Genomic DNA, 120,211 nt, shown 5'->3' on the forward strand with positions numbered 1-120,211 from the left:
GCTGAGAGGTCAAGGAGCACCAGGACAGAGGATAAACCCCTGTCCCGGGCCCGCCAGAGATCATCCATCAACGCGACTAAAGCAGTTTCCGTGCTGTAACCGGGCCTGAAACCCGACTGCTGGGGACCTAGATAATCGGCTTCTTCCAAGGACCGTTGGAGCTGGAGCGCCACCACCTTCTCAACAACCTTCCCCATAAAGGGAAGGTTGGAGACTGGGTGATAGTTATTAAGTACGGCTGGGTCCAGGGAAGGCTTCTTGAGGAGGGGGCGCACGAGCGCCTCTTTATAGAGTGTTGGGAAAACTCCCCTCCCCAAGGAAGCGTTGGTAATCTCCTGGACCCAGCTCTGTGTCAACTCCCTGCTGGCCGAGACCAACCAGGAGGGACATGGATCCAGTAAACAGGTGGCGGAACTCACAGATCCAATGGCCTTGTCCACTTCATCAGGTGTCACCAGATCAAACTCTTCCCAGACAGGTGGACAAGAACGTGCCCCAGTCACCTCGACTGACTTGTTGTCAGTCGACTCTGTTTTCCAATTGGAGTCGAGGTCGGCCCGGATCTGAGCGATTTTATCAGTGAAAAACATGTTAAAATCCTCGGCACTGCTCTGCAAGGGCTCCCCAACTCCCCTCTGATTAAGAAGGGAGCGGGTCACCCTAAACAGAGCGGCCGGGCGGGATTCCGCTGATGCAATGAAGGCGGCATGGTACGCGCATCTTGCCGCCTTGAGCGCCACTTTGTAAGTCTTAACAAAAGCTCTTACAAGTGTTCGATCAGATTCAGACCTACTCTTCCTCCATCGCTTCTCTAGACGTCTCTTCTGGCGTTTCAACTCCCGGAGCTCCTCGTTGAATCATGGGGCTCTACGGGGTCTAGCACCACGGAGAGGTCGCAAAGGCGCAATCCGGTCAAGAGCCTCCGCTGCAGCCTTGTTCCAGGCTTCCGCAAGAGACTCCGCCGAACTGTGGACGAGTGCCTCTGGGATAACCCCAAGCGCCGTCTGAAAGCCCTCTGGGTCCATCAGGTGTCTGGGGCGGAACATCTTAATTGGTTCCGCCTCCCTGCGGGGAAGGATTAGAGCCAGGAAGTCAAGCCATAGTAGAAAATGGTCTGACCATGACAAAGGCAATGCTTCTAAGCCCCTTAGTCTCAGACCATTACTCAATTGCTCGGAAAGGAATACCATGTCAGGTGCGTGCCCTCCCTCATGAGTTGGACCCTGAACTACTTGGGTCAGGTCCATGGCTGTCATGGTGGCCATGAACTCCTGTGCCAACCCAGAGGTTTCGCCGAGTGATGGCAGGTTGAAGTCCCCCAGGACAATAAGTCCGGGGAACTCCACCGCCAACCCGGCTACCTCCTTGAGTAGCACAGGCAGGGCTTTTGACACACAGCTGGGAGGCAGGTACGTGAGAAATAAGCCCACCTGAACCCCTAAGTCCAACTTCATCAAGAGTGACTCACAGCCTGCAATTTCCGGAGCAATGAGTCTACGTAGGCAAAAGCTCTCCCTGGCTATAATAGCCACTCCTCCCCCCCCTTCCCTGGGGTCGAGGTTGATGCCATATCTGAAACCCGGCTGGGCAAATTTCAGAGAGAGGAACACCTCCCTCTGGGCCCAGCCAGGTTTCAGTAATACATGCCAGGTCGGCCTCCTCATCCAGGATCAGATCCCGGATGAGGAGAGCTTTATTTACCACCGACCTGGCATTAAGCAGCAGCAACCTGAGCCCAGGGCCAGAGTTACACTCATCATCTTGCCTAATGCATTCAATGAATTGTAAACCATAACTGTATCTTAGTTTTATAAACCAGACAATAGTTTCATGTAAAAAGAAAGGCGCCACAGATATATCTGAAATTCCCAACATTCCTATAAAAGGGCTAGTAAAGAGAAGATATGTATACAAATGTCTATAAAGGTATAAATTATATTTCTAAAAGTAGTTTGTTAGCTTTGCAGTCAGGACAAATCTGTACAGCCTGAGGCTGTAGGCTGTTTCAACTAGTGAGGAGAGTTTTAACTTGATTACTCAAAGGATTTGCCTTGGTCACAAATAAATTTTGCATAGGGCTAGTTGTTATGGAACTAGGACACAGAAAGTTTTTTTCAAGCAATAAAAAGAAAAGAGCATATACCTATTAAAAATAAATATTACAGTTATCTTTTTAAAACATTGAAAACCTTTAACTCAAGCAAAGCAAAGCTACTTTACTAAACAGTTATTATTTTAAGCTTGATAATTTTTCTCCCAAACAGGAATGATTCTATCTCCTTTGGGAGCCTATTTTCGAACCATAACTATGCTAAATGAAATCCTGCTAGCAGCAATGAATACTCCTTGTGTTAACTGTAGAGTGCCAACCAATTAAGCCCATAATACACTATTGCAATGTGAATTTTCTTTTATTTTACCATGAATCAGAAATCTTACCAAGATGAATTTTAAGAAGAATACAGTTTTAGGCTAAACAAATAATTCCCTCAACACTCAAACCATTTACTAAGTCTTCATTGTTATTACTACTAGTTTTTTTCTCATCATTCCTATCACCCTTCTCCTCCCACTTATAACTGTATGACTGTAACTTGTTGCTTGTATCCTTAATATTTTTATTAATATTGTTTCCTGATTGCTTATTTGACCCCTACGACAATCATTAAGTGTTGTACCTCCTGATTCTTGATAAATATATATTTTCTTTTATGTACACTGAGAGCATATGCAAATTCCTTATGTGTCCAATCATACTTGGCCAATAAACAATTCTATTCTATTCTAAAAATTCTATTTTATTCTAAAAATGTACTATATTATCGCAATATAGTTAGATAGCCAAGATGAAGCTACTTCACTTAGAGCTTGAATGTTTAAAATTTAGCAGCAAATATTTTATTTATTTATTTATTTTGTCAAGTACGTATTTGTAATACACATAGATATAACATTGTTTATATACATAAGGTGGGTACTGATAACAGGAAACAACTGGACAGAGACAGTAGGCATGCTAGTGCACTTATGCACGCCCCTTACTGACCTCTTAGGAATTGGGTGAGTCAACAGTGGACAGACTAAGGCTAAAGTTTTTGGGGTTTGGTGTTGAAACCACAAAGTCAGGTAGTAAGTTCCAGGGATTAACCACTCTGTTGCTAAAGTTGTATTTTCTACAGTCAAGTTTGGGGCAGTTCACTTTGAGTTTGTATCTGTTATGTGCTTGTGTATTGATGTGGTTGAAGCTGAAAAAGTCGTTGATAGGTAGGATGTTGTAGTAGATAATTTTATGAGCTATGTTTAGGTTGTGCTGAAGGCGACTTAATTCTAAGCCTTTTAAGCCCAGGATTTCAAGTCTGGTTGTATATTCTATTGCGAGGAGTGGAGGGCTCTTCTAGTAAAATATCTCTGGACACTTTCTAATGTATTTATGTCCGATATGCGATGTGAGTTCCAGACAGATGAGCTGTATTCCAGGATTGGGCTGGCAAATGTTTTGTATGCTCTGGTTAGTAGTGTGATATTACCGGAGAAGAAGCTACATAAGATTAGGTTAATAACTCTTGAAGCCTTTTTGGCGATGTTGTTGCAGTGGGTACTAATGTGGGTAGCAATGATTTATTGTAATACAAATTCAATATTGATGGTATTTTACTTTGTATATGTGATTGGACTGAAAAATTAAAAAAATTCTTTGCCGAAGATGTCGTGTTTAGTAGGAGGAAGAATTGGGGCATTTTGTTAACTATACTTGGTTAATTTGCATTTGTAATTAATATTAGATTGGATTGAGGAAGTGAGGGGCATGCTTTCCTAGTCTTGGTTGGTGGTGTATGGGATGTTGTTTTTTTGTTGTTGGGGGATGGATGCATTACAGGTCTTGTTTTTGATGTGGTCAGTATGGTAATCTATGTATGTTTGTTTCACCTAGATCTAATTGACTTTTAGTTCCACACGGAGTTCAGAATATGCAAGGACATATTGTATTTCATTAGTAACTGTTGTAGTTGGCTCTGGGCCAGCTCCTGCCCCAAGGACTGTTGGGATGGATGTGGGTGAATCTTCGCAGTGTCAGAGGCCAGTGTTACTGTTGTCTGCTGCTGACAGCGACATAGGGAGTGAATGTGAACAGGGATCCTCAGAGGGGGGCCTGGCAGACAGCCAATTAGGGAGTAATTCATCCTCCTCATCTTTGCTGGACTCAAATGAAGAAGCATTCATTGACGTACGCAGGTGCAGGGCAATGAATAGAAAAGAGCAGCTACGTAGGTATTACAAGAGATAAGAGAGTTCACCTGTGGTTGGGTGTAGTTCAACTAATTAGGACTGCTGTTAAATGGGCAGCCTGCCGGTTTCTGAGTGTGGAAGATTATCTATTCAGAGAAAGAGGAAGTGCCTTTTGTCTCAAGGACTCTTTGCATCAATCCCAAGACTTTGAAATTAAACCATAATCAAGTGTGTGAGTTGCCAACAGTTGAAGAAGGGTAGCTGCGACGTTTTCACAGCTGCTCGCTAATTGCTTTGTTTATTGCTTTTTACTGCCTTCAAGTCTGTTGCTTTGAAAGTGTGCCCTTTGACTGCAAAAAGGGTGTTTTTCTTTTCTTTTCGATAAAAACTTTGTTCTTGACTTTTCAAGTGTGCGTGTTTGAATTCATAACTTTGCACCTAATTTGGGGCTCGTGCCGTTGAGCCCGGCAGAACAGTAACTATGTATTTATAAAGCTAAAAAACCCTTATGGCTATTCATTGAAAAGATTCATATGTCAAGGTTCCAGATAGCATCCAAACTAAATAAGAGTCCAACTCAAAGTACTTCTCAAAGTTACAATTTATTGTTGGAACCATCCTGGAACCTACACTGGGAAACCTGAATCTGAGTTTCCCACCTAGTTGAAAGTTCACAACTTTTGTCCCCCACCCACAAACTTGTCACATTGCCCATTCAGATTGTGCCAGCTTTGTGGCTGCATCTGTCCCCTCCCAAATTCCCATAAACATCAGGCCTTCTATAGATAGTGTGGCAAGCTGTTAATTTATCACCAACCTCTGCACCGGCTTGACATCATGTGGAAATTGTTTCAGTAAATCTGGCAATTGTGAATAGCAAAGCAATCTTGTATATACTTATGCAGAAAAGAATCCCATTAAGGTCAATGGTCTCAATTAGAAAATCAGCAGATACGGAAGTTGAGTGGTAGATATTTCATACTAGATTGAGGGTGGGGGTGAGAGTTAAAAGTCATAGTTTAATTAAATTTTGAATTCCTTTTTTTAAATATAAATTTTGAATTCCATATGCAGTGCCTTGACCTTGGTTCTTTATGTAAATATTCACCTATTTTTGTCCATGCCTCAGTTTGTAATGTTCCTTTTTGAGGATAACTTGGACATTCTTGCCAGATATATAATAATAATTTGGCCAATCCCTTCTTTGTGGGATATTGCCCTTTCTTTTTTAAATAAGTTTTATTAGCTTCAACTATCTGTCCTAATTCCCGAACATGAAGTTCCTGTTGCAAAGACAGCCGTACTCCCATACTTACGTATTTGTGCACTTGGTAAGAGATGGGAGGTTGAGTGCGCTGAGATGCGTGATCCAAGCGTTGCCCCCTCAGCGATGTCCTTAAGGCCAATCAGTCACCATCTGGGGTCACCACTTGACGAGACGCGATCCCCGCTGGACGGGGGTCTCGACAACCCTGTGATGGTTCACTTTACGAGGCCCGATCCTGAAACCATTACTAGTGCTTACCAATGAAACACGGAGTCAATGGTCTGGGTAAAGTGACAAAGCTTTATTGTTACAAATATGCCTCTTTTATACCCTTCATATGCAAATGAAGGGGTTTCAACTAGTAATTTTCTATTGGCTAAATACAAGTCTAATTTTTCCTAATATACGTTTCTTATAGGCTACAAATATAAGGTTTTTCAAATCTATAGGCTAATAATAAAACTTTTGAATACGCAAGTTTTCATAGGCTATATCTATATGCAAAATTAAGGCTTCTGAGCACCCAACTGTTCTTAAGCTTCTAATTGGTTATAAAAGGTATCATCTACAGCTTATGATAGGCTACTAAATTCTCACTTTATGCACCTATCGGTAGCTGAGTTGCCAGCCAATCACACTGTTAGTGTCTTATCTCGTGCCAGGAGCGCTGTTGAGGGATTTTTCTTACTGTGTCCAAAGTTCATGGCTATTGTATGACTCACTGTCTCTGGGCAAATTTTCACCATGCTATTTCAGATAACTGCTTCTGTGTATATCCTAGAGCATAGCTAATATTTGGCTTACACAATCCCTACATAAAAGGATTTTCTATACTGAACTGCCCAGCTAAAATTTAATTCTGTGTACTCAAAGTATAACAATAACTTATATTTAAACATTCAAAGACGGTTGAAAGATGAATTAGGTATTATGTATGCTAATTTGAACTCTTAAAATTGTATTACTTTTGAACTTGAAAAGATACAAATACAGTGTTCCCTCAATTTTCACGGGTTCAAACTTCGCGAAAAGTCTATACCACGGTTTTTCAAAAATATTAATTAAAAATTACTTAGTGGTTTTTCCCCCCTATACCACAGTTTTTTCCTGCCCGATGACATCATATGTCATCACCAAACTTTCATCCACCTTTAATAAATATTTTTTTAAATAAACTTTAGTAAATAAACATGGTGAGTAAATGGTTGCTAAGGGAATGGGAAATTGCAATTTAGGGGTTTAAAGTGTTAAGGGAAGGCTTGTGATACTGTTCATAGCCAAAAATAGTGCATTTATTTTCGCATCTCTACTTCGCGGAAATCCAACTTTCGCGGGCAATCTGGAACGCATCCAACGCGGAAATTGAGGAAACACTGTACATTGAGATTTACATATAAACAGTAGCGATCCCATTAGCCTGAAATTTATAGCCTACTGTATTTAAAAGAATGGGTCCATGAAATTTGGGCAAACTTTCTTTGTATGATGTCCCAAGGTTATGGCTGGAAGTACTGCCACAAGAAAAATCCAATGCTACAAGTTCCACTGCAAAAATCTAAGTTTAGATTTTATTCTGAAACCATTATTTTCAAAGCTCACAACATATTACCAAGAACTGTAGGTAGAAAACATATTCAACAGGAATAGAATGCAGAACGTACTTTAAATCAAATTATTAATATTGTTAGGTAATTGAATGTTGGCACTCAGCATTTTCTTCTCATAACACATATTTATCATTATTAGTCACTATATTTATTTATCTCCCAGTTTTTTATTTTTTACAAACAAATCAATGAGTGAACAGTGTGGCATCTGAATGTCATACATTTTAATACAAATAAAATAGTATTAATCATATTTGTTTCATTTAACAAGCTTATATAATTCTTGTAACAGTAATATTTCAGTATTTAATCATTTCAATGCATAATTTCTATGCCAATCACCCTATTCTAAGTATCATACCTTTTATATAATTAGATTAATTATATTTATTACTTTTAACAAGTTTATAGTATTTCTAATAGTACAAACATTTATGTTAAATAGAAATCTTCCATTATTTGCTTGTTCAACTCATAATCCATTATTTAGTTATTCGATATTTCAATGTTATTTTTATGTCACCATATTCTGAATGACATATATTTTTATACAAAGTATTTTTAAACATATTTTTTATGTTTACTAAACATACACCTATACACCTATTCATATTGAATTATATTTCATTATTTAATCAATAGTTTGAGATATTATTATTATGCAAGTCACCATATTATACTTAGTAATACATTCAAATCATTCAAATTCTAATTTCCCCTCTTGCTATTACTTCTGTTATATGAAAATGTGTATTTTATTAATCCCACATTCTAGGTTCCATCCCTATTCTAACTTTGATTATGCCCCTACTATATTTAAAAGTATTTTGTTTTCAACCATCATATTTTGTATGCTTTAAAGATTCAATTGTTTGTTTCTTAACTTACCTCCCATATTCCATTCTTGCATCTTTATTTCTGTCTGCTTCCAGATCTGGGCTATTCATTTTAAACATTTCTCCCTTCTCTATTGTCTAGTTTCTAAAGTATCTACTCTTGCACCTATCTCTCTCCCATAAAAATCTTCCCGGTTCTCCAGTTCCTTATTTAATTTTTAATTTAATTGTTAAATTAGAATACTCTCTCCTCAGCTTGTATCATCAACCCTTATTATTTTTGTTATCTCCTCATCATCTTGTTTCATTTGTCCTTTCTGTTCCATTTTTTTTCATTTACTCTTTCTGTAAGTTACTCCTCTTCCTGATCGTTTGATCACTCATTCTTTGTGTTATATTTCCCAGCATTCCATTCATGCTCTCTGTTTGATTCATTATTTCTTTAAAATGTCTTGTGAAGAGCTACCAAAATTTTTACTACCACACTGTGGGATGGCTTATATGCATTTTCTTTCAACATCTTTCAACATCAATTGGGAGTTCTCAGGTGGAGCTCCATTTTTGCTACCCCACTGCATCCTCTCCCATCCGGGCAGTAGCCCACCCCTGCTTTGGATTACCAACACAATATTTTCCCAAGTTCTATTCCTTTCTCCTTGATGAAGCATCTCTTTAAATTTAATTGCATCCCCCTTTTGTCCAATAATCCAAAGACCATATATTCAAACCTAGAATCACTTCTCAAAAGAATTCAATATTTTTAGTTCTTTGTATCCAAAAATTAACCAAACTGTTCCTCTGGATAATCTCATAAGTTTTCCAGAAGCTCCTTACGCCCTTGTATAAATTCAGGCTCTTAATGTCTTCCACATTTAAATCCCAAACAATCAAATAATTCCAAGATTTTGGGAGTATGTTGCTCTTCCTTTCATCAGCAGATGATGCTCTTAGATTGGATTTCAGTATTAACCAGGTTTTTAAAAATTTTCCCACAATGTAAAAATAACATTGATTTTGAAGTAGATAATTCCAGTATTTTAAAATAAAAAAGCAACACTTATCCAATTTAAAAGTCCAATTTAGCAATTTTTCTGCCTCTTTCCCTTTAATTCTTTCCTTCTATTTTAAAGTTTTTTTTCCAGAGTGCTAGGTCATTGCTACTTTAAAAATAATTGTGAACCTCTCTTTTCCTGGAAATTCTTTTGAGGTTAAAATTTGAATAAAAAGAATTATTCTCACCAAGTTCACACACTGTTCATCAAAGTCCGCACCTGCACTATGCTTAGATGGTCATCTGCTTCCCCAGCTTCTTGACAGCCATTTTAGACTGCCTCTTGTCCACATTGTGGCATAGAGGAAAAAGAAAACCGGGGTTCAGTAAAAGAGTTATGATTTCTTCTTAGCCTTGCCGTCCCTACAAGGCAGCTTTGGCTATTTCAGAACCAACAAATAGGGAGAAGGCAGCACAGGAATGGAGAGCTCCATTCTCTGTGACTGGTAACGCTGCAAAGATCCACCCCTTCAATCACTGTATTTATGGTATGCAGAGAATTTGTCATGTACAGTAGTCAGATTCTCGTTTGGTGGGCCCCAAGGCAAAAGCCTTCTCTGTGGCGGCCCCGGCCCTCTGGAACCAACTCCCCCCCGGAGATTAGAACTGCCTCCACCCTTCCTGTCTTTCGTAAACTACTTAAGACTCATTTATACCGCCAGGCATGGGGGAGTTGAGATAGCTCTTCCCCCTATGCCATTACAAGTTATGCATGGTATGTTTGTGTGTATGTTTGGCTTTATAATAGGGGTTTGTAGTTGTTTTTATTATTGGATTGTACATGTTGTGTTTATTATTGTTGTTAGCCGCCCCGAGTCTACGGAGAGGGGCGGCATACAAATCCAATAAATTATTATTATTATTATTATTATTATTATTATTATTATTATTATAGCTGAATACTATTGTAACTGCTTTTTTTAATTAACCAGCAATACTGTTGACTAAGATCAATTACATTTTGCCATCTCAGTCTGATTAGATTTAAAAGATTATTTATATTCAGCCTAGATAAAAGTTTTAGTATTTTTAAAACATTCATTCAATCTTACCCAAGATTCTACATGTTACATAGCTAATACCAATTTATATTAGAATACACTCTAAAATTACTCTGAACCAGTTTTCTAGATGTAACATGCACAATAGTACTTAAACATATAAAAGCCAACAAATAGAAATCATTAAATATCTTTTAAAGTTTATTTAAATAAATAAGCAGTTTCAGTTGTCCATGTCACACTATACATATTTTCATAACTTCTGTGCCTAGTTGCTTTTTATCTTCTTTTGGAATTCAGTTTAACTATTTTGCCAAGCACAGGATGAAATCTTGGATCTTTTAACACAAAGCAAGACGTGCTGGATTCTCCAAGTTTGCCTTGAGTGTATCTAAAAATTTAGAAGCTAGTTCATCATCTATCACTCGACCATCACTAGACAGAGTTATCGTTAGGAGCTGGTGTTGTTGAAGCTTCTCATTCCCATCTTCATCCTCCACAACAGTGAGTTCTGTCCGAGATCCTCCCACCGCTAAGATGCAGGCTTGAGGAGGCATTACGAGGCCAATGAAACTGTTGATACCGAACATTCCAAGATTTGAGATGCTTTGGTTGGAAAAAGGACAAGAAATAGAAAAATAAGACACTCTGGAAAAATAATTTCAAAACTGTTTAGTACAGATAGGTAGAAATAAATATGTTGTAACGATTAAGTCTGGATTTTGAATTTGGTTTTGAACAAAACCGCAATAACACAAGAGCACGCAACAGATTCAAACTTAATATCAACTGCTCCAAACTTGACTGTAAACAATATGACTTTAGCAATCGAGTTGTTGAAGCGTGGAACTTATTACCAGACTCCGTGGTGTCAACCCCCAACCCCCAACATTTTTCCCTTAGACTTTCCACGGTTGACTTCTCCAGATTCCTTAGAGGTCAGTAAGGGGCGAGCATAAGTGCACTAGTGTACCTTCCGTCCCCTGTCCAATTGTCTCTCCTATATTTATATATCTTTTCTCCCATTCATATATCCCTTCCTCTACTCTTCATTGATGTATTCTATTCTCATATCTCTTCTTCAATCCCTTCCCTGATATTTACTACTACATGTTTTTATTCTCTTTAACTTTCAATTTGTATTGGACAAAATAAATAAATAAATAAGTCAAATAGTCTCACTCTTCATCAACATGAAACGGGGTACTTGGCCGTAAGAACTGGTTGAAAATCCTATGTGATGAAACACAGCTATTGAGTCATTTGCATAGCTGTTAAGTTTTATTTATTTAGTGCAGTGTTTTTCAACCAGTGTGCCGTGGCACACTAGTGTGCCGCGAGACATGGTCAGGTGTGCCGCGAAGCTCAGAGAGAAAGAAAGAGAGAAAGAAAGCAAGAGAGAGAGAAAGAAAGCAAGAGAGAGAGAGAGAGAGAGAGAGAAAGAGAACAAGAGAGAAAGAAAGCAAGAGAGAGAGAGAAAACAAGAGAAAGAAAGCAAGAGAGAGAGAGAAAGAGAGGGATGGAAGGAGAGAGAAAGACATAGAGGGAGGTAGAGAGGGAGAAAGAGAGCAAAAAAGAGAGGAAGGAAAAGAAAGAAAGAGGGATGGAGAGAGAGAGAGAAAGAAAGAGGAAGGAAGGAAGGGAGAGAAAGAGGGAGGGAGAAAGAAATAGAGTGAAGGGGAGGAAGAGAGAGAGGGAGAATTTTTTTCTCCAAACTTTTTTAGCGCCCCCCCCCCGCTCAATGTGCCCCAGGGTTTTGTAAATGTAAAAAATGTGCCGCGGCTCAAAAAAGGTTGAAAATCACTGATTTAGTGTATGGCCTCTACAGAATGTGAGCAATACACTATAGGAGATAAAATATTAAGATAAAAACATAAGATGGTCACCATAATATGGAGCCATAGAATTGCAATGGGATAGAATTGCAATGGGATAGACGTTATAATTTGATATCAAGTTACCCATTTAACTGCTTCTAGATATCAAGCTTCTAGTGAAATCATACCAGGGGTATGAAATGTAGGCTACCTGCACAATAGTATACTCCGGTCAACATTATGTCTTAATAGAGTGGCTAAAAGTTTATACACACAGTGACCTAATTGGATATTGCATCACTCATAGTCCAAAATTATGGAAGCAGCAATTAGATTACAACAGTTCTTTTAACTCTTTTAATGCACTGAAAAAAATATATCCGACACCAGATCCTTTATTTGCAACTAAATATAGAACACTTAAATAGAAGTAAATATGAGTACTTAAACAGACTGGTGATAGAAATGATAGGTCTTATAGCACTGCAAGAGATTCATTTGATTGATAAGGAACAGGTTAAAGCTGCTAAGGGGCAAACCTTTATTGGCAAAGGCTTACCCATTCATACCTATTGTTTGGCTGCTCAATATGGGACTCATGGGCTGCAGATGCTCTGCTGATTTTTAGGGATTATTTTAATAAAAACATGGCAAATGGCCAGACATAAACAGAAAGCAATACATTTTTAAAAGTTTTGAAATGTACAGATCACCGATATGATTTTGAACTCATTTAGACCTGTCTTACTTTGAATGCATTTGATTTAAACTCTGGCATGGGAGTTTAATACTGTTTCTTTACAGCTTGAGCAAAAATGTTTCTTTTGTTTACAAGGATACAATGCTGTATTGTGGTTTTACAAAATTGGTGCATACTGAGGTGAGGAAAAATATCCATTCTCTTAACCAAACTAAATCAGCTAGCGGTACCTGAACACACTTGTAAGTGGATCACAAGCTTCCTAACAGACAGGAAGCAGCAGGTGAAGCTAGGAAAAATCACATCAGATATATGTACAATTAGCACAGGTGCCCCCCAAGGCTGTGTACTCTCACCACTTCTCTTCTCTCTATACACTAATGACTGCATCTCATACGATACATCTGTTAAACTACTGAAGTTTGCAGATGATACAACAGTGATCGGACTCATTCGAGACAATGATGAATCCGCATACAGACGGGAAGTTGAACAACTATTCTTGTGGTGTGACCAGAACAATCTAGAACTGAACACACTCAAAACCGTAGAAATGATGGTAGACTTTAAGAGAAACCCTTCTCCCTTCCACCTCTCACAATACTAGACAACACAGTATCAACAGTAGAGACCTTCAAATTTCTAGGTTCTATCATATCTCAAGACCTAAAATGGTCACCTAACATCAAAAACATCATCAAAAAAGCACAACAAAGAATGTTCTTTCTGCGCCAGCTCAGGAAGCTCAAACTGCCCAAGGAGCTGCTGATTCAGTTCTACAGAGGAATCATTGAGTCTGTCATCTGCACTTCTATAACTGTCTGGTTTGGTGCTGCAACCCAACAGGACCGACACAGACTTCAGAGGATAATCAGAATTGCAGAAAAAACAATTGCTGCCAATCTGCCTTCCATTGAAGACCTGTATACTGCACGAGTCAAAAAGAGGGCGGGTAAAATATTTACTGACCCCTCACATCCTGGACACAAATTGTTTCAACTCCTACCCTCAAAACGTCGCTACAGAGCACTGCACACCAAGACAACTAGACACAAGAACAGTTTTTTCCCGAACACCATCACTCTACTAAACAAATAATTTCCTCAACACTGTCAGACTTTCTACTAAATCTCCACTTCTATTCTACTAGTTTTTCTCATCATTCCTATCACCCATTTCCTCCCATGCTGACTGTATGACTGTAACTTGTTGCATATATCCTAAGATTTTTATTAATATTGCTTCTTCATTGCTTATTTGACCCCTTTTGACAATCATTAAGTGTTGTACCACATGATTCTTGACAAATGTATATTTTACTTTATGTACGTTGAGAGCATATGCACCAAGACAAATTTCTTGTGTGTCCAATCACACTTGGCCAATAAAAATTCTATTCTATTCTATTCTATTCAAGGTGCCTGGAAGCAGCCTTGCTTGTTCCAATGCACCAGAATCAATACCAGGAAATCTGATAAAATGGTATTGGCACCAAAATACAGTGAACCAATGAAATATATTTTATTGCTTTTACGTAAGCATTCTGCAAATCTGTTTTATGATCTTCTCCTTGCCAGGTAAGGCCCATCTCCTCTTCTATAAATTGAACATGGCATCTCTAATAAAAATGCCGTTACTTTTTTTTTTGACATTTCCCCAAATATGCAATGTTCTTGCATATTAAGATTTTAAAAATGTGAAGGCATGAAACAAAACAATATTCTATTCGTTTAAAAGTCCAGATGTATAGAACATATCTTTTAGATGAACATTTTTCTTCTTAACACTACACTCAGACTAATTTCGGATTTTGAGTCAGTTTGGAAAGGAAATCAGATACCATTAGAAAAAGCTACCTTCCATTCTAAAGGGAAGAAAACTGCCACATACACCTTGTTTTAACAACAGTCCAATACAATTTATCTCTTTAAGAAGATTGACCGATGCTGACAAAAGAGGAGTTTCTCTGCTTTCCTTATACCTCTAAGCAATTCTTCCAGTTATTCCTGGTGACTTAAAAGTTTGCATCTTAACAGATTAACAAGAGTTGGAAGGGACCTTGCAGGTCATCTAGTCCAACCCCCTGCCCAAGCAGGAAACCCTACATCTGCCTCTACCTACAATAAAACTCACAACCTCCTGATTGTGAGGCAAGAACTCAACCTCTAGGCCACAGCAGCTGGGTACCTACCATCTTATTTAAGAAAATAACCATTGAAGGGCAAACAGGAGGGTGGTGGTGATGTCTGTTCTCCTTAAAATCTCATCCTCAACAAACCTACCAAGCATGAGAGGTAACGAAAGTGTGGGCTGGATTCAGTTTTCCATTCTTGCAATATTAGATCTGTAAAAATATATTTCCCTTTACCACTTCAATTATATGTACAGTAAAAGGGCCCTGGAGAATTAAAAGTTATTTAAATTCATTAAATTTACTCAAAATATCTCCAGTTTGAAGCGAACCAGTTTCCAATTCAGTGATCTGGCATAAATGTCATTCCTCCAAGTTATACTAGTTCTTACGTAGTGTTATTTCTGATACATGGTACTGCTAAATGAAAATGCCAAGTCTTTTGGCCCCTTTTTAGAGACAGCCTTAAAAGCATTTTGACTTGCTTGTTCACTATCAGTGAATCATTTTCATGAATTTAACAATCCTAACAACTCCAAATACTGTAACAGATTCTAAATTTTATAAAATAGCAGATATTATGATTTTATAATAGACTAGAGCAGTGTTTCCTCTAAGGCGGGCAGCATGCTATAGCGTGCAGGTTTTTGACACTCAGCGTGGGAATTTTAAATTTAAATTCCCGTGCAGAGGACCTTTCCTTTGCCTCCCCACTTTGGCGTCGTTGGCCAGGGCCGAGGCTGCCCCAGCTCTGATACCCACCCGCGTGGCGTCGGAGAAGGCGTTGGCCTCATTCCCCGCCGCCACGCTGGGGGCTGCCCCCTGGAGCCGGGGGGGGGGTTTGGGCCCGGGCTCGGCCTACTCAACCCGAACTTCGGCTCCTCCCCTGACGCCGCGCTGGCCAGCGCCGTTCTTGTTGTTATTGTCACGGCGGGGAGGCAGATGCGGTGCTTCTGCTGGGAAGGGCTGTCAAAGAGGCCCTGAAGTCCCCGCTGCCTGTGTCAGCGGCAAGGTGGCAGCGCCGGCCCGGGCAGGAGAAGGCTGGAGTTGCCCAGAAAGCGGCACCTGCTGGTGAGGCCTGGTCCGGGAGGAGCCGCTGCTGTAGCCACACCAACGGCAGCTGTCATGGGAGCAGAGCTAAGGGGAGGGCGTGGAGGTGGTGCCCGCCGGAGAAGCGGGGCGATAGAGAAGTGGAGAGAAAGAAAAGGGGAAGAGAGGGAGGGAAAGAGAAGTGGAGAGGAAGGAAGGAGGGAGGGGAGGGAGGGAAAGAAGGGAGAGAAAAGGGGGGGAGAAAGAGAGGGAGAGAGAAAGGGAGGAAGAGAGGAAGGAAGATAGAAATATAAAGGGAGGGAGGGAGGAAGAAAGAAAGAGAGGGAGAGGGAGAGAGAGAAAGGAAGAGAGAGAGGTGAAGAGAGAAAAACGTGGAAGGAAGAGAGAAGGAAAGAAAGGAAGGGAGAGAGAGAAAGAGAGGGAGAAAGGGAGGATACTTATGTATGTATGTATGTATGTATGTATTTTACTTCTATGCCGTCCAGTCCCGAAGGGACTGCTGCTCAGACACTATACTTTTCCGCCCACACCGAAAAAAAATTAGAGGAAACACTGACCTAGAGCATTATTAAAGTTGCTGAATATCCACTGAAAAGTTACAGAAACAACTTGACAGCAGCCTCAAAATACAGCAGGAAAAACAGAAGAGAATTAACAATACCTACTGTATTTTCTGGACTATAAGACAAACTTTTTTCTCTCCCAAAAGGGGGTGAAAATGCATCTTATAGACCGAACATTGCTGAAGCCCATGTGACGGCCATTTTTTGGCCTATGCATGTCCTGTTTTCAGGTCTTTTTTGGTCATTTTTCGGACCATTTTCTGGGCTTTTTTGGCCCATATTTTGGAAAAAAATGGGCTGAAGAAAGCCTTGAAAATGGGCTGAAAAACTGCTGGAAAAGAGCCAAAAAAGGGCCAAAATGGGGTGCGCAGAGGCCAAAACTTTTTGTTTTTGTTTTCCTCTTCTAAATATTTAGGTGCATGTTATAGCCCAAAAATATGGTATTTATAGATAAGTAATCCCCATTCATTGTTCCGTTCAAAGACCTCATAATGCAGGTGTGATTATAAAACATAGACCTAAGAGATTTATAAAGACTATCTCAAACATCTCCAGCCCCAACTCCTCCCCCACTCCCGCCATTCTGTTCTGAAATGTATTTAACTTACCTTAAAGATCCTCCTTGGTATTCTTCTGGAAATAACTTCCCATCTCTTGCTTTCTTTGCTAAAGCCTAAGGAAGCAAGATTATTTTATTATTTTAAATAATCATGATTTTCAACAAAGTACACGCTTTTATGCATATTTGATTGGAATGCTAATTTTATGAGAAAATTCTGATAGATTCAGACAGTTGCTACAATCTATGAGAGACAGTTAGAAGAAGTCATACATTTGGGTCACTTGGGAATAGGTTTCAGATGTCGAAAAAAACTGTGAGTAAAGCAGAGATATAGAAAAAAATCATGGAGATTTCTTGCATTGGTTTTTAAAATTCCACATATGATGCCTTATGGAGAGCATATGTGGTTATCCACAATCCATCATTGTCTTGTTTACAGAAACTAAAAATTTAAAAGCAATTACTTTGCTATAACTATAAATTAACATTTTATATTAACATGAAATCCCACCAAATGTCAACAGAAATCATAGCAAATGTCATAGAAAAATGTAAGCCTTGTAGCAGGATTCAGAAGAGACAGGTGAAAATAATTCAGTGTTAATTCATTTCCCCAGGAGGCAATAAAACTCATGAAAAATCATGATGCATTGTAATTTTATATACCATATTTAGATACTTCAGAATTAAACAATTGAACTGCCTTCTAATGCTTAAAAATAGGATAATTATAGAAGATATTTTAAAGATTCAAATGAATGACAATTAAGAATGATCTTAATAAGTGTTTCTTGAACTTTTTCTCTCAGGACCCTTTCCCATATTAGAAAGGTATAGAGGACTGCTGAATAACTTTTGTTTGTCTGTTTATATTTATCAATGTTTGCTATATTAAAATTTTTACTACATTAGTTGCAGTACCACTTTTACTATTGTTTGATGCAATTTTAATATTTTAATAACATAGGCTGGCAAATAGTTTTGAATTTGTGAACCTATAAGCCAGAAATATTTTTATTAGGTATGTTACCTGAAAAATTTTCATATTTGCATGCAGAAAATTAATCTTATTTAATTAATCTTAATTAATTTTAAATATAATGCTAATATCTGACAATGTAGAATACAGTGTTCCGTCGATTTTCGCGGGTTCGAACTTCGCGAAAAGTGTATACCACGGTTTTTCAAAAATATTAATTAAAAAATACCACGGTTTTTCCCGCCCGATGATGTCATATGTCATCGCCAAACTTTCGTCTGCCTTTAATAAATATTTTTTAAAATAAACTTTAATAAATAAACAGTGAGTAATAATCTAAATAGTTGCTAAGGGAATGGGAAATTGTAATTTAGGGGTTTAAAGTGTTAAGGGAAGGTTTGTGATACTGTTCATAGCCAAAAATAGTGTATTTACTTCCGCATCTCTACTTCGCGGAAATTCGACTTTCGCGGGCGGTCTCCGAATGCATCCCCCGCGAAAAGCGAGGGAACACTGTATCTAGATAATACTAAAATAAAAATATTAAAATGGATGGCAGAGATAATAAACAGGGATAGAGGTTTAGATGCTTTAGAGAAAATTGCGCTATTAATGGTCTCTAATATTCCTGTACTAACATGCCCTAAATCATGCCTCTTGAATCATAAATGAGTTATTGATAGATTACTGTGTCACAACAGTATACAGAGGTTATTGTCTTCTATCCAAGATTTGTGGTCTTTGTAAATCAATCTTGTTCTCTGTCTTAAACCCAGCAAAAAGACATAATCCCAAAAACAGCAGATGTTTTCTTAGAAACCATAAAATTCCATTTTTGGTCTAAAAGAGGCCTGGGTATTTGAAGACACACCTCTGCAGAAGCAGCAATTTCCTGAATTCCCTTGGATGCAGCATCCTTTATGATAGGTGTAATGAAACCTTGGTCTGTTGCCGTTACTATAGAAATATCTATCGACTGCAGCTGCTGGGGGCCTTCTCCATTCCAGGTCACGTTCACATCTGGCATTTGCTGGAAGAAACAGAAGGAAGGAGGCACATATGTTAAAAAATAGCACTGAAACCAATTACGCCATTTTTTTAAAGCCTTTTAGAATTGTGGTGATAGAAGCAATAACATATGGGAAAAGATTTGCCTTAAGCAAGATCAAGTTAATATAAGCAAGAAAAAGGCCAAATGACTCCAAAAATAGACTTATCTTATTAGTGTATATCAATTTTGTCACAAAAGATGAATGCAAATTATGGTCACGGGCAATTACAGCTGCAGGCAACCACACAATAGATTGGCTTATTCAGTTTCTGGGTTATATTATTAACAGAATTCAAACTTGTTGGAGGGCAACTGTCATTTTGTTCCTTGCTAGTAAAGAATTGTGACATTCTACAAAAACAAAGCAGATGGTTTATAGAATTTCCATTCCCATTTAAATCAAGAGAAAAGAGCTAAATATTTTTTTAATTTTTTTTTTAAAATGTGTGTGTGGGGGGGGGGGGGAGTCACATAACCATATTGAAAGGAGAACCAATTAGATATGTTTAATTTGAAACCTTAATTTCAGAAGTCAATTCTTAACATTTTAACATTCAGATTGGTGGGGTTTTTTAATGGCTTTCCTCTTTAATATTCTGAGCTTTCACTAGAATAGTGAAAGAGCTACGGTAATTTTAAAAACAAGCAGATCTGACCCTTCAATTTAATTTGTAGTATTCTCCTAATAAGTGTTAATCCGCACTAATTCAATGAGAGCCACACAGGCCTTAATCACACCAATGTATGCACTCACAAACTACTACTGACAATTTCTCTTTTCGGTTGCAATTTTTCACACCGCATAACGTATGCTGCAAAGAAGTCTCGCACAATATTCAGAATTGATTTTCACAGTCTATGAGTAGCTGTGAAAAAAGCAATCAAACCCCTACACAACTCTTTGAAAATCCCCCCAATGTTTGAAGTTGAAACATTGTATCTTATTATTATATCTTGTATCTTAGTAGTTATAAATATATTTTCTATATTCACATAAAAGATCAAATTTAACATAAGTGGCACACTACTGAAAGATCCTTATGGACTAAAAAAATCTAAAATATACTATAAAAATCAATGTCAATGATGGGCTAGAAAATATCAAAATTAGAGGAAAGTTAATATTAAGTTTTCTTTATTATACATGTTAAAAATCCTTTTATTTAAGGATTTCAAAAGAAAAGAATTTAGGGGTAGTGATTTCTGGCAGTCTCAAAATGGGTACACAGTGCAGTCAGGTGATAGAGAAAGCAAATAGAATGCTTGGCTGCATAGCTAGAGGTATAACAAGCAGGAAGAGGGAGATTGTGATCCCGCTATATAGAGCGCTGGTGAGACCACATTTGGAATACTGTGTTCAGTTCTGGAGACCCCACCTACAAAAAGATATTGACAAAATTGAACGGGTCCAAAGACGGGCTACAAGAATGGTGGAAGGTATTAAGCATAAAACGTATCAGGAAAGACTTAATGAACTCAATCTGTATAATATGGAGGACAGAAGGGAAAGAGGGGACATGATCAAAACATTTAAATATGTTAAAGGGTTAAATAAGGTTCAGGAGGGAAATGTTTTTAATAGGAAAGTGAACACAAGAACTAGGGGAAACAATCTGAGGTTAGCTGGGGGAAAGATCAGAAGCAACGTAAGAAAATATTATTTTACTGAAAGAATAGTAGATCCTTGGAACAAACTTCCAGTAGATGTGGTTGGTAAATCCACAGTAACTAAATTTAAACATGCCTGGGATAAACATATATCCACCCTAAGATAAAATACAGGAAATAGTATAAGGGCAGACTAGATGGACCATGAGGTCTTTTTCTGCCATCAATCTTCTCTTTCTATGTTTCTATGATTTGCCTATTTTTTCAATAAAGCCATTTGTTGCATCTTGAATTGAACTTAGATATAATTGAATGTCAAACAAATACATATGTTAAACACTAATATAGATGTAATGATTTGGAAATCCTAGAATATTAATTGAAATTAAAATAAGAATTTGGAAAGTATATTTCTTTCTTTCTCTAGGATACTACATCTTTTATCAGTAGAAATAATATTAATTGAACCAAAGGATATAAATCTATATAGCTACATATTATACAATACAATAGTTGGAAAACAATAAAACAAAATATATATTTAGCTTAAACTTGCCATTACTTAAAGGATATTGTAGAAAAGAGAACATGGTGCCAGCAATCACCAATATCAGTGTCCATGATCCATAATATTTAACAAGAGGAATTGCAACAATAATCTCAAATTGCATAATATTTTATAAAATATTGTTGAAAAGAATCTTGTAACGTAACGGTAAATGCACAAAAAATAAAAGCCTTATAGATATATTTGCTTAATATATATTTTGCAATTTTTCAAGGCAAGATTTGTTTAAAGGTGCTTTGTATTTGGCTTGGAAACATTCACTATATCTGTTACAGTGTTTTCAAGAAACATCTTTTCCTGGTCTGGAACACAATCCCAGAAAAATACAGGTTTAAGAAATTGTTAAAGTAGAATCAGGTGAGCATATTTTGCAGGGCTGATTTACTTACTTTCAGGGTCACTGCAGTTGCCTTGATAATAAAGTCATTTATAGATACTTTAACATCATCTGTGTGAAAGAGAAATACATTATAAAGAATGGAAAACTAGAATTCTAGACATGGAAAGTCATACGTTAAAAGAAGATTTGTCTTCACAGTAGCATTTTCAAAGTACCTTAAATTTGTAATTCAAAATTTGTGCCCTAATGCAATTTTCCTTTGGGCCAACTAATTTCATATGCCTAGCTAATGCAGCCCAACAGGGTAAACTAGATCAAGAAACAGACACCACGAAGGCCTAAAATTATTTTTATCAGAATGACCACAGAAAAAGTGTTTTGCAAATCTGAATGTATCTCCCTCCTTTTATTTTCATCTGAATTATGGAGGTGTTTGCCTTACTTGTTTTTGTATATGGGCTTAAGCCATGCTTATTTGTGTATTGCTTTTTAATTACCTTCTCTCTAATAATGCCGGTCTCTTTATATCTATACCTATGAACAATGCAGAAAGAACCTGTCATTACCTGCTTCAATATGTTTTTTTTTTTAATTTTCCACTTTACTTGATACTGGGTATTTTCCCATGCGGGACCAAGCAATCTCCGTGAGATTGTCCTAGCATTCTGTAGAAAATTTCATTACAGAATTAAATCACATGAAGTAAAACCTTGAATTAATATATTATCCAAGGCAGGGGGATCCACTATCCATCATTATATGCAAAATCACATTCATATTGACATACATTTTTGTGGAATTTATAGATTATCTATTTCATTTCAAATAATGTTTCTTCAATCCATGGTTAATAACATGTCAAGTCTCCAACAATCAATCTTAATAGCTATATTCATTCACGCATCCATGGTTTAAACTCACATCTGTTTTGAATATCATTACTGTAGGATGAAATAAAAATCTATGTGCAAATGCATGTATACATAACATACATGTAAGTTGTGTATTATTTTTTAAAAAAATATAACAACATGATACTTATTTTTATTGTTTTTCATATTTTAAATACCCACTCTCTTTCTTTGTAAACCACTCAAAGCATGGTAGCATATACATGAAATTAAATGAAATTAAACAAAATATAATGGAAGCAAAGAATACTACCAAAATAGAACATAAAATCCCTTTGAATGTTATGTACTGAAACATAGCTGATGTGCAAACCTAATTTTGTGAGCACAGAAGATTGAAACTTCATAATAACACTCCATACACATAATAACACTTAACTGAAAAGAAAAAGATCTGCATAATGTAGCTGAAGTTGATATTTTTAGTAACATTAGGATATGATTCATACTCATTCATAAATTGTTGTTATAATTCATAATTTTTAAGAGGAACAAAGCAAGAAAGTAATCAGTGAATAAAAAAATATGCATTATAACTTTTTATACCTTGTAACGTTCATGTAACAATCTATCATTATTTCCAAATCTATTCTTAAGTCTGAAAATGAGCTCCGAAAGAGGCACTATAAATCCTATCAGGCATGAAGTGGAAGAATCAAAATGATTGTTTTATATCTGTTCAGTCATAAGTAGGTGACATCTCAGTATTTGATGCCCTTAGGGCTACTGCTATTTGAATGACATAAAGCCATCGACAAATCCTTAAAATCGGGTTAACGGTAACAGAGAATAGAAACAAACTTTACCGCTAGCTGCAAAGTGTAAAAGATTTAACTATCATAAAACCATTTCTTCTTGGTTAATAGTTAGCTTGATGATGCACACTGATTCTTGGTAGTTCTAAATTTTGACACAGTAATAAGTTCATTTATTTTCTTTAGCTGAATAGAGATCAGTCACTGATCCCTTTTCCTATATTACACAATAATTTTACAGCATGTGACATTGTTTTACTATATGGTTTTACTAATTCACTATAGCAAATCTTGCCATCTTAAAATGATACTGCAGCCACAAATATAGGTGGCTAGTATCTGAATGTACAAAAGCCAACAATTCGATATAGTGGCTGGGTTCAAATAAACCACTACTTTACAAGAAAAACTGGATGAATGTTATTTCTGTTTTAAATACCAGAAATTATTGACTGAATTAAAACTGTATATCTTGTTGATTAGATTCTCTGAGCTTTGGGAGACCAACACCAATAAATTGATCAGGGGTATTTTTTGCAAATATTTGACCCAATGTTCCATCGAGCCTTGTTCGGTGCAAAATTCAGAAGAGGAAGTACCTGGCTGTATTTGTAACCTACATAGGTTTTGAATGTAGGAGTTGGTTAGTGACTGAAGGTCTCTCATGACCAATCAACGTTTTAGTGACTTTGAACATTAATGGTCTCTTTAACACATCAATGGATCTAGATATGACCTATCACCCAGTCAAGCACAGGAGCCAAACTATATACTGTACAACAAAAAGACAAGGTACATCAATCAAAATGGAACTGACACCTGATTAATAATACTTAACTCTAGTTTTTTTATTTGAAAGTTCCATATATTAATAATAGAAATAGCACTTAGACTTATATACCACTTCACAGTGCTTTAGAGCCCTCTCTAAGCAGTTTACAGAGTCAGCATATTGCTCCCTCATACATGATAAACAGTTAACATGCCTAGTTTGTTCAGATTTTTCTTCTTTTTTCCTCTTTTGTTTGTTACTGTTTGAAAAACTGAAAAGTGGAGCTATACAAGAATTGTAGAATTATATTCTACCACATGCAGATAATATGTTATGTTTTATGGACAGGTATAGAAAGTGGATTTAACTTCACACACTTCCAGGCTTATCACTAGGCAGTTAACTAAGGTTTGATCACTAAATGGAATCAAGAATTTAGGTATTCACCTATTCTCAGCAAAATTATTATTTGACCATAGTGAAGCCCTAAGAAACAGTCTAGCCTTAATAATCATTATGATATTGTATTTTGGGATTTTCCCAGTTTTGAAAATGTAGGCAAATGTAACTTTTGTGTAAACTGGGCCTTTGATAGTACTATTATTTTAGATTAACTGGGCCTTTAAACAACTTTTGCAGAATGAAAAAATAAATCAGTTTTCCTGAAGAGTGCTTGGTGGCATTTTATTCAGCGCAAGTGTTTGTTATACGGTCCATTAAGTCTAGATGTTATTGCTACTTCTGGAAATTCCATAATAGATAGAAGTTACAGAAGAATCAATCATGGTTCTTAAGCCAACAGCCTTTCTCTTAATAGGAAATTGATGAAACTGATATTAGATTTGATTTCAGTCCCACCTCATGCCAACTTGACCCTATCCAATTTATTAGTTACCAATGCAACCTATAAGGAGTCTGGCAGTACAACTAAGACATTTTATTAAAAGGCACTTCTGTGAGCCACCGTTCATTTTATCAAATGAGATAAATTTCCTCTCCACTGAAACTAGTGGAAGGTTGCTTTGAATAATACAATATTCAATTCACTGTGGTTTTAAATTACAACAATAAAAATATTATTCAAACTTCAAAGAATACTAAATAATAAAGCAACGACCTTGCTAATATAAAACTCATTGAGTTAGAATATTAAATAGTAGGGTTTGGACTATCCTATTACTGTCACATTTTGGATTTAAACCAATTCAGTTGTTTATTTTTATTTATTTATTTATTTATTAATCAAATTTGTATGCCGCCCCTCTGTTAATATGACTTTGGATGACAGCTATGCATTAAAAAGGCATGTTTATCCTGGCTTTTCCCCAATGCTTGGATATTATCAAGGTTTCAAGATGTTCAGTATATATTTGGAGCATAGGGACTGGATAAAAGAATTATACAATTATAAATGTGAAATCCAGATGCAGATTGCTGGTTGTCAATCTTTGAAAGGGGCAAGGGGATTTTTGAGCAATATATCAAGCATTCTGAATGTTCTCTTAATAACTAAATCACTTAGCTTTCTATTTTTATTTTGCATTATTTTATTGTTAATATCGCTTTTGTTATTAATTAGTTCAATATAAGAAAGTAGGTTTAAACAAACTCTCTCTGTTTTAAATGTCACATCAGCATGGTAAAATACTTTTGAAAGTTTTATTTTGGAACACGATATCATATGATACAAAGAAAAATAGATATCTTTAAAAATAAATATACATGACAATACTTGTAGTATATCTTAATGAATGATTATCATTTTTTATGCAGACCTATCATACTTAGAGAAAGAATATGATGTGGAAAGAAACAGAGCTAACTGTTTTGAAAACAGTGAATAGTATGTTGTTTCTCTGGTTTTAAATTTAAATCAATAATATTTTGAAACCAGTTAAAATTCCTCCAAACCAATAATTCAACTGAGAACAGTGTCTGTTCTGTAAGATACTGCGTAAGTTCATTATGTATGAACTTTTCCATATAAGTTTAAGGAAAAATCTAAATTATAGAAAAATATAACCAACAATTAACCCTGAATTTTGATATTTTTCTTTCAAATTGCTCTAATGCGTATAGCTTACCAGTATTAAGGGGGGGGAAATGCACACACATTCAAAACTCTTTGGAAAGCAATACGCAAAACAGAAATCTCTTGTTGGCAAAACTGAAAGCTGGAATTCTGTCTTCCCCACCTCCACCTTCATCTGCAGTGTTACTAAGTAAAAAGTATTCAAATAACAGACATAAAGCTCAACAGGGCTGGCTGAAGTGGAAAAACATCATCATTTAAATAATCGTACCTGTTTAGAATACTAATGAAAGAATTTGCCCTCTGCACCTCCTAAGGCTGCTAATTAAGTGGTAACCTTCAAATGCTTCATTCAAAATGTAGAACCATTCAAGTGAATAGGTTTATAGTGGAATTGGAAGATTGTTTTTTTGGTAGCTGTACAATTGCGTAAATCTTAAGCAAAAAATAAATAAAGTAAAAATCCTCTGCGACAATGATAGCAGGACAGTTGTCACCCAAACCAATTAACAACTCTCCATGCTAAACATTGGATTGCAAGAGATGTTGCATATGCAAACAAAAATACTCAGCTGCATATAAGATCAAAGACACAATTTTGACAGGCATTTTGTTTCTTTTCAGAAAAGCTCGCGACGCCCTGCAGTAAATGCGGCATAGCTGAGTAGGCAGATCAGAATTTTAATGCTTGGTTTTAAAAAATAGGAAAGAGTCTTTACCTTTTGCCAGCTCTTGCCTTAGATTTAGTATAGCACCAAGGTCACAATCAGCCGATGCATATGCATGAGGTATAGTGGTCTTTGATTCTGTTAGTTTCTTAGCAATAACTCTTCTTGTGTCGCTAGCAGGGATTTCAGTGAACCGGCTCTTGCAATAAAAACACATTTTACATATTAAATTAAAGGAAGAAAGATGATTTCAGTGGAACGGGATCATGGCAATAAAGGACATCGTTTAAACCATAATGTTTAGTGGTGGAAAAACTGGGTTTTAATATACAATGTTTTCTAAATAAGTCTGATGCCAATTATAGCTTTCTTAAATCAAAATGAACATGCTAAGTGGGCCAACAAACTAAAAAGCATGTATAAATATTCATTACAATCCCCACTGTAGTCCACCCAGAATCATAACAGATCAATGTGTCCTTAAGTTGCATAAATAAATAAAACTCTATATTGAATTCTAAAACCCTACAGGTACAACTCTATCATTTATTTTTATATAATGTGATCTTAGGGTAGCTATAAATCTGAGAAAGTTAATACCACGGGAGCTGGCTGTCTAGGAGCAGAGACAGGGGTGACTGGAGGACGTGAACCGCCAATGGGCACACTTGCTGATGGTGCAGACACAGGCATTCCAGCTTGGTGCAGGGGAAGTGAAGAAACCATGGGTTTTGCTTCCACAGGCTTTTGCTTCTGCTCTAAAAGCTTGAGGGCATCCCTGTCAATTCAAAGACACAAGTGGAAAGGTTTAAGACACACTTCAAATCCAATGAAGTGCAAATAAATCTATAAAACAACCGCTGCAAAGCACAAAGGCCTGGTGTGCTCTGGTCCATGGGGTCATAAACAGTCAGACGTGACTTAGCGACTGAATAGGATCAATAACAAAGCACAACAAAAGTCCACTCCAAAAGCAGTCATGTTATTCTAACAGTTTAGTTTACTAAGCAACTTATAGGTCCCATTATTAAGTATTCACTCATAGGACAATTCATTTGAGTTGTAAACTAAACCATTCAGGCTACAGCATTGTTTTTCAAAGTTGGAAATTTTAAGATATGTAGATTTCAGCTCACAGAATTTCACAGCTAGCATGCTGGCTGCAGAATTTTGAAAGTTGAACTTCATGCACTGTAAAGTTGCCAAGTTTGAAAAATACTAGACAATACATATTATTTCACTATATGAAATGCCAAGTTTCCCTGTCAGGACTATTCTTAAATCTACTCCAATGTCAATATCAATGCAGTACAGTTCCAGATTGCAGACTTTACTATGATTGAAATTAGAATACGAGTTCGGTTTACGAGTTAGGAAGATGAAAAATAAAAATAGAACATAGTGATATTTCATCGTACTATATTTTGAAATGAAGAGTAATTGTGCCCTGCGCATTTCAAGTTTACAATGTTTATTTATAATCCATAATATAATTATTTTTTATAGATGACTCAATATACTTAACATTCCTATTTGGCCCCCAACGCACAACAACATTGTGAAGTAGATTGGATTGACACAGAGTAACTGCCCAAGGCTACCCAGCAGGCTCTATGCCTAAAATGGGACTAGAACTTAACAGTCTCCTGGTTTCCAGACCAGCAACAAGATATATTATACAATTAATTATATTACTGAAAGTCACCATTTGAATAAATAATTATATTACATTTATATTATTTTATTATTCATTCATAAAAATTAGTATTTTATTATTGTTGTTTATTAAGCCATTAATTATTATCGGTTAATAAAAGCCCAACTCCCAATGATTCTAAAGAGGTTACAACAATCAAATAAATTATAATGACACAATAAAAGATGGTCACAATAAAAGATGGCAAAACTGACAGACTGGATGGAACAAAGCAAGGGTCTCATTCTCTCTCACCAGGGTGAAGAACCTGATCTTTATAGCTCTTCTAACTAGCAGCAGAGTGTAGGCCATCTGGAACTCAAAGGGAACTTTTTTCCTCTTTGTTCCAGAGAGAAGTGGTCTGGAAACCATGTCCTAGGAGGAACGGTTAAAAGGATCTAAGGATGTTTAGTCTGCAAAGGAGAAGACTGAGAGGAGACTTGATAATTGCCTACAAATATCTGAAGGGCTGTCACAGAGCAGAGGGAATCAGCATTGTTCTCATTAGCACATTGAAGGACTAGAAACAATGGAACGAAACTGCAAAGGAGTAGATTTAGATTAGATATCAGAAAAAACTTTCTAATGGTAAGGGTGATAAACCGTTGGAACAGTTTGCCACACAAGGTGGTGAGCTCGCCTTCACTGGAGGTCTTCAAACAGAGACTGGACAGTTAACTTTCTGGGATGGTTTAGTGAATCCTACATTGAGCAGGGGGTTGGACCCGATGACCCTGGAGGTCCCTTTCAACTCTATGATTCTATGAAAGGCACTGCTACAGAGAAGGCATGCTTCTAGGATCCTGGAAAAATGGCATTGTTTAATTGAGCGAAGATGGATTATGCCAATGTTATAACTCTGGGACCACCTTCTGCCGCACGAATCCCAGCGGCCGATTAGGTCCCACAGAGTTGGCCTTCTCCGGGTCCCGTCGACTAAACAATGTCGTCTGGCGGGCCCCAGGGGAAGAGCCTTCTCTGTGGTGGCCCCAGCCATCTGGAACCAACTCCCCCAGAGATTAGGACTGCCTCCCTTCCTCGCCTTTCGTAAGTCATTAAAAACTCATCTTTGCCGCCAGGCATGGGGAAATTGACCCTCCCAATTGTCAAGATTGGTGTACGGTTTGACTGGATTGTGTGATTATTTTATTATAAGAGTTTTAAATTGTGTTTTTTAAAAATTGGATTTGTACACTGTTCAGGTTGTTGTGAGCCGCCCCCAGTCTTCGGAGAGGGGCGGCATACAAATCTAATCAAATGGGTTAGGCAGATACTATGGGAGGCAGTTCAAGAAACAACCAGGCTTTATACCATGAACGCTTTTACAGGTAACCATCACACCAGAGGTGAGATTCACTTACCTCCCCTACTGGTTCATGCCTCGTATGTGCATATGCATAGTGTTCACGCATTATGTTGGGGCTGGTGGGCGGAGCCTCCCACAATCACCCCTCCCGATTCGCGTGATCCAACATGTGATGAATTCAGAACAGGCTGAATACATCATTGCATCACACCCAGAAGCAAACTATCAAACAGTACAACTTTTGAAGCAGAGATGTTACATGGCACGCTACGAAATGCACATCACTGCTGCTTGCAACTGCTGCATTATGTACCACTTGACGTTTCAAGGGCAGCTCCATGTTGAGAATATGGCAGTAATCAAGCTATGAGGTGACTAGGGCATGAGAGACTACCTAAAGCCCACCAATCCAGCCCCAATTTAGAAAAAAAGTGCAATTTTTACTTGCTAATCCAGGAAGATTTCCAGATTGGACACCAACCTTGAAAGGTAAATGCAACCCCAGTCCAAGGTCAATGATGGAATGTTGCCAAATCTGGATAGCTGAAACACTCATAGCTGTTTGGTCTGGGTAATATTTAGAAAGGTAATGGTCAATTACTGATGAATTTTTGAATTCTGGAATGAACCAGACACAGATGACATTTGTGGTGCTTAGATTCTAAGGAAATCTTTGCAAAAATAAAATAAACTTTAAATTTAAAAACTTTAAAAGTAACATTTTTAGGCTGAACAGAACTAATAAGCTGGATTCATATATTGTACCCTAAGGCAGGGGTACACAACTCCTGAGGCCACAGCCCACCACTGGGCCAAGAGCTATTTGGAACTGGACCGTGGAAGCAACAAGCATGTACATTCCCACTTGTGTGAGCAGCAGGTGAGCGCATGTATGCGTGCTTCATTTGCGTGAGCGGTATGTCTGCCTGCCTGCCACTCGCACAAATGGAGCTGCATGCACCTGCCGTTTGCTTACATGGAACCATCCTCTCTTTCCCTCCCGTCAAAGCTAGAAAGATTGGGTAACTCTACACTAAGTTATAATGAGGGTATTTGAATTTATTAGCATGATATGATATAGTTTCTAGAACTGAATATTCAATAATTTGATTGATGCATTTGGAAGTCTATATTGCCACAAAATAAGGCAGGAATGCTGGCATGCTGGTAGGAAGTACAGAAGTTGCAGGGACTTCATTACCGGTAGTGTTTAAGAAAACACTGGACAGCCACCTGTCTAAAATGGTATAGGGTGTCCGGCTTGAGTAGGGGGTTGGACTAGAAGTCCTCAAAGGTACCTTCCAGTTCTATTCAGATTGAATTATCTACTTCTGCCACAAAAATGTGTGGGATGGAGTTGGTGAAATTCCTAAGACTATTAAAAAAGGGATCAATTGTATGCTTTCCGCTTGCTTACAAATTCAGACTTTTGGTAATAGACACAGGTCAAGCTCTTAACTTTTGAGGAAGTGAACCAAATTCCTTCTAAGTATTTGGTTTGAGCGCAAAAACTGCCATAAATAATTTGGGGTAAGGTGGCACTGACAGTACTGTAGCCTCCTTCTGCCACTCACTATGAGGAGAAAAACGAAGAGATCAGAGTAATACTCAGACATAATAGTCAATGAACACTTCAAATGTGGAACCCATGAGCAAAAATCTCAATTTACAACAGCATTTCTGGTAACAAAGAGGGGAAGAAAAGACATGAGGAATATTCTTTCCAGTCATTTTAATTTTTGTTTCACTTTGGAGATTAGCATAATTGATTCTTCTGCATTCGCTGTCTTGCATTTTCAACCCAACTGTACAGAAAACAGAAAGCTGCTCTATGCGGGAATGGGATTTTCTTGGTTGAGGGGGTTCATTCATTTACATCATCTAGTCTGCCAAGATACGTGTCCTCATTTCTTCTCCCTCTCTTTGATCTAATGGATTATATCTTTTCAAACCATTACTCCAATTTATTTAAGCACATTGGGAAACAATAAAGGCAATTTCTGACAGCTTCTTTTTAGAACAAGCTTAACTCATAGCAGATGTTTCGCTGATTTCTTCAGAAATCAGATTCTACCATCCCCCTCTGGAGTGAACTGCCTTATCAGCTATTGTACGCTTTAAGCAAATATCAGAATCTAACAATAACCTAGCAGTGATTAATGCTGGTTAAGCATTTCCCAGCCACCTTCCTAAATTTGGATTCTGCCTTGTTAACTGTGGTAATAATAATTTAAAAATTGCATTGTTAATTTGACTTGTCACTATGAATGAATATGCAGAAAAAAAATAATCCACAAATACAGTATGGGTGATGACCACTAACTGTCTTATTAACTTCTATAGTTTTGTGGAAGATATGCCTCTTAACAACATTGGAAAGGCCAATTAAATGGGACATCAATGGTCACTGATAATATAACTCTCAATGGTACATCCTCAAGGGAAAGAGGAATGAAGTACAGCTAGAAAAAGTTCTCAAGATGGGAGGATCTTGCGTCTGATCTAATGGTGTTTGTTCATTTGTCAGAATTTTATCTTGCCTTGCTTCTAGGAATTAAATTAAAAATAAATTAAAACAAATAATGAAGTTGATGGTATAAACTTTCTACTAGATACTTTAAATTGCTTTTTATTTCTGATTATCTAGAAACTCTGTATATCTACAGAGGCCCTCCTATTTGGCCCTGCTATTTGATTTTCAAAATAAAATAATCCTAAAATTTGCTGAGAAACAGTAATTGGTGTGAAATCGTCCTTTAAGATTTCACTGTTGAGTATAAACTTGAGCTGAGCTTTCTCACTCCAGCATGCCTAAACATACCTTCACACTGGCTTTAGAATAGTGATAAACAATTCCGCTATTATGTCCTGTCTTCCTTCTCTGATTAATTATGTTTTTCTAACTAGATGCATTGTTTTGAAATATGTTTAACAAAAATGTGGTAAGCAAAGCTTTTTAAAATTACACTACATTTGTGTATCACTGGTAATGCAAGGATGTGTGCCTGATAAACTATATATATATATACACAGTATATATATATAAAGTATCTAGTAGAAAGTTTAGAATAGAATAGAATAGAATAGAATTTTTTTATTGGCCAAGTGTGATTGGACACACAAGGAATTTGTCTTGGCGCAGATGCCCTCAGCGTACATAAAATAAAATATACATTTGTCAAGAATCATGTGGTACAACACTTAATGATTGTCATAGGGGTCAAATAAGCAATGAAGAAGCAATATTAATAAAAATCTTAGGATATAAGCAACAAGTTAGTCATACAGTCAACATGGGAGGAAATGGGTGATAGGAATGATGAGAAAAACTAGTAGAATAGAAGTGCAGATTTAGTAGAAAGTCTGACAGTGTTGAGGGAATTATTTGTTTAGTAGAGTGATGACGTTAGGAAAAAAACTGTTCTTGTGTCTAGTTGTCTTGGTGTGCAGTGCTCTGTAGCGATGTTTTGAGGGTAGGAGTTGAAACAATTTGTGCCAGGATGTGAGGGGTCAGTAAATATTTTCCCCGCCCTCTATACCATCAACTATACCATCAACTCTATACCCTTTATACCATCAACTTCATCATTTAATTTATATAGATTTTTAATCTGCAAAACACTATTATATTTTTTCATGCTACTGCAGATTAATGTTCAAAAATATGGAAATAGAGTTAAAAATATAATTACAGAGTTTTAAAAGAGAATTTACTTAGAGAAATCTTTAAATTACTAAATATTATACATATGCCTTCTTGTAAAACCTAGTCCCCCGTAAAATGCAATCCCTTTATTTATAATTTTTGTAGATTATGTACTGCGGCTTCTTTATAAACAAGTTCACAAGCAAATCCTGTATATAGGTCAGGAATCACCAATCTCGACAGAACATTGAAAAGAAGAGTCTGGCTCCAGATCGGCAAAGAGAGTAAGATAAAGTTGTTGCATATTCTTGTCTTATTTATTCAAGCTATTTGCAGAATATACATTATATACAGATTGGAGGGAAAGGAGTATGATTTTAAATTGGAGGAAGAAACATCATTAACTTGTGCTATTTTATACTACACTGTCGGCAGAAAATACAAATTATTTGTAAGCTTTAGTAATGAAAGCCAAGGATCATAGGGAAAACATAGGGGAATGATTAAATATACTGTAAAGAGGACCTAGTTAATGACAATCCTTGGAACTAGTCAAAAAGATATTTAGAAATATGAAATATAAATAAATAAATTTAATTACTGGTTAGTTTCTACCTTATAGGTTTAACTTTTAACAGTAAGGAACAGCAGTCAAGAAACACACTTCAGATTGGCATTTGGTAGGACAGAACTGAAAGACTTAGAAAAGATACTTAATTGTCAAGATGCCTTGCCTTCTTATTAAGTCGTGGAAACCCTTGCTGGCCCTTGTTGCGTAACCTTTGGATTCCGTGGAACCCTGGTTGAAAAGCACTGCTCTATGGAACTGAGAGTTAGACGGAGAAGGAGGAGGTTAGAAGGAATGTTAATGATTTTGAAAGCTGGTTCCTCAGAATATCATAGATAGTCAAGGAAACCAATGAACAAATTAAAAAAAAATTGGTCACCCCACTACAAAAAGGACATTGAGAAAGTACAGAAAAGAGCAATTAAAATAATAATTAGACTGGAAATCAAGACATACGAAGAGAGGTTGCTGGAACTGGGCATGGATAGTTTAGCAAAAAGGAGGGTCAGAGGGGACATGATAGCAGTATACAGATATTTGAGGGGTTACCACAGAGAGGAGGGGGTCACACTATTTTCCAGGGCACCAGAGGACCAGACCAGGAGCAACGGATGGAAACTGACCAAGGAGAGATTCAACCTGGAGATAAGGAAGAACTTTCTGATGGTGAAAGCGATCAACCAGTGGAGCAGCCTTGCCAGTGGAGGTTGTGAACCTCCCATCATTTGACACATTAAAAATGAAATTGGACTGCCATCTGGCTGGGGTGGGGTAGGGTTTCCTGCTTGAGCAGGGGTTTGGACATGATGGCCTGCAAGGTACCTTTCAACTCTAATACTAATACTAATACTAATACTAATGAATGAATGAATGAATGAATGAATGAATGAATGAATGAATGAATGAGGTTTATAGAAAAAAATCAATCCAGAGTTCTCACTTAAGCATAAATAACAGGTTCAAATCAAACTTTGGAAACATTCTACAAAAATAGGTCTTCTCTGAGAAATTTATTATGATGGGAAAGATGGAGAGAAAGAGGACAATTAGCTGCAGGGTAAATGAATTCAATTACAGTGCTGAAGGGTGGAAGACATGAAGGAGGCAGATGATAGATAATATAGGAAAAATTCCACGTAGCTACTAAGAGTCAACATTGATTTGATAGCACACGGTCAATCTATCTATTAAGAATGAATCTATTTGTTGTATCTGAGACTTTAGTTATGAATTGCTGTAATATAACTGCACTATTAAAATTAATGAGGGTTTTGTCAATGACTTCAATTAAATATGAATTTCACCATCAGCAATTCCTCAATTCATTTTACCAATTCTTAAAAATAAAAAATGCAGGACATGGCAGGACATGTCATTATCAGTGAGGTAGGTAAGGTTCACAAAGATGAACAAAATAAATACAAATCTATTTGCCAATCTTACTTCTAAGGGACTTTTTAAAACACCATTTTACAGCAAAGATCTCTCTTCCAAATCCAAACACCAAAACTGACAAATGTATAAAATCCAGTATCACAGATTTTTTGAAATAATGTGCTCTGCACGAGATATGAAAAACTGTAATATGTGAGATTTAGCACAAGAAATGTAGCTTCATTCACTGTGCCTTTTGCTGTAATAAGGTTTTACTGATAATTGTGTTTTGCTGCCACCTGCAGTTCTCTGACTTGGGAAAAAGACCTACAACCTCAAATAGTCCATTGCTTATTGTTTTATTTTAATTAGCATTAGTGGCTATAATAAACAATTGAGGGTAGATGGTAAGAATTATCTGCCATATAATATAATAACATAATGAAAATATGACTTGCTCTTATAACTCATAATGTGGGTGAGTAGTTAAAGACATCTCTAAGGGTGAAAAGCATTAATTGTACAAAATCCTGTGTTGCATGTCCATGGCTACTAGGAAAAATTGATTACTGTAGGTATCTCAGTAACATATAGAGGTTTGCCACCTGCCATGAATTAATTATATACAGTGGTCCCTTGATTTTCGCAGGTTCGAACTTTGTGAAACGGCTATACTACGGTTTTTCAAAAATATTAATTAAAAAATAGTTTGCTGTTTTTTCCCCTATACCACGGTTTTTCCCACCCGATGACGTCATACGTCATTGCCAAACTTTCGTCCGCTTTTAATAAATATTTGTTTAAATAAACTTTAATAAATAAACATGGTGAGTAATAATCTAAATGGTTTCTAAGGGAATGATAAATTGCAATTTAGGGATTTAAAGTGTTAAGGGAAGGCTTGTGATACTGTTCATAGCCAAAAATAGTGTATTTACTTCCGCACCTCTACTTTGCGGAAATTCGACTTTCGCGGGTGGTCTCGGAACGCATCCCCCACGAAAATCGAGGGAACACTGTACTATAAATTATGTTTGCATTTTTACAATTACAGTACTAAGATTCCTCATAATTATTGTTACATGTGAGATATTATATATTCAGTTTATCCTTCCGTCTAATTTGGGTCACAGGAAGAACAAAATATAGGTTGTATTCATTCATTTTTAATACAAAGATCTACTATGCCATTTCAGTATCAGCACTGTCTTAGCAGATGGCTTCCCATTAGCTCTGAGAAGTTAGCAATATTTAAGTGGTTTGTTACAAAAATCAGTTCATTTATTAAGAGAAATAAAAAGCCCAGTTATGAAACAATCACTAATAAATCTAAGCATAGCAATCTACTGTAACTTATTTAGAAAATGCTGGATAAGGATTCTTGCTTAAGATCTAAAATCTTTTCTTAACAAGGAGTCTGTATGATATACAGCTCTATACAAGCTCCATCGGTCCAAAGTATCTTTCAATTAATTTCAGTGCAAGTAGGAGCAATGCAACCCTGGTAGGATCACTTGATTGTGTAAATGGCCCCGCCATTCTATGAATAGAATCAGAAACTGAATGGATTTAACACCACTTTTGAAAGCATAGCATTTTCGCAATTGTGGCAGCCACTGAAGAGCTGGATGTAAGAAACATTTTTTGATCCTTGCGAAAGAGAAATCTGTATGGCTCAATCTTGAAGTATCCATTTGCCAACAAAAATCAGCTGTTTGTGTAATTTCTTTATTCTGTGTAACTTTAGTCCGATGTCACTGACTCAGACCTGACCTTTGATGACTGTATTGAAAGACGCTTGCTTATCCCTGGTAATAACTCTTGCTCTTCTAAATACATTGCAACAGTCCACAAAGAGCATCAATCTCTTTGATGATCTTTTTCTTCTGTTCCTCTGAATTATGCCTAACCACTGTTAAAATTAATTTTGCCATGGTACAGTAGTTGCTCAGCTCTGTAAACTGTTTAAGTCTTACTCTTACATCTTAAAGTTGTCAAGTTTGAAAAACACTGGTTTTTCTCCCTTCCCTTTTCTATCTAGCTTCTATTATTTCTTTATCCATGTGATTCACCATAAGGTTTTACTCAGTGTGTAACTTTAAAAACTGTCATGGCACTTCTGTATCACCGTCTTCATAGTTTCAACTAACAAACTAATTCGTTCATCCCCATATCCATTTCTGTTTCTGACCTTATTACAACTAATACAAAGTTACATTTGCTAGAAAAGTAACATATCTTACTTTTGATGCTTACAAAAATTAGAAGGAATATATTTTATAGACTATGATACATAAAGAAAAAAGTTCACATTTCACATACTCTTTTGTGAATATTCCTCGAGGCCCTGAGGGTGTGCAACGACTTGCATCAAGTCCATGGGTCTCCAAAATAATTCGGGCAGCAGGACTTAAGCGAAAGCTAAAAAGCAAAGGTGCAACTATATTAAAAGGGTACATAGAAAAAAGTAACACAGCATTTATTAAAATACACACACACACATATATATATGTATGACGGTCTTGGTATATTCGTGTTTCTTCGCGTGTAGGATTTAGAAATTTCTGGCGACGTTTCGACGAGGTCCCACTCGTCATCTTCAGGCTGGTGCTTCTGTCCTTGTTCTAGGGCGAACACAGCGAGACCTGACCACACCGAGCCACCAGTATTTATAGAAGGAATGCAGCTCAGGTCTCGCTGTGTTCACCCTAGAACAAGGACAGAAGCACCAGCCTGAAGATGACGAGTGGGACCTCGTCGAAATGTCGCAAGAAATCTCTAAATCCTACACGGGAAGAAACCTGAATATGCCAAGACCTTCATATATATATTAGAGGGGGAAAATGGTGTGTGTGTGTACGTATATATACACACACCGTTTTTCCCCTCTAAAATTTAAATGGCAAAATTCTGATGCTACTACTTGCTGGATTTTGTATGCCAGTCCTGACTGAACATTTTGAGGCCTTTAATATCTAACACACAACAATAATACTGATACAATGGAAGGTAGATTTGTGCTGCTGGAATATTTTATTGTTGTTTTGTGGATTGTATGGATATGTATGGATACATCAAATTGACTATTGATATATCGGTCATTTTGCCAGTTTGTTTCTACAAACACTGTAAATAAATATTTACTATTTTTATGCCATTGATAATGCACAGAGAAGTATAATTTTTAGAGCTATAGTTACTACTATAACACTGCTAGTATCACTAAGGATAAATGGACTGAAATAAGAATCTTTGAGGTTTCCATATTAGAATCCAAAGTATAAATTGTTGTGAGAAGTTAGGCTAAAATATAAACTCTGACTATTTCCTGATTATTCTACAACTTTTAGAATAAGATATGGATTTTTATGCATCAGGGACAATCTAGTTTTTCACACGAACACAAAATACTATAGAAGGCTCAGTAATAATATGTGCTGAAATATATTAGTGCATAAGGTACCCAGAGACTTACTGTTCTTTTCCATGGTTCTCTTCTATTTTATGAGCTAATGGGAGAGTTGGGGAAGAGACTGTTGATGCTGATGATATCACAGGCTCAGAGGGTGCATCACTTGGTATATCAACTTGTTTCCAGTCTTGTCCTTCTTCTACTAGCAAACCAATTAGTGCACCCAAGCGTATATTTTTGCTTCCCTCTTCCTTCTGAAATTGAATAGAAAACAGAATGTTGCAGACTTATAAAATTACCATATCATTTAGTGAATAGCTATTTTAAAAAATTAAATCAACCCCAGTCTTCAAACATACACTTAAACTAAGATGCTAACAGGATTCAATCTGGATTGGTCAGTGGGACCAGATATTTTGTCTTCTGAACTTTTGGACTCATGCTGGAGCCCATCTTCGGGAAAAACTGTATGTGGTTGATGTTTGAGGGGAGCCTTACCTTTGCTATTAAACAGATAATTGACAGCCAAGAAGCAGGAACTACAAATACAGTAGTTGCAGACCTCTGGAATGTGTAAATGTCTGCTTGGTAAATTTAGTCCTTTTTGGCACCCAGATGACTTCCTTTTTCTCCCCTGTCCAATTATACTTCCTTTCATTACCATCTCATTTTTCAAATTCTTTACTAGAAAGAATTCATAAATATAGTAATAAAAACTTACATTTGTCTATCTGTAACTAAACTGAAAGATACAACAGATGAAAACCAAATATACCAAATTTTCCTTGATTTTGAGAAAAATAATAACTTGCCCATTCTAAAAAATCATTAACATATTATTGTTTCAATGAAACTACAAAAAAAAGTAGAATAAATGACCTTTCAAGAACAAGGTCTAAAACTAATTGTGACAAAGCTACATCTCCGGGTCCCGTCAACTAAACAATGTTGTTTGGCCATACCCAGGGGAAGAGCCTTCTCTGTGGCGGCCCCGACCCTTTGGAACCAACTCCCCCCAGATATCAGAGTTGCCCCCACCCTCCTAGCCTTTCGTAAGCTCCTTAAAACCCACCTCTGTCGTCAGGCATGGGGGAATTGACATTTTCCCTCCCCCTAGGCTTATAAAATTTATGTATGGTATGCCAGTATGTATGATTGGTTTCTAAATTGGGGTTTTATAAATTAATTAAATATTAGATTTGTTACATTGTATCATTATTGCTGTGAGCCGCCCCGAGTCTGCAGAGAGGGACGGCATACAAATCTGATAAATAAATAAAATAAATAAATTAACTGATTCATTAAAAGCAAACAATGCCAATGAAAAGTAATGCAAACCCTTTTAGAAAAAGACCTTGCTTTCCATATTATCTGTACTGTAATATGTTAAGGAATATTTACTGGTTTTTGCTTCTTAAAGAGTTTCAATTGTTCTAATCCAGGGGTCGACAAAGTTGTTCAGAATCTAGGAGCCAGCCAAAAAATTTAGGAGCCAGAATTTTTTTTAAGCAAACTTGGTTTTTTGCCGAGTCTCCACCTGACATCGCTTTCACCCCCTTCCCCCCGGCGCAGGCCTGGCTCCGCCGAGCCGGCTCTGCTGTACTCCCGTCGGGATCCGAGGGGAGACCGTTAGTCAGAAACCGAAACAGAGAAGAAGGAAAGGGAGACCGGGCCGGGGACGCGGGTGAGGGGGGGAGGGGGGAGGAGGGGTTACTGGTCGGAAGTCACCGCGCACGCGGCCGGAGGAGGAATGAACAAAACCTCACGCCGGGAGGGGAGGGGCTTCCGCTTCTCTCCGAAGGCGGGTGAGCGGCCAAGATCGGAGCGTCTGTGTGCGGTGGGGGGGAGTGAAGGGGTTCGAGTAGGAGGCGGAATGGAGGCAAGGGGGGGAGGGAGAGACGCACGCAAGCGCAGGGGACGCTGGGAAAGCAGCTCGCTCCGAGGTTGATGGGCGGAGCTACGGAAGCCAAGATGTACCATTTCTGGGCGTAAACACAAGGCGGGAAAAATATACTGTATACACATACAGCAGTGTTTCCCAACCTTTTTGGAGCCGCGGCACATTTTTCATATTTTCAAAATCCTGGGGAACATGGGGGGGGGGCGCTAAAAAAAGTTTGGACAAAAAAAAATCTCTCTTCCTCCCTTTCGCTCTATTTCTCTCTCCCTCCCTCTTTCTCTCTCTTCCTTTCTCTCTCCATCCCTCTTTCTTTCTCTCTTCCTTCCTTCCTCTCTTTCTGTCTCCTCCTTCCTCTCTCATCTCTTTCCTTCCTCTCCCTCCCTTTCTCTCTTTCCTTTCTCTCCCTTTCTGTCTATCCTTTCTATCTCTCACCCCTTCTCCCTCTTTCATTCCCTTTCTCTCCCTCCCTTTCTCTCTCATTCCTTTCTCTCCCTCTTTCCTTCCTATCTCTCTTTCTTTTTCTCCCTCCTTCATATCTTCTTTCTCTCCCCCTTCCTCCCTCTTTCCTTTCTCCCCCTCCCTTTCTCTTCCTTTTTCTCTATCCTTTCTACTTCTTACTCTTTCTTTCTCTCCCTCCTTCATTCAATTTTCTCTCCCTCCCTTTCTCTCCCTTTCTCTCTCTTTCCTTTCTCTCCCTCCCTTTCTCTTCCTTTTTCTCTATCCTTTCTACTTCTTACTCTTTCTTTCTCTCCCTCCTTCATTCAATTTTCTCTCCCCCCCTTCCTCCCTCTTTCCTTTCTCTCCCTCCCTTTCTCTTCCTTTTTCTCTATCCTTTCTACTTCTTACTCTTTCTTTCTCTCCCTCCTTCATTCAATTTTCTCTCCCGCCTCCCTCCCTCTTTCCTTTCTCCCCCTCTTTCTCTTCCTTTATCTCTATCCTTTCTACTTCTTACTCTTTCTTTCTCTCCCTCCTGCATTCAATTTTCTCTCCCCCCCTTCCTCCCTCTTTCCTTTCTCCCCCTCCCTTTCTCTTCCTTTTTCTCTATCCTTTCTGCTTCTTACTCTTTCTTTCTCTCCCTCCTTCATTCAATTTTCTCTCCCTCCCTTACTCTCTCTTTCCTTTCTCTCCCTCCCTTGTTCTCCCCTGGGGCTGCCTGTGCCTGCCCTGCACCACCCAACACGGACGGACAGCCCCCGGTCATCGGTTCGTCGCCCCCCACCCCCCCACGGAGGGAGATCAGGCTGGCGAGGGCGGTAGAACTACGTCACCAGCCACTGGAGGGAGATCGGGCTGGCGGGGGCGGCGAATCCACCTCCCCAGCCGCGCGGAGGGAAATCCGGTAGGCGGGCGGGTGGCCGCGGCTCCCTGCGCGCCCCTGGAAAAGCGTACAGGGAACGGTGCCCGGGGCCGCTTTAGCCGCCCCCCGCTCCCCCCGCCATCTCCCCGCGACTGCCTGTGCCGCTGCAGCCGCGGCCCCCCCCCCCGCTCCCACCGCCAGTGCCCTCCCGCCGGGCCCCAAAGGACACTTGCCGATGACGACAGGGAACCTTCAGCTGGGCGGGCGCTGCCGTGCCGGTGCCTCCGACCGCCCGGTTCCTGCTCGATGCCGCGGTTTCTGGCGCTCTCCTGCTGGGCCCCAAAGAAGGAAGGCGGGAAAAAGGCGCGAAGAATGGAGCTCTCCTTCCTGCCTGCCTTCTTTGGGACCCAGCAGGAGAGCGCCAGAAACCGCGGCATCGGGCAGGAGCGGAGAGGTCAGAGGCACCGCAGCGCCCTGCCCAGGCGGCACACCGGTTGGGAAACGCTGACATACAGTACAGCAGGCAACATTTTCTAGGCGCCAGACAACATTTTCTAGGCGCCACTGGCGACCAGGCGCCTGGGTTTGTCGAACCTTGTTCTAATCAGATTTATTAGAACAGATTCATTGATGTTGTACAGAAGATAAAGGTCTTGGCTAAAAGAAAAGCTCTGATGATGCAGCTCTGAAGGACTGACACAATCCACACATATGGTTTCACAAGGAACCGCTAACAGTATGAATCTTCCATTGTGAAAGATTGGTTCCATTATCTTAGATGCAGCCCTATTATCTTAAACTCCAGACAGGCATTTTCTTGCTTGATTTCTTCTTAACTGCCCAAGAAGGTATTTTATAATCCATCCATATATATCAAGCTGTCTTTGATACTCATTTGCATAGCACAGTGAAACAGAAAGTTTCAACTGCAGGTTTCATATCACGAACAATGAAGTGATCTGAATTTGAATACAATAAGCAACTTTACTGTAGGGTTTTGCTATAATAGGATTTTAACATGCATATAAGAGTGTGTACAAAATATGCTGACAAAAGTACTTTTGCACAAGGCTTTGAATGGCTAGCGATCTTTTCTGTCATGTCTCCTTCATTGGCAGTATTTTAAATCTACAAATGTTTTTACTCTACTATTTTTTACAACTACTCATTATACTGGCATTGCAAAAAGGATATTTACTCAACCTAAGAATTATGTAATGTACGACATGTTTCTCTCAAGCCAAAGCATGGTGTTAGGTAACACTGTATAATCACATGATTTCAAAAGCAGGTATTTGTCAGATTCAGCTAGCAATCATTTTCTGAAACCAAAACAAGCCTATACAGAGTCATATGAATAATAAACTGTTTTACCAAAATATATTTTAGGTACTTTAAACTAATAAAAAGTTAACATTTCAAAAATGTTGCACGTCAATGAAAATGTCAATACCAAACAATATTTTTCAATGTACTGTATTAGAGAAAGACTAAACATTCTGTTAGTTTTTTGGTAAATTGTCATACGTCTGTACTGATTTGGTTGTGTACCCACAGATTAAATGATATATGCCTGCTAACTGCAATCATGTTAGTCCAAATGAAAAGTTTATTTCCTTGTTGATTCCTTGTTATTCAATTCAAAATAACTTTATTCACATGCTCTTTCTTAGGGTATTTTTTTTATTTCTTCACAGCTTAGAGTTTACATTTCTAGCCATATTATTTATGTTTATTATAATTCCTTATATCCACAATTTTAAAATAAGAATCCCTCCCAAAATGAATGATCATAAGAAAAAATTCAATAAACATAACTGGAAAGTGAAGAAATAAAATACTTTCTAGGGTTGTGGGAGTCCAGCTGAGCAGATTTGCGGGACTGCAGTTGGATCATTGTTGCAGAAATCTGTAAACCTATTTCAATATAGTATCTTTTTGAATTCTGCCAATTATTTAAAATAGCAAATATTCAAAAACTTTTGATGTTATAGAAAGGAAGATAGTAACAAAAATTATTGAGTTTTTATTTTTGGAGTCACTGAGTGAGCTGGTACCCATATCGATTTAATTAGATAGACAGACAGACAGATAGATGTCATGAAAGATCTAAACATTCGTTCAAGTGAATACTAATAATTCAGTAGTTTAACAAAAGGTAAAATAAGACCAATTATATGCAAGCATACACACAACCAAGCACTTTTGTTTATGTACCGCACCCCCCCCCCTTAACATTCTTCCTATTTAGTAGAAATTGCAATAAAAATGACTTTCAGTCATTGTGGTTTCAAATTCTGGGAGTTGTATCCTAATCTGGAGTACTAGGTCAAGGAATTCTAATAAAATACTTAAAATAAGAAAAAATAAATCTATGGTAAGTCTATTAAAACTTATATTTTTAAACTTATATTCTAAAGGTCATAATATTCTAAGGACTATAATTTATAATAATGTAAATTATTCCTACCATTATTTTAGCTAATATGCCATCATCACTTGCTTCCATTGTAACCACTGCTTTATCTGTTTCAATTTCACATAGGGCATCTCCAACATTCACAATTTCTCCTGTAAAATGAAAATAAAATTCAATCTTTTCAACAAATTTCATATGCTTTAATTCATAGTTTATATTAAGTTTATAAACTAACTTATGGTTTGTAATTTAAAAATAAAATCATTTAACTTAAAATACAATGAGTTTTGCTGCAATCTATTAAAAAGGGAACTGATACTAAATAATTAGTTTTTAGATAAAGAAAGTGAATTTTAGTAAAATACAAAACAAATGGTATCAATAAGGTAAATTAAGGATGAAATTAATATGGCTTGTGGCACTGAGTGAAAATCGATATGGTGTTATTGTTTGTGCTATAGATAAAAAAATAACGAGAGAAGAAAAAGTGATGCTGACCATTGGTTGATGTACAACCAGAATTGCTTGCAAATCAAATTCAATATAGAAAGACTAACAGATTAATTGATTTGTATCAGCCATTATCCAATACCAATTTCCTTCCATACTTGTTAAGACTGCAACTCTCAGAAGGCTAACTAGGAATTATGGAAATTACTGTATATAAATCAGAAACAGAAATGAAGGATGAGACTGAGTCAAAGGAAAATTACAGAAAGAATTTCATAGCAATACCCAGGATTACAGGGCAACCATAAGAAATAACGCAATGTTCCCAAGAAGAGAAGGAAACCAAATTTATCTAAGAGTAAAGAGAAAAAAGAGTGACATTTTCATACAGGGATTACTATCTTGTTGTCAATAAAGGACAAAATTATTTAAAAATAAACAAAATTATCCTATATAATAAATTACAATGAGCTTGCAAACAGAAATCTGATATTTTAGTATTAAAAATCTCTCTAAATAAACAGTGCTGTCCTGTTTCTTCCTTATTTTAATACACTCACAGAATTTAAGAAGTAATGTGAAATTGCTTTGGAAGTTTCTAAAGCAAAAAATATTCTATTAGAAACATGCATTTAATTTCAGAACTTAAAAGGAAGAATTTAACAGGAATTTTTATATAGAAACTATTTTTAAAATGGAATAATTTAGCTAGCAATTTCTCCTAATCCTAACATGTGCCATTTGAGTACTGTGTTAATGAGTTAATTAATTCAGAATTCTTCATTAAGTAAAGGTTGGTTTACTTTTAAACTTTCTATTTAAAATGAACTAAACTGAAAACGTAATTAAATGGATGTGGAGTCAAAACATCTAATATACTTCCTCTCTGGAAAATTGTACTAACAAAGGTTTGATTCTTTGTCATTTGACTGACATTGTATACGATGAAGATTTTATTAAAAAAAAGAAAAAGTCATTTAATTGTCTTACTGAAAGAAAGCAAACTGACCTGCCTAAGCCCTGAATTTGATTTCTCATAATTTTCCACATCAAAGACTTACAATATTGCACAATTATGTTCATAATGTTAACAGCCAGGTCACTGAAATGACATGTACAATTTTGACATCTACTTCCTCTGTTCTATTTATGTAAAAACAAAATACAGAGAATATTGAAGGGTAATAATGTAAGTAGATCATGTTCCTTTGAAAAGGCAACTGTAAACACAGCCACTGGGAAATGTTTCAAAATCAGTATTAGACCTCTGAAGACATTTCATTTAGAAGAGTCTATAATAAATCTGAAGAAAAAAAAAGATAAGGAGGACAAGGAACTAATGAAGTACTTATCTATTCAGTAAATTAAAAAAATGCAATTTGTTCCATTTGCTATAACCAAACCATTGCTATAATTACACAATGAGATTTTAGTTACATCAGCAACCTTAAATACATTTAAAGTTTTCCTTAGAATATTGCTTATGTATAAATAAAAAATAAATTAATAAGTTTTTCTTTTACATAATTTCCTTCGTTTATACCATAATCATAAATTGTTTAAACCATACATACAACCAAACCTATAATTGGACAATGCAAATTTAATGAACATATGAATTAATGACATTCTCCATACTCTGTAAAACTGATAAAATTATGCATACTAAATTTACAACAAATATCAATAATAAGAGAGTAGCAGCATAACAATAAACTATTTTTATGGGGAAAGGAAACAGGAGTAGATTACAGTGTTCCCTCGACTTTCATGGGGGATGCGTTCCAAGACCACCCGCGAAAGTTGAATTTCCGCGAAGTAGAGATGCGGAAGTAAATACACTATTTTTGGCTATGGACAGTATCACAAGCCTTCCCTTAACACTTTAAACCCCTAAATTTCAATTTCCCATTCCCTTAGCAACCATTTAGATTATTACTCACCATGTTTATTTATTAAAGTTTATTAAAAAAATATTTATTAAAGGCGGACGAAAGTTTGGCGATGACATATGATGTTATCGCGCAGGAAAAACCATGGTATAGGGGGAAAAACAGCGAAGTATTTTTTTAATTAATATTTTTGAAAAACCGTGGTATAGACTTTTCACGAAGTTCAAACCCGCGAAAATCGAGGGAACACTGTATGCTGGAAAAGATAAAATATCATAATGTTCAAGACACTATTTTAATAGGTCAGACTTACCTTCTGTTTTCAGCCATTTCACTATATTGCCTTGTTCCATTGTTGGTGACAATGCAGGCATTATGATTTTAATAGCAGGGGTACCTAAAAGGAGAAAAAATGTATCATCATAATATGTTGTCATAATATGACAACAGCCAACAAATCCACAGTACCAAATTTAATCCCCAGAATTCTCCAGACAGCATAGTTATGCTGGCTGGAGCATTCTGGGAATTGAAGTCCACAAGTCTTAAAGTTGACAAGTTTGGGGACCCCCGGTATTGTCATTCTACAAGCAGCTGAAGATAATCTTAAGTGAAGAGTAACTACAGGCTGTGAAGAAAGTTGGCCCATAAGCTAACTTAATTGACCTAATATCATATCCTTAACAGATACTCAATGGCGATTGAAAAGGTAGATTGAGTGCCATGAATTAAGAAGTGGCGTACAGAAATACAAATCTAAATTCTGAAAAACAAAATCTATTCAAACAGTGTTCAAAAATTAACAATGTCATATCTGACATGAGAAAGGAAAGCAAAACATTCTTAGTCTGTCTTTGATGTTTCCAAGAACACTGCTGATGGTTTAATTGACTGGGAATTTGTAGAACATTGGTTTTTTAGTGTAATCTTGTATATTGATTCCATATATAGTAGGCTAAAGCAATATATAACAAATCCAGATTATACTCTACAAAGAAAAACGTAGTAGTCCTTGAATTACGACCATAATGGAGCCTGGTCAACCCAATTGTAAATCATGATGGTTGTAAACCAGATGATCCATGCGATGGACTCAATTTTTCAATTTCTTTTGCATCATAAAATGCAATCACAACCCTGGGATGCTGCAAATGACTATAACATATCCATCATAAATCAAGTACAGTACTGCCTGTAACTGAGCTGTGATATTATTTAAATTAAAAATAGCAAAGAAGTTATAGGTGTGGATTAAGCAAGAAAGATAGTTTGACACAAAGTTGCAAAAGCAGATCGCATTATGAAATTCATCTCATTTTAGATGGGTAACAGGCTGTGAATGGGCAGAATCTATAAAGACTTACCTGCCAAATGCTTTATTTTCAGTTCTTTTAAGAGACTGTCAATGATTTACCTAAACCCCCCCCCCCCCCAAAATAAAAGCTTGCAATTCTATGCTAGCAGAAGAGAGTCAGAAACCTACTCCTCTTCACCGAATAAGCCCACCACAAAGAACCCACCTCTGGCAGAGAAAAGGCAGGTCTGAAGAAAAAAATATCTCTTCTTTTGCAACCATGTAGACCATTCTTCTCACACATATTTATCAACCCCTGCATGGAATCTTTCCATAGCCTACTGCAATCTGAATAGCTTGTAACTGAAGTAAATATTTTATTCTTGAAAGATGTTTCTTAAATTTTTGAGGCATAGGCTTTGATTCAAAGGTAACCTTTTACTTGAAGTGATATCAGAATGGTATAGTCCATCTTCCCTTAACAGAGATATAGCCAGGAGAGACAGACTTGTTAAAAGAAATGAAGCTTGAAAAAATAAATATCAATAAACTCCTTAACTGTAGACTGTACAGTTGAAAAAAACATTTCAGAAAAAGGCAATGCTGCCAAGAATGCTGCATGATTGAGAAGCTAAATTCAGCAATTCAATGACACTTTAGCCTTTGGGTGTTTAACCTTTTGGCTTGCCTCAGAAGCACTGAGTGAAGAGGGAAGAGGAATTGCCTTGGGCAGCATATAAAATATATAACATATACATATAATGTGTATATATGTTTATGTGTACACACATTAATATAATGTATATATTAATGTACATAATGTTAAAATTGTATGATCTCTAGCTGTCCAGGGCCGTTGATTGGATACACCTATTTTAGACTTTTTGCACAACATGCAATATAATTGATTGATTCATTGATTGATTGGATTTCTATGCCGCCCCTCCCCAAGACATATTATTCCACTGAATGAATGAATACCCAGAAATCTTAAGGAGCAAAAACTGATAACTGCAAAACAACACATTCTTCCCTGGAATCAAATTAGGACAGATAATTTAAATATTTGCATTGATCCTTTATTTAATGCTTCACTGCTTACACTATCATCAATGAGAGACTTACATTGATTAAAATCTGTAGCTCCCCATTCCTGCTGCTTCCAACTTTCCCTACAAGCTTCCTCAGTTGACTTTCTAAGGAAAGTGGCAGAATTACAAATGGCAATTACATGATTGCAAGGAATTTGGTAACTGGTTATAAATGTGAGCCAGCTGTCAGCTACCCCAAAAGTCATAATTTGACATAGTGATGGGGAATGAGGTTTTACAATGGCTGCAACTCATTTTCAAAGCTGTTGCAACTTTAAATGAGTGTTCAAATGAATGTACAATATCTGAAAATAAACCTCAATCATCATAGTCAGATATACTTTCTATTAATCATCTGCCACTTTATCTTTTTATACTGAACACATATTCTAAATATTAATCAATATACAATATTATGATCTTATTAAATCTACCATAAGCACGAAGAATGCTGAAAATATAGAATATGGCTGTACTATAAATATAATGTATTGTGTTGGGGGTGCACTGACGGTGCTCAATCTCATTATACTTATGTACAAATCTGAATTTGAGATAATGCACCATCAAAACATATTTTAAACCTTTTGCATTCTGCCTGAACTTGGCAGTGTTTCTTTCCACTATTTTGCAAATCTTCCTCTTAATATGTAACATGAAGCAAAATGTGGCAGTAATGCTTTGCTTCTCTATATTTAATATTTACCATACATGATTAACTTTTTGAGGACCTATTCTAGAGGAGAATGTAAAATATGCTTATTGATAAACATTTCATTTCACAAAATGCAGTCTACCCCCTCTTGAGATGCCTGATTTAACCCTATTATAAACAGTTCTCTAGCTTTGGCCTAGGTTATAATATCAGGAAGCCAAACTTCTAATATTACTTCGCTGATTCTGAAAGGAAACCTTCAGGGGACTGAAAGAAATGGATCTACAATCTACATTAACAGAAAGCCTAAACCCCTTTCAAGCCGCTTTAGCCACTTGCAAGAATTGGAAGGATCTTGCATGTATTGTTTCCACGGAACCAAAGCAATACAAGCTTTGCATTCAGCTCCGCATCTGTCTATTTGGCACCCGTTCCGATTCCTTGTTATTTCTTGAATCCATCACGCCTACAGAGCCACAGTCCCCATCCTTGCTGCCTTCGCCGGTTCACAGTCCCAGCCGAACCCCCGGTTTAACAACAAATCATTTTAACACAGCAATTTTCCCGGGAATAGTCAAATGCTCACCCAAGGTTTCCGGGGTCATATGTAGGAATCTGCGACCCATCGCCTGTGACAAGGAGCCGAGGGGAGCTCGCATTATATTCCTGCCCAGCAAGCGATTGATCGTCCCTCCGCAGCGGAGGATCACCCACAAGGAGGCTGCCATCTTTCCCCCCCTTTCCCTCCCCTCCCGAGGCCAGGCTGTCTATCGCATTGCCTGAAAAGAGTACAGTATTCCCCTTACAGAGCAAGCTGTCTTTTCTGCCTGAATTCGCGCGTGAAATCGCTAGTCCTACGGCAGCTACACATTCTCTAAAGGGGGAATGGGGCTTTTTTGAATGTCTGATTTATACATTAAATTAAATTTAGAGTGTTAGAGAACAGTGTTCCCTCTAATTTTTGGGGTGGGTGGGCGGAAAAGTATAGTGTCTGAGCGGCAGTCCCTTTGGGACTGGGCGGCACAGAAATAATAAATAAACAAACAAACAAATAAACAAACAAATAAAAAACCCACCCTGTTTTGCCTCAGAGAATTTCAAAATAAAATACTGTACTGTGTGTCTATAACAGTGAGCTCATAATAGGGCAACTCTATCAATATCAAAATGCCACTTAAATAGTTGAGCTAGTTTCAAACTAGATTTTGATTTTCTTTCTCTCTTCCTTACTCCCATTCTTTTTCTTTCTCTTTTCCTTCCTCTCTTTTTTCTATCTGTTACTTTCTCTTCCTCTCTCTCTCCTTCCCTCTCACTCTTTCCCTCTTGGCTTCTGGGCAGGTTTGGAAAACTCTGAGTTGATGATTTTTAAGTGAGCGATTGCTCACTGCTCAGCTTAGAGGGAACTACTGTATGTTAGAGAAGCCATTCTGAAAGTGAAAATTGCACTGTTTACACTAAAGCCATTTGTGAAAATGTAAATTGAAGCTCAATTTGCATTGAATAGAATGCAGATTCCGACTTCTTTCACTACATTTTTTTAAAATTTATTTTGTCCAATACACAATAATACACAATGAAGCTTATAGAGATATAGTAGAGGAGATATAGGAGAGACTCTATCTATCTATCTATCTCTCTATCTATCTATCTATCTATCTATCTATCTATCTATCTATCTATCTATTCTCTATTTCAAGGTGTTTTTTAATTAATATAAGCACAACGTCACTCAATTTCTTATGTATCTTTTACTGGGCCACAGTTCACTTCTTTCCAGTATTTTAAGAATAAAACAATTGTGTGTGTTTGTAAGATACGCACCTCTTCCCAGGTCAAGCTTCATTTCTTTACTGCCACTTTACAAAGGGCACATAAATAGAATATACTATAATAACATCTGTGACATTTTCTATGCTGCATATCAGCAGGACAGTAAACACTGAAGCAAAGGATGAAAATATTAATTGCCTGATCAGTTCGATCTAATCAATTCTTGCAGAATAAAACTTTTTTTAGAAGTCCATTTGGTTATCCAGCAGAACATACCAGGTGAAGGCAATCACAATTTTACATGCATTTAATGCAAAGTTTGGCATCAGTAATCTGATGTTTAACATGGTTTGGGGGAGACAATTTTGAAATGAAGAAGGAAAGATCATTTGGTATGTTCAGGAAGAAAACACAAGTGATCCAACCACCAGTGATTGAGAGTACAGTGATCCCTCGAGTTTCGCGAGGGTTCCGTTCCAAGACCCCTCGCGAAACTCGATTTTTCGCGATATAGCGGTGCGGAAGTAAAAACACCATCTGCGCATGTGCGGCCATTTTTTCATGGCCGCACATGCGCAGATGGTGAAGTTTGCGTGTGGGCGGTGGGGAAGACCAAGGGAAGGTTACTTCAGCCGCCCAACAGCTGATCTGCTCGGTAGCGCGGCAGCAGCGAGGAGCCGAAGATGGGGTTTCCCCTTTGCCTGGGCAACGGGGAAACCTCATCTTCGGCTCCTCGCTGCTGCCGCGCTACCGAGCAGATCAGCTGTTGGGCGGCCGAAGGAACGTTCCCTGGGTCTTCCCCGCCGCCTCGGATCCTCGCTGATGCCCGCCCGCCGTTTGCCGCTCGCCCCGTTCGGCGGCCGCACATCCCGTTCGCCCGCCGCTCGCCCCGTTCGCCCGCCGCTCGCCCCGTTCGCCCGCCGCTCCCCTCGTTCTCCCCCCATTCCCCTCGTTCGCCCGCCGCTCCCCTCGTTCGCCCCCCACTCCCCTCGTTCGCCCGCCGCTCGCCTCGTTCGCCCGCCGCTATCGAACTTGCTATCGAGCCTGCTAATGAAATCCAACCCGCAGCGGCCCTTTCCCTCTCCAGGCTGCGGGAGGGGTCCGGAGAACAATGCCTGGCGCCGCGCTCCCGGCTGGGCTTTTTTCCCCCATTTCCCCTCGGGTGGAATTTCAGACCCTCCGCCGGTTGGATTTCATTAGCAGGCTCGATAGCAAGTTCTTCCTCCCTTTAGAAAGCCCCGCAGCCTCCTCCGCCCGGCGAGGCCGCCAGCGAGGACCCGCAAAGCCGCCGCCGCCGCAGCGAGGCCAAGCCGCCCGCTCCCACGGCACGGGCTCCCAACACAGCGCCGCTCAGCCCGCCCTCGGCGATGCCTCCGCGGATCTGCAAACCCAGCCGAGCGATGCCTCTGGTCTGGGCGAAGGCAGTGGGCAGTCCCCGCCGCAGCAGTCCCCGCGGGCACCGCGCGCCAAGGGCCGGCCAGGCCGCCGGCCAACAAAGGGGCTCCCTCGCCTCCCTCGGGCAGGTTTACAAAGGCAGCGCGGCAACTTGGAGCCCGGCACGCCCCGCAGCCCTCGCCTCGCCCGCCCCCGCCTGGCCGGCGCTCCGGCTACCCCCGGCTGAGGAAGAACCGAGTAGCCCCCGCCCTCCCCCGCCTGGCTCCCTTCAGCCCCCCGGGGCCAAGCGGGCGGGGGGCGGGCGGGACTTCGCCTGTCTCCGCCGCCAGCATCGCCCCTCCGGCGGGCCGGCCTCCCCCGCCCGCCTCTGCTGCAGCCGCCGCCGCCTCCCCGACTGGCACAAAAGGGCCCCGCCCGCCCCGCCCCGAACCTTACCTTGCGAGTTTTTGGCTGCGGGGGGAGAAGTAGGATTTTCCTAACTCCCTCCCCCTGCAGCCAAAAACTCAAAGCCTGTATCCTGCCGCCCGGTTTACCCAGGACACGAGCGGCGAAGTGACTTGGAGGAATGGAAAGTCCAAACCGCCCGGTTTCAGTGGGGTTTCCCCGTTGCCCAGGGATTCCTTCGCCCGAACGGAGGTGGCTGTGGTGTGTTCAGGAATCCCTGGGCAACGGGGAAACCCCACTGAAACCGGGCGGGTTAAGCCTCCTTCGGCGACTGCGGAACTGCTTGCTGTCAACTTTGCACTGGGCAAAGAACTCTTCACCTCCCGCCAGGCACGGACGAAAGGCGTGGAAGTCTATTGTAGCAGCTGCTACAGCGGAGACATTTGGGGGGGGGGGGGGAGGCAGGAGGCAGGAGATCCGGCCCTTCACTTGCCCTCCCAGCAAAAGGCAAAGCCGCGCAGCTCCCCAGCCGCCAAAGGAGGCTTAACCCCACCCCTCTGTCCCACTCATCGCCCGTGGTCGGCATAACCTCCTCCTGCCTATCCCCGCTTTTCTGCCGGCCACGGGCGATGGGTGGGACAGAGGGGTGGGGTTAAGCCTCCTTTGGCGGCTGGGGAGCTGCGCGGCTTTGCCTTTTGCTGGGAGGGCAAGTGAAGGGCCAGATCTCCTGCCTCCTGCCTCCCCCCCAAAATGTCTCCGCTGTAGCAGCTGCTACAATAGACTTCCACGCCTTTCGTCCGTGCCTGGCGGGAGGTGAAGAGTTCTTTGCCCAGTGCAAAGTTGACAGCAAGCAGTTCCGCAGTCGCCGAAGGAGGCTTAACCCGCCCGGTTTCAGTGGGGTTTCCCCGTTGCCCAGGGATTCTTTCGCCCGAACGGAGGTGGCTGTGGTGTGTTCAGGAATCCCTGGGCAACGGGGAAACCCCACTGAAACCGGGCGGGTTAAGCCTCCTTCGGCGACTGCGGAACTGCTTGCTGTCAACTTTGCACTGGGCAAAGAACTCTTCACCTCCCGCCAGGCACGGACGAAAGGCGTGGAAGTCTATTGTAGCAGCTGCTACAGCGGAGACATTGGGGGGGGGGAGGCAGGAGGCAGGAGATCTGGCCCTTCACTTGCCCTCCCAGCAAAAGGCAAAGCCGCGCAGCTCCCCAGCCGCCAAAGGAGGCTTTACCCCACCCCTCTGTCCCACTCATCGCCCGTGGTCGGCATAACCTCCTCCTGCCTATCCCCGCTTTTCTGCCGGCCACGGGCGATGGGTGGGACAGAGGGGTGGGGTTAAGCCTCCTTTGGCGGCTGGGGAGCTGCGCGGCTTTGCCTTTTGCTGGGAGGGCAAGTGAAGGGCCAGATCTCCTGCCTCCTGCCTCCCCCCCAAAATGTCTCCGCTGTAGCAGCTGCTACAATAGACTTCCACGCCTTTCGTCCGTGCCTGGCGGGAGGTGAAGAGTTCTTTGCCCAGTGCAAAGTTGACAGCAAGCAGTTCCGCAGTCGCCGAAGGAGGCTTAACCCGCCCGGTTTCAGTGGGGTTTCCCCGTTGCCCAGGGATTCCTTCGCCCGAACGGAGGTGGCTGTGGTGTGTTCAGGAATCCCTGGGCAACGGGGAAACCCCACTGAAACCGGGCGGGTTAAGCCTCCTTCGGCGACTGCGGAACTGCTTGCTGTCAACTTTGCACTGGGCAAAGAACTCTTCACCTCCCGCCAGGCACGGACGAAAGGCGTGGAAGTCTATTGTAGCAGCTGCTACAGCGGAGACATTGGGGGGGGGGGAGGCAGGAGGCAGGAGATCTGGCCCTTCACTTGCCCTCCCAGCAAAAGGCAAAGCCGCGCAGCTCCCCAGCCGCCAAAGGAGGCTTTACCCCACCCCTCTGTCCCACTCATCGCCCGTGGTCGGCATAACCTCCTCCTGCCTATCCCCGCTTTTCTGCCGGCCACGGGCGATGGGTGGGACAGAGGGGTGGGGTTAAGCCTCCTTTGGCGGCTGGGGAGCTGCGCGGCTTTGCCTTTTGCTGGGAGGGCAAGTGAAGGGCCAGATCTCCTGCCTCCTGCCTCCCCCCCCAAAATGTCTCCGCTGTAGCAGCTGCTACAATAGACTTCCACGCCTTTCGTCCGTGCCTGGCGGGAGGTGAAGAGTTCTTTGCCCAGTGCAAAGTTGACAGCAAGCAGTTCCGCAGTCGCCGAAGGAGGCTTAACCCGCCCGGTTTCAGTGGGGTTTCCCCGTTGCCCAGGGATTCCTTCGCCCGAACGGAGGTGGCTGTGGTGTGTTCAGGAATCCCTGGGCAACGGGGAAACCCCACTGAAACTGCAGAGCCGAAGGGTGGCCTTTTTGTCTGGGAGGGAAGATGACGCGCGGGCGGCACAGGGGGGGGGGAGGCAAAGCTCTGCGGCTCCAGCCACTTTCAGCCAAGCCTCCCCGGCCACGCAGCCAGGGAAGCCGAGCCGGGCGTGGCGGCGGCGGCGCTGCTGCTCCGGTCGCCCGATCGTCTCCTGCCTCCCGCGCCGATGTTCCACGCCCGGCTCGGCTTCCCTGGCTGCTTGGCGGGGGGGGGGAGGCTTGGCCGAAAGGGGCTGTACCCGCAGAGCTTTGCCTCCCACCCCTCGCCCCTGTGCTGCCGGCGCGTCATCTTCCCTCCCAGATTCCCCCGGCAAAGTGACGTGGAGGAATGGAAAGCTGAAACCGGGCGGTTTGAGTTTCCCATTCCTTCAAGTCACTTCGCCGCTGCTCTCCTGGCTAAACTGTGTGGCAGGAGACAGGCTTTGAGTTTTTGGCTGGGGGGGAGAAGTAGAACCTTCCTAACTCCCCCCCCCCACCAGCCAGAAGGAGCGGCGAAGTGACGTGGAGGAATGGAAAGCTGAAACTGGGCGGTTTGAGTTTCCCATTCCTCCAAGTCACTTTGCCGCTCCTCTCCTGGCTAAACCGGCGGCAGGAGACAGGGTTGGGGGGGGGTACTGGGAAGCCCCCCAGGCCGACTGCCACCTTTTCAAACAGCCGCGCCCTTCCCAGCTGAGTCCTGAAGCCAAGCGCCAAAGGCGAACTTCTGCGCTTGGCTTCAGGACTCAGCTGGGAAGCGGCACGGGTGTTTTAAAAGGTCTCCCCCGGCATGGGGGGCTTCCTAGCACCCCCCCAAACCCGGGTTGGGGGTTCGGGGGGTGCTAGGAAGCCCCCCATGCCGGCGGGAAGACCCAGGGAAGGTTCCTTTGGCCGCCTAGCAGCTGATCTGCCCGGCGGTAATGCAAACTCCACCATCTACGCATGCGTGCAGATGGTGGTGTTACTTCCGGGTAGAAAACTCGCGATATAGCGTTTCGCGAAACTCGAGATCGCGAAACTCGAGGGATCACTGTATATATGGTTTTTAAGGGCTGTTATTAGGTTTTATATTTCTACTGTTGATATTGTAATTGTTTTATACTGTTTTTAATTCCATTGGAATTGGGTGGCATATAAACTTTACTTACTTACTTATTTACTTACTAACTAAATAAATAAACAAATAAAAATAGACTATTAATCAGATGCCAAAGAAAGGATGGAAAGGCAGTATTTTATTCATTTATTTTATTTATATATATTTGTCAGACAATTATAGGATGGTAATTTGTATAAACATAACATGTTTATACAAAGTAATAATAAAAAGTAATGATAAAAGATAGTAGGACAGTAGGACAGTGACCGTAGGCACAATGGTGCGCTTATGCACGCCCCTTACAGACCTCTTAGAAAGGGGGAGAGGTCAATTGTAGATAATTTAAGGTTAAAGGTTTTAAGGTTAGGAGCAGAAACCAGAGTCAGGTAGTGCATTCCAGACGTTGATTACTCTATCTAGTCGTATTTTTTGCAGCCCTGGAGTGGCTATTTAGTTTAAATCTATTACGTGCTCGTGTGTTGTTGCGGTTGAAGGTAAAGTAGTCACTAACTTTTTAATTTTATGAATCTACATCTGTGTATATCCTACTGTCTCAATTCCTAAGCACCTTATCAAGGTTGTATAGGCCTCGTCCGTTTCCACACAATCTAACCAAGCCGAAACGCGACCTGAAAAAACAACAACAGTGCCATGCTAGGAACGGGTGCTAGAAAAAGGTCATCCTTGTAGCGAACCATTTGGAATCATGCGCCTCAGGCATATACGCCATTTTTTAAAATCGGCTCGTTTACTAACAGTGCAACGGGTCAAATTCATGGGGCGCTCGACCACGGCAACTTTATTCCCGGTCGGCCACCCAAAGCTACAACCTCCTCCCACCCGTTGCTCTTTACACGGCCGCTTTTCGAGGTACGTGAGGAGGCTCCTCCCCGCGCCGGAGTCGGAAGGGTTAGGGTCTTTCTCCTCCGAAAGGAGGAGCTCCGGCCCTAAGAAGAATGTGTACTGCTATGACGGAGCCCTTTGGGGAGCGCGCTTGTCCGTACGGCTTCGAGGAAGCAAAGGTAACGGGGTGCGCTCAGCGGCCCCCCGCCGATTCAGTTCTCCTTACCCAGGTGAGGGAGAGGAAGAAGGCGCGCAATAGCCTAAGGTGGCGAGCATGTGTCAATTGCTACCTGGGTGTCCAGGTCCAGTTTTAGAATTCCCCTAACGGGAGGGTTCCTGCCCGTCTCATGAAAGCATGGCCAGCCAACTTGATTTTTTTTTTTTGCTTAAAGTTGTGGCCAACAAAAACAATCGCTAGGAGACGAAAATGACGCTCGATTTTTTTTAAAAAAAAATCCGACACTGCTGCAAAAGAGTGTCCTTCCCTTTATTTATAGTAGGAATAGCATCCGTTGAAAGCCAAAAACGGAACAGGAAAGTTAGTCTTCGCTGGCGGTCGAGTTTCTGCCTATGATACATTTATTTAATGCGGCAGGAACAATGAATTGCAAACTGTAACTGTTAGTAAGATGCCAGATAGGTGCTTAGATACAGTACATGAACTGAAAACGTACTGTGGGGTTGGCCTTTCTGATATAACATCCGATATTTGGATTGATTATTAGGTAAGATTAATGCAGCAGATATAGTAGAATCATGGGGTGTCTAATATTAATTGTGAGCCTGGTCTATTCCACCAAGTACAAACATTGATCTCACCATACCATTGTCCTTTAAAAAAAAATTAAATGTTTTACAAAACACAAAAACATTAACACAAACTAATAAAAAGAGTACAGTACAGGGAGAAAAAAGGGGATGAAAGTGCAAAAGGAGAGAGCAAAGGAAAAAAACTTCAATTTCATCTACCACAAAATTAAGTATGTTGACAAAATTAACTCTTACTCTATGATTACAAAAAAAGGCCCACTTTTTCTGTTATCCAGGGTTTTTTTTCTAATCATCAGTCCAGAAATCATACGTGTGTTATTTTTAATTTCTTGCAAAAAGTTTATAGGCAGTTTCCAATCAGTCATAAATGTAAATGCAGTGGTACCTCTACTTGCGAACTTAATTTACTCCATGACCAGATTCTTAAGTAGAAAGGTTTGTAAGAAGAAGCCATTTTTCGCACAGGAATCAATGTAAAAGCAAATAATGTGTGTAATTAGGGAAACCACAGGGAGAGTAGAGGCCCTGTTTCCTCCCAGGAGATTCCTAGAGAGGCCCCACAGAGGCTTATCCCTGCCTTTTCTGGTTACAGTTTTGGAGGCTCTGGTTTATAAGTGGAAAATGGTTCTTGAGAAGAGGCAAAACAAGTTCTTATCTAGAAAAGTTCGTAAGTAGCGGGGTAGAGGTACCCCTGTATTGTTTTTTTCTTCAAGCAAAGAAGCCAATTTAGCCAAACCTGCAAGATCCATCATTTTCATTAGCTATTACTCCATTGTGCATAGTGTGGAATCTTTCCCTTTGAGCATTTACTATATGTTACTTTCTCAATCATTGTCTTTCAGCCCAAACTACCTTGTAGATTGTAATAGTCCGGGAACACAGGGAGAAAGAGAACTTTGTATGCTACCTTAAAGTCATTAAGGGGAAAAAATATATCAATCTAATAAGCAAAGCAAACATGGACAACAACTTCGAAATCTACACAACTGCCTGACCAAAAACTGGCACGTAGTTGACATGTATTTTAAATATAAATATTTATAGGGTTTTTTAAATATAAACCAATCAATTAAAAATAATAATAAAGCGATGACTTAAGACTCAACCTTTAATCATTTCAGAGACCCAAACATATACTTTTCTTGGTAGCTGTTGCCTTCTTCAGGATATTTTTTGAGTTTACAATTTAACTTACATATCCTTTTGGTCTCCTATTAATTATTAATATAATATTAATTAATATTAATATAATATTAATTAATATAATATTAATAATAAGTATTAATCATGTCTGGATCTGGTGGCAGGATAAGGTGCCAGACATTGAGATCCTCTCCAGAGCAGGCCTGCCATCAATTCCTACTCTGCTGATTAAAGCCCAGATCGGCTTGGCAGGCCATGTTGCTAGGATGCCAAACCATTGCTTCCCTAAACTGTTCTATGGTGAGCTGTCTAAAGGAAGTGAATGGGGGGGAAAGGAAGCAATACAAAGACACATTGAAAGCCTCCTTCAAGTCCCTCGATATCAACACCACCTCCTGGGAAACCCTGGCACAAGATCGATCAACGTGGTACATGCTGATCCACCAAGGCTGCCAGACATCTGAGGACAGAAGAACATTCATAGCAGAAGAGAAGTGAGCATTCCACAAAGCCAGAGCTAGAAGTGGACAATGGTGCCCACACATGTCTGCCCAACATGTGGCAGAACATTTCGTGCCCATATAGGCCTTACCAGCCACCTGCGGACACATCGTGTACAGCCCACAACCCATTAGATATCAAGGTCCTCTCCGAACACAATGGATTAACATCATTAATCATGTCTAATTCTGTTTAGTTTCCAAGCCAGATAAGATTGGCCAAACTGCAGTGTAAGTTCTAAAATTAATTTAATACTTTTTTTTAAAAAAAAAGGACCTACCAAAGCAGTGCGGGAAGGGGTTCACAACAGAAAATCCCAAATCAGCTTACATCAATTTCACGTCTTCATTCTGATCTACTACATCCATCTCTATGACAGATTTGATAATTGCCTAGGTTCCTGCAGATGCCCACTCAATCTTTTCTAGTTTTGATCCTTTCTATATGCTATACTTACTCCAAAATTTCACATCTATGCTTTTGGTGAAGCTGGGGAATTCTGTAACATGGAAGTCAACAATCTTAATAGAGCCCAACTTTGGCTGGTATGTGTGTGTCATACTAAACCATTCCATGCTTCTCTTGTTTGATTTGTCAATGTTGCCCCTTTCAACAAACTCTGTTTTATAAAATAATGACAGGAATACCTGTAAACATAGTTACAGTATTTTGTTTTAAAACTTCTGATTTGAAGTTTATTCAATAAAACCAAGAAACAAAAACAAATGGCAACCTTGTGGCACTATAACTAAGTATGCCTGGTTTTTAACAGGCCAGAGAAGGAGAACTTGTTTTATTCCTGATTTTCAAGTCTATAAATTACTCTGATTGAGAGTCCTTGGTCTGCCCTTTTCACTAAACAAGGCATAGAAAAACCTTTCCCAATTTGACTGTTCTTGTTTACAAGACTTGCTTAGCAGGAATTATCAATTTGTAAACAAGAATTCTTCACAATCCTCATATATGGAGTCGGTTTGCAGAGTGAGATAGGCAGCATATAAATTTAATTAAAATTGTGTGACATAGAAATCATGCAAATATAACCATCAATTTCCTCCTTTTTGTGCCAAAACATAGTTTGCTATTGGGTCTGAACTCTCATTGACAACTTTCAGTCTTGAAAGACTATACAGTAGTATGGTGCTCTGGAAACAGTTCCTGGAATAGCATCTGAACTGGGTCTGAACTATAATTTGTCAATTTACATCAAAAATAGAATTGCAAATCTTGGTCAGATTGACCTGGGTAGGACTTTTCTATAATTTGCAGAAATCTGCTGAAGCAAAAATCGATCCAACTATGTTAAAAAATTATTAGTTTCCCATTAATGAAAAATATATAGCCAGGATAGAGGAAAAATGAGAACACATGCTCAATTTTCATGAACGCTAAATTAAAGGTGACCAATTTTAATGGCTGTCAGCTGAAGTTAACATTTTTGGGAAGGTTTTTGTATCAACTCACTATCACACAAGTGCAGCTTGAAAGATAAGAAAACCTCTAGTAAAGATTTTAAAAGTACTGTATTGGCTACTTGCTGTTTAGAATAACATTTGCTCGGTACTGCCAGAAGAGTAGTTCTATTTGTACAGTTTAATTTTTCTGAGTCAGCTATTTAAAAAATGTAAGAAAATGAACCAACAAAAAGAAAATCCGGAGGGGGAAAAATTAATAAACAATTGAATTGCAAACATCTCACATACCCTACTCTTAACTTTAAATCTGGGATGTCAGAGAAACTTACACATAGGAAGAATCATAAAATGTATCATGTCAGAGCCATAAATTATTTGAATAGTAGCCAGACTATAGAAAGCAACATAATTTTTAAATAAAGGTACAATACTGCACAAATATTACTGAAAGTATTGTTTTACTTAATATAAATCTAACTCAGGGAATTACATATTGATATTATGTTTGATTCAAGATTCTTTTACAATTTAGGAGATAATTCAGGTTTATCTAGAGATAGCTGTCTTTCATATGGTTTTCTTTTAGAGATTAGAAAGAATATGTAAGCCAATTTGGTGTAGTGATTAAGGCATCAAGCTAGAAATTGGAAGAAGTGAGTTCTCATTCTGCACAAATCACAAAACCAGCTGAGTGATCTTCTTTCAGGCTAAGAAAATGGCAATTGCAACCCTCTTTTGAAAACCATACCACGAAAAGAACAGTCTTTTCTATACATTTTCCAATAATTGTTTAGAATTGAATGAGAAAAGTCTACAAGAGAATAAACTGCAACTCAGATGTACCTGCATTTTTTTTAAAAAAAATAAAATGTAGTTCACAGCCAGCCCTTGTACAATTTAATAGGAATTACAATAAATATCTAACTTTTCTTAGAAATTGAGTTAAAGAAAGTTGGGAATATTTTTTCTCAAATGTATTTCAGCTCTATGGCTTAACAGTAATTTTATAAATCCTTGGTGAATCCTTTCACGAATTGTCTGCTATTACTTCCACATGTAACATAACCTGCAGCTTATCTTGAAAGACACTGAATGAGAAAAACCTTTCAGCTTATGGAAGTACAAGTGGTACCTCTACTTACGAACTTAATTCATTCCGTGACCAGGTTCTTAAGTAGAAAAGTTTATAAGAAGAAGCAATTTTTCCATAGGAATCAATGTAAAAGCAAATGATATGTGTGACTGGGGAAACCACAGGGAGGGAAGAGGCTCTGTTTCCTCCCAGAAGATTCCTATAGAGGCCCCATGGAGGCTTCTCCCTGCCTTTTCTGGACCTGTTTCCTCCCAGGAGATTCCTAGAGAGGCCCCACAGAGGCTTTTCACTGTCTTTTCTGGTTACAGTTTCGGAGGCTTGAGTTTGTAAGTGGAAAATGGTTCTTGAGAAGAGGCAAAAAAACCACCCTTGAACACCTGGTTCCTATGTAGAAAACTTCGTAAGTAGAGGCATTTTAGGTAGAAGTACCACGGTATGTCTAATATTTTTCAAGGATACATGTATAAAGGCTAGATCATTGATGGCTAACCTTTTTTGTCATTGCATGCCGAAAGTGCGCACGTGACAGTGTGCCTATGCGCCTATATCCATAATGCAATGCGTGTGTGACACCCTGCATACCATGCGCATGCAACCCCCTATCCCTTCACATGCACACATGATCCCAGCACATGCCACCCTGCCCCTTCACCCATTTCTGGCTTCCAGGTTGGTGCAGGAGGCTTTCCAGATATGGGGCATGGGTGCCGCGTGAAGCCCCAAAATGCAATTCGAGCAAACCCCGTGCATGCCCCCTGCCCCCATGTGCACTCTGTGGCGTGCGTGTCATAGGTTCGCCATACGGGGCTAGATTGTGAACAGTTACAAAGGACATTTTGTTTCTATGACCAAATTCATATTAGTGGTGGATAGCTTATACAAAGCTGCATTCTGTCAACGTCCTTTCACGTTAATTGTTCTGAGGTTATTATTTTGCATCTGTTGAAATGTGGTAAGTGAAGGATGTCAAACTGCAGGTGATTTTTAACGCCATTTTTAAAGCTGATTATGTTGGCAGCTTTACTCCAACAAATGAAATGACTTTGAGACACTTAATTTTCTATTTTTATCTGAAAAAGGAAGGGGTTCTTTTGTAAGAAAACATATGTCTATCCAATCATAATGAAATATTTAAATTGAAACATCTCTTACACATCTTAAGAAAGTATATTCAAAACCTCTCCTAAATAACTTGTCAAAACCTGAAGGACATAGTGCACTCTGGTCTTGCTGGACCTCTCGGTGGCTTTTACTGCGAGAGCAGTCATGGGCTTCCCTAGGTATGCCCATGTTACTCCAACACTCCGCAGTCTGCATTGGTTGCCTATCAATTTCCGGTCACAATTCAAAGTGTTGGTTATGACCTTTAAAGCCCTTCATGGCATTGGACCAGAATATCTCCGAGACCGCCTCCTGCTGCACGAATCCCAGTGACCGATTAGGTCCCACAGAGTGGGCCTTCTCCGGGTCCCGTCAACTAAACAATGTCGGTTGGCGGGCCCCAGGGGAAGAGCCTTCTCTGTGGCGGCCCCGACTCTCTGGAACCAGCTCCCCCCAGAGATTAGAACTGCCCCTACCCTCCTTGCCTTTCGTAAACTCCTTAAAACCCACCTTTGTCGTCAGGCATGGGGGAACTGAAATATCTCCCCTGGGCCTATACAATTTAAGTATGGTATGCTTGTATGTATGTCCTCTTAATAATGGGGTTTTTTAAATATCTTAAATTGTAAATTATTAGATTTGTTATGAACTGTTTTTATTGTGTTGTGAGCCGCCCCGAGTCTATGGAGAGGGGCGGCATACAAATCTAATAAACATAAACCTAAACCTAAACATAAATACTTTATTGGTTTTCAAATATTTTCTTTAAAAACAGTAATGTAATTGTACATTTAGTACAATGTCTCAGTGGCTTTTAATGCCATTAACATCTGTATGAAGCTCTGGGAGAGCTCATCCCACAGTTTTGGTTGCTATATTATCAATATGTGGATAATACCCAATTGCAAATTGCTATTGTGAGTTATGAAGGAAATACTGTTAATGTCTTTTCTTGGTGCCATAGCTTAGATGCTGTCGGAGTCTGGATAAGAGAATAGTCTGAGACTGAATCCTAGTATTGACTCTACAATGTTGACTCTACAGTGTTGACACTCAATCATTTATTGATTTATATAGCGGTTCATCTCAATAGGTGATTCTGGAGTGGGGGCAGAATCTCCAGTATCTCCACGCACTTACAGGATATATAAATATACTGTAATGCTTATCTTTAACCTGAATAATAAACTAACTACTAAACGATCAGATATTTTTTGTTTCTCCTATAGGAAAATGTGCACCCAAGGAATTTGATTCCAGAACTTTGTCGGCAATTTTATCATTTAGGATGGGTTACAGGAACTGGTGGTGGAATCAGCCTGAAACATGGGTAAATACTATGAGTTTTTAAATTGTTTTAACTCATGCTAGGTTTTGGGGGGAGGGGTAAACAGCTTGTGAAAAATAAAACACAACATGTATTAAGGTGCATGACACTCTTCAGGCAACTCAAAACTAAGGTAGATATTATTTATCTCCCAGTGTCAGCGGAAACTACGTACAGTTTAATACTTCAAAAATGTTGTGCAATATGATAAAGATTTTAGAGTACTTGACATGTTTAAATAATTCAAACTGTTTTAGCATAATTCACAAATCGATTGATAGACCATAGAACACAAAATAGGCAATTCTGAGTAGGGACACCTCTTTAGTATTTCTAAAAAATGTACATAAATTTTATTTAGGTAAGATTTCTCATATTTCTTAAATGATGATCCAACAGGCATGGATTGTCTAGTTAGATAAGCACAGTCATTCAACCTGATGAAATAGGAGATCCCCTTTCCCCCCAACCTGTGGAAGTTTGGAAATCTCCCTCAAAATGGTGTGTGTGTGTGTGTGTGTGTGTGAAATCTCAGTAATAATATCACAATGTCTTTTAAAAATTCAAATTCCGTTCTTGCTGAACATGATTGCGTAGACATTTTGTTTAATGTGTATACGTGTACACACTCCCAAATGATATCAATCTGAAACTGCTTTATTGGTGTCCTGGAAATTTCTAGAAAACCATTTATATTTCAAAGAAATCATGTCAGTATACAGTACAGTACTTTACTTTGTGGGTTGTTAGCTCCACATAGTGGTAATAAAAGGAAAATCATGTAATCTGTCTCCATAAAATAACTTCCTAATGTAAGTTCTGCTCCTTCGGATGAAATTGTTCTGACGTTTTTCTCTCAAGGTTTTTTTCAATCTCAATCCTAGGAACAGAAAGGATTTATTGGTTCATGAAAGAGAATCTTTAAGTAAAAACACAAGACCCCATCATACTTCTTTTTATCCAAGATCTTTAATTCGCACACTCAAAACTAACCTCATTGTGGATTTTTTTAAATCAAAAAGTCATAGAAAAACTATGTTTGTTAATTAAGTGAATACTAAACTCTGCTTCAAATGATGTGGTAGTAAAATCCTCGGCTCCTTTGATCCACTCTGAGGAGTGCCCTTGCTAACTATTGAGGGCTAGAAGCTAGAATTTATCAGAAAAAAACAGGGAAGAACATAGTTCTCTGCTACTGATGTTCCTGTATTCCCAGATTCCAGTCAGGATTCCATCAAGCACTCTTGGAATCCAAAGAGTTATGGCAATAGTTGGGTCCAGAGTACCAGGGTTGAAAATGTGGAACTTAGGGAAGACCTTACTGGGAATGATGATCAATTTTGTATAAAGAAACTTTGAGGATTGCTTAATCATTAGATTTTTGGGTATTAGCAATAGCAATAGCATTTAGACCTATATATTGCTTTCCAGTACTTTACAGCCTTCTCTAAGCAGTTTACAGAGTCAGAAAATTTCCCCCAACAGTTTCAATCCTCATTTTACTGACCTCAAAAGGATGGAAGGGTAAGTCAACCTGGAACTGGTGAGAATCGAACTGCTGGCAATTGACAGAATTAGCCTGCCATACTGTGTTGCCATGGCTCTTCAAAGTAGAAATATTTCAAATTCTGTTTAAGATGTTTTCTGCTGAGCAAGTGTAGCTATTTACATGTTCCACTTCAGAGTAAAAAAAAAAAGACAAATAATAAATTCATGGGTTTATATTTCTCAATAATTTCAAATAGTAGATTGAAAGTAATAGTTTTGTGTATATGCAGGTTTACATTTCAGAATACAATATATTATCCTTCATGGTTATAAAAGGTTTTTAAAAGTGTTCAGTATTATTACAGCTTTGTTTATGTCAGTTGTTCATATATTTCTGTTGAAACTGTTTTTATAATTATCTGTTTTAAGGGAGGCAGGAAAACTATGAAATCATGTTTTTTCCCCAGAGTAGATAAATACTTTTTCATTTTTCCATTATCAGTTATCTGCCATTACAGCCAAATATTATATATACTAAGGCCCAAAAAATCTGCAATGGGTTAGTTAAAGCAAACATATTGCCATTAGTGACTTGGAGAATGTGTTCGCATTAACAAACAGATTACAAATGGTTAAATTTGTAATGTTGCCAATAGCTGTGCTGTAGGCTTTTTGCTGTTGCCAATATATGTACTTGACAAATTAGTGATCCAATCAGATCTGACTCATGAAGATAGAATCTCTGCCACTTCTTTCTAATGCAAAAATAATGTTAACTTTGCCTTCAAACAGTAGAAAATCTGGTTTTACCTGACTAATTAACCACTAGGTGTCCCTGTTCTTCATGCTTTCAAAAGTAAAGGTGATAGTAGTTCTTAAATGATGGTATTTTATCCTGTCCCACAGATTTTATATAAGGTGTGTGAAATATTTTTCCCTTTTAACTGTAGTCATTAGCCATATAGTTTTTTGTTTCCATTTTTCCTTGCAGGACCCTGTAGCTTCTTTTAATTAAGTTGATTTGTATCTCTGCAATAACTGCATGTGTTTTTCACTGGTACAATTTACAGTGACTATATTTGAAGCTTGTTCTATACAATCGCATTGATTGTACTGATGAAACAAAATGTCAGGGATTATTAATGTAGCTCTTTTGCATTAATGCTGATTGCTCTCGAGCTAGCCAAACCTATGGCAATTTGTTAAGCATAGTTGCCAAAATATAATAATAGCAGAAGAAAATAGTGTATATCCTATGATGTCTGTAAATGAAATTTAATTTTTCCTGATGCCTTCTGCCTACAATTACAATTCTGATTTCTCCTTCCCTCCCAGAAAGGAAATATATATTGCTCCGTCTGGTGTCCAAAAAGAAAGAATACAGGTAAGTAAATATGAGTAGTATTTCTATCTGGATTGTGGCCTTGAAAATAAATCCACAGCCTATCGATACTTATTCACGAGAAAGTCCCCCGGAGTTCTTTCTAGATGAACACATATAGGATTGCTATGTGTAGATTTAAAAGTAATTTTCATTTTTGTTCTTTGCTTCCTCTGGATTATATGAGATTTTAAAGTTGAACTCTAGGAGGCAGTATGAATGAGTGGGACAGCAAAAGTGAATTATACTATAGGCATCTTTTCTTTTGCATACTATCTAAGTAGGACATTTTATTAATATGTAGAAGGACAGTCCTTCCTATAAAATGGTCTTTGACAGGCCATGGTAGAAAGCTTGTTAGAAGTTATAAAAAGAAGTCAGCCTCTTAACATTTCTACTATTTTATATTCCTATATGAAAACCAGAGACTGAGTCTGTCTTTATAACTATTTGGCAATTACCAGTGAAAAAATATATGGATCACCTAAAATGATGTCATTCCTTCAAGGGATGACCAGGCTAGGAAACCAGTGCCAAAGAAGTCAATTCTATTTTTGTTGTAAAAGTATAGTATTTATTTTTATTTATTTATTTATTTATTAGATTTGTATACCGCCCCTCTCCGAAGACTCGGGGCGGCTAACAACAATATAAAAAGACAATGTACAGTGATCCCTCGAGTTTCGCGATCTCGATCTTCGCGAAACGCTATATCGCGATTTTTCCACCCGATGACGTCACTCTCTTCCTTCCTTTCTCATCTTTCTTTCTTTCTCTCTCTCTTTCTCTATCTTGCTTCTTCCTCTCTCACACTATCTTCCTCCCTCTCTCATCTCTTTCTTTCCTTCTCTCTCTTTCTCTATCTCTCCCCCTCTTGCTGGCGGGCGGCAGGCGGCGGGCGGGCGAGCGGGGGCATCAGCGAGGAGCCGGGGTTTCCCCTTTGCGTGGGCGGCTGGGAAACCCCGATCTTCGTCTGCTCGCTACTGCTGCGCCGAGCAGATCAGCTGCTGGGCGGCCGAAGGAACCTTCCCTGGGTCTTCCCCCTCTTGCTGGCGGGCGGGCGAGCGGCGGGCATCAGCGAGGAGCCGGGGTTTCCCCTTTGCGTGGGCGGCCGGGAAGACCCAGGGAAGGTTCCTTCGGCCGCCCAGCAGCTGATCTGCTCGGTAACGCAGCAGCAGCAAGGAGCCGAATCGGGGTTTCCCCTTTGCGTGGGCGGCGGGGAACGCAAACTCCACCATCTACGCATGTGCGGCCATAGAAAAAAAGGGCGCGCATGCGCAGATGGTGTTTTTACTTCCGCAACCCTACATCGCGAAAAATCGATTATCTCGAGGGGTCTTGGAACGGAACCCTCGCGATAATAGAGGGATCACTGTAAACAAATCGAATATTAAAAACAATCTAAAAAACCCCAATTTAAAAAACCACTCATACATACAAGCATACCATGTATAAATTCTATAAGCCTAGGGGGAAGAGAAATTTCAATTCCCCCATGCCTGACGACAGAGGTGGGTTTTAAGGAGCTTGCAAAAGACAAGGAGGGTGGGGGCAACTCTGATATCTGGGAGGAACTGGTTCCAGAGGGTTGGGGCCACCACAGAGAAGGCTCTTCTCCTGGGTCCCGCCAAATGACATTGCTTAGTTGACGGGACCTGGAGAAGGCCAACTCTGTGGGACCTAACCGGTCGCTGGGATTCGTGCGGCAGAAGGCGGTCCCGGAAAGATAGTAACATAATCTTGTAAGTCTGAATATACTTCCTTCTCCCTTCCTTTATCTTCCAGTTAACTAAGGAAGGGCTCATTCGAGACATTTATTTAATTTCCTTTCTGGGTCCCATTTATCTGATAGTCGCCTTGATAAATAGCTCTTCCTTGTGTCATTCAAGATTCCCTTGGCTCTCTACAGAGGGACTGTTCTCTTGTTATTGAGGACATGTCCTCACACAAGAGTCTTCATCTTTGTGTCAGCCTGCCGCTAGAACATATTGAAGATCTAGTAAGAATCTAGTAAGAAAGGGAAGGGCTGTTTTCCAGTAGAAAATGCAGTAGGAGTTTGTTTGTGTAAACATTTTCATGACAACTCTAAGGCAAATTGGGTACCTGGAGAACTACATTTGGCCCATTCTCATAAGAGAGGTGGCGCAGTGGTTAGAGTGCAGCACTGCAGGTTACTTCAGCTAACTGCTAGCTGTAGTTTAGCAGTTCAAATCTCACCACCGGCTCAAGGTTAACTCAGCCTTCCATCCTTCCGAGTGTCACGCTGAATATTGACAGCCCCAGAGACATTCAGAGACATTCAGTAATTAAATAGTTAACTGTGTGTGTTTTATTAGATCCACCTATTATGATGTAATATCCTGCCACATCATTATACCTCATATCCGTCTTTATGTCCTGTTGTCCTTTATTTGCCTTTCCTATTCTAGCTGCCATCATGTGAAGATGTATTTTAATTTGTCCCCTGTGATATATTTGTTTTTCTACTTTTATAATAAAAAGAAATCTTGCTTTGAAACTAAATGACTGCGCTCTCAGTCCATCACCTCTGTGATGGATTAGTGTTCAAACGGACATTAATCACTCTCATCGTGACACTGAGATGGGTAAAATGAGGACCCAGATTTTGGGGGACAATAGGCTGATTCTGTAAATCGCTTAGAGAGGGCTGTTAAAGCACTATGAAGCAGTATATAAATCTAAATGCTATAAATGCTATTGCTATATTCCATTCAGCCATGGGGCTATATGCCTACTCTCGCCATTGCCTGTTCACCCCAAGTAGAAATCTCTGCTTCTTCACTCCATGACCTCTGGGCTAGTTAGAGATGACCATTGCCAGCCTGATTGAGGCAGCCGGTCAGCTACTCAATCGTGCTAAAGAGCACACTCTACCATTCCTCTGCTCCCTCTCTCTCTTTTCCCCAAGCAAGACCTGTTTCAGGAAGAGTAGCCGTCAACAAAAAATGGGAAGAACTTTCTCTCCTACTCCTTGTTTCTCCGCTAAAGTGACTTCTCCATAGGGAATTTATTTTCAAGGCACGACAAAAGGACCTCATTCAGGGTAGCAGTTTCCAGCTTTCCTCCATCTGAGCCTTACTGGGAAAGACGACCATATATAGATTATCTGTTTTTGTTTTTGGCTCTAGGGTGTTCTAACTATTATCTAACTATCGGTGAAAATTTCCTCTCAATTTGGAAGGTAGGTGGGAAGAGGTTCCCCATTTATAATTCTTGCCAACAATTTTTAAACAATGAAAAATAGTCCTGTACAAGAAATATTATACTGCAATGAATTCTTGGATTTTAAGTTAGATGTTTTGCAAATGTGAAAAGTTATACTTCACAAGTTTTATGATACTATTATAAAATGCAATATTATTAGTTAGAACGAACCTACGGCTTCTACGATTAATCTTCAACACCATTAATGCATATTTTCTGATTCAAGACTGGAATCTTATCCCAATTTATTTGGGTGTACGTTCCACTGAATTAAATGGATTTGATTACATTGTGCATATTTAAATAGAGCTGTGTTTATTCATTTGAATGTGCCAGATTTAGAAGATGGATTGTGGGTAATTGCAGTCTCAGTTTTCATTTGTTTGTTTAATCTTTTCAAGGAGAATTGTTTGAAAATTGATCACCAAGGCTATGATGATGGCAATACTAGTGCTTAATAATTACAATCCATTAAAATCAAACAAGTGCATTGAGTATAAAGTAGAATAATTAAATTGACAATCATACTCTCTTACTTACATTTAATGTTAGTGAAGTCAGTGCCCCTTCACATTGTACTGTGATATACTGGTATAAGTTCAGCAGATTGCATGTGTATCAGTGTTACATCTATATTGCATTGAAGTGGGGACAAGCAATCTTCTAAAGTGTTATCAAAAGTTCTAAAACCATAAAACATTATACTATGTGCAAAAATAGTTCTAAAACCATAGATTTTACATTATGTGCAGTACAAAAATAACATGATTAGATGTCTTGCTTTGACTCTCTGTTCAGAAAGTTTTCACTTCATTTTACCTTTGAATGTAAGATACATTTTAAAGACCTGCAATTGCGGCAGATATAGGAAGAGCTGAGGTTCTGACAGCAGAAGCATTATAGCCAGTCAATGCTGCTTATAGCCAGCTTCTCCTGCATAGTAGAAAAACCAGTTTCTATTGAGCTTGAACCGGCAAAGGATATTTTTGGACTGTCTGTAATGTAGTGTGTACTTGCATAGGTGCTTGGCTGCCTCATATAGTACATTTGCTCAGAACCCCAATAAATTGAATCGATTGTATCATCATGGTTTCGTTCTAGTACTTTTTCAATTTGAAATATCCTTGTCAAAAATAGATTCCCATGGTTTGTCAAGCTGTTTTAAAGAGTTGTTTTTGTTTTTGTTGAAAAGTAATAGTTATCCCAGCTGTCTGTTCTTTCATTATAGCCAGAAGACATGTTTGTATGTGATATCAACGAAAAAGACATCAGTGGCCCTCCATCCTACAAGAAACTCAGGAAGAGTCAATGTACACCTCTGTTCATGAATGCTTACATCATGAGAGGTATGGCTTAAATATTCTTGGAGGTAGATGCAATTGATAATAGAGTGGTTTTTGCCTGTATAATGACTGGAAGGCAGCTGATTATGATGATTTGGAGGCCATCAGACCTCCAGCAATTCTGGATGATTTACAAATGATTTCAAACATGAAAAACAAGACACTAAAAATGAGAAACAAACGAAGGATAGCAATGACAGGGATAATGAACTGGATAGAAAGAAAACAACCCTGGTCTTGCTCATCTTCAGCCAAAGCCCGAGTTAAGATATATTAAAGTACAGTCCTTCCCCACTCCCATCCCTCAAAAAAGAAAAAGTAGAAAAGGGTATGAAGTGTGGCTTTCGGAATTATTTCCAATCCCTTAATAATAGGCTGGATGTAGAAAAAATGACCAGAAGGGTGGGGATCTCAGAAACTGGCAATATTCCGAGTCATTGGCCTCTCCCATAGCAGACATTTTATCTGGATTTTTGTTTTGCTACACAGTTTCCAGCTTAATTTAGCCCACTTTTAAGCTCTACTTTCTTTGACCAGTTTCTTATCCCATACCAAATTTGGTCCCCTTCTATTCACTTTTTAGAATTAACAAGCTGATGAGGAGAAAGAGCCTTAAAACAGCTTATGTAATTAAAGGATGTAGAGAGGGACGGCATACAAATCCAATAAATAGATAGATAGATAGATAGATAGATAGATAGATAGATAGATAGATAGATAGATAGATAGATAGATAGTTCCTGAGGGTTTTTCTTTAACCTCCCAATCTAGCCTATAGACCTGAGCATCCTAGAAGATCCCAGTAGTGTCTTATTGGAACAGATTACAAAACTACACCAAATTCATTGACACAAGCCCTTATTTTATTAGTAATAATAGTAAACTAATTAATGTATTTGCTTTCCACGTTACTAGCTGATCTGAGTCCTCCTGTTAGCTGGAGTAAAACAAAAGAGAAGGAAAATGAAACTTGGAAGGTGTGCAAAGAAAGCTCTTCCTGTGCTTGTAATTCATATCTTATACAGTGGTACCTCGACATACGAGTTTAATTCGTGCCAGAGCCGAGCTCGTATGTCGGACAATTCATATCTCGAACGAATGCAATTAGATTTGGCTTTTCGTGCCGAGATAACTGGAAAAAAATGGAATTCTTCCGCCACCTAGTGGACCCTCGGCTCATATCCCGAATTTGAGCTCGGGTGTCGAACAGAAATTTTGCTCACGTCTCAGCTCGTAACTTGGAATACTCGCATGTGGAACAGCTTGTATCTAGAGGTACTACTGTATTAAGAATAGGTAGATTTAAATGTATATCCTGAAATAGAGGATGACGCTGAATAAAAAATAGAAATGGAGGGAGCTTTTGATTTAGAAGAAGTCCAGTTAAAGTCAGTTTGTCTTCTTGTCTTCCAACATCAAGAATTATAGAGAATTATAATAACAGAAAATTATATCCATCCTTTTATTCAAAGATGTTCAATAGAATAGAACAGAACAGAATAGAATAGAGTTCTTTATTGGCCAGGTATGATTGGACACACAAGGAATTTGTCTTTGGTGCATATGCTCTCAGTGTATATAAAAGAAAATATATACTTGTCAAGAATCATGAGGTACAACACTTAATGATTGTCATAGGGGTCAAATAAGCAATGTGGAAATAATATCAATAAAAATCTTAAGGATACAAGCAACGAGTTACAAGTTTAAAGACAGGAAATTATGAATATTGAAACAATTCTACTTCTAGCCTGTTGGTGGCAGCATCCCAGTTTAAAAAGTGTTTTGGAAGAAACTAGTTTGAGATTATTATACAAGGCAATAGTGATGCAGATATAATTGCCTTGCATAGTCCTGATTCTAATAGATCTAGCACTATCTTGCATCTTTTCCTACTGTAAATATGTATTGAGATCAGTGACTTCCATAATGTGTAGTCCATGTTACAGTCCTTACTGCAGGGTGCCAAATTCACGTTGTCACAGTAGCGTCATGTGCTGTGGCGGGACATCCCCCCCTTTGCTAAACTGAGTGTGGCCAGTGCGTGATGTATTCGGCCTGCGGGCTGGGAGTTTGATAGCCTTGCCTTAATGTACGACAGACATTTTGGTAGGTATCAAACTGAGGAGGGCTGTCTTGCAATATGTACTACTGAATGCATATATAAGTGTACTCATGTGTAAAGGTGAAGACATAATGACAGATGCATGGTAAGATACGAGGGTTGTCCAGAAAGTAATGCACCACATTTTTTTCTTCAACAATTATTTATTGAACACAATGAAACGGAGTGTTTCTTCTATACTCCCTATTTTTTCATGTAATTTCCATCCCGTTTAGTGGCCTTCTTCCAGCAAGATACAAGGACGTGTATGTCCTGTTTGCACCAGTCCTTGTTCTGGTCATGAAGCCATTACTGCACTGTGCAAATCACCTCTTTGTCATCCTCAAAATGTCTTCCATGAATGGCATCCATTCAAATCCATGCAGATTCTCCATAAACTGTACACAAATGTTTGTGAATGTTCCCAACAGTTTCTTTCTCCGCAGTGAGAGATTCAGTGATGACACGCTGCTTCTAACGTACATAACTTACAGATGCCATTTCGAAACACAGCTCTAGCTAAGTTATCTGTTTGAAGAAACGCAAAATTTACATACGCACACCTGACAATTCAAATAATATATATCTAAAGTTTTGTATTCGTACCATTATTGTAGCCTGAGCAAAAAAAAAAATTGGTGCATTGCCTTCTGGGCTGCCCTTGTATTACTGGTGGGAATCGAGGAGGACTGTTGGGATTAAGAATTAGCAACAAGTTGGAAATGTATATACTCTTACGTTAGCGAATAGGAAAAAATGGATTTAGTACTATATATAAAGTTCAGATATATTTATATAGAAATAAAGAATTGTATTTAGGAGGAGAAATAACTTGATGGAAATGTTTAAACTGGAATGTAACATCACATCCAATGTTTTTCTTTTTCTTTTTTTTAAATGGGCAAAATTCACTTAGCAACTGTGCTACTGAGCCATGGAAATTTTGAGCTCAATTGTGATTGTAAATGAAGGATTACTTATATACTACAAACTCTTGTGTTTGTAATCTTTAACTGGGCAAAATACTCAGCCATAAGGAAACAATCTTTTGAACAAAGTCACCTACAATGGACCAGTGTAGGTGCCTTGGTTTAAATAGTTAATTTTTGAATCATGTCTTCTTTAAAAATACTGTTCTAGGGGCAGGAGCTGTGATTCATACTCATTCCAAAGCTGCTGTAATGGCCACACTTTTGTATCCAGGAAAAGAGTTTAAAATCACTCATCAGGAGATGATAAAAGGAATCAAGAAAAATACTACAGGGGGATATTTCAGGTAATTTACAATAATTAATAACTTTGGAGTAATATGGAGTACTTCTTCATACCTGCAGTTTTTGAAAGTCAAGTTTGTTTTGTCTTTTGTAACAATACAATACAGGTAGTCCTCGACTTACAACAGTTTATTTAGTGACGGTTCAAACTTAACAACGGCACTGAAAAAAGTGACTCATGACCATTTTTCACACTTATAACTGATGCAGCAGACCCTTGGTCACATGATCAAAATTATGATTCTTGGCAACTGACTCATATTCATGACAGTTGCAGTGTCTTGGGATCACATCCTTTTGCAACCTTCTGAAGCCAGATTCACTTAACAATCATGTTACTAACTGAACAACTGCAATGATTCACTTAACAACTGTGGCAAGAAAGGTCTTAAAATGCGGTACAACTCACTTAGTGACATAAAATGCAGGATCAATTGTGGTCCTAAATTGAGGACTACACATAGCATCCTTAAATACATTATCACAATATGCATTGGATGAAGGGATCTGTGACCCACAAAACCTTGTGTGATAATTGCTAGTCTTTGATGTGCTAGAAAAACTTTTATAGTTTTTGTATTTAATTTTTATCCCAAACTCCCAAAAGCTCAAATGAATCCATCCCAAATACGTGTTCCCAATTATGTGAATACCCAGAAACCTTTTTCAGAAAGGTAAAGACAAGCTTTTTATCCTGTTTTTCATAAATTTATCTTGATACATACAAGAATGGTTTTTTACTTATAGTTTCATGGACTCAAACTTCAATCCCCTCTATTAGAGTAGCTAAGAAATAACTTTTAAGATCACAACAAATCTCTTTTTTTCTGTGTATCATAAAAGTCTTGACATCACCTCCAAGATGTCAGGGTCCTCTTTGAAAACGTTGAATAAACATCATCATAAAAGATTGGACTGTATTAAAAAAGGCCATCTTAAAAGCCACTGGACTGTATGTAAGGCAAATGACTAAAGGTAAAAGGAAGAAGAAACCACTATGATTTAGTAATGATGTAAGGGCTATAGTCAATGAAAAAATGTCTGCCTATAGGAGGTATAAAGAGTCTGGAAGTTTAGCAGACAGAGAGGTGTATAAAATGAGACAGAAGGAGGCGAAAGAGGTAATATATGCTGCTAAAGCCTCAAAAGAGGAAGAAATTGCCAAATATGTAAAGAAGGAGGATAAAACCTTCAGATATATTAGTGATAGGAAAAAGAAAAACTGCAGCATCACAAAGCTTAGTACTGGGGATAATGCATACATTGATGGGAATAAGGAGATCGCCTGACCATTTGAATAGCTACTTCTGTTCAGTTTTCTTAGAAGGCAGTTTACAATATAATACTATGGATGGATATAGCATTGCTTCCAACTGTAGGGATTCAGCTCCAGTGATCTCAGAGGCCAATGTCTTAGAAGAACTTGAACAATTAAAGACAAATAAGGCAATGGGTCCAGATGGCATCCACCCCAGACTTCTTAAAGAACTCAGATCTATCATTGCTACCCCCTGACTGATTTTTTAACCAATCCCTTTTAACAGGAAATGTTCCTGATGATTGGAGAATGGCCAGTGTTGAAGGGCAGTAGAGAAGAAGCTGGTAACTACAAGCCAGTTAGCTTGACATCAGTTACAGTTAAAATGATGGGACTCTACTCAAAAAGAGGATAAATCACCACCTAAAAACCAATAACTTATTGGACCAAAACAAGCTTAGCTTTACTGAGTGCAAATCGTGTCAGACTAATCTCATTGGTTTCTTTGACTATGTCACAAAGGTGTTGGATAAAGGTGGTGCTGTGGATATTGCCTATCTGGACTTCAGCAAAACCTTTGATACTGTTCCACATAAAGAGGGTTGTTGTTAATGGCGAGTATTCGGAGAAGAGCCTGGTTACAAGTGATGTGCCACAAGGGTCTGTTCTGGGTCCTATTCTTTTTAATATATTTCTGAGTGACGTATGGGAAAGTTTGCCTATTTGCTGATGACTCTAAAGTATGCAATAGGGTTGATATTCCTGGAGGCATCTGTAATATGGCAAATGATTTAGCTTTACTAGATAAGTAGTCAACGCAATGGAAACTGCAGTTTAATGTTTCCAAATGTAAAATAATGCACTTGGGGAAAAGGAATCCTCAATCTGAGTATTGTATTGGCAGTTCTGTGTTAGCAATAACTTCAGAAGAGAAGGATTTAGGGGTAGTGATTTATGACAGTCTCAAAATGGTGAGTAGGTCAGGCGGTAGGGAAAGCAAGTAGAATGCTTGGCTGCATAGATAGAGGTATAACAAGCAAGAAGAGGGAGATTGTGATCCTGCTATATAGAGTGCTGGTGAATCCACATTTGGAATACCATGTTCAGTTCTGAAGACTTCACCTACAAAAAGAAACTTATCAGGAAAGCCTTAATGAACTCAATCTGTATAGTCTGGAGCAGCGTTTCCCAACCGGTGTGCCGCGGCACAGTGGTGTGCCGCGAGACACTGTCAGGTGTGCCACGGCGAGAGGCGGCGGAGGAGAGTGGGCGGATCGGGCGGGCAATGGGGCAGGGCGGAGAAACCAGGGGCGCGTTTGGCCGGCGGCACCGTAGGGAGGCAGGGGCAGCCGCGGCTCCCTTTACTCCTACTGCCGCACCACCCTGCCCCTGCTCCCCACGGTGCCTCCGGCCAAACGCGCCCCTGGCTTCTCCGTCCTGCCCCATTGCCCGCCCGATCCGCCCACTCTTCTCCGCCACCGCCTCCTGCCTTGGGGCGAGGAATCCGAGAGTCCGGGACTGTGTGGCTTTGCGCCATGAAGAGAAAACGGCCGAATTTTCCCTGCTGCCGTTTTCTCTTCATGGCGCAAAGCCAGGGCCGCCGATAGACGGGTACTACAGGGAGCGCGCTACCGGGCCCCGGGCAAATTGGGGCCCGCAGTCAGCGGCTCCTTGCACTGAGCTCCCGCTCGCAGCTGTCCCCTGGCTCCTGCTCGATGCCACGGTTTTCGGCGCTGTCCTGCTGGGCCCCAAAGACGGAAGGCAGGAAGGAGGAGAGCTCCATTCTTCTCGCCTTTTCCCGCCTTCCTTCTTTGGGGCACAGCAGGACAGCGCCGAAAACCGCGGCATCGAGCAGAAGCCGGGGGACAGCTGCGAGCGGGAGCCCCAGGAGGGAAGTACCGGCAGCGCCCCGCCCAGCTGAAGCTTCACTGGCGTCGGCGGCAAATGTCCTTTGCGGCCCGGTGGGAGGGAGGGGGGCTGCAGCGGCCGCAGGCAGTCGCAGGGAGATGGCTGCAGCGAGAGGGAGCTCCAGGCGGCGGCGAGAGGGAGCGCTCTCTCTCTCTCTCAGCTGACTGCAAGCGGAAGCCCTGACGTGGCGGTCAATTGAGAGAGAGAGAGAAAGAAAGAAAGAGAGACATATAAGAGAGGCAGAGAGAGAGAGAAAGAGAGACATAGCAAGAAAGAGAGACAGCAAGAGAGGCAGAGAAAGAGAGAGAGAAAGAGAGACATAGCAAGAGAGGCAGAGAGAGAGAAAAAGAGATACTTAGCAAGAGAGGCAGAGAGAGAAAGAGAAAGAGAGAGAGAGAGAGAAAGAGAGACATAGCAAGAGAGAGAGAGAGAAAGAGGGACATAGCAAGAGAGGCAGAGAAAGAGAGACATAGCAAGAGAGGCAGAGAGAGAGAAAAAGAAAGAGAGACATAGCAAGAGAAAAAGAGAGACTTAGCAAGAGAGGCAGAGAGAGAGAGAGAAAGAAAGAGAGACATATAAGAGAGGCAGAGAGAGAGAGAAAGAGAGACATAGCAAGAGAGGCAGAGAAAGAGAGACAGAGCAAGAAAGAGAGACAGCAAGAGAGGCAGAGAAAGAGAGAGAAAGAGACATAGCAAGAGAGGCAGAGAGAGAGAAAAAGAAAGAGAGACATAGCAAGAGAAAAAGAGAGACTTAGCAAGAGAGGCAGAGAGAGAGAGAAAGAGAAAGAAAAAGAAAGAGAGACATATAAGAGAGGCAGAGAGAGAGAGAAAGAGAGACATAGCAGGAGAGGCAGAGAAAGAGAGACAGAGCAAGAAAGAGAGACAGCAAGAGAGGCAGAGAAAGAGAGAGAGAAAGAGAGACATAGCAAGAGAGGCAGAGAGAGAGAAAAAGAAAGAGAGACATAGCAAGAGAAAAAGAGAGACTTAGCAAGAGAGGCAGAGAGAGAGAGAAAGAGAAGGAAAGAGAGATAGCAAGAGAGGCAAAGAGAAAGAAAGAGACATATAGCAAGACAGTGAAAGAGAGAGAGAAAAAAGCAAGAAAGAGATAGCAAGAGAGACAGAGAGAGAGAGCAAGGGAGAGAGAAAGACGGAGGAAGGGAAGGAGGGAGAGAGAAAGAGAGCAAAAAAGAGAGGAAGAAAGAAAGACGGATGGAGAGAGAGAAAGAAGGGAAGGAAGGAAAAGAGAGAAAGAGGGAGAAATAGAGCGAAAGGGAGGAAGAGAGAGGGTTTTTTTGTCCAAACTTTTCTTTAGCCCGCCCCCCCCCCCTTTCAATGTTCCCCAGGATTTTGAAAATATGAATAATGTGCCGCGGCTCAAAAAAGGTTGGGAAACACTGGTCTGGAGGACAGAAGGGAAAGGGGGGACATAACATTTTAATATGTTAAAGGGTTAAATAAGGTTCAGGAGGGAAGTGCTTTTAATAGGAATGGAGGTACAATCTGAGGTTAGTTGGGGGAAAGATCAGAAGCAACGTGAAAAAATATTATTTTACTGAAAGAATAGTAGATGCTTGGAGCAAACATCCAGCAGACATGGTTGGTAAATCCACAGTGACTGAATTTAAACATACCTGGGATAAACATAAATCCATCCTACGATAAAATACTGTACAGAAAATAGTATAAGGAGATATGGACCATGAGGTCTTTTTCTGCCATCAATCTTCTATGTTTCTAAAATGAGAAGAGGAAAAGATTTTGTCAGCAGGGGGGTTAAACTACCTAGCACTTTTAACCATTATAAAATATTATTTAGTCTAGCAGTCACTGTAAATGCTTTAAGTATTCATTATAAAGCAATTTTTAATTTTGTGAAGATTATACCCCTAACAATTCCAGGAATGAACTTGTGTTGTTCAATTATGAATGAGAGAGAAAACAAGTGAAACCTATCTCAAATCCCTAAGTTAAATGGCTTGGACATTTCAGTGGATTGATACTATCAACATAGCATTCTAAAAATCTCAACTATGAACAAGATTCAGCAGATTACTCACTGGAATTTGCACAATGAATAATAAAGTGGGATTAAGTTATCTTGGCACTGTTCAAACCAATTTAATTCAAATTGTCAGACTACTACTTATATACTTCATACTTATTTGATTTTAGGATAATATATCACTACCATAAATAAAAGATGCTGCAGCTTCTCTTACAATGGGATATGCTAACATTTTACCTAGAAAGCTGAAGTTTGGGACATAGTATTCTAGACACCCTGCAAACTAGAGCAGTATGAAAGGAGATGTTTCCACATGTCCTCCATGAAACTAGGGATGTGTTGTAACAACTACCAATTGGGTAATGCTGTAAACATGTTTTGTATCATCTTTATTACTTCTATTTAAAAACTAGCTACCATGTTTACAGTGGGTGCTCTTAATGCAGAACTCCAAGGTTTTTTCGAGTAACCTGCAGATAGATATGTAGTTTGAATCTAACTTCTGACTAATGATCTCTCTGTTGTTTTCCCAATGGATAATACTGGGCTTTTAGGACCCCAGATATTCTGGGTATTTTATTTTATTTATTTTTTAAATGTAAAACTTTATTAATTTTCATAAAAATTGACAAACATACAAACAAACATTTAACATAAAGTAGGGGTTACAATTTCCCCTCTTATTATAGAAGTGAAATTTTTTTTACAGAAAAATAACACTGTTGAAAGCAACTCAATGCACAAATAAAGCAGAAAAGTGGAACAGAGTCAGAGGAAGAAAACGGGAAGGAAACTCTTATTTCTGTTTAGTAGAATACCAGGCTTGGGTTAAGATGTTTAATACTCAGTCGTTCAGAAAGCCACCAGATAAATATGCCATTATTGATGTTCAGCCTTTCCATAGGGAGGGTTATAAGAGGTGATCAGGGCTAGAATATTTATTTGCATACCTTGAACATAAGTAAGCTGTTGCCACATTTCATAACATACTGGTACCTACCTAGTAAGAGCTATTGAGTTCAGTGCAGCTTGCTACCAAGCAAACATACACTAACCTTCATTTGCTTTGCAGCCCAGCACAAATGTCTGTTGAGAATTTCTTTATTTTCCAAAGAAATAAGCCATCCCCATATCAGTTTTCTCCAAGCCCCCAGGGATATCCTCCAGCTTGCAATGGAATAAACCATATTAAAGAGATCTATTCCTAGTAAAGCCATGGTCTGCAAATATTTTTCTGAGAATAAGAGCCATTCAATTCATAGTTTAAGAGTTGAATGCAGTATAAGCTTGGGTTTGTGCTTGCTGAAACTATGAATGAATTGTTTTCTACCACTTCCCAAAAACAGCCCATTCTTATATACAGTATTTAGTCCCTACTTGACAAAATCACATATTGGGACTGTAACAAACAACTATCTTACTTTCTTCAGGGTACAAATATGTATGTAATTTGTAGAACTGTTAAGTTTATAGTCAGGGCTGTCCAGATGAGAACATGTTTTATAGAACATATTGGGGTTGCATGCAAAGGAGATTAACTCATTTAAGAACATTTTATACCAGTATTCCACATTTGTTTTAATGCAAACCTTTGCATGAGTCATATTTTCATATTCCATTACTTATCTTAGCCTATCATACTGCATTTTAACTCTATTTAATATTGTTGTATTTTAACCAGTTTACACTAGGGTATAGTGTTTCTGATAAGTGTCAGTTTTATGATGACCAATGTGATCACTATCTTTACTTTGATATGGTCAATTGACTAGTCAATTGAGTCCACAAATTAAATTGGGGGAAAAATACAGTATTTACATTATTATTATTATTATTATTATTATTATTATTATTATTATTATTATTATTATTATTATTGCAATATGTATGCCACCCAGCTCCTTAGGGACTCTGGGTGGCTAACAGCAATCTAAAAAACAATGACACAATTTTTAAAAACTTTTAATTTTAAAACATTCATCCATTCAGCCGGGACAAGATGCAACCATTCACTGGTTCCTGGTCTGCTGGAAAAGCCATGTTTTCATTCCTGTATCCCATCTCTATCTGATGTTTGTCCTGAATTCATAGAGCTGTTTCTATTATGCAAGAGAAAATAATGTATATGTATAACCTTGTAAAATGTAAAAGAAGACTTTTACATTTAAGCTCATCTTCCTTTTGAGTAAATAATAACAAGTGATAACAAGTAGTAAGAAGTGATTCAGTACATTTTGCTACTTTTTGAAAATAAGAATACAATCAATTGTTGGTAACAAAAGCAATATATTTCACTGTTATATCTAAGATTACACATAATTACACATAATCGTATTGTCAAAATTAAACTGTCAATGTCTTTGAAATTACTGAGAGTACAGTCTGATTTTTTTTTTTCAGTAAAGACACAAGGAAACACCGAGTTTAGTCTGATTTCTTTCTAAGTTATTTTGCCTCTCTTAATCCTTGTTTGGGTTATGCCCATTGAATATATGTACCCAATTCCTTTTCCCCTATATGATATCAATATCTTGAAATAGGTGAAAAAACAATGTTTTAAAATAGTTTTTTAGAGAATTCTAATTGTGATTAAGCTATAATATGTATTACATTTTTGCTCATTTTCTTCCTTTGTCAAAATTAAACAGTCAGTTGTATATTTGATGATGGTCTATTATGATAATACAGTATTGCAAATGATCTTAGTTATAATGATTTCGTGGATTCTTGGTTTTGAAATGGGGGGGGGAAGGTTATTGCTTGCTTTAATTGCTGGCCACAGTTGGATACATTAAAGAGAAAACATGGATATAAATGTTTTAAACAAAGTGAACAAGCAATGCAATGATAACTAGGTATGAGAGGCTAAAATGACCATGGTATTCATATCAACGCAACCTCATTTTTTCAGATATGATGACATGTTAGTAGTCCCTATTGTTGAGAATACACCTGAAGAGAAGGACTTGAAGGAGAGAATGGCACATGCAATGAACGCATATCCGGACACCTGTGCTGTGCTGGTCAGACGTCATGGTGTTTATGTTTGGGGTGAAACATGGGAAAAAGCCAAGACAATGTGAGTAGAATGGGGAAGTAAACCAATATATTGTGTGGGTCTATCTCTTCTAGAACCTCTTAGCATATAATTATAGTTGGATTGTGTTTGCTTCTACTTCACCTGATTTTTCGGTTTTTATTTTTGAGAATTGGGAATTATTCCAATTACCAAGTATAAAAATATTCTCCACTGTACTATTCTATTTTTACACTTGTTTTATAAATGCTTGCAGAGCTTCTAGGGCAGTGATGGTGAACCTATGGCACGGGTGCTACAAGTGACACGCAAAATTATATCTGCTGGCATGGGAGTTGTTGCCCTAGCTCAGCTCCAACATGCATGTGTCCAAAGAGGATGGGAGAGGACGTTTGCACCCTCCCACAGCCCTAAGGAAGCCTGGGGAGGGTGAAACATGAGCCTATTGGGAAGCCAGAAGTTTGGAAACAGGTTTGGCCTCCAGAGGGCCTCTGAGGGCAGAGAAAACTGTTTGTGCTCTTCCCAGGCATTGCACTGTGGGTGTGGGCACTCGGGCATGTGTGTCAGCGTGCGCCCATGCTATTTTGGCTGATTAGGTTCACCATCGCTGACGGTGAACCTACTTTATTTATTTATTTTTCCTTTTATGTTTTCTTCAGGTGTGAATGTTACGACTACCTCTTTGACATTGCAGTACAAATGAAACAGCATGGAATCGATCCTTCTCTAATTCCTAGTGGAGAAAATGGAATTGTTTAACAATTTTTTCCCTAAAAACTACTTTTCAGTACAATATTACTGGATTTCTAGGACATGTCTGAACACTAACCATTAAATATTGTTTATTAAAAGTCTGAAGGTTACCCAATTTAATGTCTATTCCTCATGTAGATATCGAATTATACAAAACACCTTTACCTCTGAATTTATGTAATAACATTTTGTTTTATTGATTGATTGATTGATTGATTAATCGATTGGATTTGTATGCCGCTCCTCTCTGAGGACTTTTAGGATCTTCTTTGTAATTCGTATTCTAGAGTTGAAGAATACATAATTCAAACATGGTGACCTTACAACTTTTACATTCAGGAATCTTTCATTCCTTCCTCCCTCCCTCCCTCCCTCCTTTCTTTCTTTCTTTCTTTCTTTCTTTCTTTCTTCTTCCTAGAAGAAGCCGACCAAGGGATCCAACAGGGGAAATGTTTAAAAAAATTTCATATAGGTATTAAAGGACTGACATGAATAAAAGTATTCCAAAATAAGACATTAGCTTTTATTTTTGAAAAATGACAACTTAAGAAAGTGAGCATATTTGTCCCAAAACATATGTCAGCACAGAAATCATTCCAAAATTTTAGGTACTTGAAAAGTAATGAAAGCAGCCTGGAAAAAATAGTATGCGGAAATGAATGGTGTATTTATTTTATCAAAATAGATGATGCCAATGTATTTAATAACATTATAAAAGTTCCATATGTCATCTTACAACTTGGTAGGTTGAGAAAAAGTAAAATGGGAACATATTGCTCTTAGGAGAGGGGCGGCATACAAGTCTAATTAAAGAATAATAATGTTACACTTCAGTGTTTTTTCCTCGGTGAGGATGCCAGGCACAAAGTTTGAAAGGCAGACATTTGGGAAGATGACTAGTAACTAAAGAGTTGAATCTTGCCACAAAGGAAATGATATCAAAATTATTTATTAAAAGGACCACTAGACAAATATTAAAGTACTATTTAAATGCAAAATGATATGAACCACTTATCCCTGCCATTAAAATATATAACACTGTGTGCAAAAGAAAGAACAGAAGACCTCTTTAGTCCTGGTGACACTTTATGCAAACACTGTCTAGTATTAACCAAATATTTATTTGTCAATTACATATATCATATAATCTCCTACAGAAATAAAAACAGGTAATGCTGAAAAGAGAACTCTACGTTCCAATTGTATGAGCATTTGATACACAGAGATGATTTTATATTGACTCTAGTTACTAACATTAACTTTAGCACAGCTCCATAAGCACTAAAAAGAAAGTACAGGGAAAGCTGCATGAAGCCTCCAGTAGAGCAACGTTCAGATTTTACTATACCATAAAAAATAAAAATCATGTGCACATGTACAGAATGCGATACCGCTGGCTGGGCAATGGCAGTTGTGAAAATATTGGAAAAGTAATTGATTGGAAACTACTATGAGTTAACCAGGTGGATTGTCTACACCAGGAATGGCGAACCTTTTTTTCCTCAGGTGTCGAAAGTGCGTGCCTGTGCTCTCTCGTACACGCACGAGGGCCCACACCCATAATTCAATGTCTGGGGAGGGCAAAAACAGTTTTCCCTGCCTCCCGGAGACCCTCAGGAGGTCGGAAATGACTTTCCTAGAGCCTGAGGAGAGTGAAAATGCCCTCTCTCACCCTCCTGAGGTCCTCTGGAAACCGAAAACCCCCTCCCAGAGCCTCAGAGTGGGTTGAAAATCAGCTGGCCGGCCCTCACATGCACACTGGAGTTAAGCTAGGGTGCCTAAAACATGATTTAAGTATTGCCCACAAGATCATATGCTGCAACGTCCTTCCGGTCAACGACTACTTCAGCTTCAACCGCAACAACACAAGAGCACACAACAGATTCAAACTTAATATTAACCGCTCCAAACTTGACTGTAAAAAATATGACTTTAACAATCAAGTTGTCGAAGCGTGGAACTCATTACCGGATTCAATAGTGTCAACTCCCAACCCCCAACACTTCTCCCTTAGACTCTCCACGATTGACCTCTCCAGGTTCCTAAGAGGCCAGTAAGGGGCGTACATAAGTGCACTGATGTGCCCATCGTCCCCTGTCCAATTGTCTTTCCTTATCTCATATATCATATATATTCTCTCCTTATCTATATATATATATATATGTATATATTATATATATATATCATATATATTCTCTCCTTATCTCTTATATCATATATATTCTCTCCCTCTCATCTACTCTTCTTTTTACTTTCTATTGTTATATATATTACTTAATACCTATTCTCTTCCATATGTATTGTATATTGGACAAAGAATAAATAAATATATTTAGCCTGCAAAAAGAGCTGCAGGGAAATATAATAGCTCCAAATACTTGACGGGATGTTGGAGTAGAATGTCAGGTGCTGTTTTTTTCACATTCCACAATGCATGGTATGGATTTAAATTTCAGATAGACAAATTCTGACTTACTGTTGGGGTGAAATATTCCAGTTAGGAAAAGTAGATCAAGAGGACCAGTTATCTAGAGCAGTGTTTCCCAACCTTGACAACTTGAAGATATTTGGGCTTCAACTCCCAGAATTCTGTGAGTTGAAGTCCAGATATCTTCAAATTGCCAAGGTTGGGAAACACTGATCTAGAGGAGTGGTACGCTCTTCTGTCTTTGATATGTTCAGTGAAAAGTTAGACAGTCATCTCTGGAGGTTATTTAACTTGGACTCCTGCATTGAGGAAGAGGTTAAATTCTCAGGCCTATTCCAGTTCCAGTGTCATATTTTATATTACGATACATATACATGCAGATGTATACATATTTATATGCACACATGCATACTGTATTTTGGTAAGAATAATTAGGCTTTTTGTTTGCTTGCAGAATGGTTTTTCATCAAGTAGGCATTTCTGCCATTATCAAAATGCAGGCAATTTTCAGCTATTCCCCTGCTGCTGCAGCCACAGTGAAGCGTAGAAATATGTCTTTTGGTGAACAACATGAAAGAGGTAATGGAGAGGTGAAGTTTAGTTCAACTAAAGTAGGTAAGCAGGAAAAAGATTTCCATTAGTTAGAAGGCATTTCATAAGCTTAGGAAGCTTATGGATATACAGTATCTCTTCGGTTCGTCCCAAACTAGAAGGTTTTTTTGACAGTTGACAGGTATCAGTAGAATTGAGGCTGAAATATATTAGAAATATTTCTGACATGAGCCATGAGAGGATTTTCCAGATGTGTGGCTCTATATTTCCAAAGTTGAAATGATAGCACAAATAGTAAAATATCTTAGTTTACGTGTGTGTGTGTGTGTGTGTGTGTGTGTGTGTGTGTGTGTGTGTGTGTAAAACAGCTCATTGTTTAACACATTGTCAAATTAATAGTTTGAGGTAATGCAATGAGGTAATGTAACAAGTTGTAACGTTTTTACAATTGATTAGAATTATTTTGAAGATGCTTTATTCTACACTTCCAGATTTTGACACCCTGGCTTGTTTTCACTTTTTACTTAAAATTTTCCCATGCCTGTTCCATTTGGCATTCAACCAAGAACCTACTTACCCAAATCTGCTTCATAAGCTGGAGATCTCCAGAGCTGAAACCTGACCTAGTCATTTTTAGGCTTTTTAAAGAGCCTACCTTTATTATTTGTATAAATAAGTCAAGGCAGTAAACATATCTAACACGCCTTCCTCCTCCTATTTTCCCAGAACAACAAGCCTGTGAGGTGAATTGGGCTGATAGACAGTGACTGGTTCAAAGTCACACAGCTGGCTTTCATGTCTATGAAAGACAAACTCAAAATCTTCTGGTTTGTAGCTTGGTACCTTAAACATTTAGAGACTATTACCATTTTTAAATTAGTATTTCATCATGCAAATTATTTTTAATAAATATTTTACAACTTATCCATAGTACAGTATGGTTTACAGTTAGGGCAATGATCATAATTGTGGAAAAGACTTTGTATTTAACATTTATAAGAATCCACACATACATTTTCCATTGGTGGAACACAGTAGGTGGTGAGTTATATCAGAGTTAACTTGATCAAACATGGAAGACCTTAATTGCCATGGTGAATCTTACATAGAGGCATTGTATAAGAGGAAGATGTTATTTATTCCTTATTAAGTCTTTATGTCTCTGTCCATTAGAGAGGTGACGTTGAATGGCATCATTCAAAGCTACCATAGGAAGAACTATAGACAATCTCATTGTTTTTCTCTTCTGAGAATTTTTTAGGAGCAGACATTGAAATATAATGGTAAAGCTTTTAATCTTCAGAAACCTGCTCAACAAGAATGTAATCCATAAAATGAATTACTTCTATTGAATATGTAGGCTTTTAGTACCTCAGCAAGGTACTCAGTTAATTAAAAATAAAGCCTATTTCAGTGAAGAGAAGAGTGAAGTTTGTGATCAAAATAAACATAAATTTAATACCAAACCAATTAAACCCTGTTGCAAGGACAATATGTAAACTCAATACAATTCATAATTCATCCAGTTTACCATTAGTTCCTTGATCAGAAATTAAAAGTACCCCTCATTGCAGGGTTGAGGTAGATGGCTTTTTGTAGACTATTGTCTGTTTTTTAGTGTCTATAACTTTAGGTTAAGGAATAATCTATTAGAGGTAACCTCTATTTTGAACTTTTATAGTTAATATTTTCAATGAACTTCCTTGTAATCAGCATGCCAATACAGTAAAGGGCTGGGCTAGATCATCTGTTGCATCAGCATGCACACACATTGTCAGTGTGAGTTTTCTGGTAAGCTCAGATTTCAATGAATCATTTGCTAGCAGCTCTAATATGGTGATGTATTGAAAATATAGAAGGGAAAGGTAGAAAACGCCAGTAATTTGCATTCTGCTATACAAAAAAAGGACTACTCAAGTTCAGAGATAGCATGTGGGACAGATAAAGTCCCAGCCAGGTGTAATCCTTAGATCTGCATAAAGCCTCTTCCTGAAATCCTAGTGTTAATCAGGGTGATACTGAATTAGATATGTTAAGCATTCTGATTCACTGTAAAGTAGTTTATAATGAAATTATGTCCTTTGACATAGAGGAGGAGGAAGCGGAAAATTTAATGATAATTCCAGGATCTCTTATTAACTGCATTGGGCTGCTCACAAATGACTCAAATGAAGAATCATTTGGGCAAACAATTGCTGATATAAACTCAAAGGCTAACTGATCATTCATTTCACCAATTTCTGCCCAGCCTTGGTTATTCTCTTTCTGTTTTGATATTGAACTATTATTTACCAAACAGAAACAGAATCACCAAGGGTGAGCAAAATAATAATAATAATAATAATAATAATAATAATAAGAAGAAGAAGAAGAAGAAGAAGAAGAAGAAGAAGAAGAAGAAGAAGAAGAAGAAGAGGAGGAGGAGGAGGAGGAGCAACAGCAACAACAATAACAACAACAGTTGTCGGAGAGGGGCGGCATACAAATCTAATGAATTGAATTGAATTGAACAATAACAGGAACAGGAGCAACTTCTAACTTACAGTTTCCCTGCTGAATTTCCTTGGAATCTGGAAAGTATTGGAAATCTTCCTTCTTCAAGTCATGCCTGGGTGATCATTTTGCTTTATTGCATGTTGGGGTCCTATTTAATTTTAATTAAAAGAATCAATTTAAAATCAGGGATGTTAAGAACATAGTAAACACCAAGAATTGTTTTCAGTGTAGGTGTTAGTGCTTGCAGGTGCCATGTCAGTGATTCATGAGCTAATCTGTCTAGAGTAATTTCTACAATCTGTCCCTTGCACAATATTGCAAGGGGAATCCAGCAAAACAATTCTGCAATTTACACTTTAGAAGAAGGATAAACAAGTGGTCTCTTGAAGTCACTTTGATTGTCTAAGAAAGAACTGTTGTTATGGTCCTTTGAGTCTATCAGGATTCCTGGTGACCACATTGACAGGTTAATAAAGTTTTATTGGCAACATTTTCAATTATAGTGGTACCCCGTCTTACGAACTTAATTGGTTCTGGGACAAGGTTCGTAAGGTGAAAAGTTTGCAAGATGAAACAATGTTTCCCATAGGAATCAATGGAAAAGCGAATAATGCGTGCAAGCCCAAAACTCGCTTCTTTTGCCTTATGACCACTGGCATTCTGATCCTTGTTTGGGGACAGGTGGAGGAGGGGAGGGGAACACAGCAGAGGCTGCGTAGGGAGCTTCGTGGGTGATTAACACACGCGGGAAGCTGCCTTGCAGCTTGTCAGCCGGCAGGGCTTACACCCTCCTTGAAAGTGTTTTCGGAGGTGGCAGCAAAGGGGAATCCAGAGCTTCGGCTTCAGACAAGGCTCCCTGGCTCTCACTCTGCTGTGTGTGTATGGGTCCCTGAATGCCGGTAGAGAACAGGGAGAGGCTCCTTTCCTTCCCCTTTGCTCAGGGGGACCAAGCCTCTGAGCTCCGGTCCTCAGCGAAGCGCAGGCAATGGAGACGCGGTGTAGGGGGAGGTCAATCTGTCAACTAAAGAAGAGGAAAACTGGAGTGCTGGGGGCTCTGAGGATGGCAGGGGGGCACGTTTCTTCCATAAGGTTTGGGGCTGCGCAATTGTTTAGTGCCCTGAAAACTTCACGAGGACGTTGAGATACGGGCACTCACAGCCTCCTAATTCCCCCCCCATTTCTTTAAGGCTGCCCCCTTCTCTGGCAAGGGAGGGCAAGGGGTGGCTGACTCTCCTACCCTCCTCTCATCTCTGCTACAATACATTTTCCCTGCAGTTGATCCAAGCGCTGGCAGGGAAGGAACAAATTTCAGGCGTCCTGGAAACCTAACAAAAAGGGGGCTGGTGGAAAAATCATTGGGAGTGGGGTGTCCTGGAAGTTGAGATACAGGCTCTCACAGCCTCCTCATTTCCCCCCTCCCTCGTTTCTTTAAGGAGTCTACGGAAAGGGGCGGCATACAAATCTAATAAATAAATAAATAAATAAATAAATAAGGGTCCCCCCTTAAAGAAACCTTAAAGAAATGGGGGGTGGGGGAAATGAGGCTGTGAGAGCCTGTATCTCAACTTCCAGGACACCCCACTCCCAATTATTATTCCACCAGTCTCCTTTTTGTTAGGTTTCCAGGACTCCTGACTCGCATTTCCCACCCCTTGCTTTCCCTTGCGCGCGCGAGGGGAAGCCTTAAAGAAATGGGGGGGGGATGAGGAGGCTGGGAGAGCCTGTATCCCAACTTCCAGGACACCCCACTCCCAATGATTATTCCACCAGCCCCCTTATTGTTAGGTTTCCAGGACTCCTGACTCGCATTTCAGTTCGTTCCTTCCCTGCCAGCGCTTGGATCAACTGCAGGGAAAATGTACGTAGCAGAGCCAAGAGAGTAGGAGAGCCCGCCACCCCTCCCTTGCGAGAGATGGGGGGAACCTTAAAGAAATGGGGGGGGAGGGAAAATGAGGAAGCTGTGAGAGACCATAACTTCCAGGACACCCCACTCCCAATGATTATTCCACCAGCCCCTTTCCTTGCCTCTCCAAGCACTCCACTAGCCTTGCTTTATCCACCCGCGGCTGCGGAGAGCTCCTCGGACTCGCCGATTTCTAGTAGATTGGATGGGGGGAGTGGGGAGACCTTGCACGGAAATTCTGGCTCCAGTTCCCTTTCAATCATCAGAGGTGCAAACTGAAAAGTGCTTGTTTTGGCCGCTGCTTGCAGCAGCAGCATCTGGGAGAGAAGCGAGGGTTCGTAAGATGAAAATAGTTCGTGAGAAGAGGCAAAAAAATCTTGAACACCCAGTTCGTATCTCAAAAAGTTCGTATGAAGAGGCATTCGTAAGACGGGGTACCACTGTATTTGACAATTGCCTCTTTACAGGGGTGGGTTCCAATTTACCTTGCTGTGGGTTTGCTCCCTCCCGCACCTCGTGGATGTGCCTCATGAACACACATGCACAAAGTGTGCGCACATGAACAGAAAAAAACATGGTGACCACATGCACAGTGCCAGAACTTAGAAGGGAAAATAAAATAAAATATATATTTTTTAAAATAAAATTTAAAAATCAGTAGGAAAAACGGTGGTGTCCACAGACTGGGAGCGATACGATGATATCACCATGACATCAACCAGTGGGGCACTACTGGTTCGGGTGAACCAGTCCGAACCAAGAGGAGCCCACCCCTGCCTCTATTAGATGAAAACTGGTCCCAAATTAGTCACCTAGTTTATGTGTCCATTTGAGGATTAGAACTCGGGTTTTCCTACTTCTAAACAATCACCTTCAACCACCACATCAAAATGACTAGCTATTACTAATGAAGTCAGATCAACAGAGTGATTGCGTGAAAAAAAAAAGTTATCATAATTCATTGAAGTAAGGGACTGCCTTACTAAGGCCACTAGACTATTGCAATTTTACTAGCCAAGGACATATTTTCAACAAATCATGAGACTGTTACTGCTCACACAGATTTTATTGCAACAACTCTTGTAGTTTGCATGAAGACATTCACAATTAAGTGTAATTTCCAGTTAAAGATTTGCATAAGCATATCACGGAAGATCAAGGGAAAATCTGACAGATTACTGAATCCAAAATATAATGTATTTCTGTGGAAGAATTTTATTACTCACATTCTCAGAATTTTGGACTATTCTAATATAGGATCACACTCTCAGATAGGCCATTGTCCACAAAGACAACTTGGAAGATTACGACTTTGTTGTTGCCACAATGGGTATGTTTTATTAAGCCAATGTAGTATAAATTCAATCCTTTGGGGTGTTACTTATCTCAAATGCCATAATTTGTGCTGACATACTTTCTTGGGTTAAAGCTCTATTATGTGTATCAGTCACCAGGTTACCTTGACTTTTGATACTCCTATCACGTTACAAAAATAAAGAATTCCAGTCTACACCTAGGAGAAATCTAGCCAAAAACCAAACAATAAAATTTCACAATATGACTAGGTGTGTTTTATTCAGTTTGTCTTTAAAGACAGGAGTGCCAGTGTAGGAGTGTAACAAAGAACAACTCAGGAAAAAGTACATTAGTAATTAACGACTTCACATAAATCCTTATAGACTCATTTAGAAACCGAATATGATACTGTCACACTGAGCTTTGATTTGGAAGCAAACAATTCCACAAAATAGTACTATACTGGGCAGGCCAACAATTTGACCCAGCACTAGAAAGATTTCATTGTTCCTTTCAATGTTCTTGGTGTTTGATGTGTTAAGACATGGAAGGGGTAAGCAATGTGCTACTCAACTTGATAGCTTTCTGCAATTTGCTGTTTGTAATCGTGGGGAAATTTACTATCTCCCTTGGAAATGTCCAAAGAAAAATAGATCTACATTTCATATATAAGAAAACTAGTTTTGGTCAATGAGTCTGAGTTTTAGTTCTGCCTTGGGAAGAAAAGGTGACTTTGGGCCAGTTATTCTCTCTTAGCTCAATCCATCTCATAGGGTTGTTGTTATGGGGAAAAAGAAGAGGAAGAAGGAGTAATATACATGTTTGCTGCATTGAGTTACTTATAAAGTAATAAAGATGGGATAAAAATCTAACAACAATAATAATAATTGGGAATATTGCACCATGAAAGAACTGGCTCTCATACTATGCTATTGTTCTGCCTGGCCTCGAGCTACGCAAGAACAAAGTATAGAACAGCTATAAACATATTAAAACATATATTCAGCACATATATTGGCCTAACAACTTAAGGCCAACCAGTATAAGATGTGGCATTTACCACCTGTAAGAATTGCCAGGATGTTCCCAAATTCATCCTCAACATGCTATAAATATAAGAAGGAAACTGAAACCTATTACCATTTATCGTGGACTTGCTCAAAGGCAAAAAAATATTGGAGTAAAATCAGATCCTAGCTGATAGAGATAATAAAAGAAGATATAGAGAGGAAGCCTGAATTATTTTTATTGGGCATAATTGACAAAAATATAAAAAAGAAAAACTATTTGATTATACACATCACTACTGCAGCTAAAATAACATGCATAATTTTGGAAAAACGAGGAAACACCAAAAGATGAGGACATGGTTAGAAAAATATTGAATTGCGCTGAAATGTACCAATTGATGAGGGGGGGAAAGAAGACACTGAATACTACTCAGTATGGAATAAATTATATGGATGGCAGAAAGAAAGAAAGAAAGAAAGAAAGAAAGAAAGAAAGAAAGAAAGAAAGAAAGAAAGACAGGATAAAAGATGAACTAGAACTGTCAATACTTGAAAGAACAACACCAGATCTTTATAGATCATTGTATAGAATAAGGTAGAAGAAGAAAGAAGAACAAGGAATTTATAAAAATGTAAATATATTAGTATAGGGAAAGTATATTGGTGGATTCAAACCAAGAGATGCTTACTGTAAATATGGGGGAATTGTACTTTTATTTTATTTATTTTGATTTCAAGATCGCCTTTCTCCTGTGGACTCATATATGTTTGTCTTGTTTATGTAAGTGTTTTATGTGTATATAACAATTTAAAAAAAAAACAAGGCCAGATTGGGGTATGGGAGGAGAACTATATAGCTTTTAGCTCCTATCAATGATTTCCATCAATAAACTCATGAATTGGTGTAGCACATAAATTAAAGGCACCAATTTGGGACTAGAATGACAAGGGTATTTTCTGGAAAATGTCTGAGACCACATTTGGAATACTGTGTTCAGTTCTGGAGTCCTCACCTACAAAAAGATACAAATTGAATGGGTCCAAAGACAGGCTACAAAAATGATGGAAGGTCTTAAGCATAAAACCTATCAGGAAAAACATGAACTCAATCTGTATAGTCTGGAGGACAGAAGGGAAAGGGGGGACATGATCGAAACATTTAAATATATTAAAGAGTTAAATAAGGTTCAGGAGGAAAGTGTTTTTAATAGGAAAGTGAACACAAGAACAAGGGGGCACAATCTGAGGTTAGTTGGGGGAAAGATCAGAAGCAACGTGAGAAAATATTATTTTACTGAAAGAGTAGTAGATGTTTGGAACAAACTTCCAGCAGACGTAGTTGGTAAAACCACAGTAAATGAATTTAAAGATGCCTGGTATAAACATATATCCATCCTAAGATAAAATACAGGAAATGGTATAGGGACAGACTAGATTGACCATGAGATCTTTTTATGCTGCCAATCTTTTGTATTTCTTTGTTTCTATTAATATAGGGGCTAGAAGGCAGGAACAGGGAGAGAAATACTAAAAATTGTCACCAGTCAATAGTAATGATGGTTGTTATTACTGTCTTTTATTTCTTAAGGGATGTTTTCATTTTATTTTCACAATGATATTGTGAGAGGGCTGAAAAACAATGACGGTCTCAAAGTCATCCAACAATTCATAATACAGATATTTTTAATATATTTTTATTTTATTTTATTCAAAACAAAGTTAAAATACACAACTCTCCTCCCGCAAATCCAAGAAGAGAAAAAAAAGAAAAACAAAAAAAAAAGTCAAAGCATTTACAAAGTTCATCAAAAGGACAGACATTTTAACCACCAAATAGAAGTTATAGAAAATAGTTTCTTGAAAATACAAATTTCACATATGTATTTCCTGGTTCATGTATGAATAAATGAATTTGAAACACATTCAACGATGCAAAAATAATTTATTCTTTTAGAAATGGTAGAATATATATTTCCAATTATGTGAAAAATAGGTCAGAGTTTAAAATCTGATTGTAATTGATTGAGGAGAAAATTGGCACATAAATTTATCCCTTATTTACTTCCTTTATTTTACACTAATTCCCAGACCTACTGCTTGCAGTTGCAAAAATGCTTTTATTAAATGAAATAGTTACTGCAGAAATGTATGAGAGAGTGTTTCTCCACTGCTCAGAATTTATAATAAAAGTGCTATTGCAATTAATGAAACTTCAATACTGTACTACATTCCTGTTATATATCTCCAGATGCATGGTTTTAATTATATTATTAGCCATCAATGATGGCTTTTTAATTGCTTAGAGGCAGGTCTATAAAGGCAAATGCAAGATTTCTTCCTCTCCCTTCCCCACAGGACATAAAAATTCATTTTTTTAATCTTGGCAGAAGTTTTACTTCAACAGAATTTGATTAAAAATTAACTATTTCTTGTGGCTTCTGGGAAATATTTTTGGTACCCACAAATCTGGCTGTTGACTGCTTTAGGCATATTTTAAAAGCTAACTCAGCCCATGTAAGTTTATCTTTCAATAAGTGCTATAGAAATAAATGATGATAAATGATTTTAAGGCTAACAACCTGTGGCATTGAAAAACAGCTTTTTTTTAATCAAGGGAATCATTTCTTTGGCATCATTTCCTCTGAAGTATTAATCAATCTAGTAGTGTGAATGAATGTACACATTCGCCTTAAACATCCAAAATTTGCCTGGATCTTATGCAAAGGATTTATATATATACATATATTGTATGTTTTGGCCTCCCAGCAGCAATGTGATAGCTGCGGACATATCTATAAGCAGAACTTATTTGGCCTAAGATCTATTTCCTTATTTACTTGTCAAACCACATGTTTTATCTTCTCTCTTATATGAGGCTTTACATTTAAACTGGGAATTTCCAAAGAAGAACAATGATCATTATCATCCTAATTTTTTGCTCACATCTAATTTCCTTCTTCCCATCAATATTTTATAGTGTTGTATATGCATCGAAATATACAAGGAAACTTTGTTGAGGAAAAATTTAAATTTTTTTTAAAAAAAAATCAGTGTAATTTTTAAATTTTGAACATCTTACATAGCCAAGTTCTTTTACTCAGAAATAACTAACCCCCAAATATTATTCTTTCTTTTTCTTTTTATGGCCATATAATCCATTTTATTGGGGTGGAGTCGGGGCAATTGAATGGAGCCGAGCATTTTACTGGCTGGAGGCCCTTCCTGATGTTCTAACATGGAGCTTGTAGAAGATATTAATTCTTTGCCTCCTGATAGAGAAATATCTGCTGCTGCCTGGGATTGAACTCTCAAGCCTCCTGGGTATGAGTCAAGCATTTTCACCTCCAGGTCATTTTGCTGGTTCTAAATATGGGTATTCAAAGTTTTTAGCCATATTTTCCAGTAATTGTATATTTATTCAATATCGGCATTGGTTGCCGATCAGTTTCCGATCACAATTCAAAGTGTTGGTTATGACCTATAAAGCCCTTCATGGCACCGGACCAGATTATCTCAGGGACCGCCTTCTGCTGCACGAATCCCAGCGACCTCCGGGTCCCATCAACTAAAGAATGTCGCTTGGTAGGACCCAGGGGAAGAGCCTTCTCCATGGCGGCCCCGGCCCTCTGGAACCAACTCCCCCCAAAGATTAGAATTGCCCCCACCCTCCTTGCTTTTCGTAAGCTGCTTAAAACCCACCTCTGCCATCAGGCATGGGGGAATTGAGACCCTCTTCCCCCTAGGCCTTTACAATTCTATGCATGTTATGTATGTATGTATGTTTGGTTTTTTTATATTAATGGGTTTTTAATGGTTTCAAACATCAGACTACTGTTGTACACTGCTTTATTGTTGCTGTTAGCTGCCCCGAGTCTCCTGAGAGTGGCGGCATACAAATCTAATAAATAGATAGATAGATAGATAGATAGATAGATAGATAGATAGATAGATAGATAGATAGATAAATAAATAACTGTAAGCTATTGTCTTTTATAATAACTGAGGGCCTTTAATCAAACATGACAGTTTAATGACAGAACGTGCCAACCGGGCAGATACAGGCTTAAGAGCACAGACATGAGAACACAGGCTTATAAACAGCACGCCTTCTGAGGCAGCTACCAATGAATACAGAGGAAAGTTCCCGCTTACAAGTAACTGGGCTTACGCGCCCAATCAGCACCCTGGAGAGGGATACGCGAGCTAGATTCTGACAGCCGGCTGTTACTATGCGGACACAGCACTCCTGCCCCTTCGGCTGACACAGACATAATCTTTTAAATATGACGGTCTGCGACAGATTCTCTCGGAGCGCCGGGGCTCTGTGGAATGTTCCGAACCGGCGATCTCAGCCGGGTGGATCGCTTGGGGAGCCTGAACCACCTCCGCCTCCCTGCTATATGCCGAGGAAGAATTTCCTGAAGTCTCTTCTGCCGTGGGCGGTTCCTGAAAACACTCCCCCTGAAACTCATTGGCTTCCCGGTCTCCACACCTTCCCTCTCTATTAAGTCTGATCTGATCCAGGTGTCTTCTCCAAATTCGCCCGTCCCTTAACTCTATCTCGAACGAACGAGGCCCCAGTTCCCTGCATACCGTACCTTTCTCCCAATTCTTTTGGCCCGAATAGGCACGGGCAAATACCGCGTCTCCTACTGACACCTCACGTCCGGCTGCTTCAGGCCATTGCACTGCTGCCGTGTACCCTGGGTGCAGCCTGTCAAGTATAATCCGCAACTTGCGACCCATTAAAAGCTCAGCTGGTGTCCTTCCCGTGGTTACACATGGGGTGGTATGTTGGGCCAGGAGCACATCAGCCAACCTGGCTTTCCAAGAATTCGGGGGCAACCTTTTGAGGGACTCTTTAATTGTCCGAACTGCCCGTTCCGCCTGGCCATTACTGGCCGGATGCCAAGGCGAGTTTAAGGCATGTCTAATACCTGCAGTTGCTAAAAATGACTCAAACAGGACAGATGTGAACTGCGGCCCGTTATCCGAAACTAGTAGGTCCGGAAATCCATGTGTGGCAAATAGGATCATCAAAGATTCAATAATGGCCTGTGACTGAGTGGACTGCAACTGGGCCACCTCCACCCATTTGGAATATGCATCCACGGTGATTAAAAAAGTTTGCCCCATGAAGGGACCGGCCAAATCAATGTGCAAGCGCGTCCAGGGGCTAGCAGGTGGTTCCCAAGTTAAAGGTTCAGCACGGGGGGGCATGGACCTGCTCTCCTGGCATACAGCACAGTCAGCCACACGCTGCTCTACCTCCTTATCTAATGCTGGCCACCAAACGTAATCTCTGGCCAAACCCTTCATTCTTACTATGCCAGGGTGACCCTTGTGCAGCAGAGACAACACCTGGTTCCTCAGCTTGCCTGGTATAACCACTCTGCCACTCCTTAAAAGAACTCCCTTCTCCACTGAGAACTCAGTGCAGCAGCGAAAAAAAGGAATGAATTGGTCAGCTGGGGCAGCGAGTGGCCACCCCCTTAAAACCCATTGCCTTACCTGGGCCAAAATGCGGTCTTTCCCAGTCTCCCTAGACACCTCTGGAGCAGCTAATACTAATGGTCCCTCTGTCAGAGCAAAAACGGAGCTGGCGGGTGCGGGGTCTGTTAATTCCTCATGTATAGGGCATCTGCTGAGTGCGTCGGTGTGCGCAATGTGACGACCCGGTTTATATATTAGGGTGTAGGTGTAATTGGCCAAAAAAACAATCCAGCGTGTCATACGCGGAGACAACACAGCTGGGCTCTGGCGGTTACCTGAGAGTAACCCTAACAAGGGCTGGTGGTCCGTTACTAACTCGAACCTTCTTCCATACAAGTACTCGTGGAAACGGCGGACTCCCGCCACAAGGGCCAATGCCTCCTTATCTATTTGTCCATAGTTTCTTTCCGCCGCGGCCAAGGTCCGAGAAAAAAACGCCAAAGGGGCTTCTGAGCCATTTGGCAATCTATGGCTGAGGACTGCCCCCACTCCGTACCGGGAGGCGTCACAGGTGAGAACTAATGGCAGACTTGGGGAATATTGAGCCAGGACGCTATTTGAGGTGAGTATCCCTTTGACCCCTCTGAAAGAAGCTTCTTCCCGCTCCCCCCAGTGCCAAGCAGACCGCTTGTCCAGTAGCCTATGCAACGGTTCTGCCACCGAAGCCTTATGCGGGATAAATACCGCATAGAAGTTCAAGAGACCCAAGAAAGCCTGCAGTTCCTCCCTCGACTGGGGTCTGGGGGCATCCCAAATGGCCCTAGTCTTTTCAGGGGTGGGATGGATTCCCTTTTCATCCACCCTGAAACCCAGGAAATCAACCTCTGGAACCCCAAAGACACGCTTCTTTGATTTGAGTTTGAGTCCCGCCTCCTGAAACTTAACCAGTACCTTCTTTACCCTGCGAAGTAGTTCGTCCTTGGAACTCCCCGAGACCAGGACATCGTCAAAGTAGGGCACCGTGCCTTCCAGCCCATACAACAACCGCTCCATTAATCCTTGAAACATACCCGGTGCAATAGAGACCCCAAATTGTAGCCTATGGCACCTGAAAACCCCCCTATGTGTTATAATCGCCTGGGCTTCAGCAGTCATGGGGTCCACAGGGAGCTGCTGGTAAGCCTGGGATAGGTCGAGCTTGGCAAAGAGCTTACCATTACCCAGAGTGTGGAGTAACTGCTGCACCACTGGGAGCGGGTACGAGTGGTGAGCCAGAGCCTTATTGACAGTGCATTTATAGTCCCCGCATAATCTCAAACCCCCATCCCCTTTAAAAGCGATGACCAGTGGGGTCTCCCAAACAGCCTGGTCAACCGGCTCTAACACCCCTTGGGCAATCAGACGGTCCAATTCAGCATCAACCTTTGGCCTGAGGGGAATGGGCACCCTGCGGGGCTTCAGCCTCACTGCTGGCACTTTGGGGTCAAGGCTAAAAGAAATCGGGGTTCCTGTGTAGCAACCCAGCTTGTCATCGAAGACTGAGGGGAATTCCTTAGTAAGCTCATTAAATACAGACCCCCCCTTAACAGCGTTCACCCCCGAAACAGAAAGCCCCAAGGACTTAAACCAGTCTAAACCCAGGAGGCTGGAAAATGGCCCGTCCACCACCATAAGAGGCAACCTGCCCATGAACGATTTGAAAATGACAGGGAATCTCCCTTCCCCCAACACCGGAATGGGCGCCCCTTGGTAGTCCCGTAAAGTCACAGTACATGGCTGTAAGCGATTCTTGCTCAAGCCGGGCATGCATCTCTTTATCGTGGCCCAGGAAACCAAGGAATGTGCGGAGCCCGTGTCCACTTGCATGGAGCAATTCACGCCTCCCAGGCGAACCATCACGGAGATCTTCTCTGTAGAAACTGATGTTTTCCTCACATATGTGCTAGCTGGGCGCGGGCAGCTATAAATGGCATTGCAGTCATCCCTCTTGGTGGAAGAAAATCTCCTCTGCCAGCGGGGATTGAATCCTTGGAACTCCCTCTGCTCTCTAGGGGTGGCTGGAGGGGACCTCTGGGAACGGCAGACTCTCGCAATGTGGCCTCTGGCCCCACAATGCCGACAAGCCGCTTCCTTAAACGGGCAATTTGACCGATAATGGTTTCCCCCACAACCTCTGCAAGGGGACAGAGGGGGACGGGGGCGACTAGCAGGAGGCTCACGACCCCGAGAAGCCCCCAACCGGCAGACTTCCTCCTCCTCAGCCTCGCTGCTGTCCTCCTTTTCCGCAGCGGCTTTAGGTTTCTCTGGCACCGCTGGCCCTTTTGCCGTAACGTTCACGGAACTGTCCATGGCTGCTAGAGATTGTGTGGAAAGCTCAAAAGCACGAGCCTCAGCTAATGCTGTTTGAAAAGTTAATTCCCGGGTGGCCAACAAGCGGCGTTTAAGGCGGCCATCCCGGACTCCGAATACTAGCCTGTCCAGCAAATAATCATTCAAGTCGGAAAACTCGCAATATAAAGCAGCCCGGCGGAGAGCGGCCACAAATTCATTAATTGATTCCCCCTCCGCCTGATTCCTCTGGTAAAAGATGTATCTCCGGGCACAGCGGGATGGGGCTGGGGCATAATGATCTTGAAGCGTTGACAGGAACGTCTGCCAAGGCACATTGTGTATGGAGACTGGAGCAAATAAAGCCCTGGCCGTCTCAAACATCTCGGGGCCGCAGAAACCGAGAAAATAAGATCTTTTGCGGTCCCCAGAAATCTCGGTATACCCATTTGAGATCAGGAAACAGTCGAACCGGGCGACATAAGAGTCCCAGGTCTCCCCTTGTGTGTTGAAAGGGGGAAAAGTAAGCTGTACAGACATTTTCACTTACTGCAGATATAGATGCGAGATGGAAATGCAGGGTTGAATTCTCGTCGCCAGTATAATAACTGAGGGCCTTTAATCAAACATGACAGTTTAATGACAGAACGTGCCAACAGGGCAGATACAGGCTTAAGAGCACAGACATGAGAACACAGGCTTATAAACAGCACGCCTTCTGAGGCAGCTACCAATGAATACAGAGGAAAGTTCCCGCTTACAAGTAACTGGGCTTACGCGCCCAATCAGCACCCTGGAGAGGGATACGCGAGCTAGATTCTGACAGCCGGCTGTTACTATGCGGACACAGCACTTTCTTTTAAGGGCATGTAGTAAATAGACAAATAGAAGAATCAGTTCGGTGTAGTGAAAAAGGCATCAGCCTAGAAACTGGTAGGCCATGAATTCTAGTCCTGCCTTAGGCAAAAAGCCAACTGGGTGACCTTGAACGAATCACTTTGAGAAGGAAGCAATGGAAAGCCTCTTCTCAAAAACTGTGTCAGGAAAACTGCAGGGACTAATCGAGTCAATCGTCAGGAGTCAACATTGGCTTGAAGGCACGTACACAGAGCATAACTGAAGCTTCTTTAAAAACATAAATAACACAACATAGGCAGATTTCTAATGAATATAATTCCAAATGGTATTACTGATCACTTAAGTCATGATTTATATTATTTCTCAATAGCTATACAATTAATTCATAATCCAGCAGCAGCATTTTAAAAGGCCTGTGTGGCATGCCATGCTGGGTTATGTAACAGGTGGTGCTAACATTGTGCATTTAAGAAGGATTGCAAAATTTCTGGTAGACAGAAAGGCGCTCTGATTAGCCATCTCAGCAATGATGAATATTTGGCATACGGAATAAATTAAAGGGGTATGAAAGGAGGGAACAAGGGCAGTGAAGAAACAGCAAAGAAAGGAAAATAGAACTAAACTGAAATGGGATTTTGGAAGAGAAGTATCTTGTAGAAGCTGTTCATTAATTTAAAAAAATGCAGTTTCTGATCACTAGAGGAAGCAGCAGGAAAAAAATCCTGTATAACTATTTCTGTATACAGAATGTAAAAAACATTTAGACACAAAGTTTAGAATTCATATTTAAGTTTTGATATATTAAGCTTGCTATTTTGAAATGATATAGATCATCTGTACAGAACAATTATAGCACAATGATCATATAGCTAAAATTATATGTCGATACAGCAATGCAAAATAAGATGTATTTGTTCTTCCTTTTTTATTTTTGTAATATAATAAAAATTATTTTAAACAACTAGTTCGGTACCCATTCTTTTGACAAGCATTATACATGTCATGCATCATATGCTGCAACGTTCTACCTGTCAATGACTACTTCAGCTTCAATCGCAACAACACAAGAGCACGCAACAGATTCAAACTTAATATTAACCACTCCAAACTTGACTGTAAAAAATATGACTTCAGCAACTGAGTTGTCGAAGCGTGGAACTCATTACCTGACTCAGTAGTGTCAACCCCTAACCCCCAACATTTTTCCCTTAGACTATCCACGATTGGCCTCTCCAAGTTCCTTAGAGATCAGTAAGGGGCATGCATAAGTACACCAGTGTCCTTCCGTCCCCTGTCCAATTGTCTCTCCTTATCTCATTTATCTTTTCTTCCTTTCAAATATGTTCACCTATACTTTTATATCTTTTCTTCTATTCTTTTCTTTATTTATATTATTACATATTTATTCTCTTCAATGTGTATTATGTATTGGACAAAATAAATAAATAAATAAATGGAGAAATGGTGACCCAGGAGTTGTTGGCAATAGAACAGGAAAGGCCATAAAGTTAACTGAAGTAAAGGTGCCTTCACAAAGTAAAACACACAGCAAATGGAACATTGCTTTAAAAGGGGAACTGAATCCAGAACAAGTAAAGCTTGGTATAAGTTAACCTTTGCCATTTTGAGGTAGGGGGTGGGAGGAGGAGGATCAGAATTTACATTTGGCAATTTGTAGAGATGATGTAAGAGAGAAAGAAACCAAAACATTCAAAATGCATTTGTGGGAATGAAAACAGGTGGGGTGTTTACACTAATAATAAATAATGACAGATGAAAAATCTAATATATATGCATGAGGAATATAGCTATAATTATGCACGAATAATTAGAAGCTAAGGAATAATTGTCCAAGTAATGACATTCTTGAGAAGATTGTGCTGCATAGAAAATTAATGTCACTCCACGAGAAGCATGTGGCACAAGCCAGCAATAAGAATTTAAATGTAAAACAAACCATATATCCAACCACTTTACGTTTTGCAGGTGTTACAATTTAAATGATGAAACAAAAGGCTGCTAACTAAAACAATCAATATGGACAATATGACATTTGAGGATTGCTGGGTTAGACAATACAGTTTTGAGAAGATCTAGAATGTTAAACTTCTAAGAGACTGGGAACTGGTTCACTGAAATTGCTGCAAGCCTATGCTAAAGTGAAGGGAATCCATCTGTAAAATAAATGCAATCCATTTGCAACCTGTAAGACACTCTTCCTGATTTAATTGCCTGTTTGGGATTGCAAAAGCAATGAAAAAGCTGTCAAATCCAAACAGATGGCTGATAGGAGACCAGAAATTATGCAAGGATATTTACATGATGAGGGAATGGCTTTTAGATTGCATTCCTATGCACAGAAAATAAGCTCAGGTTAATAGGCCTAGAACTGTGTTAGAATTACAAGACTGGTCTCTGCATCTTTAGAATTAAATCAATGCTTATTGGACAATCTGAAATTGAGACTTTTTGCAATGGAGAGAAATGTGATGACTTTTTTCGTTGAAGAGTATCTTGATTCATTATTGTTTTGTGTAAGTTGCAAATAAATGCACTTTAGCACCCAATGATACCTATAACAGGGAAGACATACAGTCTGCGTGTATGCATGTTTTATCTGCACAAATAAGCTGGTATTGATCACAAAAGCGTCATACTTTCCAGTGAATGTGTAAAGAATAGATAACATTGTAAAGTTAATTAATATAGTTTAACTGTCAGTTTTATACCGAGGAAATAACACATACACCAATAAATGATGAAGATCATAAATGTGTGGGAAATATGCTTCTGAAAGGAAAGGCAAAATTTTATTCCACTGATAGAAATTTCATTTTTTTCTAGGATGTGAATTTTGGAACTGCAATTTTACTTTAACATTGTTCTTTTTGTGCTTAAAAATGCCCACTGCCCAGTACTTTTGGGGAGATAAACTACAGTGGTACCTTGGTACTAATTCAATGTTTTGAATTTGGTACTCAATGTATTTTGACAGAAAATTTTTCCGGGTACTCATTGTTTGTTTAGTACATAACATAACCTCCTGGAACCAATTAACAATGAGTACCAAGGTACCACTGTATAAGATTTCTATCAAAGTTCTACAGGAAAGAAGAGTGACTATGAAACTGTTATTTTCTCATATTTTTAGGAAGGATGTTTACTTAAAACATTTAACTAATGTCTGGTTTGCAAATCATTGCCATCTGGTATATGACATTAAATTTTTACATACAGTAAAATAATAAATCTGGCAAAACAGCATAACCTAGTGGAACACTCTTATGTCACTTCTTTGTAGCATATGTTCCATTTCCAACATTGTTTTAATCATGCCAATGTGGATGAGATGGGCCAAATATTTGCTGTGGATAGATAGTACAGACACTAAATATGTAATCCTGATATATCTGTATATGACTTACACTAAAATCAGTGGAATTTTAAAAAGTATGTGCTGTGCCATTTGGCAAAGGTATTAAAGCTTTGCACTTTCTAGAAACCTGGTGAATCTGGATCTTTGTCAAAAATTCTGGGAATGGTAGAAATAGGTAGAAGACAATATGCTATCCTATACAGAACATAATGTTGTCTTATGTTAGCTTATCAGAGCAATAGGCATTCCAAGAAAGTATTCATGGTTTGTATCAGAGGTAGTTTTCTACCAGTGCACGCCGATGCGATAGTCCAGTAATAGCCTGCCGATTGCGTAATTTGCACGTGACAGCTCCAATGCTGTCTCTCCCAGTCCGTGCATGGCACTTCTTCTTTTTTTTTTTACTATTTTGGGTGCAAATTGTGAGCGAGGATACTTATGTGCATGTGACTTTTGGCACTTTTTTGCTTCTGCGCATGCGTTGAAGGAAAATTGCATGTAAAACATTGCGATGCACATCCAGCACACCGGTATGGAAACAAGAAGAAGATGCTGCTGGTTTCATGAGGTCTCCATCTGTAGGAGAAGGTGTGGTAGAACTTGAGGGCAGAATGAAACGTGGGCTCAACCTAGAATCTCTACATAGCTACAAGAAAACTAAGTGTAACTCTCTTTGACTTCCATTGACTCTTATTTAATTCTAAGCAGGTGCCAATCATTAGTTAAGAAAATTCCTGTGCATATGCTTTTAGTAATAAATCAATTTAATTGAACCTTCATGTGTGGGCCTCCTCTTTCAAAGATGTCAACAGCATCTTCGACAGGATAGCAATTATAGCATTGCAAATCAATTAAATAATAAATTTCATTATATCTTTTATCTAAATGCCTTGATGAACAGATTGTAATTTATGAGCTGTGGTGAAAACCTGGATGATAAAACTTGGTTGCCAGATGTGCAGCATCAATGTATATTTTGAAGATTTCTCCCATCAAACAAGTTAAATCATCCCCTATCTGTATATTAGAGCAGTGTTTCCCAACCTTGGCAACTTGAAGAAATTTGGACTTCAACTCCCAGAATTCCCCAGCCAGCATTCGCTAGCTGGGGAATTCTGGGAGTTGAAGTCCAAATTTCTTCAAGTTGCCAAGGTTGGGAAACACTGTATTAGAGAATCACTTCCAGGTTAAATGCTGATTTAGAATCAAGAAGATTTAGACTTGCTCCGCTTCAGCCATGAGAGCATACTGGATGATTATACATCCCAACTACCTTGAGAGATGTTGTGGAGAAAGATGGAGATCAGACTTCCAGGCATGCTGCCTTGAATTCCAAGAAAACAGTTGTGATATACCTCTGTATCCAGTTGTCTACTAACTGAATGGCATCTGTTAATTGAAAGAATTCCCCATTTTCTATCTTCTGCTCTCTACATTATTCCAAAATCTGGTTGAGTAAGTGATAAATAACCCCCAAAGCAGATTGGACAGGGAAAATCTGTTGTGTAAATAAAAGTCTGCTTTTGTAGCATTGAATGAAGTCTGTACAGCTGGCTTAGTGGAAAACTAAATAACCAGTCCATCTGGCATAAGTGATTCTATATATTTATTTATTTATTTATTTTTATTTATTCATTTTGCCCAATACACAAATACATAGGAAGAAAAATAGACATGTAGTAATATATATAAGGGTAAAAGTGAACTTAGAGGAGAGGATATATGAAAGGAAGAAAATATATATGATATATGAGAGAAAGGAAAGACAATTGGACAGGGGACAAAAGGCACACCAGTGCACTTATGTACGCCCCTTACTGGCCTCTTAGGAACCTGGAGAGGTCAATCATGGATAGTCTAAGGGAGAAATGTTGGGGGTTAGGGGTTGACACTATTGAGTCCGGTAATGAGTTCCATGCTTCGATAACTCGATTGTTGAAATCATATTTTTTACAGTCAAGTTTGGAGCGGTTCGTATTAAGTTTGAATCTGTTGCGTGCTCTTGTGTTGTTGCAGTAAGTAACAACACAAGAGCATGCAATATAGTATCGTAAGGAGAAAGGGGGAAAAAATTGTACCTTGCCCTTCTGATACTATGAATCCATGATTACACTGGTCGCTATTGATGCTGCTGGATGGTAAGAAGAATAGAAATAAAATCCTATAAGGAATGGTTAAAGGAATAATATATTTGGCCTGCAGAATAGAAGACAGGAAAAATGTGATAATAGCCTTCAGCTATCTAACGGATTGGCATACAAAAAAAGGAAGGCAAGAGGATTATATCCAATGGATTTAAACTACACTTTCAGGATAAATTATAAGAAGGATTACATAATAGAAAAATCAACAATATTGCCTCAATGTGGCAATGGGAAGCATGGCTAAAACACATATGAAGCATACAAAAACATGATATCAAAAGCAAAAAAAATACTTGATATGGTCATGCCAAAGACAAAAAAGACAAAAATATTAGCAAAGAACATAAGCATTTCAGGGTTCTGTTAAATGAGACAGAGTAATGTTACAACCACAGCTATAATAAATTGAAGGCACAGAAGAACAAAGACATTTTTCCAGATGAGTTCCATTCTTCGAAGGAGATTCCAACTTCAAAAGGTTTGCAGTCATCGGAATGGAATTTTCACTACCAAATTGTATGTGGCAATGTGTATTTTATCATCCTCATCATCCTCATAAATTTAGTTATTGTTAGTAACACTGTGATGTATGTATGTATGTATATATGTACTGTATGTAATACATTGTTCGTGTTTTGTGTATTTAAATAAAGTTTACTTTTATATAAAAAAAGTGAATACATCTTCGGGATATTGGGCAGATTTACAGAAGTGGGATACTGGGCATGTTTCAGTGTTCTAATCCATCTGGTATTTTGTCTATGGAAATTCTCAGTCGTCCAGGTCAGAAAGTCCAGTTTCCTCTTGAAAAAGCATCTTAGAGACATCTGTTATTTTGGTTTCAATCTGCCTCCAACTGCAGACATTTGATAAAGTAGAATTGTCTAGGAGGAAAAAAAATGGAAACTTAAAGATGTAGAGTTTATAATGTATTCTTAACTGCAGGAAAAAACATTACTACCAACCTGCCTTCCATTAAGGACCTGTATACAGCACAATCTAAAAGAGGGCTGTGGAAATATTTACTGACCTCTCTCATCCTGGACATAAATTGTTTCCACTCCTACCCTTAAAAACTATAGAGAACTGCACACCAGAACAACCAGACACAAGAACATTTTTCCCAAATACCATCAATTTGCTAAACAAATAATTCCTTCACCACTGTCAAACTATTCACAAAGGCTTCATTACTATTAATCTTCTCATTGTTTTTATAATCCTTTTCTTCCCACTCATGATTGTATGACTGTAACTTGTTGCTTGTATCCTTATGATTTATATTAATATCGATTGTTTTCTGATTGCTTATTTGTACCCTATGACAATCATTAAGTGTTATACCTCATGATTCTTGACAAATGTATCTTTTCTTTTATGTACACTGAGAGTATATGCGCCAATAACAAATTCCTTGTGTGTCCAATCACACTTGGCCAATAAATAATTCTATTCTATTTTGTTCTGTTCTACTCTTAACCTAGATTTTTATCTTAGGGTGGATATATGTTTATCCCAGGCATGTTTAAATTCAGTTACTGTGGATTTACCAACCACGTCTGCTGGAAGTTTGTTCCAAGGATCTACTACTCTTTCAGTAAAATAAACACCTCCCCCGGGCATGTACAATTTATGCATGTTATGTTTGTGTGTATGTTTCTTAGTAAATGGGGTTCTTTTTAAATCTTTTTAAATCTTTTAAATTTATTTGGATTTGTCATGAATTGCTGTATCTTGTTGTGAACTGCCCCGAGTCTGCGGAGAGGGGCGGCATACAAATCTAAATAATAAATAAATAAATATTTTCTCACGTTGCTTGTGATCTTTCCCCCAACTAACTTCAGATTGTGTCCCCTTGTTCTTGTGTTCAGTTTCCTATTAAACACACTTCCCTCCTGAACCTTATTTAACTTTTTAATTTCTTTTGTGTTTTGGAGAATATTCTGCAATTGAGTAAGAAACAAGCAAAGGGCTTCAGATTTTGTTTTCTTTATCTGGTAGAATGAGTGCAATTATTTAAGCATTGGGCAAAAAATCTTTTGAGGACAAAACTGATCCAGAGAATCCAGCTACATTTAAAAACAACTTTGTGCAAGCAAGCTAATGTAAATAATCAGTTGTATAAATCAAGAGAATATTCATGTACAATATTCACAGAACAACTCAAGCATGTAAACAAAATTATTCCTTTCTTGACCTGGGATCCTGCTACACCCAGACTGCACACAATAAAACCTTTTCATGTTCTGCATGAAAGGATAGATTGCAAATGAATTTTGGTACAAAGTTGAAATAAAGAATTAAGAAGTAATAATTAACTTCAAGTGTCATTTATTATGACGAGATAGTGGAGCGTGGCCTGTCTCTTGTTGTGCTTCTAACAGAATGTACTAAGTTCAAAACTGGCACAACCAGTTGGTGAATTGCACATAAGTCCCAAAAGGCAGTCTGTTCTCATCATCCTGTATGTCTTTGTTTACTGTATCTAATTTTGGCAGAGGTACTTAAAAAAAAAGAAAGATAAACCATAGAAGCCGTAGCTGAACTGTCTTTTACTGTCTGATCTCATCCAAGATTGAAATAATGAGTTTCAAGTTAAAATGAAGATGTTTTTATTTAAAAAAGTTCTGTCTGTGATATGCTGTGTTACTCAAATGTTCCATGGTAGGATATGATTGAGACAGTGAAAAATTTGCAAAATAGAAAATTTGTTTAGTATCGAATCACAACAATCTATGAATGTATCCTTCATGTTGGACTGATGAAATAAATGATTGCTTCCCTATTATATATTAAATTTAAATTATGTGCCTGATGAAAAGGATTTGTATTGATATTACTTTGTAAACCGCCCTGAGTCCACTGGAGAAGGGCAGCTTAGAAATCCAGATAGATAGATAGATAGATAGATAGATAGATAGATAGATAGATAGATAGATAGATAGATAGATAGATACACAGATTTCACCTTTCCACAATGTAAAATGTGTTGGATGTACAATCAAAATCAATTAAGATATAATTCCCCACTTGCAATTTCAAATTCAAGTCTGTAAATCTATACTACGAATTGTAAATCAAATTCTACTGCCTGAAAAAATGAACCAGATAGCCTGCTAAAAATTGCCATATAGAATCAATGATCTCCTTATTCTGCTTCTGTTGTCTTCTCTAGTCTATGGCTATGGAGAATCTGTAGTCTATGTTGATGGTTTCTTGTGTTGCTAGCATCAGAAAGATTGAAGTTGGGCTTCAACCATGCTTCATTTATGACATCCATGTCATAACTTTTTCTGCACCAATACTTATTATTATTGCTACTATTCACTTCAAGGGTCCCTACAACCAAGGGTATGAAATGAAATGACAGCTAATTAAGGCAGAACAGAAAAGAGAAGAAAGAAGAAGGAAGGAAGGAGGGAAAGAAGGAAGGAAGGACTTCATTCATGATTTTTTTTCCTAACAGAAAAAAATTGTGAATGAAGTGGTTTCTTTAGCTAGGATTCTGACATTTCTATATAAATAGAAATAATATACAATAGGAAACAATTCGGGGATGATATATTAAACCAGACCAGAAATCACTACTGTGGAAATAGTGACTCACACTATTTAAATTCTAGGAAGTCAGTTTGACCTTCACTATTATAAAGTACTAATTTCTGAATTGTGATTAGAACTTTCCAAAATGCAACTGTTTTAGTGTCAAAGCTGTACAGTTCACTGAATTCTAATTGCTTGATTGTTTGGACTCATGAATTGAACAGCAAATTTATATTTCGGATTCTGGGAGTGGGACAAGACTAGTTTAAAAATTGCTAGCATAATATAGCTGCAAAAAGATAAAACATGTTACACTGCAGATACTTTTTAGTTTAAAAAGTTACTCATGACAAAATGTTGTTACATAGAAGATAATACACTACTTTCTTGGAATTTGTGCACAGGGAATGTTATTGCTTAGGGCAGTGCTTCTCAATTATTTTCTGTTACGTAGCACTCCTCCCCCCAGGAAGAAGTAAACATTTCACGTGCCCCCCAACTCTTTGCCACGATTGTCATGGCCTGGCCTGCCTGACCTGCCATCCCCAAATTGTGCCCCATCGTGAGACGCCCATCCTACCTGGCACCAGTATCTCTGTCACAGGGCAGCTCATTCTCAAAGAAAATGTCTCACAAGTTTGAGAAGTTTGATTGAACTCGTGAGACATTTTCTTTTAGAATGGGCTGCCCTGGACACAACATCGAGGAACGCGACTGAGGTACCAGTACCAGTGTCAGTTAGGACATGTGTCCTCCTCCCTACGGCAAAACCCCCCATGTCCCCTGGTGTCACACGCCCCCTGGCATCGCTCTGTGCCCCCTCCGTCGGGGGGCCTGCCCCACTATTTGAGAAGCACTGGTTTAGGGAAACATTTCCCAAATTGAAAACAGCTCATATGCCCGCCCTACCTGAACATTATCTGGAAAACTCCATTTAGGTCATCTACATGGATAACTTTTTATTTATTTATTTATTTATTTTGTTTTGTCAAGTACATATTAGTGGAATACAAATATATAATAATATTTATATACATGATACTAGTAAAAGAGAAACAATAGGACAGGGGACAGAAGGCACTCTGGTGCACTTATGCATGCCCCTTACTGACCTCTTAGGAATCGGGGGAGGGGGGCAACAGTGGATAGTCTAAGGGTAAAGTTTTGGGGGTTAGGTGATGATACTACAGAGTCTGGTAGTGAGTTCCATGCATCTACTACTCAGTTACAAAAGTCATATTTCCTGCAGTTGAGTTTACAGCAGTTTACTTTAAGTTTGTATCTGTTGTGTGTTTGAGTGTTGTGGTAGAAGCTGAAGTAGTCGTTGACAGGAAGCATGTTGTAGCAGATTATTTTATGGACTATGCTTAGGTCGTGCTTAAGGCAACGTAGTTCTAAGCTTTCTAAACCTAAGATTGTAAATCTAGTTGCGTAGGGTATAAATAAATAAAATAAACTTTTTCTTGAATATACTGGCAAGAGTGAAATTCTAGTGATTTCTGCTAGAAACTGAAGCATGCAATCAATGATTAGAAGATCATATAGATGGATGGGTCAGTAAGTTCATATAACGGTCTCCCAATATCCTTTGGAAATAGGAGGTGGAGAAGCCACAGCCAGGGCAACGATCAGATAAGAGACATCTTAGGTCACAGAAAGCATCTCAGAAGGGCCCCTCCCTAGTTTCCTGGAAAATAAAGGCTATCAGAGAGACATGTGATTTTAGATTTGCAAGATTCTGTTTTAATAATGATAATGTTAGTACCCATGGCATGGAACTACGTCCAACTACATCAGTTTCTGGTCACAATTCAGAGTGTTGGTTATGACCTATAAAGCCCTTCATGGCATCAGACCACTATATCTCTGAGACCTCCTTCTGCTGCATGAATCCCAGCGACCGGTTAGGTCCCACAGAGTTGGCCTTCTCCGGGTCCCGTCGATGAAACAATGTCATCTGGCAGTACCCAGGGGAAGAGCTTTCTCTGTGGTGGCCCCGACCCTCTGGAATTGCCCCCACCCTCCTTGCCTTTAGCAAACTCCTTAAACTGCCCCCACCCTCCTTGCCTTTAGCAAACTCCTTAAAACCGATGAAACAATGTCATCTGGCAGTACCCAGGGGAAGAGCTTTCTCTGTGGTGGCCCCGACCCTCTGGAATTGCCCCCACCCTCCTTGCCTTTAGCAAACTCCTTAAACTGCCCCCACCCTCCTTGCCTTTAGCAAACTCCTTAAAACCCACCTCTGTTGTCAGGCATGGGGAAATTGATTCCCCTGGACCGTTTTTATTTTATGCATGGTTTGTGTGAGATGTATGATTGCTTTTTATATGAAGGGGTTTAAATTCTTTTTAAATATTGGATTTGTATTGTTTTTATTGTTGTGAGCTGTCCCGAGTCTTCAGAGAGGGGAAGCATACAAATCTAATAAATAAATAAATAAACAAACAAACAAACAAATAAATCTTGTCTGAACTACATCTAAGGGCTGACAGCTCAATGGTATTTGCATGGATGTGTGTGTGTGTTTTCAAGTCTTCTGGAAACTACAGTAGATGAACAAATCCATATACTTTCAATGACACCATTTTCAGAAGTCATTTGCCATTGCTTTCGTCCTTGAGCTGAAAAAGCATGACTGGTTCAAGTCATTCAACTGGATTATAACCTTCTATAACCTTTATCATGTAAATACATGTGTATACTATGTATACTATCATGTAAATACATGTGTATACTATGTGTATACTATGTATACACATGTATACTATACATGTGTATACTATGTGTATACCCACTAAAACCCTCATTGTGTATTGGACAAAATAAATCAACCAATAAAAATAAATTAAATTAAATAAATTATTGATTGGTTGATTGGACAAAATCAATCAATCAATAAAAATAAATAAAATAAATTATAGGTCTAAGGCAGGGCTAGACCTGTAGTTTACCAGCTTCTATTCCCGTGACTTTAACCAGTATACCAGCTGGCCTCCCATTATTATCTAGAGATCTTAAAATGTAATGCCATTAATTTCAATAATTATTCTAGGTATTACAAAATTTATGATCAGCCTTATGAATTTTAAAATAGAACTACACATTGGATTGTAGAATGGAACTACACATTTTAAATCCAATGTTAAACAAACAATCAAATGCATGCCATATCCTGTTTCCATTGTTCATATATTGGAAAAGGAGGGATCTGCTTACCATAAGTAATTCCCTTGCTCCCAGCATGATTGAGAAAGGAAATAGCAGATTAAATTTTTCAAACTTTTCCCCAAATACTTGTCGGTTTGACAAGCATGGGAATAGGAATATGTGGATCTGTGCTTCTCTATATGCCAAGCAGCGTTAATTAACTAATTAACTAATCTGGCATGTTTGTTTTGTTTCCTCCCTTGCTCATCATTCACCTTTTCTAAACAACTAAAAAGCAATATCAGCTGAAGACATACATTCTCAATATATTTAGTAAACGGCGTTTTGAAAATAGTGAAAGTCTTATCTTGAAAGTGATACACTTTTAAATGTTTATCTTATCCTTTTGAACTTTATCGCAAACAAGGCTTTCCAGAGGCTTCTTTCACACTATTCTCCTTTGATATGCAATCATGTTTCTCCAGTCCCAGTTATATTTCTAGAATTTCTTTCTTCTTACCATGCAACCAAGGCCTCTTTGCCCAGAATTTAAAATCTTCCACTCTACTGATCTTCATTGTCAACAGAGGGAGACGGAGTAAATCCAAAATGTATGCCTATCGATTTCTGGAAGCCCGAAGAGTAATAAAAGCTAATTTGTCCCATAAACCTTATGTCTGATTGTGATTCCTGGATGCTACTTCAACAGAAATGCAAAATACTTTAAGAGGATAAATACCAGTTCTATTGCCTTTTTATTCGAGGTAATTGAAGTTGGTTATTTCTTTCTTTTCCCACTGTTCTTGTCAGTCAAGCCTCATCTACCAAACATATTTGCAAATCAAGTTCCTTGAAATAAATAGGCCAGACATGCTGACAAACAAGCATAAGATTAGGAAGATTATATAATTGCCTGTCAGATGTAATTGACAAGTATATTAAATTCTCCACCCATCTGGTAGAATCCTTTGCAAGAAACAAAAATAATAATGTGCCCCAAAGCAGCAAACTTTAATTTATTTTGCACTGTCTTGACAATGATTATTCTGGCCTTCCTTACTACAATGTTTTTTTTTAATTTAACAATCCTTTTATGAGTACAAACATCTATTTGTTTTGCCTCTGACATTTTAACCTTATCTCTTTATTCCTGTTTCATACCCTGCCCTCTACATTTTTCACCAAAATGCTTCCTAACTCTGTGACTTTTTGACCTAAGAAGGTTCCATAGCAAAATCAGATTGTTGACCCATATCCTACTAACATTGATCTGAATAGTTCTTTCTAGATATTGGGAGATGCCGGGATTGACTTTTTGCACACCATGTTTTCTAATTATAAACTTTTCCATCTATGCACTAGCTTAACTACTACTTTTGAATCCCTAATGATAGTTTCAAGTGTGAACAACAGTCCTATATAAACATGGTGTGGCAAGTCCTTAAGAAAGTTTCAAGAAATGGGGAAACGTTGGGAAATAAATAATTGGACTAAGAACCTGAATTAAATCCCAAAGGTGGTTTTTCAAGAGACAACTGGACTTTCTGTTTTTTTCTTTAAAGACATTCCACTTCTCATCCAAGAAGCTTTTCCAGCTCTGATCGGATAATAAGGAATGGAAGGATTGCTGAAGAAGCTTCTTGGATAAACCAGAAACTCCAGTTGCCTCTTGAAAAACCACCTTTGGGACAACCATGACCTGGATGACAGAGAATCTCCATAGACAATTTGAATAAAGAAGAGAAATGAATGAGTCTAGGACAGTGATGGCAAACCTTTTTTTCCTCAGGTGCCAAAAGAGCGTGCCCACCCCCATAATTCAATACTTGGGAAGGGTGAAAACAGCTTTCCCCACCCCCCTGGAGGCTCTCTGGAGGCCAAAAACGGCCTGTTTCCCAACTTCTGGTGAGACCAGTAAGCTCATGTTACGCCCTCCCTAGGCTCCAAATACTTTCCTGGACCGGAGGATGGTAAAAAGGCCTCCCCCCGTCCCCCCCAGAGGCTCTCTGGAAGCCAAAAATGCCCCCCCCCCGAGTCTTAGTGTGAACCAAAAATCAGCTGGCTGGCACTCACCTTTGGGACAACCATGACCTGGATGACAGAGAATCTCCATAGACAACTTGAATAAAGAAGAGAAATGAATTGGAACTGAGCTAGGGCAACAGATCGTGTGCCAGCAGATATGGCTCTGGGTGCCACCTGTGGTACCCGTGCCATAGGTTCACCATCACTGGTCTAGGACTTGAATGTGAAAACAATATACATCTTTTTCTTTCAAGAAGTTCCTTCCAGAAGTTGAGAATGGTCCAACACTAGAAGTTTTTAAGAAGATATTGGATAACCATTTGTCTGAAACGATATAGGTATCCTGCCTAAGCAGGGGGGTTGGACTAGAAGACCTTTAAGGTCCCCTTCAACTCGTTGTTGTTAACAAAAAACAGTAACACACATCAAACGAGATTTATATGCTGGATTTTGTATCACAATATCACAGGTCAAACACTTTCCAAGCATTTAGGATTGTGTGATGCATTTTCATATGATGCGCGCATATCCTGGTATGGTGGCCTTTTGCAACGGACAGATCATGATTTTGTTATTATTTATTATTTTGCTCTGAGCCTCCCTGAGTCCGAGGAATAGGGCGGTATAGAAATCAATCAATCAATCAAACAAACAAACAAACAAACAAACAAACAAACAAACAAACACATATCCAACACAGTGCATGCAAGCTATTAAGATGCAACTGCACTATTTACATAAAAATGATATGCCCCAATAAATACATCACATTATAGCTTACCACAAAACTTTAGTTCACTCTATAGATTAATACAATAACTGAAATGCAACATCATGATAATCCATTAGCCAACCAACTTATTATTATTTATTCTATTTATATAACTGCCAAAATTGCAAATGCAATTGGTTGGCTAACATCAGGATGAAGAATGATACACCTAGTTAACTCTCAGACACTTATCAAAACTCATACTTTAGAGGATAAGACCACCAAATTCTTTCTTCCTGCTTGATTATTATCATATACAATAAGCAGCAAAGACTCTTGTTTGTCTCCTTTATTTTACTGATTTGGGGAAAGCAAAAATCATTTTTTTGTTGAAGACCAAAAAAATGAATTAATGGCAAATTCCTCTCTCATTTGCTTTGTTTTAGAATGATGATAGACAAAAGTGAATTAGTGAAACAACCTTACGAAGGCTGGCTAAAGGCCCATTCATTATACTCTACTTAAAGTTATTGTATTGGTCGATTCAACAACTTAGCAAATCAATCAATGCAAAGGAGGATAGTGGCAAATTAAGTCATTAATAGGGAAAAAGACAGTAAGTAAGTAAGTAAAAGCTGCATTTTTTCAGACAAATAGATTTCATCTTTCAGGGGCATTGGGTGCACTTGGAATTCTGAAACATGCTATGGCATGGACAGTTGCAAAATATTTGTTTAGTCATAGGCAGACAGCTGAAGTCATTCCCCATAACTCACGCTAAACTTCCCGGGCACACTTTACAAGGGCTGTGCAGTCCCTTAGATTATTTTTTTTTTTTTAAAAAAAATTGACTCGGGGCATACAGTTACACTCGCACAATACTTTCAATTCCTTAAAGCAACTGGGTACTTTCTCATGGTTGCATGGCTGGGGAAAGGCACATTTGATTGCAGACAGGTACAAGAGACAGGTTGATGTAGTGATTAAGGTATAGGAAATCATGAGTTCTAATCCCAACTAAGGCATGACATTGGGTTGGGTAACCTTGAACCAGTCATTCTCAATTAGCTTGAGGAAGAAGGCAAAGGCAAACTACTTTTAAAATCTTACCAAGAGAACTGTAGAGAATTTGTCTAGGCCACTGCCAGGAGTCAAAGACACACATGATGCACATGCTCACACAGAGAGGAGGGGAGGGAGGGAGAGAGGGAGGGAGGAGGGGAGGGAGGAAGAGAGCGTATATTTCATACACTCCAAAGGAGCAGTAAATGCAGTGATGGGCTCCTATGGGAACGGTCAGGAACACAGTTCAGGTAGCAAAATTTGGAGCTCCGCCCCAGAGCACCCAATTTGCACTGAAAGATGTTGAAACAAAATGCATAAGCCACACCCACAGTTTTGGTAGTCCATCACTGAGTAAATGCCACATCCCATCATTTCAGTTTACTTCCATTTTCATTTCCTAAGAATATTTGTGCAAGAAAAATTCTGGAAATATGATTAAAACTTCATTGAGCCCTATGAACTTTAAAGTAGAATTAAACACTTCATATTTATCCATTTAAAATAAGCTTCAAATAAACAAAGGAGGGCCATATCGCCTGTTTCCATTATCTCTGGGTTAGGAAAAGGTTGGAAGAGGTGAAATCTGGCATCACACATAATTCCCCTGCTCTCCCAGCATGGCTGAGAAGTGGGGAAACACGGCTTAATCTTTTCAGACCTTGTGCTCAACACTCATACTTTTGACAGTATTTGTGCCTCTCTTCATTCCATTCAGAATTAAAGAAGTTCCCTCTGTGGTCATATGCGCTAGATCACAGTGGTGGATAAACATTTGGGCACTGAGTGTGCGTGTGCCGCCAGACCACTGAAATCCGGAATAGAATGGCTGTCCACGTGCATAGTCACCGGACCAACTGGTGTTAGCACATGCATGCAATGAAATCTGGAAGTGCAGCTGGCGACGGGGCATGTGCCCACAGAGAAGGCTCTGCATGCCACCTCTGGCACGTGTGCCATACGTTTGCCATCATAGCTCTAGCAATACAAATTATGCTAGGGGGCTTGCACTTTGCTTTCTTCTGTGTTATGTGTCTCATCAACATTGTCCTCGGAGAGGGGCGGCATACAAATCTAACAAATTATTATTATTATCATCATCTAAAAATAATGAAATAAAATCCGGTGAGGCATGGAGTTTGGTGGGAGAAGAGAGCTCTTTGACACAGTACTGCTCAAGTCACTCATTAATCAGTGGCACATATGAAATTCTGAGTTATCTCACTGTACCATACCTAGAAACACAATTGTATTGAAGTTTCCACATTTTCTCTGCCTGTCTCTCACTCCCTCACCCTCTGTTCATCTCCCCCTCTCTCTGTATCTCTGTGTGTGTCAAGTGTTAATACCACCCAACTGTAAGTATAAAACTTCAATACTGACATGCACACATATAATTCAATGTACTGAAACAGCCAATTA

At 39.3% G+C, this 120,211-nt stretch overlaps 2 protein-coding genes across 4 annotated transcripts; one reads left to right on the forward strand and one right to left on the reverse strand.

Moving 5' to 3' along the window:
- Nucleotides 1-10,169: 10,169 nt before the first annotated feature.
- Nucleotides 10,170-50,756, reverse strand: PDHX (pyruvate dehydrogenase complex component X). Of its 2 annotated transcripts, none has more exons than XM_070760955.1 (11): nucleotides 48,876-50,756; nucleotides 46,770-46,853; nucleotides 44,166-44,266; nucleotides 38,562-38,752; nucleotides 37,409-37,507; nucleotides 27,097-27,274; nucleotides 26,548-26,695; nucleotides 21,408-21,466; nucleotides 18,663-18,821; nucleotides 16,859-16,923; nucleotides 10,170-10,595 (listed from the first exon to the last, which is right to left on the reverse strand). In XM_070760955.1, the coding sequence occupies exons 1-11, from the start codon at nucleotides 49,045-49,047 to the stop codon at nucleotides 10,331-10,333; spliced, it is 1,521 nt and encodes a 506-aa protein (XP_070617056.1). In that variant the 5' UTR covers nucleotides 49,048-50,756; the 3' UTR covers nucleotides 10,170-10,330. The 2 variants fall into 2 exon arrangements, with proteins under 2 accessions (XP_070617056.1, XP_070617065.1); XM_070760964.1 differs by having other exon boundaries at nucleotides 50,083-50,250.
- A 6,627-nt stretch (nucleotides 50,757-57,383) lies between these two features.
- APIP (APAF1 interacting protein) lies at nucleotides 57,384-84,591 on the forward strand. Of its 2 annotated transcripts, none has more exons than XM_070760977.1 (7): nucleotides 57,384-57,580; nucleotides 64,604-64,704; nucleotides 67,525-67,573; nucleotides 72,024-72,141; nucleotides 75,383-75,518; nucleotides 83,598-83,765; nucleotides 84,383-84,591. In XM_070760977.1, the coding sequence occupies exons 1-7, from the start codon at nucleotides 57,464-57,466 to the stop codon at nucleotides 84,480-84,482; spliced, it is 789 nt and encodes a 262-aa protein (XP_070617078.1). In that variant the 5' UTR covers nucleotides 57,384-57,463; the 3' UTR covers nucleotides 84,483-84,591. The 2 variants fall into 2 exon arrangements, with proteins under 2 accessions (XP_070617078.1, XP_070617087.1); XM_070760986.1 differs by having other exon boundaries at nucleotides 57,384-57,529.
- The last annotated feature ends 35,620 nt before the right edge of the window (nucleotides 84,592-120,211 follow it).

Source organism: Erythrolamprus reginae, chromosome 1 (genome assembly GCF_031021105.1).
Source record: "Erythrolamprus reginae isolate rEryReg1 chromosome 1, rEryReg1.hap1, whole genome shotgun sequence".
NCBI lineage: Eukaryota > Metazoa > Chordata > Lepidosauria > Squamata > Dipsadidae > Erythrolamprus > Erythrolamprus reginae.

What these genes read in the sequence shown, in the direction of transcription:
- APIP (XM_070760977.1), top strand. Translation starts at nt 57,464, where the DNA reads ATGTGTACTGCTATGACGGAGCCCTTTGGGGAGCGCGCTTGTCCGTAC. An exon ending in GAATGCTTACATCATGAGAG is followed by an intron (nt 72,142 to 75,382) that starts GTATGGCTTAAA and finishes ATACTGTTCTAG; the next exon opens with GGGCAGGAGCTGTGATTCAT. An exon ending in TGGGAAAAAGCCAAGACAAT is followed by an intron (nt 83,766 to 84,382) that starts GTGAGTAGAATG and finishes TGTTTTCTTCAG; the next exon opens with GTGTGAATGTTACGACTACC.
- PDHX (XM_070760955.1), bottom strand. Translation starts at nt 49,047, where the DNA reads ATGACTTTTGGGGTAGCTGACAGCTGGCTCACATTTATAACCAGTTAC. An exon ending in AGCTACAGATTTTAATCAAT is followed by an intron (nt 46,854 to 48,875) that starts GTAAGTCTCTCA and finishes TTCTCCTTTTAG; the next exon opens with GTACCCCTGCTATTAAAATC. An exon ending in GAAATGGCTGAAAACAGAAG is followed by an intron (nt 44,267 to 46,769) that starts GTAAGTCTGACC and finishes TTCATTTTACAG; the next exon opens with GAGAAATTGTGAATGTTGGA.